The 144,179-nt window shown below is 45.4% G+C and overlaps 1 protein-coding gene across 1 annotated transcript; it reads right to left on the minus strand.

The window, feature by feature from the left end:
* Positions 1-2,008: 2,008 nt before the first annotated feature.
* On the minus strand, positions 2,009-117,074 carry ZNF608 (zinc finger protein 608). Its single transcript, XM_047083951.1, is given in 9 exon segments — positions 2,009-2,094; positions 5,597-5,750; positions 7,358-7,530; positions 8,113-8,530; positions 11,010-12,494; positions 12,496-13,462; positions 13,961-14,048; positions 64,041-64,296; positions 115,752-117,074. Coding segments are annotated over 9 exon segments (4,533 nt in total). The 5' UTR covers positions 116,658-117,074.
* Positions 117,075-144,179: the final 27,105 nt, after the last annotated feature.

The raw sequence follows: 144,179 nt of genomic DNA on the forward strand, positions 1-144,179 counted from the left end.
GTTTGGCATAAAATCCGCTCATGGGACAACTTAATGGCGAGTCAAATAAATGGCTAGCTGACTTTTTACACACTTCACCTACTGTCCACGCATTGCCAAGACTAACTTTGCAATATCATTCCGTATCACAACCACCTGTATCTACCAATCTGTAGTGATGTCACACCCCCTGTTCAGAGTAAAGACCCAGTGACTATGGACATGTCCTCTGAATTAAACACACCGCTTGGATGTTATACCCGCGTATCATATAAGAAAACTTAGCATGTGTGTACTTCATGAACTGAACATTCATAATATCAAGAAACCGCTTTTTTGAAAACTGGAATCACTATCAGCCAACTAGAAAGAAGTCGAGACAGACAAGAAGCCGTTATAAAAAAAAAAAACCTTTTTAATTCTGATTGCCAAATTATTTAAGGCAGGTATAAAAAAGGAAAGCATTCAATATACATTTTACATAAAATAAACTAGATTACAGCATAAAACAAGTAACCAGGCAATGGCGTTAAAGTCTCTCTCTTCTAAAACTGGATAATTGTAAACATTAAAAAAAAAAAAAAAAGTTGGCGGTGGGGGGTGGGGACTGTAAGACTATTCAAGTAATAGAACAATCACAGATGTCTCTGGTACGCAGGCTATTGGGTTATTTGCCATTCAAGATTATCAAAAAATGACACCTCATTATTCACAGATGCTCATTATTTCCCCATTTTTAATCTTTACATTATCTACAACACAGTTTTTGTGGTATTGGCAACCCCATGCCTTCCAAAAGTCATTTTTTTTCCACAACACACAAGTACAAACAGTGACTACAGGAACATTTTACACGGATGTGTCTTTAACGGGAGCCACCAAATAGACATCTAAATTGTACCCAAGCGTCATCATCACAGCCAGCCTTTCTGAGGGCCTTGCGGGGGCGGGGGGCAGGGGGCGAGGTGGGGGGGGAATCTATGAAGGATATGCAAGGTTCAGGCACACGGATACGTCATTTATTTACAATCGAAAAGGAAAAGGAAAAGAAAGTAGGCAACCTTTTGTGGCTAACGCTTTTCAACATGACAGATACATTTTTTTACTTCCTTTACTGAGTGGTTTGCAACGGGATAGCAGACCCTGTGTGTGCGAGCCTGGTTACTGATACAAAAAGTAAAGAATATATATATATATATATATATGTATATACACATATATGTATACGTATATATATATAAAACAGAAGCTTAATTACAGCAACATTTGTTACTCTGTGATAAAATCTGTAATTTACAAAAATGAAATGACTGGTTCTTGCCTGCCATTAAAGGCATTTCAAATTAACACCATGGAACTGATGTCTGTATAAAAGCGCTTCCCCATGTGATCCAGTCACATGACAACGTACATTTCCAATCTTGTTATTCTCTGCAAAGGAAAAAGAAGACCTTAGCACAGGGCTCCATCCGCATCTGACGCCGAAAATGTGAAAACCCTAAGACTGACGGGCTTATCTTAATTCTATTCAAATCATGGAACTCGCTTATTCAAGAAAGGGAATGCACACGAGGGTTATGATCTACACTGTGGAAAAATAAATTATGTTCCTTTCTGACACAACTTGAGGGATAATTAAAAGTATCAGAGAACAAACATGACCTTTAGCATTCTGAAAATAAATGTCTCCCTTTGTGACTTTATTTTGAAACGTGATAAAACAAAGGGAGTGGTGGCGGGAGTGTTTTAACAGGGCTGTGAGGGTAACCTAAGAGGCTTTTCGACTGCTTGAAAAATAAATAAATAAAAGCACTCATCAGTTAATTACTAACCTATACTACAGCTAAAGAAATGAGGGTCCCGGAACGTAAGCTGCATGTAAAGCAACGGGCCATTAAAAGCACGTTCGTTACAAGAATATAAAAACCCAAAGAGCCAAGTTTTTGGTCTAAAAGGCCTACACTTAACTGCCTCCCACCCATTAAGATGTCTCTAGGTAGAAAAATGTAGATTCAAAATGTAAGGATATTTACCTTCTTTGTGCAGGAAACATTCCTGATGCAGATGCCTGGGCAGCCACCTGCTGAGAGGCAACGAGGGCGGCGGAGGTCAAGCCTAATGGGGGAAAAAATGCAGGGTTTCTGTGACACTCGGGAAAGATAAGAGCAGGTGCAGGCCCAGGGGTGAAGGGCTGCAGCAATCCGTCCTCTCCTAAACACACACAGGAAATGTTTCACATAGAAGAGACGGAGCCCACACCGCTTAGTCTAACCCCTATCTAGCCATTTATCCGATACTCTGCGGTTTTCTTAATAGCTAGTCAAAGAGAAGAGAGAACATTCCATCTCTGTGACTCTGCATGGTACTAAATGGTTTGCTCGCATTCCTGAATAGGAAGCTCAGGAGACATAATAGGTCCCCGGCAACAACAGGAATCAAAAGTCACAGTGAATTACAGAAGCAACACGCCATTTGCTTAGCATACAATACTTTCATAATAACTTTGATCACTTCAGCATTTCCCCAGTGAACGAACACAACGCATCCTGCATCTCGTAAGAAACAGAGAACTGGTGAATGGAACTTAACAACAGTCCTAACTTCTACCTTGCAAGAGAAAGACAGCAGTCAGAGAACGGAATGGCTCCAGATGGCGCAAAGCTGCCTGATAGGAAATTATTTTTTAATTCTACAGAAAACAATCCTGGAAAAACAAGAAAAAACACATGCAAAGCTAGGGAAGATAATTCTCCTTCTAAGCCCTCTATGTTCTTTCTGAACGCTACTAGTTGACTGTGAGTGGTAACGAGGGGTAAACAAATAAAAATGACCTTTCCCATGTGTAGAGTACTTCCTACTCCTGGAGGTACCTTTCACACATGGTATCTCGTATTCACACAGCAGAATGGGGGCCAACGTGGCAAGTGCTATGGGTTGAACGTGGCCCTCCAAAATCCCTATGCGGACACCCTAATCCGCGATGTGATCATCTGAAGATAGGACTTAAATAATTAAGGTCAAATGAGGTCATGATGTCCTTATAAGGAGAGACACCAGAAGGTAGCTCTCTCACAAGCTCTCCTCCCTCCGCCGCTGCCCCTGCCCCCTGCACACAGAGAAGAGGTCGTTTAAGCACAAAGCAAGATGGCAGCCACCTACAAGCCCGGAACCGAGCACTCGTTACCAAGCAACCGTGCTGGCACCCAGCCTCCCAGACTCCAGAACGATGAGAAAACTTTCTGTTGTCTAAAGCCAGAGAGTCTGTGACATTTTGTCATGGCAGTCTGAGCTACCTAAGACAGCAAGAACCTAGTGAGTGGATCTCTTGGTAGAGATGGGGCCACCACCTACCCCCGTAAGGTGACAGAGCTGGGACAAGCAGCAGGAGGTCAACTAGAACACCACAAATCGAAGGCTATCTCACAACGATTCTATGGCTTTTTCGCCATCATTAAAGTCACAGCAATGAACGGCTGAGAAGAGCCCCCGAATTACAGGGGATTAAAAGTGTTGACCCTGTCCCCATCAAATAACCACCAGCATTTTTCACAGGGCTAGAACAAACAATCCTAAAATTTGTATGGAACCACAAAAGACCCCAAAGAGCCAAAGCATTCCTGAAAAAGAATGGTAGCCACCAAAACTGGAGACATCACGATTCCGGACCTCAAGCCATATTACAAAGCTGTAATCATCAAGACAGTATGGTACTGGCACAAGAACAGACACATAGAGCAATGGAACACAACAGAGAACCCAGAAACGACCTCACAAACGTATGGCCAACTAATCTTCGGCAGAGCAGGAAAGAATATCCAGTAGAAAAAAGACAATGTCTTCGGCAAATGGGGTTGGGAAAACCGGACAGCAACACGCAGAAGAATGAAACTGGACCACTTTCTTACACCAGACACAAAAATAAACTCAAAATGGATGAAAGACCTAAATGTAAGACAGGGAGCCATCAAAATCCCAGTGGAGAACAAAGGCAACAACCTCTTTGACCTTGGCTGGAGCAACTTGTTACTAGACATGTTGCCAGAGGCAAGGGAAACAAAAGCAACCACGAACTATTGGGACCTCATCAAAATAAAAAGCTTCTGCACAGCGAAGGAAACAACAAAACTAAAAGGCAGCCTATAGAATAGGAGAAGATATTTGCAAATGACATATCTATAAAAGGGTTAGTATCCAAAATCTATAATGAACTTAGCAAGCTCAACACCCAAAAACCAAACGACCCAGGTAAGAAATGGGCAGAAGACACAAATAGACATTTGTCCAAAGAAGACACCCCCGAAAGATGGCTCACAGACACAGGAAAAAGATGTTAACATCACTCTTCATCAGGGAAATACAAATCAAAACCACAATGAGATACCACCTCACACCTGTCGGAATAACAACTCCGGAAACAACCGGTGTGGGCAAGGGTGCGGACAAAGGGGAACCCTCTTGCACTGCTGGTGGGAATGCAAACGTGTGCAGCCGCTCTGGAAAACAGTGTGGAGGTTCCTGAAAAAGTTAAATTTGATCCAGCAATCGTACCACTCGGTAGTTACCCAAAGGATACAAAAACACAGATCTGGAGGGGTAGAGCAGCGCTATCCACAACAGCCAAACTGTGGAAAGAGCCCAAATGTCCATCGACTGATGAATGGTGGATTCATCGACTGATAAACAAGAAATGGATACACACACACACACACACACACCCCTCTATATACACACACAATGGAATATTACTCAGCGATCACAAAGAAGGACATCTTGCCATCTGCAATGTATGGATTGAGCTAGAGTATATTATGCTAAGGAAAATGAGCCGGAGAAAGACAAACATATGATTTCACTCATACATGGAATTTAAGAAACAAGACAGATGACCAGATGGGAAGAGGGGGAGGAAAAGAGAAGACAAACCACAAGAGACTCATAATCAGAGAGAACAAACTGAGCGAGGGGTTGATGGAGGGAGGTGGGTGGGGTAGGCAAGATGGGTGATGGGCATTAAGGAGGGCACCTGTGATGAGCACTGGGTGTTGTGCAGAAGTGATGAATCACTGAATTCTACTCCCGAAACCAATACTGTGCTGTGTGTCAACTAACTGGAATGTAAATAAAAATCTGAAAAGAAAAGGTTAGACCTAATCATGTCACTCCCATTACTTTCGGGGTGAGGGTCGGGGTGGGGGCAGATACAACGTAAAAGGCCTGCAGAAACCAGTGCCATTTCACCAAAGCCTCTCATTATGCCTCCCTTTTTTCCCACAATTTCCCTCAAGCAGCTATCTGATCTTCTGATTGTTATATTCAGTGCCCCAGACACTGGCCGCCACCCTCAGTCCATGAGATAGCAGGAAGCCACCGATAACATCAACCAGTGACAATTATTAAGTGGGAGTCATTTCCTGTCTCAATAGAACACAAAGACGCGGGGAATCGCCTTCATTGTATTACTAGGAAATACTAGGAAATAAGAATTAAGAACTTATTTACTCCCTGGAGTTCATGTTCACTCAAAGCTCAGTGTGTTTATTTTAAGACGTGAGCGGTCCTTTGGGCCCATAGTTTTCCAAAGCAGAACGAACAACACAATAACGACAGAACCGCTGACCTTGGAAAGGGTCATATTGACCAGGGATGAGTGGGTAACCCATGCCCACGTGGGTGTGGTGGTGCGTGTGCAGGTGCCGCTGGCTGAACGGCGAGTGGCGGTCCCTCTCCCGTTCTGCCTCCCGCTCCCGCTCTGCTGTCGCCTTTTCCACGGGCTGCAACAGAAAAGAAAAGAAAGACGGGCCCCTCTAAATACTCTGAAAAACAACCGACAGGAGTGCTAACCCACTTCTGTCCTTTGAGCCCTATGTGTAAATGATTCAGAAGCAAACACAGAGATACTTAACATTCCTTACGAAGTGAAGATCATTTCAAAAGGCACGCATGAGTTCCAGTTGGAAAAAAGCCAAAGCTAAAGAAACGCCCCACCTAAAAGTTAACCAGGTGGCATCAGGGTTTGCCTCAAGTGATGGAAATAAAAGAACTTTTTCTTTACAGTCGCTCGAAATTGCAAGATTAGGATCTACCCGATTTCTTCCCAGAAACAACATTTATACATGGGTCAAGAAGGTCGAAAAAAATTTTCTAATGACTGTGTATTTTACTTACATTTTGTGGGGCGAATGTATCTCCCAATTCTCAATACACCTTATCCATTTTAGCCCATTGAAAATACACCTCTCGGGGTGCCTGGGTGGCTCAGTTGGTTAAGAGTCTGAGTTCGGCTCAGTTCTGATCTCACCGTTCAGGAGTTCGAGCCCCACATCGGGCTGTGTGCTGACAAGCTCAGAGCCTGGAGCCTGCTTCAGATTCTGTGTCTCCCTCTCTCTCTGCCCCACTCCCACTCTTTCTCTCTCTCAAAAATAAACAAACGTTAAAAAAAAATCTTTTGAAAAACAAATAAACAAAAAAAGAAAATACACATCTCGACAAGACAGGGCAATACCAAGTACGGGAAATCATCGCCCTGTGCCTCTGAAAGCATTCCGGAATCCGGCAGCTTCTGAAGGCTCAACGAAAAGCTGTGGTTCTCCCGAATCACAGTTTACGACTGCCTTTCCTACACGTGTCTGCCCACTAGAACCCGGCCCACCTGAGGTTCTCGTTGTCACGTGAAAAGAAAAAAAATGCCTGTGCTGGAAGGAGTACGCACAGAAATAGATTCATGAATCCCCTTTCCTCGCTTACAGAGTCCCTGCTGGACTCGTCCACATCAAAGATCTTGGATCTTACTCCAAACTTCTTTTCTAGGCAAGAATGGCCACACCCTTTTGCGTCTCTTGACACCAGCCTTTAGGACTAGTAGTTGCCCTCTTTCACGGAGGGGGTGGTGCCGGGATGGGAGCGAGGGTGCAGCCATCTTTCACAAAGGCACGTGTCTCCCTTGCTTCGGGAAGTTACAGGGACAGGACAATGGGTCGAGGCCAAAACAGACAGGTGCAGCCGTCCCTTCCCCATGCGACTCACCCGTGCCAGTGCATCAAAATATCCGCCATCAGAAATACTTCGCGCCGCAAGCCGGCTCCTATGAATTTACATGTCCACCTAGCAGACGCCCTCCTGGGCAGTCAAGGCACGGTGCATTTTGCGACAGAAAAGCTCGCCAGCACCACATACGCTTTGACGATTTTTTTTCTTCCCCCTCGCGTGTGAAAAAGCATCTTACCTTTGAACATTGCGTTCTTTATGTGCGAGGATAAAACAGCATCTTGAAATCACAGCTGGGTTCGAAAACCATTTATATTTCAAGACCGCTTCCTAGCTTGTCCCCTCTTCTCCCCCAAAACACGGTACTTTTAAGTAACAACAAAAGGAGGCTTACGGCAGGAGACTTGCTATGGTACTGGTTGGCGTGCTGCTGGAGCAAGTCCAGCGCTTTTGATTCCGATGTTGTTTTCGTGTTGATGCTAGGGCTGGTATTGACTTTCTCTGCCTCTTCTCTCCCTGACATCTTCCCATAAACAGGATAATGAAAGCCTGGAGAGAGATAGGCCCCTGCAGATAAACAACAAATGCCACATCAAGTTATGGGCTCCATTTTTTCAACAGGAAAAAAAAAAATCACTCGGGTTACAACGAATTTGGGCTAAGAGTCGGAGACCTTAAAATAGGGGATTACATTAAGAATGGGCTACATCATCGTTAAAGTGCACGACGGAGGTTCTCCGATTTTCTTCTCCCAGTTAATTCGTCCTGATGAACGGAGGTTATAAACAGAATTGAGCTTACAGCCATTTCATACATTTACGCATCCGCTTAAGTGAAAGGAACAGTAACTATAATGATTATGACAGTGAGCGCCGAGAATATTTTCATAGGCAATAAAGTATCTGTCAGTCTAACAGACGAGAGCATCAGAGTCTATGGAAACTAGAGCCGGGAACCGTTGACGTTTTCTCTAAGACAAAACAAAATGAACTCATGTTAAGTAAGTTTCATCCTGGGGACTTGAAGCAGCATAAAGACAAGCAAAACAAACGCGACCACCGAAGCATCTCATTTATCCTGAGCTTTTCAGTAACCACTAAGTGAATGTAGCCTCTTCCCTCTAAAAGAGCGAGAACCCGCGACACGTACCAGGGTAACTGTGCATTAGGACAGGAGAAACAGCCCGGTATGCAGGGTGGCTGGGGTCATACATCTGTGGGTAAGGATAAGCATGCAAGTACTGTATGTAGGGCTGATGCTGACTCAGAGGCGAGGAAACTGCCACTCTCGTTCCCCGAGAGTCCTTCCAGTTCACAGGCGTCTTCCGATCATCACTCTTGAGCTTGTTCTCCTCCGTGGACTGAGAATCCGGGCGCTTGGCCTCTTTGGGCTCCTCCTTAATGCTCGTTAATGACACGGGGAGGCTGGACACGCCACTGTCTTTAGTGGGAGTCTTCCTGGGACTATCTTCTTTTAATTTCTTTTCCCTCTCAAGCTCTTCTGACTTTTGCTGATCCAGGTATTTGGGCTGGTATACATAATGATGCCAGGTCCTTGAATCTGGATCCTGATTGAGGGGAGGGGAGGGGAGAAGGAGGGGAGAAGGAGGGGAGGGGAGGGGAGGGAGAGGAGAAGGAGGGGAGGGGAGGGGAGGGAAGGGGGGGAGAAGGAGGGGAGAAGGAGGGGAGGGGAGGGGAGGGAGAGGAGAAGGAGGGGAGGGGAGGGGAGGGGAGGGGAGGGGAGGGAGAGGAGAAGGAGGGGAGGGGAGGGGAGGGGAGGGGAGGGGAGGGGAGGGGAGGGGAGGGGAGGGAGAGGAGAAGGAGGGGAGGGGAGAGGAGAAGGAGGGGAGGGGAGGGGAGGGGAGGGGAGGGGAGGGAGAGGAGAAGGAGGGGAGGGGAGGGGAGGGAAGGGGGGAGAAGGAGGGGAGAAGGAGGGGAGGGGAGGGGAGGGGAGGGGAGGGGAGGGGAGGGGAGGGAGAGGAGAAGGAGGGGAGGGGAGGGGAGGGGAGGGGAGGGGAGGGAGAGGAGAAGGAGGGGAGGGGAGGGGAGGGGAGGGGAGGGGAGGGGAGGGGAGGGGAGGGGAGGGGAGAGGAGAGGAGAGGAGAGGAAGAAAAGAAAGAAAGAAAAGAAAGAGAAGGAAAAGAAAAGAAAGAAAAGAAAGAAGAAAAGGAAAAAAAAAACTCGTTTTAAAATCTCCATTTTTAAGCAAAACCCATTAATCACCATGACAGCATTATTACTCTTACTTCTAATGCTAAGTTAACATGTATTTATGTGCTCGCACTGTGCAAAGAGCTTTACCTTCCTCTCACAAAGTAATAACATCTGAGGTAGGCGTCGTTATTAACCTCTTTTACACAAGACAAAAGCAAAGCTTTTAAAGCTCAAGGAACAGCAGGGTCGTGCTGCTGACCAGGGCGCAGCTGGGCTTCCAACTCAGGTCTGAGGGAACTCAGAGCCGGGCCCTTCGTGGGATCTTTCAACGTTAAATAACACCCTCAGACATAATTTAATCTAACCCTCATTTTCCCTTCATTGTCTCACATAGGCAAAACGAATTTGAGAATTCGTCAGCTCAGGGGGCGCCTGGGTGGCTCAGTTGGTTAAGCGTCTGACTTTGGTCAGCTCAGGTCATGATCTCACGGCTCATCAGTTTGAATCCCGCGTGGGGCTCTGGGCTGACAGCTCAGAGCCTGGACCTTGTGTCTCCCTCTCTTTCTCTGGCCCTCCCCTGCTCACACTCTGTCTCTCCCTCTTTCAAAAAATAAATAAAAGTTAAAATACATATACATATTTAAAAAACTTCAGCTCAGGCCACTGAGTCACGAATAGATCACGTAACATCATTTATGGGGAACGGGGCGGGGGGGGGGGATGGAAACTCTTGGTTTCCTAATGTATTTTCTTCAACTACAGCAGCTGAGGCTTAATATAGGGGCTCACATCTCATGTGCGGACATCTTCATCAAAACAAAATTTCAAAAATTAATAGCACACATCATAGCTTTTCTTTTAGAAACCAAAGGCATCTATAACCCCCCAAGTTCTGACGCAGCCCTGTGAAGCCACGGCCTGATTCAGGCCTCCAGAATTGGGGCAAGCGAGGAGCCCAAAAGGCCTCTGCGACCCCCATCCCATTCACGACAAAAACCCCCTGGGTATTTAAGTCCTGAGAGAGAACATTCAACCTTGGGCCTGAGTCTCAACCTCTGGGCAGAAATGAGCATCAAGAAAGGATTCTGGTGCTCTGATTCACCAGAGGTGAAAGCGTGGGAGTGGAGAGGGGGGGTCGGGAGGCCGGGAAACCCCAGCGTTAACTCTCGCGGGACCGTAGTGAGTCAGGATGTGTGCGCAGTGACAGAAAGTGCGAGCACACGTGTGATTTCGCGGTGGCCGATTTTCAGGTGTCTGCACAGGGAGCCTCAGGCTGGCCGAGCAGGGGCTTCCGGGATGGCTGCGGGAGGCCCACGCACCCAGACCCCCCTGTTCTCCTCACAGGCGATCGGCACGGAGCCCCGCATTGGGGCTCTTAACCCCTAGGCATCTCAGACACCGTGTGAAAGACATCCGGGCCCCAAGTGGTAGGACAGAGCCCAGTGGGGAATGTGGGTTTAAGGCCCCGGTCTTATGCTCCTCGAGGCTGCCGGGAGAAATGTGGACACGAGAAAGAACACACGCGGTAGAGATCAGACTCAGGATCTCAGCGGCCAGGTGGAAGGACTCCCTCAGTCTGGGCTCAGTAAGAAAGTAAGGGACCTCGTCAGGTTCACAGCGAGTGACCAGCACGGAACACGAGTCTGCGACGCACAGGTGCGAAGTTCCTTTGACTACATACACAACCCAAGGCGAGGGTGAGTTAGGCACACTGGAGAGGTACACAGTGGCTCGTGAGAGGATCTTTGCGAATACGTTTCAGGAGGAGAAGGGACCAACCCTAAGGAACCCTTGGCTTATTTCCTGGGAAGAAGGCTAACCAGATCAAGCCCAGACATGTCCAAGGGTCAGACTCGCTCTCTCCCTGTGGGGGGCCACGCTCCACAATCTTACTTGTTTAAATCTCGAGGCTGGGTCTACACCTGTCTGCTTCATAGAGTCCATGACAGATTTCATTTCTACAGCCTCCTTAATAAGCTGGTGGTTTTCCATCTGCTTAGCTTTGAAGCTGTCGGCCTGAAGCTGCTGCTGGTGGCCGGGGAGAAGCTGTGATTTACCTGTGTCCTCAGTTTTATTAGGCACTGGCGGCCCTAGTTTAGAATGGGTTTTGTTAGGCTCTGGGGTAGAGGGAGCTTTTGAGATTGTGGCAGACGGCAGGCTTTTCTGTTTACTGTCCTCCTTGCCCAGCTCCTTCAAGGGGAGCTCGCTTTTCCTGTCGCACTCTCCTCGGCCAGCTTGGGCCATTTTCTGCTCTGCCAGCCTCTGGTCCTCATAGTACTTCTCATACTGCTGTCTGTAGGCAGGGCTGGTGGCCATCAGGGACTTCTGGTCCATATATAGCCCGTAGGCGTACTGGCCGTAGTAAAGCGACTGCGCCAGCGCTGGGTGTCTCTGCGTGATCACCGACTGGTGCTGAGGCTGTAAGGGTGCCGGGTTGTGGTCCGCTTTCTTGGCATCCAGCTGCTCTGCCTTGTCTTTCCTTTCGGCCTCCTCCTCGGACTCCTTCTTGATCTTCATCGCCTGCGTGCTCCCGCCGTTCCCGGCCGCAGGGGCTCCCACCTGCCCAGGGTGCATGTAACTTGGAGAATAGTAAGGATCGTAGCCATGGTAATAGGGAGAATGGGACTCTTTCAGCTGAGAGGACTGTGCTGTAGCTGCAGGATGCCCTTTGACGACGCCCTCCTTACTGGAAATGATGTCCGACGGGGAACCGGCCTTGGACCTCACGCCCTCCGACCGGCTGTCGGACCCACCGTCGTCGGCGGCGTCCGAGATGTCCGAATAGGCGGGGCTGCTGGTCTTGGCCGCGGTCTCGGCCCCGTTCTGCGTCAGCACGTGCAGCGGGGCCATGGGCGCCTGCCCGTTCACCAGCGGGTTGCACTCCATCCTCGAGGCGCTGCCTATGGAAGGGCTGGGCGCGTTGTCCGTGAAAGTGTAAACCTTGTCGGCCTCGGCTTTGATGCTGGCCATCCGGCTCTCCTGAGACTCTGAGAGTCCGTTGGCCAGCCCTTCACTCTTGTTGAGATGGTCCTTTAAAAAATGCCCCGGTAAGTCTTTGCTGGCCCCCTTGGCGTCCTCAAGTTTGCCCAGCTTGGCATCCATTTTCGGGCTCCCCGACTCCTTCCCTTCTTTGTCCTTAAGCTTCCGCTTCTCCTTCTTCTTTTTGTCTTTGAGGGACACGAGAGCTGGGTTCACGGTGATGGGCTCCCCCATGATGGTGGGCTTTGGCTGGATGGGTTTCAACGGAGGACTCTTTGGTGTGGCCTGCACCACGGTGGTCGTGAGGGAGGGCAGTCCGGGGATGGTCCCCGTGGTGGTGCTCGTGAAGGCCGCGGTGGGTATGGCGATGAGCTGCGGCGGGGTGGGGGCCGGGGCGGGGGGCGATGGGCCGCGCGGTTTTCAGTTTGGAGAGGTTCTTGTCCATTTTGCAGTTGTTGGCTTTCTTGCCCTTTTCTTTCTCTCCCGCGTTCTTCTTGTCGATGAGCCCTTCTGCTTCCAGTTTGGGCATCTCGGAAGCCAAGCTGCCATCTGCCGCGGAGCAAGCGTCTAGGGTGGCCGTCATGTTGGAGATGACCGGGAGGTTGTTCAGCTCGCCGTGAAGGCCCTTCTTCTTGCCAGAACTCTTCCCCGCTTTCGACCCGACGACAGAGCCCGGACCGTTGCTCATCAGCTCTCTCTTCCCCTTGGGGGTGCCAGGGGGGTGCCCGGGGCCGGGCGACACCGGCGCCTTCACCTGGTCGTAGGCCGCCAGACTGGCGCTGGGCTCGCTGCATTCGAGCGCCACGTGACTCAGCGCCTCCTCGCAGTCCGAGATCTTGTCCTCGCTGTCGGGCTCGAACTCCAGCTTGTTCTCCGGGTCTAGGTGCGCGTGGGCCTGGTGGTACCTCAGGCCGTTAATGTGCTTGTACTTTTTGTTGCAGTTTGGGTGGGGGCAGTCGATCAACACTGGCGAGGAGCAGCCCTGGTCCAAAAAAGTCGCCTCTGGTTTCCCTTGAGGAGTGGTCGGAGTGCTTCTGGAGTTGGTGCGGACGCGCTTCCCCGGCTTATTGTCCTCGGAGCTGGAATTCAGGTCCAGCTCCATCGGGGGCTTGTTTTTCCTCTTGTTGGTGGAGGAGGGGCTGGCTTTGATGTCCTCAGCAGCACAATTTGGGGGTGTCCTTCGCCCGCTGGCGTTGAGGCTGCCCCGCCTCCCTTTCCCATTGGCCCCCCCTCTGTTCTTGTTCTGCAGCCCTCTGGACTCCGTGAAGCTGGCCTCTGAGCCCGGAGCCGCCGCGGCAGACCTCGCTCTCTTCCCTCGGCCCCGGCCCCCTCTCATCTCCAGGTCGCTTGTCGGTGACTCGCAGAACCTAGGGAAACAAGCGACAGACGTCAAGAGGAGCATCCCCCAAAGAGCCGGGAGACAGCGCGAGGCACAGAATGCCGGCAAGAGCGGCCAACACCCCAGGGGCGCGAGGGCTGGGCCCAGAGAAGGAAAAGACACCCTGTTCTTGCGCTGACGGTTTTAATCCCTGCCAAAGAACTGGCAACGAATGGCCTATGTTCTTCTTCGGAACACCAAAGGAAAACGGCTCAGGTAGCTAGCTTCAAATCCAGTTCAAATTCCCATTTTGAGAAAAGAAGAAAACAAAGGAGAGGGGGCGAAGGGGCAGGGAGTTCATTTCACTGTGTGCAATCCTCACCGGCTCCTTTCTCTTTCGCCTGGTTTCAATTACGGGCAGACTTTTATGCATTATTAATCTACCTCTATAGTTTCTGTGCAAAGAGAGGATGGCGGAAGGAGAGGGGCAGCGGAGGAAGGAGGAGAGCAAACAGAGCCTGAAATAAAAGGCCCCGTAAGTACGTACCTCGGAGGGGCCCAGTCGTGCTTGGTGCAGTCCAGGAGGGTCCCTACGTAAGTTTTGTTCCTCCACGTGACATTGACCACTAGAACACCTGCAGGAATGGGGAGTGAAGGAGGACCACTGTTAGCACTGATGACTCTGTTTCCAGTTTATTATTAGTATTACTGTTGTTGTTGTTGTTGTTATTTTACCAGCAAAATTCTGTTCTCATTCGCTTTCAAAAACTGTGGTTTGCATTCTTCCTCTTTCTGGTTTCAGTGACCTCAAGTGAAAACCCACAGGAAATTGTGTGTGTGTGCGTGTGTGTGTGTGTGTGCGTGTGTGTGTGAGAGAGAGAGAGAGAGAGAGAGAGAGATCATGCCTGTGTGCATGCGGTACAAAAGGGTAAGACTGCGTGTGAGAGTGTAATCAAGATACTGCTGACAGAAGGAAATGGTTTTTGCCATGTCCTGCTGTAAAACAGCAACACTCACCTCTTAATTTTTCTATTATTACACATAATTGCTTTCGTTTGGCAAGCAGCCAACAAAAACTAAGCGCCAGTTACCAGTGCTTAAACCAGAAGGGGACTGAAAGGAATCGGCTTTGTTTCCCATTCAACAATATAAAATAATGGTGATTTTTATTTAGGAAAAGATTATGTGGGTGCACAAAAACAGGAGAAGGGGAGGGCAGGGGCTGAGAGTCCAGATAGCGGACAATCAGCTATGATTTCTCTTTCCTAATCCTCCCCTCTCTGGCTTTGTGAGACAAGAATCAGCCAGGGTATGGTATCTGTTTCACTGTTTGGTCTTGTTTCATATTAAGGACTCCTAAAATAGCCCTCTTAAGAAAATAAATGTGCACAATAGGTTTGCTCTTGGGGTTATCTTTAGAATCAACTTTAGTAAGCATTTGCCACAGAGGATTAGAAGGAAAAAATCTCAAAACCAACACACTTGCTTCCTGCAAGCTATTCTGCTTTTCCCAACTGCTCTGCAGACAGACAATTAAATTTAGCACTGCATCTGTGAATTACTAAACTTAAGTGCACTTAGTATACTAAATGTCACAGGAAAATAAAATAGAACATCCTCTTGATTTCTCTAGAGGACAAGTGCCATATATTTTTTTAATCACCCCTTTACAGCGTATATTAAAAGGACCTGGGTTTTTGAGACACGCATAAAATACCAGGGTCAATCAACGCAATACTGAAGTGAGCCTTTGTTTTCTTTTCTGTACCTACCTACCCTCCATTCTATTTTGCAAACACCTAGGGACATCACTCAAAGTCTACTTCTAGCTGGTTTGCTCACTTGCTCACTGCCATTTTGAATTTTATAGAAACCCTGTATTGCACTCCTTTATGGTAAGAGACACCTCACGAGGTAAGACTAATTTCCGTGGGAAATGTTTTAGCAGCAGGTAAAAATATCTGAATGGCTGGGACCCGAGCAGTGGGGAAGGAAGGATTTCTTTCAAAAGTCTCTAAAAGAGATTTAAAAATTGTTTCCCATATGGTCTATGGTGCCATTAGGTGACAGCTGAATTTACTCACTGTAGCAATAGTCGGGGGTGGGAGGGGGACGAGAATGAAGCAAAGCAAGCATTTCCTCAAATCTCGGTTGATTCCATTCTAATTCCCTCAGGAAAATTTTCTTTTAAACCACTGAGTATAAAAATTCATATTGAGATGAGAATCAATGGTAATTAGGCATTTGGTCAAAATTTGCACAGGACAGAACAATTGGAGGAAAGGATTCTTTATGAGCACATCCCTCCAGGAAAAGGGAGGGGGTGGGAGGGAAGGCGAAGGGGAAGACGGAGCTGGTTTTCTCATCATGTGCTCTCTGGGGCACTGTGTGTGGTGTCAAAGACCTTTGCAGCTGCTTAAAATTCTTTAGCATGTCAGCTATATTTACAGTGCAGGAATATATCTGTATTGCCAGAAGGTTGCTGCATTTTAGCTTGCGACGCAATAGGCTGAAGCACTGCGTTCCAGAGTCCCTGATGTAGCACAAATGTATAATTAAAATTGCTTGAAAGGAAACATGAAAGAAACAACAAACCCTCCATTCTTGCAGTAATAAAATTAAAAACAGGAAAAGTCTGCACAGACACTTAACATTTGTCTGCAGTGAAAGGCTTTTGTTATTGCTTTTCCCCCAAGGGTTTCGCGTTTCCAGCAAACGCGGGCCGTGGATTGGTCGGCGCCTGCAGGGAACGCTCGCGTCTGATTGGCTGGGCCGAGGGCGGCCGCCCGGAGCCTCGAGGCGGCGGCCGGGGATAAAGGGGCTCGGCCGAGGGCAGGGGCCGCGGGGCCTGCGGCGGCCAGGAGGCCGCCCGCCGCCACGGGACTAAGGGGGGGTGGGAGGGGGGACCCTTGGCGCGTGCGCGGCCCCGACAGGGCTACCCTCCGCGCCCCACGCGCGGCCGCTCGCGGCCCCCGGGACAGAATCGGTGGTCCCCAGACAGGACCCGGGGAAGCTGTCCCTGGCGACGTGGGGCTGCCGCTGGGAGCTGTCACAAAGGCTGGGCTCACGCTGCGGCCGGCGCACTGTGAAAACCGTTCCCGCCGCCAGATGGTTTCTAGTAGCCGCCCCGGCACATCTCGCGTGGCGGCAACAGCGACACTGCTAGCAGCGTGGTTCGTTCGTTATCAGCACTCGCTCGGAAAGAAAACGCCGCCAGTCAAGTCCACCCCCAACTTCAAAAGGACCTCAATCAGCCAGCCTGGTTTTTCTAGAAGCCCTGGGTCTGTGAAACGCTCAGAAGAAATGCTCTAACTCCCGGGGAGATTCTGAAGAGTCTCCATCAAGCGGGGCTAATTGAATGCGTGTGCTGGTGTCTATTTTTCTTTCCGCCGCACGGTATACTTCGATCAGCCTAGCATTCACGTGCAAGGGTACACACGCACATGTTTACACAGACAAACTGGCAAGGAGGCTGAAGGAATGCTTCTCGCATAAACTACAAAGTGTATTGTTTCTCTCTAAGCGAGCGTGTGTTTATACAACATCCTATTGTGAGGGGCCAAGTAGAAAGGTGGTGTTTGGGCTCCAAAACCTGCGGATGGTTGATGGTTGATGGTCTTGCTCAAGTCTCGACATCTTGAGCGCTTTGTAACCCACGGGCATATAAAGCGGACTCTACTTTTTAAATAACCGAAGTGAAAATGAAGCCTTTCAAAGTTCCACTTTGAATTTTCATCAGTCTGGGCAGAGTTGTGGTTCTCATTTACCTTACATTAATTGGAAATAAGTATACATTTATTCCACAAAGATTTAATATTTCATTTAATGCACCTCTGTTCTTCCAAACGTCTAACCCATGAACCACGTGCTGGGGACACTCTACACAAGCCTTTTTCGTCTTTATATTCTCCAGTGTCCCACCAGGTTTACCATCCCCTTTTCCCCACTGACTGGGCACGGTCGTTCTCAAAATGCTAAATAATGCCTGCCCCGTAACGTTTTATATTTGGAAAATATCTGAAGATTATTACAATTAAGTAAGAATAGAGCTGAAGACATCAATGGGTGGTTTGAATGTGCTCACTGACCACACAGGGTTTTCTTATTTATATTGTCTCTGTCCTACACACTGATGATACAGGATTTAAGCTACTGCCCTACCCCATAAAACATGTATTACCTATAGGGCAGTGAAGAACACGGTCTGTGTTGTAAAACCTAAGCCTGTTGCCTCTACAAGCCAAAAGAGCCCTGTTATCTCATCAGGATTCCACAGTCACAGTGTCCTATTATTTGCTCTTGTCAATACTTAGCAGTTAAGTGCTCCCAGAGAGATGGTCAGGCGCATTAAGCATTTACAGTCCATCCTTAGGGTATACACTAGGTACTTATTTGGTGCTACAGAATCAGCCACAGTTCTGGCCGGACCTCCATCCAAACTCGATTCTTCAAGAGCCTGCAAACTTGTAACAACCAACACAGGCATACCCTGTAATCCAGAAAGGGAAGTATAGTTTACGTATCACCTACACCTACAGAACAGGCCTCTTGATCCATGATATTAAACTAGACCCTGGAAGAGATTTTCCTAGGGCTTGCCCTGCCCACAGTCCCCGCTCAGAGGGTAGTCCTAGGAGATAAGGCTCCTGAGCCAGTAATCCTAACATTAGCGTCGTCTGACGGTTGCAGGGACGGGTACGTGAAACTGAGGCAACCAAACACGACTTACAATGGGAATCTGAATGAGTCACAAGGCAAGTTGACAAGAGAAGGAGAAACCTCAAGGTCACAAGGTCACAAGCCTCTAAAGTCTGAGAGGACTACAGTGTGCCAAAGCCCCAAGGGCTCAATAGCTATGATATTAGGAAGTCGATGGGTGCAATGCCCTAAGTGCTTACGTGTGTGTGTGTGTGTGTGTGTGTGTGTGTGTGTGTCCCCTCCCGTCTTTTAGCAGTGACAAGGGCTTACCAGCACCCAGGACGGTCCTATTATGCGTGTGTGTGTGCGTGTGTCCCCTCCCGTCTTTTAGCAGTGACAAGGGCTTACCAGCACCCAGGACGGTCCTATTATGTGTGTGTGTGTGCGTGTGTCCCCTCCCGTCTTTTAGCAGTGACAAGGGCTTACCAGCACCCAGGACGGTCCTATTATTTTCCATCCATCTTGTTCAAAAGGTGTTCCTGGTTCTGAACTTAACTCTGTCTTTGAATAGCTTGGTCCCGGAGGTGTCCCTGCAGGGACAGTCTACCCATCCTCCACCTGTCAGCCTCTCTCTCACCCAGGCAAACACAATGACCACAGTAACATTCTCACCTCCAGCTCACACGTTTTTTTTCCCCTCTCCAGCCAAAAGAGTTTCTTCACCCACTACTTAGGTCACAACTTTAGTCCCCCGAAGTTGTTCTAGTCCAAACCTCCAAGGAAAGCTAACATTCCTAATGAGTTAGCACCAAAGACAGACACAGGGCAAATGTCATCTCTTCTGTGGATGCTCTCCCGTCACACACCGATGGTGCGCACCACCAAAACACGGCCACTCCCTCCTGGGTCCCCATGGCACTCCGTGCCCGGTCCTCTGGCCAAGGGACACTCACCAGAATCCATGCTTCCGTCTGGGCCCAGAGCTGGACACGTCTCAGCTTCCGGCCCAGTTAGACGTGGGTCTGTGGCACACTCGGGTCTATGACAGCTAAGCGACTGAACTGCCCCGTGCCACTTACAGGCCTGGCTCACAGTAATCTCCTGTTCGTGTTCTTCTACTTTCTTCCTCTTTCTGTCTGGCTGGGATGGAGACTGCAGTGACCTTGAAGGCCCGCTGAGAATCACAGAGCCTCCTTCACCTGGGACCCTGAATGACAAGGAGAGCCCACCCAAAGAATACCACACTCAGTCTATTAAGGAAGCAGCGAATCATTTCCTCCCATGTTTGAACACTGTTGAGCCTCTCTGTCTTGCCCTCACACACAGCCCCCTTCACATTCCACTCCTCAGATACATGGTACGCCTCTCTTCCGGCCAGACCACACTCTCTGAACACGGGGGTGGGGTCCGCACCTGCTGCACCTGTGAGCGCCGTGCCCGGCCCAGAGAGAGAGTTCGCACAACCCCGGGTGGCTGTGGCATGGTGACAGAAGGGAATCCAGATTTGAATCCTTCTTTTGACTATTACCATACTTTTTCAATAAGCATCATCTCCCACTAGCTTAGAGACGATAGAAATTCTCTGTGGAGAGATTGTACTCCAAAGATGTTATAAATATGGTTTATGAATTACTGTTGCTGGTTATTTGTGAAGATGTTTCCTCAAGAACTGGGCAAATGCCTGATTTCCCAGTGGATCAGCATCACTCTGTATTACAGTTTAAAGACTGTTTCAGAGTCTTTAAAGTGCCTCATCCCCGGGACAGAAGTCTCTGGCAAGCGTTGCAAACGCCGAATTTGGAATCAGACATCGTTTTTTTTTTTTTGGAACTCTTATTCAGACTACCACATCTGGATGGACTTCGTGTGCACTCATGCAGAAAACAGAAACCTCACTCTAATAACACCGAAATGTAACCCATTTATGCTGCAATCCTTTTTTTTTTTTTTAAAGTTTACACATTTCTTTCCTTTCCTATATTTTTTTCCAGTAGACACATCAGTGACAATAAAAAAAGGGGCCACAGTAAGCTGGTTTCTGCGTTCAGACATTTCGAGTATCCTATTACCTCCTATTTTAATACATGACTATTGTACAAGGTAGGATTTATCACCTTTCCTTTGTACCCAAACGCCCTCCCCCCCCCCCCAGAAGTTTATTGCTGCGGTTGTGCTCTATCCAATCCTGGTACTTTTTAAAAAGCGGAGTCGTGTATAGTACATTGGTTCCTGTTTCTGGCTTCAGAGCATTTCATCTTCAGAAACATCTCTCTCCAAAGGACACAGCTGAGTTTCTAATTATTGGGGGAAATATTTAATTTACAACTGAGGTTGCCGATGAAATACCTGACGGCCAAAACACAGAGGGACTTTCCTATTCCCTATGCTAAGTATCTCTGGGGCACTAGGACAAGAAAAGTATGGTCACATGACCAGAAAGAGCCCTACTGCTGAGCTGCATGTTTGAAGAGTCACTTTAACCACATCCTGTAATCAAACCATCTGGAACACAGTGCTGTGATTAGTCACCCTGAACATTGGGCTTTATCTGAACAAATAGCGAACGGCAACGGGGCTTGGGAGATAGGGCAGCACTAACAAAGGGAAGTGTAATGAAACACTTTATGCCCTAGTGTGTCGCCACCCCAGTCATAAACCCCAGACGCACACAGCTCTGGTGTTAATGCACTACTTTAGGAAAGCACAGTGCGCTTAAAGATTAAAGGAATGCGGGGCTAAAAATTGCTGGTTTGGATAGACGTTCTCTGTCGGCCGCTGGAACATGTTGGCACCCCTCTATCTGCGTTAATTATAACCTCTCAGATGACAATTCAGCAGTCCTTTTAGGGTCTGGTGTTATTTCCAGGGCACTGGGAACAAGGTTCATTGATGGGAGGATAGTAGGGATTCTTTCTTTGCCAGAGGTTAATCTGAACAGGGAGACCATTCCTTTTTGGTTCATCCAAGCCCTATCCGCAAATAACAAGAACAAACATCCAAATAAATGTGCTAATCCAACATCAAAAAGCGATGGCAAAATGCTGTTCTCATCTATGTTTTGAAAGATGGTATTCTTCCTTCACTGACCTCATCTCTTTCAAAAGTACATTTGATCACTGGGATGCCATCTATGGACATCTTTAAAAAAAAAAAAATCCTGAAAGGATTTCCCCCCTAAATACATTGAATAAGCCCTAAAAGGGGAAGGGGGGGGGGGAAATGGCTAAAGAAACCCTGTTTCCCCATGGGCCTTATGGGTTAATACACAAAAGAACACAGAGCTGTTTTTCCATCACCGTCACCTCCCCCGCAGCCTTTGTTCTGAGGCCTGATGAGCTGTATTGATTTGGGAAAATCATTGAGCTTCTTGGAAAACTAGACTCTCACTTATTCACTGCCATCTATTTCTTTCCCATGAAGACAGGTGGTCAATATCCAGTTGACTGGTCAGCTAAAAGAGGCTCTTGCTGCTTTTCTTTTCTTGCCTCCCCAGTAACATTATCCTTTCCCACTTCTGGAAAACACAATGGCCTGTTCCAAAGTCTTGTGGGTAAGAGGAGGGAGCAGAAACAAGGCTTTTGTAAGGCACCTCCGGGAACACTGAACGGCTGTCCTAGACATCTGCACGGGAGCCCACACCACATCCCTACATGCACGGCTGGTGACAGGATTTTCACTCACCGAATGTTAGGCACAAGTTCTGGCATTAATGGAAACTTTGAGAGCCCAAGATAAAACTCAAAAAAAAAAATATATATATATATCTCGAATCAACACAGATCATTAGAGCTTCCTGTGAACTGCAGAAAGTGATGTTTTACTTCTTTTAATAATCGGTACATACGTTTCAGCAAGGTTTTCTCATTGTAGGATGCCCTAAGTGTCATTATAGACATTTGGGGGGAACAAAGAGCCTAAGAGAAAAAATAACATATATCACACGGAGATCTTTACAAAGCAACTTTAAACACGACGAGAACAAAAAACACTTGATTTTAGGTTACACAGGCATACACAGCCTAAAGAAACACTGTCCTGGATGGCTTGAGGCTACTTTTTAAAGGTATAAATATATACATATATATAAATATATAAATACACACACACACACACACACACACACACGCTACAACCACTCACACCACAATACGTAGCCCTTAATGTTTAGGTAGTTCCTCTTTCTGCTAAGGTGCCACAAGTCCTCCCACCTGAGGGTAGGCAGGAGGACAGGTTTCAGGTGACCATGTTGCTAAGGAGGGGAGGACACGAGCCCCTTAAGCTTCCTTCCACAGCGCGGCAGGTCACAGACCCTCAGTCGGGCTGCATCCAAAGCCACCCCTGCATCCCAAGACGATGGCCTTCAGGCTGTGGTCTCCTAAGGCTCAGCCAACACACAGTAAACTGAAGTGATATGCTCAAGTACAAGATAAACGATGAAGGGGCGCCTGGGTGGCTCAGTCCGTTGAGCGTCCGACTTTGGCTCAGGTCATGATCTCATGGTCTGTGAGTTCGAGCCCCGCGTCGGGCTCTGTGCTGACAGCTCGGAGCCTGGAGCCTGTTTTGGATTCTGTGTCTCCCTCTCTCTCTGACCCTCCCCCATTCATGCTCTGTCTCTGTCTCAAAAATAAATAAACATCAAAAAAATTAAAAAAAAAAAAGATAAACGATGAAGTGGCCGGGGCAGGGGAGGGTGCGGGGGATGATGGCAGAGGGAAAAACGGGGAGACAGGACAGCAAAAAAATACAAAGTCTTCTGAGACAGACATTTGGTATAACTGAAATGCACAAAGCCAACACGCACACAGACGGAGCCTACGTATGTAGGTATACACTTGTAGAGGAGATTTCATTTCTTGTCTGGGATCAAACTTCCCAGCAAGTAATGCCTTGAGGCTGGTGGGCATGGAGAGAACCCGGGTGGAACCCGATTTCTGGTGCAAAGTTCTAGGCCTGAATTCTCTCCTGCTCTTTTGCAGGAATGCATTAGTATTTCTGAGAGCTGCGGAGTTTAGATGCATGGTTTGTAGTTCTTCAAACCCTCTCCTTTTTTAAGGCACAGTTTCCCCACTTGGAGTAGCGCAAGGATTTCCCATTCCCCTCCTCCCTTCTTCACGGGAAGACCAGGATTCAATGCCAAATGTAACGGAATTGACTCATGTCGCCCAATCCAGTCTCACAAGCTTGAATTATTAGCTCATCTGGAGATCAGTTTTTTTTTTCCTTCCTTCACACAAAAGCATTCAAAATTTGGGAAACGTATCTTTCCCATAGTAAGTCGGCTTACTATGAGCCACGATAATGATACGGTCCTTATTCTATTATTACCTCCTAACATGGTGTTCCCTTAAGAGTGTCATTTTAGGAGGCAGCCACGTACAAGGGGCCCAGGCCCACAGCACATAACCAGAACCCCCCACTTCAACGGAAAGGACGCCGCCACAACACAATCCCACTTTGAGACCTGCCTGCCACAGGAGATAAGCAGCTGAAAAGAAGGCAGGCCTTTCGTTTCCTGCACTTAATACTAACCACGGGATCTTTTCAGCTTACAACTTGTTCGGCCAGGATCTCTACAAGCCCTGACGTCAGCTTCACAAACAGGTAAAGAGAACAGAACAGCAAGAGCAGGCAAAAAATTAACAATCCTCCAGGCAACAAGCCCCACCCTGGACCAGTGCCCCTAAAAGAGAGCACTCGAGGGCTGGAAGTGGGGAGAAGGGTGTGAGGTGATGAGAATTTGGAAGGTCGCTTAACGGGGATCTCCGCCTCCCCATTTCCTGGTGGGGAAACCAGTCTGTTTCTCTGCTGTCTCACTGCTCTCCACGGGCAGGAGCAGGGGAGGGAGGGGCAGGCGGGGAGGCCAAGTCATCGCCAAGATGAATAAAATAGCAAGACACCAAGGAAATAAAACAGAAGAATGGAAAAACTCATATACTTTGGGGAAGGAGAGGAGACTCAGCAAAGGGAATATGGAGGGCTCGGCGTCCTAGCCTCAGCTCACAAACCTCCTGTGGATCAGTCTAGGTGGGTGATTAGCAGAGTTCCTGGTTTCAATGCTTGTGAATTGCTTGTCAAAATATGCGTATACAACCATAGACTATAGGACTGCGTTTTCAAGTGATTTCTTACCATCCCCAATCCTTGAGCTACAAGGAGATGGTGGGAACCAATCGACAATTATGCTCACATCAAAAAGCTGCTACTGATGCGTGCATCTCCCTGGGACCGAAGAGCCAGGCTTGATATAAATTATGACGCTTTATTGAAAGTCAGAGCGCTTATTTGCTTTTGTGCCAGCTCTGGGCCCTTTTCATCTGGAGCTCTCCCCGGCCCAGGAGAGCACACATTCCTACAGCTCTGCTGGCCACCAGCTGTGTCCCCCATAAATCATAAATCCTCTGAACAAGCCATTCTTTACAAAGACCAACAGCATTTACTGGAGATGATCACTCTGCTATTATTCCACTTGCTGAAATTTAAAATAGCAATTTACAACAGCAGCTGAAAACCAGGGAACTTGTGTGTGTGTGTGTGTGTGCGCGTGCGCGCGGGTATGAGTGAGAGAGAGAGAGAGAGAGAGAGAGAGACAGAGAGAGAACAGGAAGGCTGTGCATGTCTGCAGCACACAAAGGGGCACATTTTGTGTGTCACCTTCAAGTCAGCAACTCTGCGAATCTAAAAAGGAAACAAGGGGTGTAAATATCAGAGGAACCGGACTCAGCACCCTCACAATTGAAGGCAGTGGGGTGAGTGGGGTCTGTGTCGTGGGTAAACCTCCTTGGTCTCACCCGGAAGCAGGCAAGCCCCCAAGGCAGCGTGGGAGGGGGTTCACACAGTCTCTAGTGAGGCCACATAATTATGGCTCAGGTTCAGAATGTAATAAGGAAAGCTGAAGGAATTAACTCCAATCAAGCTCAGTCTGCAGCCAATTTTATTTTGAGGACTAGGGAGGAAGACAGAAGAAAAGAGTGATTGGTAATCCCACGCAGCATCCCGAGCGCCTGAGAAGAGGTCTCTGGAGGCAGACGCACCTGGCTCCCAAGCCCGCTCTGCAGCTGCTGCCTCACCTTCAACTAAAGCGCTCGGTGCCTCAGTTTCCTCGTCTGTAACACAGGGAGGATACATACGGGTATCAAATAAGGTGTGATTTCTGTAAAGCATTTAACACGGGCGCTGGCACAAAACAGTCGCGTCGCAAATGGACTTTGGCTTCCTCATCTTCCAACTCCCCTGGAGCCTCAGGTCGCAAGCTAGGAGAGCAGAGGGAGAAGCCAAAATCCTAGGAATTCCGCACTCAGAAATACCCTCAGCAGCAAGCGCCACTGGGCTCCTTCCAGGCAAAACACCCTCGGACCTGGGCGTCCACAAAGATTATCCTGGACTCCTGGTGACCAGGCCCCTGCGCATACGGCACATCGATCCTGGCGAGTCTCACGAGCCGCCAATTCCAACGTTAAGGAGTTGTGTGATTTCTACACCGGTTTCAACCGACACGAAGTTCTCCTTCCTGACAGACCTCTCCTCGTGCCACCACTCAATAGTACAGCCGACAGAGAAATGCAGTTCCAAATCCCTCAAGTCTCCCCTCTGGACGTAGGACAGGGAAACCTCACATCCGGTTTTCAGAAACGGCGACTAGAACTGGATGCCTGGCATTGGTCTGCACGACCAAAGGCAAAATGGTGACAGCAGAGGGGAGAACCCCAGCAGCCAGGCTCCTGGGATGCTGAAGGCGTTAAAGGCAAACTCATCTTTCCCAGTTACCATCGGAACAGACTAGATTTCTCAACAATGGTCAGAGGCACCCCCCCCCCATTCCGAAGTCCCTATCTTTCAGGGAAGAATAAAGCCCAGCAGAGTTACAAGTATTTCAATAATGTGCTTAGAGACCAGCTCTTTTCTGTAAACAAGCCTAATGAAGCATGACTAATAGTGCTCTCCGTAAGCAGAGCCAGGGAAAAGGGCCTTTGTTAGCACTTACTGGAGCAAGGCATCATTTTGCTGGAGCAGAACAAAACTTAGCTGGTTATTGATTGACCAGCCTCGCTCGGGTGTCACCGCTCTGCTGTCCATTTCTGTATAGTGTGTGTAGGCAATACATGTGCTTCTGTAGACGCAGAGACGTTCTGTACACACACACGCACGCACACACACACACACTCCCACGTACACAGTCAGTGCAGCCACCAAGCTAACTTTGGGCTACATTTCTCCGCAGAAGGGATCAAGTATTCCAGGCCTCTCGCTGAAACCGAATTGCTCTCCGATACTCGCGCGTCTTCTCGTCCTCGATATCACCTAACATTTCTCTCCGTGTTGTCAGGACCGTGAACCTCCTCCGCCTCCGAGCCTGTAAACCGACACGCCCCACGGACGCTTAACCGTTTCCAAAGTCACTACGATTTAACCTGACCTAGTTACTACCTACTAGAGGGGATTTCCTTTTGTTTTTGCAATACATTCACAACGGCTGGTGTTTCTTTTCCCCATTTCGCCTCGCGGTTCTGAAACTCCTGACATTTGGCTCCTTGTAACTGCCACAGACACGTTCCATGATGGCTCTAATTCTCTTCTGCAGTTCAAGTTTGTCTTAAATGTTACCGATGCACACACGCCAGCAATGTTAGCAGGGAGAGCCAAAGTTGACCTGGGCGTCTCTTTCCGAACAGGCAGGAATTCGAGTCAAAACTTGCTTTCCTTGCGACTCTAAGCACAAATTTCCGTATAAATTATTGACCGCACTTTGGCCTCATCTGAAACATTAGCCCCGCAGGCTGATAAGTTCTGACCCCAGGTGGCACATCAACCCTCTCCGAAGAGGCTGGAACATTAGTGCTTTGCACTGGGGACTAAGGCGTGAGAGCCAATCAATCAAGCTCCTGACAGCTTTTACGGCCTCTGAGCATTAGGCCCAAGTCAACCTCCAAGACTCCTATTGTTCACATTATTCTCTTCTTCTCTGGTCTGATGAAGTTAGGGTTAAGTCCAAGGCTTCGGTGAGAGAGAAAGGCTATTGTTAGTAACTCAGTCTTTATTGACTCTGACCTGCAGGGCAACCAGCTTGAAGTCTTTTCCAGAAAGTAATGCACAGTTAATTGGTGCTCATCATCAGGGTATGTTTTCTACACCTCTCTTCACTGAAAGGAGACCTGGCCGAACATTTCAGCATCTTTTCCAGGTTGCCTTCTAATTCTCCCAAGCATTATACACACACACACACACACACACACACACACACTTTGGACAAAAAATCTGATTTGTACCCATAACCATCTGCCTGAAATAACTGAAGATCTTTTTCAGCTGAAGCTGGGGGCAGGGTCTGTGAGCAGCCGGCAACAGATTGCACGGCCTGGGCAGGGAGAGGACACAATCCCACACGGGCTTCGTTTGAAGCACGCAGCCGCCCTCTGAAGGGGTTGCAGAATTACTGGACCCAAAGGCTTTCCCTTTGAAAGAAAAACCAGGCACACCATTATCTCTTCCTACCCAAACAGGCCTCTCAGGAGAGAGGGAGGGGGAAGGTGGTGGCCAGACAGAAGTTGGCCACCAGAGCATCCAGTCTGTTTCTCAACAATCCTGGGCAACGGGTGCCCAGACGAGTCAGCTACACTTCAAGGGTCTTCCCCCACAACCTTTGTTGTTGAAAGCACTGAACAACAGGCTACCCACTGAACGCTTTGAAGGAGAAATCACATGTTGACATTTTGGAAATCGAAATTTCTTGGATGGGGGCGGGGAAGCACAAAAACCAAACGGCTTTTTTTTCTTTTTCCACTTAGCTTTTGCTTTAGAAATTTTCAGCCACCCGGCTGCCTGGGTGGCTGAGTCGGCTAAGCATCTGACTTCGACTCAGGTCATGATGTTGCGGTCTGTGAGCTCGAGCCACGCACGCGTTGGGCTCTGTGCTGACAGCTCGGAGCCTGGAGCCTCCTTCAGATTCTGTGTCTCCCTCTCTCTCTGTCCCTCCACCGCCCGCACTCTGTTCTCTCAAAAATAAATAAACGTTAAAAAAAAATTTTTTAAAGAAATTTTCAGCCACACAATCCTACATTTAGCCAAGAGACTGATCATGCTACTTTATTTAGGACATCCCAGTAACTGAATTAACACAGATAAACGAGTACATACTTTTCCAAATGAGTGAAGAGGAAGCCATTTTTCAGTTAAAGTCTGCCCCATTTGTGTGTTTGACAGTATACTAACTCCAAGATATATGAATCTAATATTAGATTGGATAAGCTTTCCGAAAAAGCGGTAGTTAAGAGAGCACACTGATCAAGTCTCCTGCTGCAAAGGATTCCATTTTCTGGTGCCGATCGTTCAACTCAACTTCAATATTAAAGAAAACTACAGCCTTCTCACTCATTAAGAATGCACAGTCAAAGCACATTAAACTCATGAATCCCAGGTGCTACCAAGGCCAAAAAATGTTTGCAGACTCTTCAAGACAAAACTGAACATGCGGCCCGTTCCTGTAGAGGAGAACTTCCTCCAGGAGCCCTACTTTCTTACAGCCCAGAAGTAAGTGAGGAAAAGATGCAAAGAAAAACCAACTATAGTATTCAAGCGAGTGCTGTTCCTAAAGACCGATTACGAAGGCTAAGTCTTGAGTCAAAGAAGATGCAAGTTTCAAGGGAACAAAACAGGTATCAGCTAAAAATGTTTAAACCTAGGGGCACCGCATCCCACTCTTGGTTCTGGCTCAGGTCAGAATCCCAGGGGTTGTGGGATCGAGCCCCGCGTGAGGCTCCACGCTGTGGAGCCTGCTTGGGATTCTCTCTCTCTCTCTCTCTCTCTCTCTCTCTCTGCCCCCTCCCCAGCTCACGCTTCCCCCGCCTCCCCCCAAAAATAAATAAATAAAGTTTAAAAAAGTAAAAATAAATAAAATGCTTAAACCTATAGACAAGCTCAACGCAAGACTGAATGAATCTTGATATAGTTGAACGTGGGGTTCCCGCTGAAGCTTCGGTGAAGGCAATTCAAAACTACTACGTTTCACACAACAGGTGGTTAACATTTGTGTTACTGTCCCCAGGGAGTAAAGACAGGAAATAAATACGAGGAATTCTGCCGGAGCGCTTTACTATCTGTAGGCCATCAGTGCCCTACGAGCCAGGTCCTTTTACTGTTCCTCTTTTACTGATGAGCAAATGAACTCCAACATTGCTTAACTGCCAGGCTTGCCTCAGACGGGAAAGTCAGAGATTTGAACACAGGCAGCCCGACTTCTGATACCATACTCCTAAATGCACGGTGTAAGGTTACTTACACCTAAGTTTATAAAGAACACAATTTCATGAAGGCGCTGCATGTGCGTGGATGGGGCCCCATGAGGTTGAGTGAGTCCGTGCAGGTGACGCACAGGTGTCTTCGGAGGCTTGTGCTGTGGATAAACCAGTGACCTCACACTGGAAGCTTGGAACGGACCATGGGGAGAATACATATACCAAAGAAAACAGCAAACACTGCAATTCAGGGTGCCCCCCACACAGCCCCGACTCCAGGGCCGGCTGTTAACCAGCACACCGACAGTTAGTAACCTTACTTTGTTGAAATACTATTCTTCTCTCCCACCATGTGACGTGTCAGAGAAACTAGGGGCCCGGGGAAAGGAGGGAACGTGGAAACCCTTCCCTATTTACGTTTAGCTGCTTAGAAGGTATCCGAAGGACAGAACTGAGGGACGATTCTAGAACCCACTAGAGACTACCCACTGTTCTACCTACTGTAGAACCCACTACAGTTCTCACTTAGGATGTTGGCTGTTTCACAAGGAGTCACAACGCACAATCCTGGATGCCTCCTGGTTAAGCACTCACACCTAATTCACTGCTCACCAAGTCATGACTACCTTGCTTCCAGGCTCCGTCCCCTCCCTCTTCCTCCAGACCACCGTCCACAGTCAGGGGATGGTTCCCTTCCCACTGTTACCACTCACCCCTCCCCCGCCTCGCAACGCCTCCAACTGCCTTTAAATGTCCCCAGCACACAGAAAGTTGCTTCAGGCTTCAGGCTCACCTCCTATCTTTTGCAGGGAGAGCCTGGCCTGCCTTCACCTTCGCAGTCCGAGTCCTGGTGCACAGAACTCCAGGCCGCCCTGAGAATGGCTGAGTGCCCCTGCGGCTATTTCTACCGCAGCACCTACGTGACATCCAGGACGCCTGATTTTTCCCTGCCAACCTCTGTAAGAGACCATGTAATAAGCACCATGTCTTTCGAATTGCCTGGCAAAACCCAGAAGCCCCATACATGTCTTTTTTTGTTTCCTAGGGCAAACGAAAAACTGAAATGAATAAAAGTGCAAAAGAGCCCCTGTGTTGTTATTAGGTACACAGATCAAAACACAGAAGTGAACTGCGATGCTGACAATTCTTTGTCACCTGATTCCGATACCTCCCGAGCGAAGGAGCCCGTCTCCGTTGATTCTTCCCACTTTTCAAATAACTGGTAATGATGCCAACGTAAACGATTTGGTTTCGAGGGCTCTTCTATTTTTGGTTGGAAATTTTTGTGAAATAAGTACTCTTACAAGGGAAACAAACCGGGGACCCTCCTCTGAAGATTTCAAAAGCCATCCGCTTTTACTGAACTATTACGAAAGCAACTGAGGAGGTCCGTGTGTCGCTCACCTGATGCAGACGCTCTGAACACAGACCATAACCGCCCAGCCGCGGGAGATGCGGGCCGTTGGCCTCTCCCACTACACTCCTTGTAACGTAATGAACAGTCACATCCAACAAATCTCCTCCCAATGGGCTGCCAGTGGTTGTTCTCCCAGACTCTGGGGCCCCAAAGAGAGATCTGTCATTGCTTAAATAAATTTTACAGATGTAATAGATAAAGGCAATAAAGAAAACAGAGCTTTTATAAAACAAAGTTGACAGAGCAGAAAGCCATCTCTCCATAATGGGCGCGTACGCTCGTGCGTCCCGGGCTGCTTGTGTGTACCAAAGGGAAACAGACAATGAAGGTTAGGAAGCATGAAATGACAGCCTTCTTTGCCTTTCAGGGAACGTAAATTTTAGTTGCTGAATGTAAATCTTCAAGCCATGGTTTTCAATCTGCCTGGCTGATCACCAGCCACTGATTTCAAGGAGACGGAAAATAATCTCACTTATTGGCCAGCCGTGCAGATCCCTGGCTACAGGTTTGTGACGACCCACCGTGCAAAACTCGGGTGGCGCTGGGAGTGATGTTTCCCTGTCGTGGTTCTTACAGGCATGGGTTACGTCACCTGCCCCCTGGGTAGCCTGCGGCTGGAAGGGGCGCCGGTACTCGGAACTGGTACTAACTGGAAGCTAACATTACTGGCAGTGCATACACGCATCGCTGGTCCTCAACAAGTGGCCCGTGACTTTTAACAGGGGCTTTCTTGGTGCCAGATTAGACAGAGACAGGGCATTTTCTGTGCCACTGTGCTTTCTGGTGTCTCATGCTCTGCCCATAATATAAGCACATTAGCTTACTTTCAAGTGTCAGGGCTTCAGGCTATTAGGATCTTGGACCTGGCTCCTCACACAGGGGAAAGACATGGCAAGAACATTCAATCCTGTCGCCTTCCTACCGCGGTAAAGAGGCAACGTTTTCCCCCAGAAGATAGGGAACCCATTTTGACTTGTTTCTTTACAACTCGAACGACCAAACTCCAAATCAGGGTTGTCGTGCATGTTTTAATCTGTCCTACGCCCTGCAGCGTTTGTTGTTTAATTCCAGTTAATTGGGTGAGTCTAGTTTTACGTGAAGGCATATTTTGAAATAGAAGCTTGGTAAATATACAGAAGTCACAGTGTGCTGGTAAATATGCTACAGAGTAGAACAAAAGAACACTAATTTAAAAAAAAAACAAACCAACACACACAAAAAAAAAGTCATGCTAATAAAAACATGGCCTTAACAGCAATAATGTAAATACCAGCCATCAAGACATGGGGTAAGTATGGTCAATACGGATGCAGCATGTGTCCTCTGGAACAGATTATACAGATGCAGATTTTCACTGACTTATTATAAATTAGCAATTCAATTGAAAGCAAAAAGGAATCGCCTGATCCCTGAATGCATGAGGTACAGAGGATCAATCCTTCAAAATTAACTTCTACTTAAAACGCACTTCCAACCGCCGTCATGATATAAAGGAAATAAGAGAAAGAAATTTACGAAGATAGATTTGGGGACCGGGGAGGAGGCAATAAATATTTTTCACAAGGCATTTCCACGTGAAGTACTTTTCCCCACCATCTCTTCCTGTTGTTTACATTCTATGTGACCCCCAGAGAAAAGTGGCTTCTGACAAGGAAGGAGGGCTCCCTTCGCTGCAGATCCTAAATGCGGTCATTGCCTGACCACGGCTTCCCTCTCCCCTCACGGTCACCTTTGTTGGAAGGACCTGCAGTCAAGCCTCCCGCCAGCTTGATGTGGCTGTCGGAAAGGACACACGTGGCCGTGTTAACACATGGTCAGTAGTGTAGGAATACCTACTGGTAGGAGGGTCTGCCCATCGTGGAGGCTGGAATCCCAAAATACAGGGAACATGCTGGCAGGCTAATGAAAAGCATTCCTGTCTCTGCCTAGAACAAAACTCTACGGCATTGAGAATTGTACTTTTGTTTGTCCATTTAAAAGTGCATTTAGGGCTAGCTATTGGGCACTCGTTGGAATGTCTTAGAGTAAGCTTTCTAACCACCCAGTGAGGAGGGTACTATATTCTCCCCATTTTACAAATGACGGGGCCAATGCACAGAGGCAGTAAGTCACGTCCCGAGGTCACAGGGGCAGTAAACTGCGGCACTGCGATGGAACCCAAGGGGACTGGCTCCGGTTTGTGACAAGGACCCAGGATAACCATGTAGAAGACGCCAGGGCAAAGAGGGTGAACACACACACCCGGCCCTCAATTCAAGGGGTTTTTCCTCTTGCACTAGTTTGTTGGGGTGCCAGATCTAAAGGACAAGGTGCACAATTTACTCGTTCAATTTCATCCTACCATGTCCTGAATGTTCAAACAAATGAACAGACGAAAGAAATCATGTTATTTTGGGGTGTGTGGATGGCTCAGTCAGTTGAGTGTCCGACCTCAGCTTGGGTCACGATCTTGTCGTTTGTGAGTTCGAGCCCCACATCGGGCTCTGCACTGTCAGCGTGGAGCCTACTTGAGATTCTCTCTCTCTCTCCCCCTCTGCCCCTCCCCCACTCGCACAGGCACACGCGTGTGCGCGTTCTCTGTCTTAAAATAAACAAACTTTTAAAAAGTCATGTTATTTTCAAGCACAAAGGAATCCTAGAGATCATTTATTCAAAACTTGCTGTCTTTATCAAGGAGAAACCGAGGCCCAGAGAGGTTACGTGGCCGATCGTAGCCCCCACGACTAAGGAGAAAAGAGCCAAAACCGCGGCTAGACCTTTCGCTTTCTTCTCTTCCAGCGATCCTGTGGGTCCATACAGCAGCACCCAAGGTAGGTAGGTAGCAGCTAGGATGTCCGGTGATAGGCTCCCGATGACTCTCCACTGACCAAGAGGTCCCTTTATTTATTTTTTTTATTTTTTTTTTTAATTAAAAAAAAATTTTTTTTTCAACGTTTATTTATTTTTGGGACAGAGAGAGACAGAGCATGAACGGGGGAGGGGCAGAGAGAGAGGGAGACACAGAATCGGAAACAGGCTCCAGGCTCCGAGCCATCAGCCCAGAGCCCGACGCGGGGCTCGAACTCACAGACCGCGAGATCGTGACCTGGCTGAAGTCGGACGCTTAACCGACTGCGCCACCCAGGCGCCCCCAAGAGGTCCCTTTAAAGGCACTCACAGCCCGAGGCCTTTGCAGGATTTTGCCCCAGGGAGACTAACACACATCCAGATGATTAAGAGTTGCTTTGGAGAACGGAGGGTAGGTCAAGAAAAGGCTTCTTCGAGGACTGGATAAAGACAGAGCCAGACCACCCGGCAATAACCAAAGTCCCACGGGAGGTGACACAGGATTTAATCAGTCCTAAATTTCTTGGCCCAGTTTGGAAGGCAGAAGGTGCACGTCTCAAGTTTATGGCACGTGAAATGACTGAAAAGAAAGAATCGGAAGACTCTTTGTTGCAAAGGACATACCGCGAAAATTCGATTCCTTTAGTGCCACATTTAGTGCACTGAAAGTGGGGGGGGGGGTCAGATGAAGCTGTCCCCGTTTCCCTTCAGTGACTACGACCACAGGCTTCCTGGGCCGGCGTCCTGTTGAGAGGCAACAAGTGGCAGAGGAGTAGTCTGGTGAGTCCTACCGCCCCCCACCCCGACCCCCGCCACTGCTGCCGACACCCATGACCTGCCGGAAATCACATCACACAGTACAGTTTCAATCAACTTGCGCTGACAGCCTCTTGCTCTGTTTGCTTCACAAAGTAGCCCCTGATGCCTAAAACGTGGGGGCTACATCCCCAGTGTTGGCGGTCTTTGCTTTGGAAGAGGGGGTGTTCTCAGAATGGCAGTGGGGTCATCACACCCTTCTGGCCTTAATGGCCACGGGACACGGCCAAGGGACCTGGCAGGACTGGGAGGGTAATGAGCAGCACTCCGTCCAAACGGAGCATTACTGACAGCAAAATCCACAGGCTTCGAGGCTCTGGCTATTTCTAAACGTTAAGAATCAGGGCTCCATTTTTGAACAAAATATAGAGCAGCTTTCCAGATGTGGGTTCCTGGCTGAACTACAGAGAAATCTGTGAATCTCTTGTCTCGCTCAAACACACATGCGCACACACACACGCACACCCCGCCCCTAGAAGACGGCACATATGGGTTTCAAACCCAGGCCTCTCAGACTCTTATGTTTCCCCAAACTCCGTGGGGGCTAAAAATCCTCCTGAGTCCTTATTAAAACTACGGATGCTTAGCTCTACTCCAAACATCTAAGGTGATTCTTAGCGGAGCAACTGGGTTAACAGACTTTAAAGAAAAACGTACACCATACAAAGTAAGACACACATACACCATGTTGAGTCTTTCAAGGACAGAAACGGGGAACAAGGATTTTGATTAATTACTTGCCAGCATCTTGGGGGATGGGGCGGCAGGTGGGGAGGGGAAGGCATTATGTGATTCCTTTAGGAAAAGTTACCAAGGAGCCTGGAACGAGGCTCAGGACTTTTTATCTGCTGAGCCCTCGGACAGTAGTATTAATACAACAGCTTAACTTGGTTTAAAGAAAGGATTATTTCGCCATCTGCAATAATCGCTTCTGGCAAGAGGCAGGCTCCGCTACGGCCACTCACAAAAGATGATGGAGCCCCGCAATCCTTTCTTCACAGACAGGAATTGGGGGCTTTTCCAAATATTAATATAATCTCACTTATTAAGATAAAACGATGTGCTAAAGCACTGGAAATTCTCCCACTGGAGCCGCTGTACATTTTCTTTGACTTTTTTTCCCTTCTCCTTTTAACAGAAAGGATCTATAAATCCTAAATCAGAGTGTCCGTTTTTCCCATCACATCCTAAAATATGAACATCTTGATATGCCATGTAATCGTGTGCTCTTTTTACCAGAAGTCAAATAATTGAACAGGTCGTCGGGCAAGATAAAATAAATTGCAGTTCAGGGCCGCCTAGGGGGCTCAGCCGGTCAAGCATCCAACTTGGGCTCAGGTCGTGATCTCGCGGTTCAGGAGTTCAAGCCCCACATCGGGCTCTTGCTGACAGCTCGGGAGCCTGGAGCCTGCTTGCGATTCTGTGTCTCCCTCGCTCTCTGCCCCTCCCCTGCTCGCGCTCTGTCTCTCAAAAAATAAATACATGTTAAAAAAAAAAAAAGTCTTTTAAAGAAATAAATTGTAGCTCCGAGGCAAGATTAATAGCAAGGCTAGCCTCTACCTCGTTACAGGCAGGAGGGCCCTTCGGCCAGGGACACCGGCCTCCTCCGGGAGGGTGGGTGAGTGCCTGAGGGTAACTTCTAACTCGTCTAATCACCCTACCATAGAATCAGAGTTAACCAGTGCTTTTCGTGAGGCTTGCCAAAGGCGAGGTGGACAGACAGAAAGGCAGAAAGAGCGAGAAGCAAACCAGCCTGCCGCTTCCACGCTGCTGCACCACAAAAACCTCTTGTGAGGTCTTCAAAACTAACAATTCAGCAAAAAGTGACAGGCAGAGTAACCACTGAGTCAGCTCTTGTAACTCCTCTTCAAAAAGCTGCTTTCAGTGAATCAATTTTCAGTGTTGTTTCGGTTATTCTTAGATAGAAAACTTGCTACCCCCTCTCCTTCTCCTTTGGAAATTTGGTAACCATAGTTTCTGTATCCTGCTGAGACTTGATATGTGGAGCTGTATTCTACCTGCTATTAAGCTGCTGATAGCAGTGTTTCTGTTGCAATTTATGAGCAATGTCAGTTGAAGGCAGAGAGTATTGTACACGCTATATTTTCCCAGCTGGAGATCTCCGTGAATGGAAAGCAAAAACATGAATACACATGCACTGTGGGCTTGAAGGAATAAAAAGGCAGGGAGAAAAGTCAGCAGGCGAAAATCAGGTGGGTGGTCTCGATTATAGACCAAGGAGATAATAAAATATTCAAAGGAAGCTCTGACTAAATGGCCAGGAAAAGGAGATAGGCAATATAAAGAGAAGCCTGATAAAGTCTTTTTTCTACCTGTAGGTCTCTTGCGCGATTCTTAGATTGGGGACGTGCCAAGATGCACCTTGCCGCCTGGGGTTTTAAATAAGCTGCCATAACCGAAGAGTCATTTGAAACCACAAAAACAAATCCCATTCCGCATTAAGTTTCTAATAAGGGCTGCAGCTGACAGTGAGCACAACACATCTCATTTCCAACCTTCTCAATGTCTCCACACACGCTATCTCAAGAGGCAAATTTTATCTTTTTTTCCTGAACCAAAAGCATTTTATAAGGAGACAGAAACTGGGTTTTACTTTTGTGGTTAAGAAACAGACACACTGTATTGTCCTTGGACCCTGATACCTGTGTCCTCATGGAGCGCACAGGATAGGTAACGGTCCTCAGAGAGACCCAATTCTAGAGAGAGAGAAAGGATCAAATAATCAATCAGGAAAGTGCCCAGTGAAATTATTAAAGAGCCAAAAGACATTTTCTCTCCCTAAACACTCTACTGAGAAATATAACATAAAATATTAATAGGGACCTCATTAAATAAGCTTCATGTAATTCTTTCCCACCTAAATAAAATGCAGAACTGGCCTGTGTCAATGGTTCCCAAACCTACATCAGAAGTATGGGGGAAAAGGCTTTTTGTTTGTTTTTCAAATAACTACACCATGCCCGCACCCCTAAATATTATGATTCGGCTTCCTAGTGCTTTTTAAAAAACATGATTTTAATACTCTTCCTCCATGAAAACAATAATCCTCTAAACAACAAGTCAAACTGCACTCAATTATATCAGGAGGCTCTATTCGCTGGAAAAAAAACTGTCTCCAGGTACTAAAGGAAAAATGTGTCCAAAACAGTCGCAAAAAGCAAAACATTTACTTATTTAACATGGAACATTAGTTTATGATTTTTCCCAAGTAACACTGGAACACCATGTACTAACGTATGTATTCAACTGACTTCCTATTCAGAATTCAATAGTTTTTTTTTTCATTCAGACCCTCACCCCCTAGTACCAACAATATAAAATGAAAATACTTGAGCCTGTTAAATTCACCAAGCCCAAAGCTAACCCAGGAGAAAAGTAATTACCATTTAAATAGCAACATGAAGTTCTTTGAAGGAACAGCCTTTTGATGTTAGCATCTCTAATGGTAAAAGCCAAAAAAAAAAAATCTCAGATCTTAAACATCGTTCATTGTCTTCCAACCCAGAGAAAACAAACGGGTCTCCCAAAAGTTCTTTCATCACAAAGAAGTAGGAACCCAAGTTGTTTATCATGGGCTTGTGGTAACATGGTGACGAGGTCCAACTAAATTTCAGTGACACTAAGAAGAACGGCAAAGTGCAACGAACGGGCTTCTCACACGACAGAAAAAAATAGGAGCGACTGGGCACAGGCAATTAACAGATTTCTGGTGCCCCCGTCCAATGATGGGGACCCGACTGCTGCACCTGGACGTCACGACATCCCCCCCTGGGCTCACCGGCAGGCAGCCCTTCATCCTTACACACCCTTTCCAGTGGATTCAGCACCAAGTTGGAAAAGCTTGTCCTTATTAAACTCAATCTCTTAATTCACAGGAGGGATGGGGATCTTGGGCCTATGAACGATGGAAAACCTCTCACAAATGAGTAGACACGGGCCAGTACGACGTGGTATGTTTCACACAGCTGCTACTCTTCATGATGGCGCAAGTGACGAACCAGTTGGTATATTCAACAGGCCGTACGTTATTCAGCCAGCGCAAAACCTTTCTATTCATCCACAAACCCCAAGACACGATCTTACGCTTTTAATCTCCTTCCTCCTGGCTCACACAATGCTAGGCACTTAACAGAATCCAATCGATGCTATCGCAGTGCTCCTGTCTTTTCACTTTTGCTCCTTGACCTGTTTTTCCCAGAAAGCTCCGTTTGAGTATCTCCACAAGACCGAAATCATGACAACAGAGCGAAACACAAACCAGGTTTTAAATTTTTTAAAACTGGGGCGCCTGGGTGGCGCAGTCGGTTAAGCGTCCGACTTCAACCAGGTCACGATCTCGCGGTCCGTGAGTTCGAGCCCCGCGTTGGGCTCTGTGCTGACAGCTCAGAGCCTGGAGCCTGTTTCCGATTCTGTGTCTCCCTCTCTCTCTGCCCCTCCCCCGTTCATGCTCTGTCTCTCTCTGTCCCAAAAATAAATAAAAAACGTTGAAAAAAAAAATTAAAAAAGTCCATGGGGCGCCTGGGTGGCTCAGTCGGTTGAGCACCGGACTTCGGCTCAGGTCATGACCTCACGGTTCGTGAGTTCAGGCCCCCAGTCAGGCTCTGTGCTGACAGCTGGGAGCCTGGAGCCTACTTCCGATTCTGTGTCTCCCTCTCTCTCTGCCCCTCCCCTGCTCACACTCTGTCAATCTCTCTCTCAAAAAATAAACATTAAAAAAAATTTTTTTTTAATTTTAAAGTCTGCGTACAGGGGAGAGAGTAAGACCTTCAAGTACAGTAAGACCTTCCCCCCCCCATTGGTTTTGGCTTTTAATTACCCATGACATCCCTACATGTTATAATAAACAGCTGAGCATGTGTCATATTCCAATGATCAAATGCTTATCTCTGACCAGACTTTCTATTTCAACCTGCAGTTTATTATCATTTAACTAGAGAAAACTAAGCAATTATAACTGTCCACCAAAATGACATAATTGACAGCTTTTGGTTATATACAATTTTCCTAAATCTGAAAGGCTTTTGTTTTATGTGGCTCCTTTGCTCCGAGGCAAACCAAAGTACATTTTGAGAAAATTCACCCGCGACCAGAATTTGGTAAAAAGCAGTTATTTCCTGGATTCGGGCCCATGTCCCCCAAACTTGCATGATCATAAACCCAACCACCCCTCTGGAGATTCTGGGGAGGGGCCAGGGAATCTGCATTCGAGGAGGCATTCCAGGTAAGTTGTACCAACTGACAAAACCACGCAGGCCTTTCTGAGTCAGCTCTGGGCTCACGCAGCTCACACTTGAGCCCAGTGGTTCAAAAACTGGGGCGCGTTAAGTATCACAGAAGAAACCTTTCACAGAATCCTGGGGCCCATCCTACTTTAAATCCAGACCACTGAGAGCAGGCCCCGGCGTCAGCGTCTCCTCACTTACCAGGGTGATTCCAATAGACAGCTATGTTTGTAAACGAATTATCTCTTCCAGGGCTTCTCGACCCTCACTGCTGGTCAGAATCACCTCAAGAGTTACAAAGACGCTACCAAACAAAACAAGGCTAGCTTCCATCTTTTTTTTTTTTTAATTTTTTTTTTCAACGTTTATTTATTTTTTGGGGGACAGAGAGAGACAGAACATGAACGGGGGAGGGGCAGAGAGAGAGGGAGACACAGAATCGGAAACAGGCTCCAGGCTCTGAGCCATCAGCCCAGAGCCCGACGCGGGGCTCGAACTCCTGGACCGCGAGATCGTGACCTGGCTGAAGTCGGACGCTTAACCGACTGCGCCACCCAGGCGCCCCTGGGCTAGCTTCCATCTTAAACCAACTGAATTGGACTATATGGATGTGAGGCCTCGAGCCATGGCATTGGTTTTCTAGGTTCCTAAGATGATTTTTTTTTTAAAGTTTATTCATTTCTCAGAGGCAGAGAGACAAAGCATGAGCGGGGGAGGGGCAGAGAGAGAGAGGGAGACACAGAATCTGAAACAGGCTCCAGACTCGGAGCTGTCAGCACAGAGTCCGATACGGGGCTCGAACTCACGGACTGCGAGATCATGACCTGAGCCGAAGTCAGACGCTTAACCGACTGAGCCACCCAGGTGCCCCCAGGTTCGTAAGATGATCTTAATGTGCAGTCTGCGTTGAAGAGAACGAGCCTAGTAGATTCCGAGGTTAGTACCAAGTATTTAAACAACTTAATAAGCTTTTATCCAAAAACGCTTTCTCTGCCTGGCACATGACTGTGTTTGTCCAATAGAATAAAATTACAAGACAAAACAGTCTCTCCTCTGAAGGCTACTGCAACTCAGCTGGTCAGAGGAATAATCTACCTAGATGGAAGAACAAGAGAACAGTACAAAGTATCAGCAAGGGTAAAGTTTACAGAACTCTGAAAACCCACACGTGGAAAGGAAAATAAAAATGTTCGTGTAAGTTTCCAGTTCATGTCAGCTAGATGCACTTATCATTCAAAAGTGTGCAGACTCTCGATGAAAAATTACTGACACTGACTTGGGAGTCAGAGGTTGGACAGAAACAAAGTCTTTTGGAGCCTTCCACCCTGACTGGTACTTTTACCTTTAAAGATTAAAAAAAAAATTCTGAAAGCTTTTCAATCCAAGTTCCTTTCAACAACCTTGGGGCTCATATACAGTCAGCAGCAGTTTATATAATGTCAGCAACACCCATAATAACAAAAATACACCTTTCTCCTTGTTTACAGGGAATGTGTATCTACTAATGTTTTCTACTTACTACGTCCATAACCCCATTTCACAGATGAGAAAACCAGGGCCCCAAGAGTCTGATGACTCACGTTCAAGTCTCCAGCAGGATGTGGACGACATCCTTTACTTAGAAATATCCTTGGGGCACCTGGGTGACTCAGTGGGTTCAGCATCCGACTTCAGTTCAGGTCATGATCTCACAGCTTTGTGAGTTCAAGCCCTGCACTGGGCTCTGCGCTGATAGCCTGGAGCCTGCTTCCGATCCTCTGTCTCCCTCTCTCTCTGCCCCTCCCCCCCTCAAAAAAATAAATAAACATTAAAAAAAAAAACAAAAAGAAACATTCTTAATCTAGCTGTTATTTCAGAAAAATTCATCTCCTCTATCCATTTCTACCCTTTCCCATGTACTAGGCACTAGAGATAAGACTCTGTGCCCCTATGACACATGGAATGAGACAGGTAATGGCTGTGGTGTCTGGGTGGCCCAGGGGGCTAAGCATCTGACCCTCGATTTTGGCTCAGGTCATGACTTCACGGTTCATGAGATCAAGCCCTGCACTGGGGCTCTGTGCTGACGGCATGGAGCCTGTTTGGGATTCTCTCCCTCTCCCTCTCTTCCTCTGCCCCTACTCTGTTTGTGCACTCTCTCTCTCTCTCTCTCTCAAAATAAATAAACATAAAAAAAAAAAAAAAGGACAGGTAATAGTCAAGGAAGCAACTATAGTTTTAGGTACTAAGTTCTTGAAAAAAATAAAGTAGAAGAGTTTAGGAAGTGATCGGAGAAAAGCTAGTTTGAGGATGGGAGTCAAGGAATGTCTTTTTTGGGGAGGTAGCTGATGCAAGACTGCAAAGGTGTGAGAAAGCGGCTGTGTGGCAGCTACGGGCAGAAAGCAAAGCAAAGCAAAGCAAAGCCCCACAGACAGCAAGACGAGGCCACAGAGGACAGGCAGGGTCCTACTTATGCAACTCGGCTCATCTTGGAAGATATGTTTGAAGAGTGGTACTCAGTTCTGGAGCAGCTAGTGTATTCTCAACGTTCAATGACGTCAGTGGAGATGCCATCCAAGGCCTTTAGTCGATGCCAATAGAGACACGACCAGAACACCCGGTGGCAAGTGTAGGCAAGAAACGCTCTATTAACTGAGGAAGGAGAGGTGAACGCAGCACATGTAAATGAAGCAGCTATTTCTTGTGGGAGGTTTTCTCTTCCTACCGGTTATCTTTTAGATCTTAAAAATTCCACTGGACTCTTCAAGCTGGAGTTCTAACAAACATTAATGAAATGCCTTTTGCAGAGCAGCAATGACTTTTATCTGGACCACTATGAAGGGTGGAAACACAAAGCTACTGTTCTTTCATAATGCTGTGCAAATATGGGCCTTTCTCTGAAGTGTGTAATCAATGGTCATTTTACAATCTAAGATACCTGAAATATTCTGTGGCCTACCCTCTTATCAAAATAAATCATTAAAAAAAAAGAAACACAAAAAACCACCAGCATAGTGTTTAAAGTAGATGGGTTTGTTTAAAAACTGCCTTAGATACCAGAAGACATGTACAAAAATGTTCACGGGGACAATGTTTGGAATAGCAAAGAACTGGCCACGATCCAAAAGTCCACAGGCACAAGAATGGATAAATAATAATGGTATATTCAAACAACCTGACACAGCAGTGAAAATGAACCAGAGCTTAATGTTGGGCGAAATGTTGAGTGAAAGAGAATTACTGCGTATGATTCCATTTATACGAAGTTCAAAACCATGCAGAACAAACAGCGTGTTTACCTAGGAATTTACAGGGATGCAGTACAACATGGGGGAAAAAAAGCCCCACGAAATTCAGGTCAGTGGCTTCTCAGAGAGGTTAAGAAGCAGAGTGGGGTGAAGGCAGGGGCACCCCAGGGGTTCTCAAAGGTCCTGAAACTAAGAGTTTTCTATGTCTTCACCAAAGTGGTGGGAAACACACATTTGTTTTCAGGTCGTTCCTTATACCGTACGCAGTTTGAAATCGCATTTTACACACATATTTGTTTCGCATTCTGCATATATTTAATATTTGGCAAAGCCAGTGTTCAGAACTGCCTTTGAGGAGGAACTCGGCTCTTCACCCAAATGCTGCTCTGGCTTATTTCACATGTGTATACAAATGCCTTTTTAGAAACAGAAGCCGAACGCTCTTTCTTCCATGTAGCCAATATGTTGCTGGGCGCAGCCCGAAGAAAAGAGAAGCACCTAAAAACTGCTGGGAAAACTGCACAGGAAATCCATGTTCCCTGAAAAGCTGAGGGGAAATGGAGCTCCCGCTCTCCTCTTGCACCCGACCTGGGGTCCACGAGCTCCTGACCTAAGGGACACAACAGTCCATGAGGCACACGAGGCAACATTTGCTTACGAGGGTGCATTGTGCAGGAAACCAAGGACTGATGTTCTCAAGGCTCCCAGGCAAGAACTTCCACAAAAGGGAACAAGGAAAACTATTACATATCCGTGAAAATCAAAATTCATAGAAGAGTGGCAGGCAGCCAAGCCAACTACTCCAGGTCTGCTTGGCCTGCTGACTGTCGGAAAATACAAGCAAATCACTTCTTCTGCAACTAATTCTCAACAGGGCTCCTAAAAGCCAGACTCCATGATGCAACTTTAATAAGACAGAACAGCTTATTATGATCAATAAAGCAAAGGCTTCCAGGAGTTGCAGAGCCGAAAGCTGGCTCAAATGCGTCTTCGGTGGACACAGAGCATGAATGCCATCCTTCCCCGGCCCTGCGGAAGCCCCTGGGCCAGCACACGCTCAGATACAGGGAATCAGCTCCGTCCTCACTCCCCTCCACGGATGGACCCAAAGGCGTTCTCATCCTGCTGGATTTTATTAGCCCCAATATATGGTAATTAATTTACTGCGGGCTCTTTATTCATAAATGGAATCAAATAAAGCCTTACATGGCTTTTGGCAGCTAACCCCTCACTAAATTACGGTGACTCGAAGTTTGCTCAAATGCTGCACGTAAGTCAGCCCCTTCAGCTTGTAAAGTTCAATTAGAGAGTTCTTAGCCTATTGTGTGCCTCAAAGCTTCAAAGAAGGCATTATTCATGCATTTGCCATTGCCAAAAAAAGAGGAAAGCTGGCAAAGGAGCAATTCCTAGAGTGTTGATCTAGGCACCGCTCAGAAATCTTAAAACTCCAGCTCTCAGTACCCAAACACCTCCACTTTGGGGCAAAATCTCCGTGAAGTGTAAAGGACCAAAATTAATCTGATTGACTGCGGAAATCTACATAATAATGAAAGTTCTGACCAAGAACACAGCCACCTGCTCCGGTTTCTTTTTCTATATTCCTCTTATAAGTGGCCGCTGGCAGGTTCCTGTAAATGTGGCCTGAACATGCTGGGGGCTCAACCGGAGGCCAGAAAGGACGTCTAGGAACCGCCATCCCCACCACGATGGGCTGCCATCTTGGTGCTCACGACCCGATCTCGAACTGGGGGGCCAGGTTACGACCTGACGCAGGCAGGTGTGAATCCGACCGGCATGTTCGGAGGCTATGCGTCGGGTGCCATGTGGCTCTCTTCCGTCTGCGGCCTGCGTCAGGCAGGGCTTTGCCCAGGGGCGCGGGCACGAACTTTCGCTCTGACACTCCCCTTCCCGGCAGCCAAGGGACTGGATGCTGCGGTTCTGCGGTTGCCCTCAGGTGTGAAAAGGGGCCCGTGTGATTTTCTCACGAGCGCACCATTAAGCCAGAAAAGTCCCCGGCGACCAATCTCCCGGTCTGTCTGCAAAAGAAGAATCTGGGGCTGCCGGTTCTGCAAACAGCCAGCCGGTGTTCCTACTGCCGGGCAGGAGCCTAAGAGAAAGGAGCAGGAAAACAATTCCACTGTGAGCCACTGCCAGGGAGGCCACGGCTCCAAACCTCCTCGAAGCTGAAAACAAATGAGCGGCTTTGCCTGCATCAAGCCGGCCATCAGAAAGAGGCTTTTTTTTTTTTTTTTTCACTCCAGCATTACAAACTGCTCCTCAAAGATAACACTTTTAAGGATATGAAAACGTTTCCTTCGGCTTACCGCCTGTCACCTATTGACTCGACTAGCAGAACAGCACGAAACCCACAGCAGCTCCCTCGGAGCGCCAACACGGGGAGAGGGAAGGAGAGCAGGTGGCTTTTAAAGTCACGCCCGACCTGACCACCTTTCTCTTCACCATTCATTCACTCATTTATTTATTCATCCAGAGGACACTGATGGGGGGGGGCGGGGGGGGTTGGTTTGCCCGTGTGCTTGGCACTGGGGACACGTGCGTGAACCAGACGGGCAAATATGGGCGCCTCATAAGATACCAACGTGATATTTACAATCATCTTTTACAGCTCTTCTAGTTAAGAAGGAAGTGTCCCAGATGACGCTAAAGTGGGTGACTAAATGAAAAAAGCCCCTTTCCAGGCTGAGAAGGAAAACCTGAAGACACAATTACATGTGCTTTGGATAAATGAGCAGAGTGCTTCCAGATACACCCTGCCCCCCGGGGCCTGGGGCCACCAGAGAAGCCCAAGGAAGGGAACTGGGTTCTAACAAGGGGTCTTCAATGCACCTGTCCGTTGCAGAAGGAAGAGCTGTTAGACCTGTCTCAACTTCAGTGTCTTAGAGGTGCAGGTGTTAAAGGGCTAGTCAAAACCCAAACGAATGTGACTTTTGCTAGGAACACTGAAAGGAATCCGTGACAGGGCAGTCTGGTGAACAACTTGTGTTGCTACATAGAGATAAAAAGAACAGAGCTCAAGCCCAAAATAATGACCTGGCCAGGACCCATGAGGGCAGCAGGTAGGGATGGGATTAGGAGAGGCTGTTTCAAAAGCCACTAAATTTCTTTTGTTTAGCTGACCAATAGCCAAGCAACGACAACAAGAAGAAAGTTTGTTTCATTTGTATGCCTCTGCTTTAAGCTCCCAAATTTACAGTCCATCTGAAAACGAAGTATAGCTAAAACCACGTGAGGGAGAGGGTGGCAAGTAAGCCATGGCAAAGATACACTAAATGACTCGATGTCCCTATAGAGGTGAAGGGATCATGATGATGGCACGTTCCTAATCAACGAAAACGATCTCAATTTCAGATCAGGAAATAAATGGTAGCTACCAAGAAAACTCAATAAAGGAACTTTAGATTCTGAAAGTTTCCTTATCTGTATAGTGCGGAAAATACTCAAGTTACTTAAAAAAAAAAAAAAGTAAGATTAAGTTTTTACAGAATGGAGAGTAAAACCTTCACCCGTGTTTCATCCTGAAATTGGCACCCAAAAAAGTTGATGACCAGGAAATTAAAGAAGGCTTTTCTGGGGAAACTGATCAAAGCAAGAGAAAAGCCATATGGAAACCCCCAGCTGGGAGATCCCCTAGAGAGATAATCCATTCACATCTTCCCATACCATCAAAATGCCCCCCCACATACATGGGACTTCAAACCAGCTTCTGAAAGCATACTGTCCACACGCAGACAGTCAAGGATCATGGGGCATTTGAGGAAAGTCTCTAACAGGAAAGACCGAGGACAAAGCAAACACACAAAGGAACTTAGAAACAAGGCTGAGAAAATGAGGAAAGGAAGGAAGGAAGGGAGGAAACAGAGAGAGAGGGAAGGAGGGAGGGAGGGAGGGAGGAAGGAAGGAAGGGGAAGGAGGAAGGGAGGAGAAAGAGGGAAGGGAGGAGAAAGAGGGAAAGGGAGAGAGAAAGGAAAGGAAGGCAGGAGGAAGGGGAGAAGGAAGAAGGAAGGTTCATCCTCAGGGAAATGAGACACGGTATTCATGAAACTACAGCAGGAGGCTTTAAATCCCCTGACAACAACAAAAAGGAGCTTGCAGAAATGAAAAATTTAAGATTTTTTTTCAGTGAAAACATTTAAAGATAATGAATGAGAAAAGTCCCCAAATCACAAAATACATTAAAAACCATATGCCAGATGGGGCGCCTGGGTGGCTCAGTCGGTTAAGCGGCCGGCTTCGGCTCAGGTCATGATCTCACGGTCCGTGAGTTCGAGCCCCGCGTCGGGCTCTGTGCGGACAGCTCAGAGCCTGGAGCCTGTTTCGGATTCTGTGTCTCCCTCTCTCTGACCCTCCCCTGTTCATGCTCTGTCTCTCCCTGTCTCAAAAATAAGTAAATGTTAAAAAAAAAAAAAAATTAAAAAAATAGAAACCATACGCCAGAGATCTGAACGAGGAAAGAAAAGGTCAGAAAAGTAGACCGATATAAGAGGTTGTTCAATGTGTAACTAAAAGCAACTCCAGAAAGAACGTGGAAACAGAAATTACACCCCCTCCAAAGAAAGACACCTATAAAATCTCTAACGCAACAGGGCCTGAGTTCCCACTGAGAGAGCCGAGCTCGACACAAGACATAAAAAAGACTCTTGCCAAAGGATGTCACTGAAAGATATCAGAATGCTGAGGACAAAGAAGAGAGGAAGGCCTGGCAGATCGGGAGGGACAAACAGCCATCACACTCAAGACTTCAAATCAGGATGGCATTGAACTTCTCAGGGACAACACTGGGGAGAGCTCAGAGCATGGAGTAATGCCTTCAAGTCAGACAGAAAATGATTTTCCCCCATTCTTCATCTAGCCACTTCATCAGGCAACTATGAGGGTTGAAGGAAAACACGTGCAAACATCTGACATTTGAAAAATTTTACTTCCCATGAATGCTTTCTTAGAAAACTAATGGAAAAGATAGGCTTCACCAAAACGACAGACACACGAGCGAAACGTACACAGATCCAGGCAACAGGGCGTCCAACACAAGAATGGAATCTTCAGGGTGGAGGAGAGAGAGCTCAGTTTTTAAAACCATTTCACGAGGCCTCTGCATAATCCCTAAACTACTGGGCCCGATGGGAGCAGATCCAAAGACTCTGGAGAGACTACTCCAAAAGATAAAAGGCACAGAATGCTGGGGGTATTTTACCAACTTCGAAGCAATTTCTAACTCTGGCAGGACAGTTCCTGGTGAATTAGTGATGGGTACATAGAGCACTAAGCAAATAAAAAAACAAGACGATTAACTCCAGAGAGCCAGCTGGGTGAGAAAAGAAAACAATCGTAACACACGGTGCGTGAATAATATGTCCATAGGTACAGTCACGTAAACGATGAATGCTGACCTGACAAAAAAATCACCTACGGTAGGCAGTCTCCAAGATGGTCCCAGATAATCCCTGCTTCTTGGAGTTGATACCCTTACGTGATACCCTCCCTTCCTGGAGTCTGGGCTGGACTTACTGACTTCTAAGGAACAGAGTAAGTGGCAAAAGTAACAGGCTGTTCTCTCAGACATGACATTACGCAAAGGCTCTCGAGTCTATCTTGGACTTGTTGTCTCTTGCTGGCGAAGCAATGTACGAAGTCGTGCTCAGCCCGATGGGGAGGCCCCTGTGCCTCCTGCCCACAGGAACCGCGAGATAATCCATGTTTGCGACCCGGAGGTACTCGGTTTTGGAATCATTTGTTACGCGGCAAGGGATAATACAACTAACTATTTGGGAGAACAGGAGGCAGGAAAATCTGAGTGGGGAGAGGGGAGTATGGGCTAACTCCCCAGCTTCCACATGAAGTTAAGATAAAATGCCTAAGACTAAAAACTTACATCAAGAAACAGCCATAGAAACAGGTGTTTTCAGGGGCGCCTGGGTGGCGCAGTCGGTTAAGCGTCCGACTTCAGCCAGGTCACGATCTCGCGGTCCGTGAGTTCGAGCCCCGCGTCGGGCTCTGGGCTGATGGCTCAGAGCCTGGAGCCTGTTTCCGATTCTGTGTCTCCCTCTCTCTCTGCCCCTCCCCCGTTCATGCTCTGTCTCTCTCTGTCCCAAAAATAAATAAACGTTGAAAAAAAAAATTAAAAAAAAAAAAAGAAACAGGTGTTTTCAAACTGTAAAGAAAATACAAGCTAACAGAGTTTAAAGCAGTTTATTGCCTCTGGCGAGCGGGAGCAGGTGAAGGCCAAAGTGTAGGTTTTCTGTTGTTGTTACAGAACTAGAAGAACTCTGGCTTTTTCTATCATCAACGCATATAAGCCGAAGAAAAGTTAAAAAGAAAATTATACTACCTTCATGTGTTCACGCTCAGGCAGCCCATAAATTCTCTATTTTGTAGCGTCTTTTGGACACTTTAAGCATTTTTTTTTTAAGATTTTATCTTTAGGGGTGCCTGGGTGGCGCAGTCGGTTGAGCGTCCGACTTCAGCCAGGTCACGATCTCGCGGTCCGTGAGTTCGAGCCCTGCGTCGGGCTCTGGGCTGACGGCTCGGAGCCTGGAGCCTGCTTCCGATTCTGTGTCTCCTTTGCTCTCTGCCCCTCCCCCGTTCATGCTCTGTCTCTCTCTGTCTCAAAAATAAATAAACGTTAAAAAAAAATTGTTTAAAAAAAAGATTTTATCTTTAAAGTAATCTCTACACCCAATGTGGGGCTCGAACTCACAACCCTGAGATCAAGACACGCACGCTCTACCGACTGAGCCGACCAGGCAACCCCTGGACACTTTAAGGACTGTTTTTGTTTTTTTAAACATTTATTTATTTTATTTTGAGACAGGGACAGAGAGAGAGACAGACAGACAGAATGTCAAGCAGGCTCCACCAATGTCAGTGCAGAGAGCCTGACGTCGGGCTCAAACCCACAAACTGTGAGATCACGACCCGAGCTGACACCAAGAGTCAGACACGCTCAACCGACTGAGCCACCCAGGCGCTTCCAGGGGCTTCTTAACACCAGGTACAGACGGAATAACACAGAAGCAGCTGGAGCCTGTGAGGAGATTTTAGAGCGGGCCCTTGCGACGCAACTGATGATGCGACCTTTCGGGAGTCTTCTCAGATAATGTCTTCCGTGTGCTCGTTCCTCCTTGGAATGTACCAGGGCATAAAATACACGTCGGCCTCCTCACACCAGACTCCACTTTACCTGCCCAACTGCTAACAGTTCAAGAACGGTTTCAGTAAATAAAGACTTCTAGAAGTAGATCCACTGTGGGACACTTGAGGCATGGCCACCTGCTGTTTGACAGGATTCGGCATGAACCCCGAGGGTGATTTAACGGTCGTGGCCATCGAGGTGGGCTGGTCGCTAAGAATTCTCTTCAGAGTCCTGTTGAGTCTGAAACGATTCCAGCCAAGAACACTCTACGGGCGTCACATTCCCTCGTTCCGCACACCTAAACGCTCCCATTTTGCAGAGGAGGAAAGCGAGGCCCAGAGCCGAGGAAACGCACCTGGCTTTCACAGTGGGCAAAGGATAACGTCTGCCAAAGCAGAGGAAGCAACAGACACGCTCTAACAGAACCTCATTCGGTCGTTGTACGTACGTGTATTTTTACAACAAATGGGATGGGAGGAAGCGGGGCTTACCAACACTAGCTGAATAGCTGCGTAGTTTCCATTTTCCTTTCAACTAGTCTCCCTTTTCTCTTAAGGCCAGCACACTCCAGTAACCACAGTGTCACTGCAATCACATCATTTTGTTTTAGTTTGGTTTTTCTCATGGTTGAGCCACACGTCTTCTGAGTACCGAGAACTCTGGAGGATTCTGCCACGGTACTTTTTTAAAAAAAAAAAAAAAAAAAAAAAAAAAAACAAGATCTGCTAAACGCGGGGGGCCCGGGTGGCTCAGTCAGTTAAGGATCCGACTCAGTTTGGGCTCAGGTCATGATCTCAGCGTTCTGGAGTTCGAGCCCCACAACTGCCTCTGCGCGGACAGCAGGGAGCCTGCTTGGGATTCTCTGTCCCTGTCTCTCTCTGCCCCTCCCCTGCATGTGCACAGGCGCCCAAACTCTCTCTCTCTCTCTCTCTCAAAAACATAAATAAAACATTTTTAAAAAAAAAATTTTTTTTTCAACGTTTATTTATTTTTGGGACAGAGAGAGACAGAGCATGAACGGGGGAGGGGCAGAGAGAGAGGGAGACACAGAATCGGAAACAGGCTCCAGGCTCTGAGCCATCAGCCCAGAGCCCGACGCGGGGCTTGAACTCACGGACCGCAAGATCGTGACCTGGCTGAAGTCGGACGCTTAACCGACTGCGCCACCCAGGCGCCCCAGACATTTTTTTTTTTTAATCTGCTACAGGGATAGATTTAGAACACTGCAGCCAAAAAGATAAAGGAGAATGTTTAACAAAGCAATGCCATGCGCTTCTTGCTGTGTGTGCTCACGCCCTTCCAGGATCTTAAGAAACACAGCATTTTGTATGAAATATAAAATGCTTCCCTTGCTCCCTTCTCATGGGGGGGGCTGCGAAGGTGCATCGGGTCTCATGTGCTTTTTTTTTAGTCAAGTAGTGTCACTCAAGTTGCTTTTCGCAAATCGAGTAACCAAAAATTAAGAAGTTCATGTGCACAGAAGACAGGCTTTGGCTGCCTTCGAGCAATTTCACTGTTTTGATGTTGGCTTCTGATCAAGCATCTTACGCTTACCGACTGGCCTGGTCCTCCCACCACCCCTTTGTCACTTGGCATTAATTATCAGAAGCAAATGAACGGGGCCATGACACCACACACTGAACTGTACAAGTTGAAGCTGCCAGAATTTACGGACAGAATCACACAAATGGAGACTCCCTGACGATCCCCTTCCTGCGCAAACACGTTTTTCTACTTTCCAAAGTACGTAACGATTTACACTGTGTAAATACTCGACAGTGAAAGGTGCACGGTCCGGGCATGGTATCTGCATCTCCCGTGAGTAAAGCGGAGCGTCGAAGCCTGGGTCTAGAAGAATCAAGGGGGGGGGGGGGGGGGTTGATAACTTCCCATCGAGCCAGAACTCAGACCCCAGGGGATTTGGGTTAGCTGCCAGGCCTGGATTATTCTCCAGAAGAGGACCCCAGGGTGGTCCAGCCCGCCCTCTAATGAAACCTTGAGGTAAGCCTTTGTGGCTCACGAGACCCTTCCCAAGCCGTCACTGAAGCTACTGCTGTGGTATTAGATTCTCCTTCAGACCCTGTCTCGATTTCCACTCAAGTCATAAATTCCCCACACGTTATTTTCCTCCCTTCGCGAAAATGAAGACGGCGATGTTAACCGCACTCACACTCAACATGTCATGCCTGGTTGAAATTCCATACTTGGAAATGTGCTACCACAAGGAATTTCAAGCTCAGGAGGACTGGTGGGGTGGACGAGATCTATTTCAAGACGATATTTAATTCAGAAGTCAGATATAAAGGGAGACGTCCTAGAGGCAGTCTACTTTGGATTCTCTAGTAACTGACTGAGGATTTTGTGGTTAATGCTCTCCTCCTGAATCACTCAAGACTTAACGTGTAGTCACTATAAGCCTAAGTCCCTCACTGCATTCTGCTTCTGTGCAAGCTGACCCTCCGTTCCCCTAATCCTACTGGGGTCATCTGTCCCAGTAGAACCTGCCACTTTTTTTAGAACTCCCGGGGAACAGGATACTGCTTTTGTGGTCACCTTTCCCAAACAGAGGCATCATGGAAGAGACAGGCTCAATATAAAGAAGGCTGTCATCAGGGCGCCGGGGTGGCTCGGTCCGTGGAGCATCCGACTTCAGCTCAGGTCATGATCTCGCGGTTCGTGAGTTCGAGCCCCGCGTACGGCTCTGTGCTGACGGCTTGGAGCGCAGAACCTGCTTTGGATTCTCTGTCTCCCTCTGTCTCTGCCCCTCCCCTGATGGTGCTCTGTCTCTGTCTCTCAAAAATAAACATTAAAAAAATTTTTAAATAAAAAAAAAAAAAAAAAGAAGACCGTCATCGTTTCAGTCTATGGCCTCCTCACTTGCCCGCCCTTGGGTATTCAAAGACCCGTGGAGCTCAAAACACCTCTCATCGCTCGCTTCCTGCCGCCAGCTCGGTTCCAGGCTCAGAGTGCGAAACCAAGGCTTCCAACCCCAACGATGGTTCTTCTGTGCTTCCAGTATTCACCCCTGCCCCTGGTACGTTTGTTTGGGTAAGAAACAATAGGTGGACGCTCGAGGTGCTAGAAGAATCCCCTCTCCGTGAGTCCCGCCTGGGACCGGCTGGCTCTTCAAATGTGCAAAAGCTGCGAGGTATTCTGAAGAAGCCGAGGAAGGCGGTGGAGAGCAGGCTTTGTGGTGCTACTCAAGCGAAATAAGACACGTTAAATGTTCTCAGTCAGCTCTTGCGACTCAACCTACTTCAAAAGTTGTCTGTCAACGACTATGAGGAAGACATATACATGACAACATACGAACTGTGCAGATGTACAAGTGAGTCCCCGAGGAGCTGGCGGGACACAGGCTGCCCGCCGAGCCAGAGAATGCGTGCCGCTGCCTCTGATGTACGGGAAGCGGTTGGCCATGTTTCCTCTTGTTATGAAACGCGTAGTCAAAAAACAACATTTTGGGTATTTCTGCAAAAATATTTGGTGAATATTAAATTAAAAAAAAAAAACACATCTCACTCTATACGCCGAATTAAGTTCCCACATTTGAGTCAAAACCTCCAACTGACAAGCAAATGTTTATTTGCCTCGTAGCCTATTTTTAAAGTAATTGGTTGCATTCGTACATTCATACGCGCACGCGCGCGCACACAGATTTAAACGCGAGGAAAGGCTGATCACATCAGGTACAAACTAGACATCCAGGAAGGACACAGAGCCATGAGACTCAGAGCGCCTGTGCCTCAGTTTCCCCGCAAGAGTAAAAGAGCTCATGAGGGGAGAAAATGCTAGTTAATTAGATGGTGTTGGCAGAGCACGGTGAAGTTCTCCAGGCAAAAGCATTCAGTTGTTCCGACTGAACGTGGCCAAATGTGCCACGTGTCACGTAAAGGAAAGGGCCGCATTTCTAACACCCAGGGAGCGAAAACACCGCGCAAGTGTTTCGGATACGTATTTGAGTCAGAAGGCTTCGCTTGAAATGAATGCCACATACATGGGTGTGGCATATTTACACCTGTTCCACTTACTACGCAGTTACAAGCGATTATCAAATGGGCGGCATGGGTCTTGCCTAACGCACATCACCTTTTATCCGACCTGTCTTGGGTCTTCTGACTGTTATATCGGACTTTGCTAGAGACTCTGCAGTTGTGCCCACGAGCCTAATTCTGCAAGCTTCTTGGGTGAGAACGGCTTTCCGCAACTTCGGACAGGCCTTCCCCTGGATTGTAGCCTACTCTCCTTTGGCCAGAAAAATATCAGCCAATCTTATCTGAGCACGGAAGGGGTGAAGAAGGGTCCAGGTGAGAACACGTTAGTAGATATTACTTTTCTTAAGTTTGTTTGTTTGTTTTTGAGAGACAGAGAGAGAGCAGGTGAGAGCCAGAGACAGCGGGAGAGAGGGGATCCCGAACAGGCTCCCCACCGTCAGCACAGAGCCCGGCACGGGGCTCAAACTCATGAACTAAGAGATCATGACCTGGGCCAAGATCAAGAGCCGGACGCTCAACCGACTGACCCACCCAGGCCCCCCCTCGTAGATATTACTTTTAAAAACTACCTGGACAGTTCCTCTCACTGCAGCTATACATGGAAGCAGCCAAAGGAAGAGGCTAAAGGAAAAAGAAAATAGGGGCGCCTGGGTGGCTCAGTCGGTTAAGCGTCCGACTTCGGCTCAGGTCATGATCTCGCGGTCCGTGGGTTCGAGCCCCGCGTCGGGCTCTGTGCTGACGGCTCAGAGCCTGGAGCCTGTTTCAGATTCTGTGTCTCCCTCTTCCTCTGACCCTCCCCTGTTCATACTCTCTCTGTCTCAAAAATAAATAAATGTTAAAAAAAAATTTAAATAAAGGAAAAAGAAAATAAATGTTGGAAGCAGGGAGGGGAGGCAAGGCGAGGCTGGGGTGTGCTAGGGCAGAACCTGCACAAAGCCTGAGTATGTCAAGTGACAAATTACAGATTATCAACAAATCACAAGGTGCAAAGGAATTCCGTAAAGGTTCTGTCCTTCGCCCATCCTTCTTCTGAAGGAGCAGAACCCAAGACTATGCATCTGACTTACAACCTCATCCCTGTTGTCATGACAACGTGTCAGTGAGCCCAAAGTCAGGAAGGTTAGATGAGAAGGGTATTCGCAACCAGGGCCAGATACACAGGTACAACATTTTGGGAAAGCAGTTACGCACAAGTATTTAGTAACGCCTATTAAAAGTGTTTGCGTCCTTTGACTCAGCGATTGTTTCCGAAACGCTGACCCTACGATAGTAACCGCGAAGTCATGAAACGATACAAATGCTTCACACACAAACATATACCATGCAGGGTGATACTTATCTCAGAGGCTGAAGGCAATGTAAATATCCATCCTTAGAGGAATTTGCATTAAATTTTGTGTGTCCGTGCCATAAAATGTTTTATATCAACGGAAAGAACGTCTTAGAAAGCGGTCTCATAACATCAGAAATGCTTGTGGTTTAATGTTAAGATTAAAAGAGAAAGCAATATTCAAAAGCGTATTTACCAGATGATCTCAAATACATTTTTTTTTTTTAACGCATATTTAAAAAGCTAAGGAGGGGCGCCTGGATGGCTCAGTCAGTTGAGCATTTGACTCTTGATTTCAGCTCGCGTCGTGATCTCCTGGCTCCTGAGTTGCAGCGTCACGTCGGGCTCTGCGCTGACAGTCTGGAGCCTGCTCAGGATTCTCTCCCCCTCTCTCTGCCCCTCCCCCACTATGCGCACAAACACGCATGCACGCTCGCGCTCTCTCTCTCTCTCAGAATAAATGGATAAACTTTTAAAAAGTAAAATAAAACAAACAAACAGCTAAGGAGTAAACCAACAAATTAAAGTGGTTGCCTGAATAGTGAGATTAAAGGTGATTTGGTTTTTCTTCTACCTTTTGGGTGTTTCCCCTCTGCGGGTGTCCTAAAATGACCAGGTATTCCTTTTATCACCAGAAAATTAAAACCCTACCGAGGGTATGAATGACTGAGGGGAGAAAGCAAACTGAATTCTTTTGTTGCCCCTTTTTTTGGAGATGGGTCTAGGAAGAGCAAGATGGGAAGGTGAATTACAATACAATGTAATCACATTTTATAATGGCTTCCTCCCCGCCCCCCCCCAAAAAAAATCAGTGACAAAGTAGATTTGCAGAGCTGTATTTCCCAGATTGTCTAGGCCAAACTTAATTTAAAAGTAACATATTCTTGACTAGAAAGCTACACTACACAGGTATCAAGACCATACCACTGTGTTCCGTGAATTTATTCAACATTCGACAAATATGTATGGCACACTTACTCTGTGCCAGGCGCTGGGGATCCAACAGTGAACAAAACAGATGGGATCTGTGGACTAAAGAAGCTTCCAGCTTAGTGGGGCAGAAAGGGATGGTTTGTATACATCAACCCAGCTGAAGCTGATTCAGTGACTCCTGCCAAAATCAGACGCTACCCTTATAAAGAATTTCCTAACGTTCCGTGCTTAAAAATAAAGACGCCAGTGACTACATCACATCTTACGGCCCCTTTCCAAAGAGTGCTGCGTGAAATAACGTGGGCACTTTTGTGCAGTGGAAATCCCGGACACCTAGGCAGAAGTAGCTGTGAAGAGTAAGGGGTCTCCAGGGCGCCTGGGTGGTTCAATGAGTTAAGTGTCCAACTTCGGCTCAGGTCATGATCTCGCGGTCCGGTCGGGGAGTTCAAGCCCCGCGTCGGGCTCTGTGCTGACAGCTCAGAGCCTGGAGCCTGCTTCGGAGTCTGTGTCTCCCTCTCTCTCTGTCTCTCTGTCTGTCTCTCCCTCTCTCTTTCTCCCTCCCTCTCAAAAATAAACATTAAAAAAAAAAAAAAAGAGAGAGCAAGGGGTCTCCAAGTCTTGCTGCCTTGCACAGAGAAATCCCTTTCTAAGTCTCCTTCATAAACATACAGATGATAACAGTGCACTTTGCATTCTGTTCTAAGGATTAAAGGAAATTATTATCTAGGAGGCATGTCTAGCACAGTGCCTGGTACAAACACTCAACAAATCAATCCTTTCTCTCGTCCATAAAATACACATTAAGGCAACGAAGAGTCAAAGACAACGATGCCAATGAAACGGGGGCTGGGGTGAGCGGGAGTGACTGCTGGTGGGATACAGGGATTCCTTGAGGTAATGAAATTGTTTGAAAATTAACTGTGGTGATGGTTGCGGGACTCCTTAATACATTCAAAAAAAATAAATAAATAAACCCGCTGAATTATCCACTTTAAATGGATGGATTGTATGCTGTGTGAATTAGATCTCAATCAAGTTGCTATAAACACTGTGTGTAAAAAGTTAATGAAATACTCGCCATCAACATTCCCAGGGGGGCCAAAAAACGATTCTCTGCAACCAATGAGAGTATCTTCATTTTTGTGATTAGAAAACAAAAAGCCCTTCAGGGGCGCCTGGGTGGCTCAGTCGGTTAAGCATCCGACTCTTGATTTCGGCTCAGGTCATGATCTCGTGGTCTTGAGATCCGGGTGGAGCTTGCTTAAGATTCTCTCTCTCCCTCCCTCTCTGCCCCTCGCCCGTGCACTCCCTCTCTCTCAAAAAAAAAAAAAACCAACCAAAGGTTAACAAAAGGCCTTTACATGGGGAGTTTAAAACTGACTGCTTCATTACTTAACACGTAATGTCAACACCAAAATATACACACAAGTGACACAAAAAGAACAAATGTTTGGTCTAAAAACATGAAGCGGAATCCTAACAGCAGCTTATTTTTCACGCTGACCAGCGGTGATGTGACTGTGGTATTGCTTTCCAGCAAAACGTGCCATCACTCATCCTATCAGATGGTTGCCCCGTTACCTCATCAGGAAAGCATAAAACAGGTAGGTCCAGAGGAAAGGAAAGCCCAGGAAGACGGCCCAGGCAAGCCCTCCCTTGGTCCCTTCCTTATACTCCCCTTCATTCATAAATCTTGACAGAGTGCACAGTGCAAGCACCTGGCCCACATGTTTGATTTCTGATTTTTTGGTGAAACTGGTAACGCGAGTTTCTGTGATGTTAAAAAAACCAAGTAACTTCGATGTGCATTGTAACTGTTTCTAATCGACATTCTTAGACCAAGCTCGTTTTTATTAGAAAAAAAGTTTTTCGCCACCGAACAGAGAATGATCACATACCCAAGATGTTATGCGGTCCAGCAAACATACAGAGAGGGTTTGCCAGCTGGGTTGCCTTTCGCCTGTGAAAACAGGTGGGCCTTGGGCACTCTGGAGGCCCATCCTGGAGCTGCTCGCCACCAAGGGTGACGAACGTCCGCTTTTCGTTGGCAACCAGCACGGCAAGCGTGCCCAGCGGGGCGAGGATACAATGTTGGCCAATACACAGAGCGGCACTGACTAGTAGTTCCTCCAGCCCTCCAACCCTCTGTTGAGTTCACGTTGAACAGCAAGGCCGGACGCTTTTTTTCCACTAGCTCAGTGACTAACCGGCTGCGCCCACCTGCGAAACTCACAGACCACAGGCTGGTTTACCTCCACTTAGCACATGGCTGATAGGAGAAGGGCGTGCGTGAGCCATCTTCACGTTCCCTGCGGCTGCATAGCTCTTAATCCTCCCTGGCGTGGCAGGTAACGAAATGAGAAGCGAAAGCAGGCATCTGACTCGCCTTGTGAGTCAAAGCTGAATTTATAAAATCACTGGGAAATACCTCAATAAGTACTAACATTTCACCTGGTGGAAAAAAAGTTAACGCACCAACCCCGTGCTCCAATACCGAAAACACAAAGCGGGCCGGGATTCGTATTTAATCTCTCCTCCAATCAAAATTGAAAAAGAAAGCCCCAGTTCCAGGAACAAGTTTGGGCAGTCAATACCGCAGAATAGGAGTAACAACACCGTACGTCAGATCTGTCGTCAATTTATACAGGATCGTTTGCCTTTTAAGGACTTAACTTGAAACCCCTCTGCTTCCCATGTAAACACTATCCTCTTTGTGACTTTGGAGATGCAGGAGAAGCAGAAGAACTGAAGAGCATCTCTGGTGGTTTGAAGACAATCAGTGATTTCCCCAACTGGTCACCTTTAAAACATTCATTCTTGGGGCGCCTGGGTGGCTCAGTCGGTAAGCGTCCGACTTCAGTTCAGGTCATGATCTCATTGGTTCGTGAGCTCAAGCCCCTCGTTGGGCTCTGTGCCGACAGCTCACAGCCCGGAGCCTGTTTCAGATTCTGTGTCTCCCTCTCTCTCTGCTCCTCCCCCACTCACACTCCGTCTCTCTCTCAAAAATAAATAAACATAAAAAAAAAAATTTTAAACATTAATTCCCAAGACTGCTGTTCTTGGAAAACACACAGAACATCAGATGGAGAAACTCAAAGAACCATTCTTCCTTTTACACCAGATGCTAATAAGTCTTCTCTAAAAAAAACACACTTACTCACTTTAATAAGCTGCCAGTTGCGTTTTCACTGTCCCCTCTGAAAGCTCCCAGTGATGCTGGGAGTCCAGTCTTTTATTCGCTGCTTTCTTATTAACTTTTCTTTACTACTCTGGGTTTCTGAACTATTTCAAAAATGATTCGGCAGAAACCACACAGAAACGAAGGCACCATTTCTGGCTCGGTGAAGAACCACGTAGGAAGGTCCACACCACCATGTTAATAAATCAGGAAGAGTGGTACCAATCGGATGTTCATTACACCCCAAAACCTCTGTGAAGGCCAGGTTCGGGATCAAACGCCGGACCCCCTTTGTCATTAGCACAGGGGTGAAATGGTGAAGTTCACCAGCCACACTACAGCATCTGGACAGACATTATCTACCCTGCAAGGTAAACAGGGCGAGGGCGCCTGTCCACTTCATCCCTGAGAAAATGAGGCAATAAGACAGTGACTTCCTTAAAGGGAAAATGTCAAGCAGCTTGCAAAGGGTGAGGACATTCCCTCTTTCCCCCGAGACAGTGGTTCTCCATCCTGTTTGCACATTAGAATCCCCTGGGGAGTACTGGAAAAAAATAATCAGACAAAAAACCCCACCAAGGCCAGGTCAGCAAACCAGAGCAAAGTGCCATCCCAGACCAAGCCTAGAAGTGGTGCCCGGGAGTGTTTGAGTAGCTCTCCGGGTGGTTCAAAGGCACAGGGTTGAGAACCCCAGGCCTCTACCTCTAGATGCTTTAAAGGCCACACAGTAAATGACAGTTGTAACAAGGAAACACAGCTGTGTAGCTGAACCAAGTATGTTCTCAGATAGGGCAAAAAAAAAAAAAAAAAAAAAAAACAGGGAGGGAGAAAAAGTCCAATAAGAAATACGATTTAATAAAATTCCAAAGGAAAATGCGTTCATAAGAGCTAAAGAGCCAAGCTCAACAGGTAGGTATTTACACTCCACATTTTTTCTGGTTTTATGTCCCCCACGCCCACCCCCACCCCCCAGAAGAGCAAATTTCCAAACAAATAACTATACACAGGCATGTGCGTCCCAAATGTCAGGAGTGAAACGCTAAGGAAATTCTTTCCAACATCTGAGAGTAATTTTGTACAATACCTCATTGCTCCTATGTGCTCACCTTAAAGAAGCAAGAGCAGAGTAAAATAACTAAACATCCAAATGCAGTAATAGTTTTTCTCTCCTATTAAGCACGCTCTGAAACCCACTAATTATTTCCAGAGGGAACTTCTCTCGTAACATGGTACTCCGGAGGACAATTTGGTTCTCAGGCAACCAGGACTCCATGTACTGGCGGTAACACTAAGGGGAAAGTCTGTGACTCAAAGAACCCTCCAGAAATGAGAGATTCCCAGCACAAGAAATAATTAATATTTAGTGGGGATTTCATAGTTCAGTCTTGCTCTTCCCCACTACCTTCCCAAAAACAAGAAAAAAAATCGTAAGAACACTCAGTGTTCCCCCAAAGACTGCAGACACGAGCTCTTAACACTTCTAGGATCTTCAATATAGATGCGCACGCGCGCGCGCACACACACACACACACACACGCATACACACACCTATGAATGCACCTAACACATTAGGTTTGTTAAAAACACCACCAGGTACACAATAACCTCAAAATGAAACTACAAGGGAAGAAATTTTTTTCAGCTCAATCTACAGGACATGAGTCCCAGGCAACTGACGGTTTCCTGCCTGTTTCCTAAGTGCTCAGTTTGCCTTTTGTTAATGAAACCCCCATTCTAGAAAACTAATGTGGCTTCCTCTCCCCTCTCCTTCTTCCCAAACCCATTCTCTTTTAACTCTGCCCAATAACCGGCTCCAAATGTGTTTGTTCTGTTTCTCTCTTTGTTTTTCCCCAAAGGGAAAAATTAATGGTCGAGTGGGTTTAATTTTTAAATTGGTCCAAGAGGTTTAAAGAGGCTGTACTGAGAAGAAGAAGAAAAAAAAAAAAAAAGGCAAATGGAACTCTCTTGAAAATGGTTACACATTAAACACATATCTTACCGTCCAGGCTAAGGAGGGGTTTTTTTTTGTTTGTTTTGTTTTTTAAATAAGGAGAGTTCTTAAATTCTGTTGGAGATCTGAAGTTTAGGTTATTCAGCAAGAATAACTCTGTTCACTGCTCCAGCTCCTTCTTGTCACCACCATCAACATCCACACATTCCAAACCCTGGAAAATGTGAGGGAGTAACAAGAAGGCTGGGGCTGCAGAAGGTTCCATTCCCGTGTCCAAAAAGCACCTAAAGCTGCCAGCGTGCCCCATGGGGACGGAAGACAACCTTGGGGACGGATGGGTCACAGCACACAGAAGCAGGTGCACAGACTCAGGAGACAGATTTCTCAGAGAACAGAGCACAACTGGGGAGGCTGTACCTGCATCACCACCAAAAAAAACTAATAAAAAATAATAATCGTAATAATGACACACCACAAAGCTCTTTGACCGTTTGCCCAGAGTTACTACAGGTTTTGAATACAATTGGCTTTTTTCTCAGTAACCTCATCTCTTCTTAGAAGCTAAGGTTCAAGTCAAAACCAAGCAGACTTCCAAGCCACGGGAAAAATAACCCGAGACTTATAGGCATGCCAGAAAGTTTGTGGCTAATTTTACAACATGCACCGCCCAGTGAGGTCACACTGCAGGAAGTCGGTCCTGTCGCACACAGGAATAAATAAAATAATGACAAGCCATAAGCCAACGGGCGCTAAGTCGTAGCTGAGAAATAAATGGGAGGTGGCACCTCACCCAAATGAGCGAGCGATTCATGTCCAAGAAAAATCTTTCTTTCAAGTTTATGGAAATTAACCCTTAGCCTTTCCAAATCTTTTTCTGTTCCTGAATCCTCGGTACCCGGACTCATAATTTAACTACAACATTAGATTCGTGTGTCGCTTCCTTCTCTGTACTTTTCTCACCAACATACCAGTCGGACGCCCTTAGCCACCACTTTTCTAAGGAAAACCCGAGAAGACAGAGGGTGTGCAATGCAAAGAGAGGCAAGAGGAGAGGAGTTGCTCCCCACACAGAAGCCCTTGCCCAGAGAGGGTGTTTCAACAGGTAAGCAAGAGAGGAAAATTTTCATTCCAGCTCCTCCTAATCTGGTTACAGGGGGCCAAGGCTTCCCCGCTAAAAGTACAAAGAGGATGGGGCCCCAAAACACCAAGCGTTTCTAAAGCTAAAAGTAAATTTTAACTAGCACTTTCGGTTGAAAGAAAGAGAGAGAGCCCTTCGTATCTGCTGCTTTCATTCACCTTCTCTGGTTCCTTCTTAAATAATTATTTTTCCTTACTGACGCTGTCTACGAAATTTTGTACCCGATTACAAAATATACCTTTCAGGACCTCGAAGATTTTTCTACAATTTTTGCTTTTCTTCCTTGAAACGGTGCGCGCTCTTTTCCGCCTTCTGACAATTACACTCACACCTGTCACCGGATATTCATTCTTCGTTGTTGTTCTCTGCTTTCGTTCCCTCGTGTGGTCCTATTCTCACTTCTTTTCTCTCAACTACTTCCTCCCCAGCAATGATCTCCAATTATTCCCCCTTCCCATCCAGGCAGTCTCCTTGGCATATAGTTTTCCTTTCTCCCCTGGGAGTTTGAGCCCTCAATTTTTTCCCCCTTGATACAGAGGGCCCTGAACAGTGACTCTGGGTCTCAGACCTTTCTGGTTACCCTCGTCTTTGCCCTTACTCCTTGTCCCATCTGTCCATGATACTGACACCGATCATCTCCCTTCTCCTTGACCAATCTAGCTTTGAGGCAAAGAAAAGGTTTCCCCTGTGTTCTTCACTTTTCTTTGTTCACCTGGGGCACATACCTTCCTCACTTTTTCTACTCTCATTCCCCAATGGAGCAACGCGGCTCTCTCCTTGGTATTTAGTTTTTAATGACCTGTTGGCCTCTACCATCAATGACACTGGCCATCTGAAACACACCGTACCTGATGATCGTGTGCTATGAGATGTGGCCAACCAGAGTCTGGGTCCACGGTAGGTATGGTATATGCCACATTTATGTTTCTAACAGCAATGACAGACTCATCCTAATCCATTTCTCTTGTGACTATTGGATTATACTTGCCAGATGGCCTGCTGAGCTTAGGGGCAGGGAAGGTGCTATGTCCCCAGTCAAAGAGGAGAAATGACTGGTTCACCTCGGGCTGCAGCCTCTGACCTTGGGTTCGTTAGCCCCGAGCACCAAGCAGCCACAGTCATGTCATGGCCATGGCCGTTGGCTGAACGCAAGAACCCAAATCAGCAGGTCAATTTAAACCTCAACAACCCAAGAACAACCACATCAAGACCGAGAGATCGGCTGGCACACCGAGAAGAAAGTGAACTTGAGATCAATCCGTCTTCCCCATTCCCATGATCCCCCTCAGGGGAAAGGGTAACCCTCACCCCTGCTTCCCTGTCTTTCCGTACTGGCACTTGAAACGCAGGCCACTTTTAGGGCCACCTCATCCATCCTGAACGTCAAAGCCGCCGTGAACAGGAAAGAGAAACACGGTTCTGGTTTCAACAAAAATCCACAGACAGTGTCAAAACCACTTTTCTCTCCTCTCCGATCACCGCCACACCAAGTCCCCTTACCGGTGGACATAACGAAATACATCAGGGGGGAAATAGATAAAAGTAAAGTGTATTTACCTTCTTCTGTTTCATGCCACACGATCCCTTCCAAATTCACACTGGTCCCAGGTTCACAGGGCCCAAGACACTCTGGCTCTGTCACTACTCCAACTTCACATGTATTGACACCCACGGAACGAGTCCGAACCAAAAGCTGTTCAACCGGTGCTGCAATATTGGATGAAGATGGGGAAAAGTAGGAGGGCAGAATCTGAGGCGTGAGGCTGCTGGAAATCGGCGGTGGTGGTGCTGGCACTGTAAACAGGGGGTCAACCTGAAAGACAGACAGGCTTACTGCAGGGTGCTGCATTCTCCGAGCTCCTTATAATGCAATCTGTTTATATCACTTCTAGAACACATCACCATTCCAAATTCCATTTGCAAGCAGAACAGGCTTCAGGGGTTTTCGTGGGGCCACCACGTAAAGGAGAAGAGAAATGAGCGTTTGAGGTGTTTCACGCCCGGCAGGGCCAACCCTGGGGATCCTGCTTCCAGAATAGACAGGCAGGAACTCCCAACGTCCTAAATTCACCGATGGAGAACCGTCAGCCTCAGTCGATGTGCGTGAACGCTGCTCTGCAAAATTAGCACTCTTGCCCCCTTGTGATGAAATCTTACGTTCAAAACTACAGTATTTTCCAAAGGAGAAGCTCCAATAAACGCCACAGAGGCATCACTGGGCACTTCAGCATGGGAGATGGGCTAAAATCGTCTTCAAAGTACTTTATAAACCGTAATGAATTAAATCACTACGAAAATACATTAACTGACTCTGCTGAATATGTAAAATACATCAACTTGATTATACACACTCAAACACATAAACTGGATATTATTAGCATGTATTAAGCATCGACTCCTAATTAAGTGTTCTACTGCAAAGTTTAGCAGAATTCACCTACGTGGGGAAATAAAGGCCTGTGGCCAACGTCAGCAGAACCGGGAGTTTCTCCAATGCCACATGTCCTTTAGTGGTTCGACTTGGAAAGGTCCCTGATGAGTCTGACCAAGTCCCGGGATTCCACCCTCAAAATCCCAGGAAATAGATATGACAGCCAATATAAGAGCATACGGTGCAATGCCATGTCCTTTGCACCCCTATCCTAGAAAGCAGGAAAGGAGATCTTGAACCATACAACATTCAGGAGTCTGGCCGTGACGAAAACCAAAGGCTATGCATGCACTAAGTAGGCACATCTCCAACCAACCCACTCTCTCATCAGACCCATTTCGATTACAGTTATGACCGGTACAGAACAGTTTTAGCCCTGCTGACGGGTGGTCAGATGTAGAAGAGCCCAATGCAAAGCCCATCTACACCACGACTCCAGATCGCTTGCCTGGGTCCTCAAGTTACACACAGGTATCACCTACCTATAAGGGAGGCCATCTTGCGTGCTTTATCAGCTGAGCTAACAAATCCTATGTGTGCAAAGGACACACAGAAACTATTTCTGGTAAAAGGCCATCCTGGTCTGTAGTTCCTATATGCCCAATTAACCTTTGTAAGAAACCAACGCTTGGCTATTAGACGTGCTATTACATAGTCTTTGTTGTTCAAAACACACACACACACACGTACACACACAGAGTGCGTTTCAAGACAAGTTATAGGAGGAGGCGTGCTCCTGGTTGAACAGCTGAAGCAGTCGTGTGTGTGGGCTCCTTGTTCATATGACTGTAGGAACTATTCCTACAGTTTGCCTTTCGCTAAAATGATCAAGTGACGTTCACTTGCCTGAATGATCCAAGATGCAATAGAACAGCCCTTCGCCCATCTGCATGCTAAAGAAACTTAATTTCCTGCTCTCCAAGCTGCCATAAAACTTCTTTTGCTCCACGCTTTTTATTGTTCTGCATTCTTGATCACAGAGCCCAAGAAAGAAAAGCATTTAACGGTCCCAAACCCCAGATCTTGTGATTTATGCTTCCGCGTAAATGCAGCTTAATGTGGATCAAAGTTCACAGTGATAGTTCCTATTTTAACACTGGGCTGACAAATGAAGAAAGGGGTTCCAAGGGAGGAAATGCGGGGGTGGGGGGCATGCAAAAAATCCATTGCTACCTTGTCGTCTGTATTAAACTAAAACATTTAGAACCACTTTCCAGAATTTAAAAAGAAAAAAAAAAGGCCAAGAAAAATTATAAACCGGCTACTGGGTTTTTTTTTTTTTTTGCATGTTTGCCAACAAATTCTTAATTTGTACAGTTAGTTGTAAAATGGGTTTAATGATTGCTACACACAGAAACTGAAAAGACAAAACAGAACGATACTCTCAAAATACTCTTTAGATCACGTGATTGACAGCCTACATTAATTCCAAGAAAATACAGTTTCAATCGGAGAAACAAGAAAATAGGATGAAATGAAAGGAGGGAAGGCAGCAAAGAGAGCATGAATTCCCTTTGGGAGATCAGGATACAATGAGGCAAAGCCTGCAATACAAAGTTTTAAGGACAGGGCATGTTGGATGCTAGTATTTTGGCTCTAACTCTGACGATAATTAGCATGTGACTTCGGAGAGTCACTTAACCTCACCAAGGACCATTTTCCTCACAACCGGAAAATGCATCCTCCAGCCGCCTACTGATAACAAATCCTGTTACAATAGAATTCCTGGGCTAAATCCCTATTTCAGTATAACTCCAACTACGAATATATCTGCACACAGATACACACACACATGCACCTACTCCTTGGGATATGTAAGTGACTCCAAAGATCAAATTTCTAAAGAATCTAGAAGACTTGAGGGGAGAGGCGATGGTATCCTGGGCCTACGAGCAACTTAACGGTGTTTATTTCCATTCACACAATCCAAGGGCAGTGAACAAAGCTTAGTTGATAGCATTTATCGAGCAGACCTCGGAACCCCGTCCCCAAGGCTTCCAGTGAGAAGCTAAGGTTCGGAGAGTCTGACTATGAACATGAACTTAATCATAAACAGTCCCCCAATACCAGACCACACCCCAGTGGTCTAATGGCTTCCATTAGAAGCCCCTCTTCCCCAGAGGTCACCAACCACAGAGGAGGGTAAGGAATCACAGCCACTCCCAGAGGTGTTTTACACTGGGAGGTATGCTACTTTTTCAAACATTACAAATTTTCACAAACACAAAAACTTAGGGACAAGTATGAATGTCTACTATCTCTTAAAATAATAACGAGATAATGTACAGGGCTCGGCCAGCGATTCCTCTCGGCATCAACTGACAGGGCTTAGGCCTTGCAGTGACCAGCTGAGTTTGCATTTGCAGCCCTCCCCTGAGACAATCACAGAATGTCTGCCCCTAGAAGACCACGTAGCCAGCCTCCTCATTCTAGAGAGAAACTTGGCCTATATTTGCACAAAGGCAATAAGTAAGGTACCTCTGGGGGCAGCCCAAGTGAAAATAAAACAGCATCCTATAAGTAGTAGGAGTTCAAGTACACACACGAGAAGCCAAGAGAGAGGCGGAAGGGAAATAATTCAGTGTCTGAGGGCGCCTGGGTGGCTCAGTCGGTTAAGCATCCAACTTTGGCTCAGGTCACGATCTCGGGGTTCCTGGGTTCAAACCCCGCGTCAGGCTCTGTGCTGACAGCTCAGAGCCTGGAGCCTGCTTCGGATTCCCTGTCTCCCTCTCTCTCTCTGCCCCTCCCCGCTTATGCTCTCTCTCTCTCTCTCACCGTCTCTCAAAAATAAATAAATATTTCAAAAATAATAATAAAATAAAATAAATAATACAGTGTACAGAGTCGCTAATTCTTTCCGCCAGCGAATGCCCCCAGTAAGAGATGCCCCCCTACAAAAGGTTTCAGTTGTCTTGTGAATCTTACAGCATCTAAAACAAAGCCACATGCACCATGTGTAAAGCAGGATCTGGAAGGATTTTGAGTAGTGTTTTTACCTCCTACCAAAGATCAACTCCGCTGCGCCAATTTCCAGGTCACTGATCCATAGACGGAACCGTACCTTCTTCAACCAATGAGGCTCGTGAAGACGGAGAGAAGCAATGGTCCCTAGGAGAAGCCCCTCCAAGGGGCATACACTTGGACGTGGTAGTGGCGGCCCTCAGGTTGCGATAGGTTCAAATCCCTACCTCCCTGTTACTCGCTGTGGGGGACCCCTGAGCAAATAACCTGGCTACTCAGAGGCCCAACGTCTGCATCTCAGAAATGGGAGTAAGAATAACAATTACACCCACAGGGTCACAGTGAAGACTCAATGAGATGATTCACATAAAGTGAAGGCTCAGCAAAGTGCTTAGCTCAGTAAATGCTGGCTTGGAAAAAGAGAAAGAAAAAAAAAAAAAAAGTCCCTGGTCTGATATTACAGTTCTCTAACCCTGCATGCAACCTTACAAAGCTCCTTTTTATATCCTACTATATTTAACATAAATCTATAATCCCCTCCAAATGCATGGTTAAGTGCGGTTAAAGTGTGTTAAAAGTATAAGAAAAAGGGCTTAACCCTGAGAAGCGCAGCCTGGGGGAAAATACTGCTCCTTTCATACGTTGGCATCTGGCAGCAGTCGGCCCAGCCTAATCGCCCCCCAATTTTACAGCAGATCTTGATGAGCCCTCGACCTCTACAAAATCTCCTACTAATCTCCAGCCGTACCTCTTTTTCATGTGCTGCTGCTCCCCCAAAAGTCGTCTCTGAGTCGTCACAACTTGATCACATAGCCCCCCAATAAATAACGCCTACACACCCGCTACGTGCCAGGCACCCCGCGCAGGCTGCTAGCAGGACGAGAGCAGGGGCAACCCGAACGGGTCCGTGCTGTCCTGGGCTTACTGCCTAATCAGCAGGACTGTGCCACTCATCATCAAATACTCATGCAAGTACAGCAAAATTCCACCTGTAATTGCAGAACCACAATCAAGGGGCCGTCCGTAGGACCTGAGCGCAAAACATAGCGTGTAGCGAAAGGCAGGGCAGTGCAGGGATCAATCAGTCTTCAGAGCTCGAATCCCACCTCCTTCCGTTACATAACCTTTAGGCAAAGCCACCTGATCTCTCTGGGACTCAATGGCTTCATCTGTAAAATGGAAATAACCCGTGCCTAAAGGGACTACTACATGAGCCCCAACAACCCTAGTCCAGGTCTGGGTATGGAGCAGCACTCAATAAATAAGAGCTGTTGCCACGGCCAATATTATCATCATTATTACAAATATAATTGAGATCTGAACTAAAAAAGAAATCAATGTAGGATTTGCTACATTCAAAGACAACTCACCGGAGGCAATTATGAATACGCTTTGCAGGGGGAAGGTACTCTACAATAGTACTAATCAGATATTCCAGGTAAAAGTCACTGGGGAATTATTAGTCTAATAATACTAACACGCAGGAGAAAAGACCAGAATAGAGAACTGGCCAGCATTAGTAATGGTTCCTTTGTCACAGCTCTTTTCTGTCTTCTTGATGGGACACTGATGTAACCTATTAGAGCCCAAAAAATAGAAGCAGGAAAACAGCCATCTCCGGGGGGGGGGGGGGGGGCGGGGGGGGGGGGAGAAAGAGACCCATAAGTCTAACAGCTGGTGGTGGCAGCCTGTCAAACTGAGGAAAGTTAATGTCAAGAACAGACGCGCGGCAGTCTCTCACTGTTATTTTTGCATGATTATTCCCAGGTGTTGGTGCACGCTGAGCAGTAGCCTGGCTATTTATCACTCGAGAGAGCCGAGGAGCAAGGGAGTGGGGGAGGAGGGGAGGCAGAGAGGCGGGGAAGAAAAGGTTATTTACACAGATAGCGGCACTTAGCGTGTGTAATCAGAGGGCTGGGGGGAAAAAATCCGCAGAGAGATTCTGGCAATATTTTCTCAGTTCACCTTATTTCAAGGGCTTCTTGAGCGCTGATGAGCAAGGAAGGCTACAAAGCAGGAGTGTTCACAGTAACAGCTTTGCTTCACTCCAGCACCGTGTCAGCCAGTGATGGGTTCCAATACCGGAAACTGACAGCCAACGAGGAAGGGTGCTGGGGGCACCCTGGGCCGGCACTCCTGCAGCCAAAGAGGTGCAAAGAGACGGGTGATCTGCAGCGGGATGCGGTGTAGCCAGGCAGAGGGAGAAGGGGCGTCCAGGGCCAGGGGCAGAGACAGGTAAGCCCCAACGGAAGGTCTGAACCCTGACTGGGGAGCTTGCCCTTCTGGTTGCTTCCATCTCTTGCAAAAGTCTCCACGCTCATGGGGCTCTTAACCCCTCAATCCTGGGATTCTCCGGTCAACAACAACCAGGGCGGAAACGGGGTTTTATTTTGCTCGGTCAATACTTTTACATTCCGTGGGCGTGCTGGGGCACAGTTACTTAATGCTCACGTTTTCTCCCTATCATGGCATTTGGCTGTTTTACGAGATTGCCCACAGTCACCTCTTTCATTTAAAACGCATTAGACAGACACTGCACTTCATGCAGGGGAAATCACAGCTCTTTGAGGGTGACCACTGCCACCGTCTCTCACTCTGCATTTTAACCACCCTTGGTGCCGGACATGGCTGCTGCTTCATTAGCGAAGAAGGGAAGCTTAAAAAAAAAAAAAAAAAAAAAAAAAAAAAAAGGATCTCTTCTCCGAAATGAACGGTCAAGGGTGAATTTCCACCCCCGATACGGAAACCTGAACAAACGTATGCCGGGCACTCCTAACGGTGTCTTTCCTAAATGGGGTGGAGACTTTTCCTTTCGGATCCACGATCAAAGCAACCTTCCACTCTACAGCTTGGTTCTCAAACAACACGGGTGAGTTCCCAGTTCACGGTCTACTGTGCACCACACTTCAGACATTTCCTATCTCCTTTACGTCCCAACATCCCCATTTTATAGAGGTGAACACTGAGGATGGACAACTGGTTCAAGGCCAAAATTTTAAAATCCATGGGCTTTCCTGTAAAAATACTAGCAACAGAGGGAGACACCCTTTCACCTCTCTTACAGAGGAGGGATTATACTCCATGTGCTCACGCTAAATCTTCGCAAGATTATGAAAGGCCAAGTATTTACATACGGGGAAAAGGAAATTTGGGAAAAGAAACTTTAAAAAAAATTTGTTTTTTTAATCTTTATTTCTTTTTGAGAGAGAGACAGAGTGCGAGCAGGGGAGGAACAGAGAGAGAGGGAGACACAGAATCCGAAGCCGGCTCCAGGCTCCGAGCTGTCAGCACAGAGCCCGACATGGGGCTCGAACTCACGGACCGCGAGATCGTGACCTGAGCCGAAGTCGGACACTTAACCGACTGAGCCACCCAGGAGCCCCATGGGAAAAGAAACTTTAAAAGGTCACTCAGGGTTGGTGGCCCAGCCAGAACTTGAACCCACAGTGGTCTAAGAGGAAAAGCAAACTCTCCTACATATCAAATACAACATGAGAAGATAGAAGGAAACCTTCCTCCTAGGGTAATTTCTGACCCTTCCTGTAGGTTAGAACTCACACACCTGAATCATTTTTTTTTTTTTTTTTTTTTTTTTTTTTGCACAGAGTTCAGAGCGTGCCTCTGGGGGCACCTCATAAGCAAATACTGCAGTCCCTTCCGGAAAACTCCCTCAAAGGCCTCATGGAAACCAAAGCTCAGGGTTAGTTTTGTTCTTTTAAATCAACCAATTCTAAAAGCTCCAACTACATACGGGCTGGGAATGACACCATCATTTTCACTTTCTCATTTCGTGAAGACCAGAGGCCACCCTAAATAAAAAGCCACAGATTAAGCTGCTAAAGGGCTTTTACGGACCTGGTAGGGTTGGACCAGGGCCCTGGCCCCAGGACAGCTGCTTCCGTTTCCAATCATGCCAAAATCACAGAATGCCAACCCAGGGTCTCTCTACGGGGCTGCTTGGGGGATGGCAAGCAGCACCAGGAGGAGGTCACTGGACTGGTGAGTCACCTCAGAAGTGTCCCTGTGTGCAGGTCACAAAGCACAGACACATAAAGACCAGCGACAGGACTTTGAACAACAGTGACCAGGTTTAACTTCATTCTCCAGACGGGACAGTTTTCAAAGCCAAACAGAAGGCACAGAGTAGAATTCAACTACTGGATTCAGGGTCGAGTTTTTGTTTTTGTTTTGAAGCCAAATGGAATTCTCCTGCAGAAGGTTCTCAACTGGGTAGGCTCCAGAGCAGGGGCTTCAGGGGCAGGTGCAGGGGACACAAGGGCTCGGTCTTGGAGGTCGGCCGACCCCACCAGCCCACATCAGCTGTCATACCCTTAAGCTTCATTTGTGACCTCTGCAAACAAAACGGGTCGTACTGCTGAGCCACAGATGCCTCTTCTGTTTTAAAAGTGACACTGACATCTTCAGCTGCTCAGAGAGCTGGCTGTGCTCAAACAGGAACACTAAGGGACCAGCGTTTGTTTTTCTTTCTTTTTTTTTTTTTTTTATGTTGTCCATAAGGGTTCTCTGATTTTCTCTCATCCTGCTCATTTCCAAAGTTACTTAAAACACAAAAATAAGCCGCCAAGAAAGGAGACCATCAAACAGGTACTTAAAAGTCTGTCTTCTTGGGGCACCTGGGTGCCGCAGTCGGTTAAGCGTCCGACTTCGGCTCAGGTCACGATCTCGCGGTCCGTCAGTTCGAGCCCCGCGTCGGGCTCTGGGCTGATGGCTCAGAGCCTGGAGCCTGTTTCCGATTCTGTGTCTCCCTCTCTCTCTGCCCCTCCCCCGTTCGTGCTCTGTCTCTCTCTGTCCCAAAAATAAATAAACGTTAAAAAAAAAAATTTTTTTTAAGTCTCTCTTCTTTCACTAATTCTTTTCACGAGTTCCTGGCCTTTGCAGAAAGCTGCATTCCTGAACATTTCCACACAAATCCCATTTCCATCAATTCAACCTGGTTCCCAATCCCCTAGGAGTGAAAAAAGCAGCTCGGTGATAAAACTCTGCACGTCTAACTCTGGACCTTGATTAACATGGGTGCAACTATCGTACTAAACAAATCAAGTTCAAAATACCTGAATGAATATCTTAGCAGACACTGGCCATCTTTCCACTGCCCATCTTTGTATGACCCTGACTTCTCCTTGAAAGTAGGCTGAAATGAGGGAAAAGTCACAGGCCTCTCATCCTACTGGACACAGACAGGACTTTAAGGGAAAAAGGAAGGGAGGAATAAAAGGAAAGAAGGGCCTATTTGGAAAAATCACTTTATCCTTATTCTCAACCAAGAGTGGTTCTTTTCTTCACCTTATATTATAGAATCTCACTTGCAACTGCTAAAAAGAGTGTCTTCAATTGAAATTTGAGACATTTGAGTTGCAAATGCAATACATGCTCATCACAACAAATTCAATAATAAGGAAGCTCCTGAGTCACGCTGTATGGGAACCAAGATGGCCTGGGCCAAAAATCTGCTTCTCCCAAGCATGGCAGGTCACCCACAGAAGGGGACAACCTAGACTCCCTGCCCAGGATACCACCTTGGTGTCATTCACCCTCCCCCCTGCAAAATCTAAACTCTGCCCACTTAAACCCATTGCATGCCTAAGAGGCAGTGTGTGACCATCTCACCTCTCTTTCCTCTATACCTCCCACATGCTGATCCAAAAAACTGATCAATTTCAGTGAATTCATGAAAGCTCTGAAATTTTAATTTCACAGTGAACCAGAATAAATGATTCGGTAAGGCTTTCCATGGTTTGTCACAGAGATGCAGGGCTTGGGGAGGGGGAGAGGGAGAGAGACAGAGACAGAGACAGAGACAGAGAGAGAGAGGGAGAATCACCATAGCTCCTACGATCACCTACACACTTACTCTCAAGGACACTTCAGTGACACATGCATTCTCATTACGGCTCCCAAGAAAGGCAAGGGTATGTCTTCTCATCTGAAGTCTTAAGCGGTAAGTTCGACCTCTCAGGGTCAGGAAGCAAACCAGAGGCCATCACTATCCCAGGGGGGGCTGCTCTGACCTCTACTAAGTACCTACCTTAACTACTACTTTCAAAAGTTTCTTCTCACAAAGCCCCACACAGAAAGAGCTGCTCACAGGACCAGAATTCTGTTTTCCCTCCTGAGAACAAAGATTCTAGAAGCCAACAGGTCACTCTCTAGGGAGAGGCTTTCTCCTAACAGTTTCTTATGCATCCTTCTAAAAATGTGACCCGTATAAAAACGTGAAATGGTGGGGGGGGGGGTGTCACTTTTTATTTTACAGCCTTCTGCGTGAATTTTAACCTGAACTTGTACTACGTTCACAATTAATTTTTGAAAACTAACCTTTTATTTATTTTTTTTTTTAATTTTTTTTCAACGTTTATTTATTTTTGGGACAGAGAGAGACAGAGCATGAACGGGGGAAGGGCAGAGAGAGAGGGAGACACAGAATCGGAAAGAGGCTCCAGGCTCTGAGCCATCAGCCCAGAGCCTGACGCGGGGCTCGAACTCACGGACCGCGAGATCGCGACCTGGCTGAAGTCGGACGCTTAACCGACTGCGCCACCCAGGCGCCCCGAAAAACTAACCTTTTAATAAAAAGATGCTAAAGCCATTCTACTCCAGGATAAAAGTAAGCAAATGCCAACGCAGAGGGGGGAGGGCCTATTTTTAAGACTGTTATTTCAAGTCCTTGTGCAAAGGTCCTGAAACCAACAAGCCGAAGGTGGGATGTGACAGGAGGACCGTATATTGACCCCATGTCCTCCCCCTGTATAAAGGCTGCCGTTTAAACCTACCTCCTTCTGACAAAGTCATTCCTTTCTCCAGCAAATTTTTGCCAGGTACCACTATGTGCCTAGCAATGCTGCAGGAACCCTCCGGGGGCCCCAAGGCCACAGGGGAGACCGGCAGCACGAGGGTAAGAGGTGGCGTCACCATGGGGCAGGGTGGGGGGGGGTGTGAAAGATGGGTCTTAAGGAAGTGCAAAGTGCAGCCTGGGGAGGAGACAGGAGATGAGGGCAGAGGTGGTCCATTCTAGACATCACCGTTGATTAAGGGCCTCGAAGCCCTGGAGGTAAGAAAGACAAAGCAGAATCAAACGCTGGAAAAGCGGGCCTCATGGTGAGCCTGGATATCGCCAAGAACCGGGGGGTTATGGCCAAGCTGGAAGAGAGCGCTAAGGATTTCAAGTAGGGGCATGAGAGGGTCGGGTTGTTCTTCTGGTAAAAAACACAACAGGTGGTGTGGGGAGAACGGAGGACAAGGGAAGCTGGAGGAAGGAGGGCAGTTAGGACGCCGTAACAGGAGTCCAGGGAAGAGACGGTGGGCTTGGTGTTGAGGATAGGCCATGCCCCACTAGATGCGGGCAAGGGGCTAAGATCAGAGCGGTGAGAGAGGTCGGGTGTCCAACACTGTGCACGGGTCAAGAGATGGCCGTGCCCACCCCTGAGGAGCTGGCCCACGTCCTACCCCCACGCCTCCCAGAAAAGCAAGACTGCTAGCTTTTTAAAGGCTAGTGACTCTCAATAGAGTCCTTAATTTCAACCCAACAGCTACTAACGGCCACATGGTATGGCTCCAATGGCCCCTTGGAACTTTGTCTCAATCCAGCTGAAGAAATTGTGAAAATAAAAGGAAATCTCGTTTCTTAAAAGAAGTCGAGAAATTCGGCAGGTGGAGCTCTCGTGCCCTATTACTTGTCATCAATTGCAGACCCAAAGGAAGGCAGGACCTTGCAGGTGAATACTACTTTACTGCCCCCACCCCAGCAGGAGGAAGAAAGGCTTTCCTCCACACCCCAGCAACAGCCCAGCCAATGAGAGACAATCACGACTCGGCCAATGAGAAGCCACCATACTTCCAGCTTCCAGTTTCCTCCAATGGACTCTTTGTTTCTAACAGCCCTGTGGGCGGTCCCCCTATCTTCTATAAAGGGGCTGTCACCTCCTTTGTTCTCCAGAGTTGCCTATGACTTTGCCGGTGGCTTGCTGGTCCAAGGTTGCAATTGTCCTGCTATTCCCAAATAATCCCATTTTTGCTGGTAAAATAACTGGCAGTTTGAAGTGTAACAAAATGATGACGCAACATGGCTGCTGCCACCTCTTTTCCATTAGATTCTTTTTTTGTTTTAAGTTTATTTTGAGAGAAAGTGTGAACGGGGGAGGGGCAGAGAGAGAGAGAGGGAAAGAGAATCTCGAGCAGGCTCTGCTCAGCGCACAACCCGACGGAGGGCTCGATCCCACCACCAGTCCAGACCTGAGCTGAAATCGAGTGGGACACTTAGCCAACTGAGCCTCAAAGGTGCCCCCCATTTAATGATTCTCGGTCTTTGAGAACCCAGACTCGACCACCGAATACCACTGCCCTCCATCTTTCCTTATTCCTGGCAGCCAAGAATATAAAGAGACCTTTATTACAAAACCAATGCATATCCTGAACATGCTTTTTCAAACTGTCCTCACCTAATCCTGCCGCTCCCAGGGTGATGCTCTGACGCGTCCCAGCGACCTCCTCTTGAGAATCACTGCCCAGCCAGGGGCAGAGATAAACTCTCCTTTCCTTTCTCTTCCTTCCCTTGTACCTGGTTGTACCTTGTCCTTATGTTCCTACCCCCAACTATAAATCCCATTGTCTCCAATGCAAACACATTCCCTGTTCAGTCTTGGTGCGACGAGCCCTCGGAGAGGAACAGTATAAAGGGTATATTGCCTAGCTTGGGACATCGGTCCACAGTCTGGTCCAAGTGTTGGCAAGCGACGGCCAGTGGCCCAAACAGGGCCCAAACATATTTCCTCTTTAGAGTCAAAAAGGGATGAAGGCTAATGGGGAGTTGGAGAGAGGGTCACACTATCTTAGCACCTGTATTTCCAGAATATTTAATTTTACATGTGTCTTATTTCAGAACAGATTTCAGATGACTATAACAAATCATTGAGAATAATTTTAAAGCCATTCACTCAAACTCATACCTATCAACACCTGCTCTAAATCTTGGTCATATATAACCGTAAGATAGCAGATCCAAAATAAATGGAACACTACAACTTTTAAAGTGGATGCCATAACCTGTCTAAGATTTCTTAACCAATGAATAAGACATTTTGTATAATGCAGCCAAAAAAAAGAAAAAAGCAGAAAACAGTATACATACTCCATATACTATGTCAAACTATAGCACCCTGTGAACCATGTATTTATATTAAAATTTATATTAAATTTATTTATGTGAAAATGCATTTCTGTTATGGTCTCCCTTAATGTTACAGTAATTTCCAGTTAGTCCACAAACACCTGCAGACAGTGTTAGCATGAGACCAAGCTAAATTTAAATCAAGTTCATTTGAATCATGATTTAAATCAGTCAAGAAGAACTGGTAACTGTTTTAAAATTAAAGAATGCATACTTATTTTTTGCCATAATAGTACTACGCTTCATAAAACTCATAGATATATATACACACACTACTTTTTTTAAAGAAAACATCATTTAAAGATGCCAGAAAAAACTTTAAAATATCCCAATTATTTTTATCTTTACTATTACCATCCAGCCTTTACATACACACATGTATTTTGCACCATCAAAACCATACTCTTTCAACAGATTTTTTTCATACTTTGCAGCTACATCAGGAATTCCAATACAGCTGCTATATATATCAAAACTAAATGCAGAATCCATTCACATCAGTAAAAGACTTTCTTCTCTAAGTTAGTCATGAGTATTTTTCCACAGTGTATTAAAAACGCACAAGCAAAACAACTTATAAACTTATAAACAACTGTTTTCTTCAGTAAAAAAGGGTAGGGGGAATCTTCTTCGACTACAAGTCAATTTAAAATAAGAAGTTTAGTTAAGTATCTTTATGCTTCAATAAACATTATTGAATCAATAAACATTATTCCTTGACGATAGTGTTTATTTTAATGATAGCCCTAAAATACAGGGGGGTGGGGGGGGGGGGTAAGTACTCATGTCAAAGCCACTCCCAAGCAGTTAAGGATTAAATGTGGCACCTAGAAGTAAGGACACAAGTTAGAAACCAAAATGAAGAAAACATTTCATGTACGTAAAAATCCCAAATATTATATAAAGGCACATCCGTCCAGCCTCCAACTAGCAATTTTAAGTATCTTTAATAATAACTCTGAAGCACTCGGAGAGCTTATCAAACTTCCGTGTATTTTGTTCTGTTTGGCTGGGCTAAGGGAAATTTGTTTCGGGTGGCTTTGGTGTTAAGTACATTTTTCCTGCATTCTTATATCCTGGAGCTCTAGTAACTCCTTAAACTGTAAACAGGTTATTAACAAAAACACTTTGCCATTTAAGTTCATTCTGAATTCAAGTCATACATTTTGATAAAATATTTAACGTCTGTCACGCCTTAAAAAACGAGTATGTCTTAAATGCAATATGTTTTTAAACCCAGGAATTCTATTTCTTAAAATCAAATAATTATGATATAGCTACTCCTTTGAAATCAAATATGATCTAAAAAAAATAAGTGAAGATGAATTAACTACTGTTAGCAAAAAGACTTTGAGGGGCTCTGGAATAACACAGCCCAAGGATATGCAAAAGTACAGAAGGAGAACAGCAAAATGATCTTGGAAATGATTTTCGCTCAAGGACACCGGAGTTTACAGTAGCAGAAGCTCCCAGTCAAAGCCCAGCATACGTGTGCAAAGTGCAACCTGGTTGCATTTCTGCAGTGTCCAGACGTCTGGCCATATGAGGGGCTCTGGGTGTGTCTGGGGCAAGCAATGTATCCCCACATGGGCAGTGAAGGAGGACAACAGATACGATTCCTGTGTAGGTTACCTCTTCTTGTAACACCTTCTTGCTTTCTCTTGCCCTTCTATAAAGCAGCGTCATACCTTGACGCCTGAGTTCAGTACGCACTACGACTGAACCATGAGGACAACCTCACGATTCTGGATGGCCGGCCCCAGTCATGTCACAATCCGAATATAAGCCCACTATTCTGAGAACCTCCTCCCCCCCCCCCCCCCCCGCCGCCGGGGCCCTTCTCTTTTTCTTCCAGAGAGACACAGCGGCAAACAGCACGGCCCCACTATGTGCACCTTAGGGAGAGCAGAAAAGGCAAAAATACAACCTGCCACCCCACCCTGTCCATCTTCCCAGGGAGAGCAGGTCATCCTTCTCTGCCTATCATTCTCCAAGTGCCTTGTTAGAGGAACAAAAAAAAAAAAAAAATTCTCTTTCACATGCGTCAGAAAGTCTAATATTTTGTCAAACAGAAATGAAAAATAAACCTAATCTGAGCTGTCATAGAATCATGAAATGCCGCTGGCAGTTCTATCAAAGTATGTAGACATGCACGGACTCTTTGAAGAAATCAAACTGCAGTTTATCAAGTGTGATTTATAAGCAACACTGATGTAGCCGGTAGATAACACTGCAGTCTAATCATTAGTAGTCAGACAACAGCCATGTGAACACATCAATTATGGGCCCCACTGCCAAAAGCCCTTGAGATCTTGGAGATTAACAGCCAATCCTCTGTTTTACAAGCTCACATCAAAAAGAATATTAATAAGAGGAGGGGCGATGTGAAAGCTTGTCAGAGTCATTCAGCCACTAAAACAAGGCATTTTTTTCCCCTTCGCCTCTCTGTTGAATTGGCCCCAGGAAGAGGCTGGCATCCGTTACGAAGCACGACGCTGCCAATTTCTTGGAAAATGTTTTTCACGAACATATGGGAACTTGCAAGGGTCTGCAAAACTGCTATTCGGTGAAGAAAGACAGGCGAGGCGTCTTCGCATCCCTTTTTTAATGCTGAAAACCAAACGAGTGGAGTTATTCCTCAATTATTTTTAAATCAATATGCGCGGTACAGACACCCAGGAGCTCTTCCTCTGCCCTCAAAACCGAAAAAATGTTGGAACACCTCACGTATTTCATAGACTTCCACCATCCGCCAAAATTTAATTGACTGAAAGACACTACGAGTACCAACCTGGACCGTAACGAGCTCCCTCAAAGACACATGGTTCTTCCCAGAGTAGGACAAGAATCAAAATGTGTGGTCTCTGACTTTGGGGATTGAAATTCCTTCTTTCTATCTCTGGACCACAGATATAAATCTCACTGATATCTCTGCAGTTAAGAATAAAACCAGCTCTCCCAGCGCATACACCGAAAGCATCTGCACAAAAACTATGCCACAGCCCTAGCATTTACTTCCGTGGTATCAGTATTTGACATACGCACCAGTGAGGATTGCTATATTTTTGTAAACGATCAGATTAAACCAAACAGCTGGCAACTAACACTTCAGTGGGGTTCCAGCAGGCTCCCTAATAAATGAACGTAAGCCCCACTACAAAATGCACGGCCTGAGTTTCCTCTGCCACCAAGAAACTGGTTTGCTATTTTCATTCCTAGAACACTCTGCATTTACACGGTGTTTTCCTAATATTTCTATGGCTGTTCATCATTTCAAAATCAGCATGGCATAGTGGGAGACGCACGAGGGGAGGAAAAAGAAGCATGGGGTTTCTGTAGCTTCTCAGTAGTCAAGCTGTTTGGCCCCTAACTAAGTCACTTAATTCAAGGGCTTGCTGACAAGCAACTGTTAAATCACAAACTCTTTACCTAGGGTTCAAACGGCTCATGGAGTCTGAGACCCCACGTAATTACAGCAGCAAAGGTTTGCATATTTATACACTGGTGCGCTTTCTATTTTTCCTTTCCCCAGGAGAGAGAGCTCATAGATGCTCAATAAAAGTGTTAACGGTTCAAAACAGACTTAAGAAGCAATAAGCTAGTGTTTGTAAAGTCAAGGGCAAGAGCAGGGCTTCTTTCTCATTCCACTGCATACTAGTCATCAGCCTCAGTTTCTTCACCTGTTAAACCAGAGCGAGAACATGCTCGCCAACAACCTTGAAGCCCGTCATAAAACCAACAGGAGAGGTGACTGGGTGGCTCAGTCGGTTAAACATCCAACTCCGGATTTTGGCTCAGGTCATGACTGCACAGTTCTTGAGTTCGAGCCCCGCACTGGGCTCTGCACTGATGGAGTGGAGCCTGCTTGGATTCTCTCTCTCTCTCGCTCTCTGCCCCTCCCCTCACTTGGGCGTGCATGTGCCCTCTCTCTCTCTCTCCCTCCTTCCCCCCCTCTAAAAATAAACTTAAAAAAAAAAAAAAAGCAGGCTATGGCTTCAGAAGCTAAATGCTAGTGGTTGTATAAAGATGAGTAATTAATGGGGCGCCTGGGTGGCGCAGTCGGTTAAGCGTCCGACTTCAGCCAGGTCACGATCTCGCGGTCCGTGAGTTCAGGCCCTGCGTCAGGCTCTGGGCTGATGGCTCGGAGCCTGGAGCCTGTTTCCGATTCTGTGTCTCCCTCTCTCTCTGCCCCTCCCCCGTTCATGCTCTGTCTCTCTGTCCCAAAAATAAATAAACGTTGAAAAAAAAAAAAAAAGATGAGTAATTACTGATTGCAATTTTGACATTAGAAAGGATAGAGCCTTTTGAGTAAATAATTTATCTGGGAAACTTACTTAGTTGGGGGAGGGGGGGACTCAAAAGGAAATTATTCCTAGACCTTGTTGAATCTATACTAGAAACTCACTCCAAAAGATGCAAAGTTTTCACTGATGGGCATCAGCGACAACATCTTCTAATAATACATCCGATTAGAGTATTTTTCACAACTTCTCTAGCAAAAGCTCTTAATGTCAGAAAAGCACATGACTCGGTCGGCACGGGAACCATGGGCGTGCCTTGGCTATGTAACACAGCAATATATCAGAACTTGTTCGGGTGAAAATGGCTCTCAGAATAAACACGTAGACTTTCAAGCTATTAAAATGTATATTGGCAAGTGTATTTTTTTGAAAAATATTTGTTAATAACATGTTGAGTTTAAATAGCCAACTTCAAGGCTAAAAAATCAAACCACTGTTCCATTTAACAACAGTTATGACCATTAATGACCAACACTGTAATCAATGATTATATACCAAAGCCATCCAAATGGGCCGTGCTCCAATTTCTTATACAAATTTCACCAAAGATAAAGGGGCCAAATTCATCTTTGAGTTCCTAAGATCTTACTACACTCCAAACTCCTGGGCTGGTTTTTTTTGTTTTTTTTTTTCTTGGTTTTTTCTTTTGCAAATGAGATTGTTAACTGGGTTTAAACAGTTTTCCCATGGTCACACCTAAGCTTTAAGCTGTAATTGGCACTTCTCTCTTACTTGAATAATGACCTCCTTTTTTTTCTCTTAAGAGTAGCCCTCCATTTTAACCCCGAGGGTTTTGTGAGTGACAAAAAAACCGTCAGACAAAAATCAGCCAGCAACCAGGATGCCAGTGCAATCTGTTATTCTGACACAGCATAACCCTTCTGGGTAAAGCATCTTTATCTTTATTCTTTAGAATTCAACAGACAAGCTCTACCAGACCCAGCAAAACGGGCAATGTAGCCGACTTTTCAGATGACGGTGCTTTAGAGAATTAAAAATGCCACATGAATGTGAGATATAAAAAGATCCGGATAATTCCCAGCAATGCTTTTTTGCCTGTGATCTCTACATGGAAGGAAGAAAAAAGATGAGGACCCGGTGGAGCCAGCCTTGAGGCCCTCCTGCTTCTGCAACCCTACAAAAAGCAGACCCAGTCGAGCAAGCATTTACTGAGCATGCCTTGCAATCAGGCACAGTGCTGGGTGCTGAGAAGATCCAAGCGCGCGAGAAGGCATCCATCCCCTCCAAGGTCTTGGGCTGGCAGGAGAAACGCACGGCACATGAACAGAAAACACCAATTACAGGGAGAGGCTCGAATTAAAGATTCCGTCTCCAGGGCAAGAGGGGGAGTGGCTGAACTCGAAGGGCACTCAGAAAACGTAATCCAAGAAAACACTGAGGCCCAGGGATAGAGTGATATTTACCTAGGATCATAAAATAAGTCAAAGTCTGGAGCGCCTGGGTGGCTCAGTCGGTTAAGCGTCCGACTTCGGCTCAGGTCACGATCTCACGGTCCGTGAGTTCGAGCCCCGCGTCGGGCTCTGGGCTGACGGCTCAGAGCCTGGAGCCTGCTTCCGATTCTGTGTCTCCCTCTCTCTCTGCCCCTCCCCCGTTCATGCTCTGTCTCTGTCTCAAAAATAAAATAAACCTTAAAAAAAAAAAAAAAGAAGTCAAAGCCAAAGCGTCCAATGGCACCCGGTCTCCCCATTCCCATCCCAGATTTCCCGATCCACCTGGATCATGAATGAGCCGGGCAGAAATCGGAGCAAAGGGCTCCGCTCCAGAGGACCCGCTACCTGCAGACCACATGTGGCCACCACCAGCAGGATTAATCGGCTGTGCTCTGCTGACTCAGAGGACAGGACAGCAAACTGGCAGTTTTCTGAAGCTCAGCTGACCAGAAGAGATGACCCCCATAGATCAGACCTACGGCAGTAACACAAGTGCAGGCTTTACACGCTCCCAAAACATTTCCTCCAGCCTGCCTGGAAATTACCTACACGCTACTAAACGAAAATGGCTACCTAAGCAAAACCGTGGTTCATCTTTACTGCTTTAAGCAGTTGGCTGTGCAACACGTCTCCGCTCTAGGCCTAGAGGAAACACTGGGGAGGGTACGGACCCGGCTGTGAATATTCCTAGGGCCGCTGCTGCAAATCCTTGATCCTTTCTGCCCTGCTTCCCATTGGACCAACTACACTAATTAACCACCTGTAAAGACACTTACCGAAATTGTATTTCAAGCAACAGTGTGGGGATTTTTTTCTAATACTTTATTTTTAGGTTTATTTATTTATTTTTGGGAGAGAGAAAGAGAAGAGAGAGAAGGAGGGAGGGGCAGAGAGGAGAGAGAGAATCCCAAGCAGGCCCTGCACTGCCAACGGAGCCAGACTAGGAGCTCGAACATAGGAATCGCAAGATCATGACCTGAGGTCAAATCAAGACAGAGCTTCACCAACTGAGCCACCCAGGCCCCCCCTGGGAATTTTTCTATAAAGAACCTGAAAAGAGAAGAGAAGAGAAGAGAAGAGAAGACAAAAAGACAAGAGAAAAGACAAAAGAAAAGAGAAGAGAAGAGAAGACAAAAAGACAAAAGACAAGAGAAAAGAAGAGAGAAGAGAGAAGAGAAGAGAAGAAAAGAAAAGACAATAAGACAAGACAAAAGACAAGAGAAAAGAAAAGAAGAGAGGAGAGAAGAGAGAGGAGAGAGGAGAAAAACAGGAGAGGGGCGCCTGGGTGGCGCAGTCGGTTAAGCGTCCGACTTCAGCCAGGTCACGATCTCGCGGTCCGTGAGTTCGAGCCCCGCGTCAGGCTCTGGGCTGATGGCTCGGAGCCTGGAGCCTGTTTCCGATTCTGTGTCTCGTCTCTCTCTGCCCCCCCCCCCCCGTTCATGCTCTGTCTCTCTCTGTCCCAAAAATACATAAACGTTAAAAAAAAAAAAGTTTTAAAAAAAAAACAGGAGATTCTAATAACCATTCCTCACATTTGCTTTTGAGAGAGGGAAAAAAAAGACATCTTCAAATAAGCTATCTGAAGCTTTTTCTAAATGCACACAAAGGAGCACCCCTGTAGAGCCAGAGAATCAGAACGGAAGTAGGCAGCCTAGAACCGGGTGGTCTGGGGAAAGGAAAAAAATTAAGCACTCTTTAGGTGATTCAGATGCACAGCTCTGATGAAGAAACGACGGTTTAAATGAAGGGTTTAAGGATTCTGGATATTTGATCAAACATTATGTTTTATTATTTATTATAGAGGATTCATTAACACCATTTATTATAAAAGCATGACCCCAAAAGCCAATAAGGTAAATATCATACTCACCTTCCAGTTGAAAACTATAAGGAGAGCTAATGACCACCAAAGCAGTGAAAGAAAAAAATTTTTTCATCATCTCAAGAGAAAAAAAGGTCTTCTTACACCTATACAGGGCCCAGAAGCCACAGAGGAAATGAATAATAAACCTGACTACACAAGTGAAGACACACAGAGGAAAAGAAAAAACTTGCATGAACAGAATCAAAACGCAAATGAAGAGATGGAAAAACTATTTTGCAAGCACACGAGAAAATTTGCAAAATGTAAAAAAAAAAAAAAAGCGTAATTAATACACCTTGAAATACTCTAAGTCAATAAGAAATGGACAACAACTCACTAGAAAATGAGTCAGAGGTTATGAATTGTCAATACGTAGGAAAATAAAGAGACAATGGTTTGTTAACATGAAAAGGGGAAATTAACAAGTTACTGTTGGATTAGCACAAATTAAAGCCAAATTATTCTAATTCACAGTATAAGTTACCTTGGTAGAAATACAGGCATTTCATGTCCCACTGTAAGTGGGAATGTAAATCATGCCATCAAGTTGGGAGACAAATTCTGAGACATATGTGTACAAAGATGTCCACTACAGCATTCCATAGCTGAAAAAGATTGTAAACACCTATGGGCTATTAGTGGAGAACTGGCTAAATAAATTAGGGAATCAAAGGCAGAAAGAAAACATAGGCTATCCAAGATACCCAGTTATGTGAAAAGAGCAAGGTGCAGAGCTGTTTCTTTACTTACGCTCCGATCTGCATAAGGAGACAAGAAATATAAATATATACGCTTGAACATATGGAGACTATTTCAGGAAAGACATACAAAACTGTTCAAAGTAGTTGGCTCTGGGCTCCGGGGAGCAGGTCTAAGGGGGAAGTAAAACCTACTTTCCATTATATAATATTTTAGTGCAGTTTAAACTTTTATAGATTCATGTACTACTTAATTTCTTTAAGTCAATTAAATGGAATTTTAATAAATGCAACTAGTTTCTCGAGGCTCTAGACCAGTCTCCCAAATTGGAGGCATATTAAATACCCAGCAGGTATGGAAGAGGTATCCACTGGGGCGCAAAAAAAAAAAAAAAAAAAAAAAAAAAAAAAAAAAAAAAACCAACAACAACAAAGAATAGAATTTCTATTTATACTATTACCCCGTCATTTTAAGATTTTTTTTTAACTTTTTTTTTTTAATTTTTTTTTTTTATTTTTTGAGACAGGGAGAGACAGAGTATGAACAGGGGAGGGGCAGAGAGAGGGAGACACAGAATCTGAAACAGGCTCCAGGCTCCGAGCTGTCAGCACAGAGCCCGACGCGGGGCTCGAACTCACGGACCGCGAGATCATGACCTGAGCCGAAGTCGGACGCTTCACGGACTGAGCCACTCAGGCGCCCCAAGATTTTATTGTTTGGGGGCACCTGGGTGGCTCAGTCGGTGAAGCGTCTGACTTCAGCTTAAGTCGTGATCTCACAGTTCCAGAGTTCAAGCCCCCACATGGGGCTCTCTGCTGTCAGCACAGAGCCGGCCTTGGAGCCTCTGTCTCCCTCTCTCTTTCTCTCTCTCTCTCTGACCCTCCCCGTTCTCTCGCTCACTCTCACAAATACGCATTTTAAAAAATCTTACAACGGTCTCGTTTCCAAGTCTAATAATGATCGATTATATTAACAAATGACACACAAGAGAGGCTCTGTGGGTCTGCACACAACTAGAGACACCTGGAAAACATTCGCTCTGAGGAAAGGACTGGTCTCTTTTTAGTGAGGAAGGGAGCCTCTGAGGAAGCTACCACGTGGTCCACTCTCTGAGAAAACACACAAACAAAAACACTTCATGATCTTGCCTGAGGAATGGAGGCAGAAATTAAGCTGAGAGTAGGTTCTCAAACCCTGAGATCCTTCTTTATAGTCACAGCCCGGCCCTCCCTCCCCCTCACAAAGCCCCACCCCTTCCCATCTCTGACTCTTAACTCGGTTCCCCATGGCTCCCTCTTGAATTTCCTCTCCAAGCACCTCAGCTTTCCCTCACTCCGCTCCAGCACCCTGGAGTCTCCTAGATCAACCAAACACACTCCCTCCTTCAGGGCTTGTGAACAGGCTGTTCCCTTCGCCTAGAAACTTCTCAGGGCCTCCAATGGCTCCCCTCACTGGGTATCAGGTCCCTCCTCAAACACAAAAAGTATAAACTCTCCTTTCCCACCATCCCTCTCCAGCACCTCCTCCCTTCTCAATTCCCCCTTGAAGCACCTAACACCTACCAACACACATTCACTTGTCCAGAATGAACTAGAATAGAAGCTTCCCGAAAGCAGAAACTTTGTTCACTCCTGTATCTCCAGGACCCAGCTGGGGCTTGGCATACGGTCAACGTTCAAACACTGTTCGCCCACTGAAGGAACGAAGGAAGGAATAAACAGAGATCGCACTGACACCTCCCCGATTTCTAGTATTTCTACCGTCAGAACACAAAACAGTCCAAGATCGAGACCTCTGGGAGGAGGCAGGGAACGAAAACTGTTATCACCGTTGTCCACAGTTTGTATGCAAAAGAATTCCTGGGGCGCCTGGGTGGCTCAGTCGCTTAAGCGTCCCCCTCTTGATTTCAGCTCAGGTCATTATCTCACAGTTCAGGAGTTTGAACCCCGCAACAGGCTCTGCGCTGAGGGCGTGGATCCTGATTGGGATTCTTTCCCTCTCTCTGCCCTTCCCCCCTAGCCACCCCCCTCAACCCACCATCCCACCCGCCACCCCCCCCCCCCACCCTCTGGCTTGTGCTCTGTCTCTAAAAGAAAAAAAATAAAAGAAAAAATAAAAGAATTCCTTTACACGGCAAAAATATCCCGGACAAATGATTAAAAAAAAAAAAAAAAAAACAACTTCCTAATTTTTGCACCACAAAACCTACCAAACCCCCTGCATCTATACATGTTTTCTGACTTTCCTCCTGTTGCACTGGAGGACCTGTCTCAGGCTCCAGAGGCCACGGATGTACCCCCTGCACCAGGTCTTTTCCACCACCGTCCCTACCTCGGTTCCAGGGCACCTCATCCCCTCTCTCTCTGGTGGATTAGCTCCTCTCCTCTACCTCCCCTGTATCATTCCCATCAGCAAACAAGCTATTAAACAGACAAAAAAGCTATTTAACCGAGTGCCCTACTTTAAAAAAGGACACATAGAATATTCCCCGACTCCATGCTGTCCTTTTCATAGAAAAGTGGGCGATACACTGACCACATTCTGTTTTCTTCACCTTCCACACAAAACCCAAGCCCTCCAACCGGACTTGGATCCCCTCCGTCCCCACCCCCACCCTCACCCGGGACCGCCTGTACTAAGGTCACCAACAACAGCCCTCTTTCCAAAGGCAGCTCTGACTTCTGAGTCTCATCTTCACCTGACCGCCTGGCAGCTTTTGACACATCCTTACATCCTTGTTGGAGTGCCTTCACTGGCTTTCCAAAACACCAGACCGGATGGGTTCTCTTCCCCCTCAATGGACACGGTCCCAGCTTCTCTACCTGATGCTCCACGGCTCCGCCCTGGCCTCATCGTTCCCAATCACACCCACTAGGGGACCTTTTCCAGCCCCCCAGCTGTAAAGCCCACCTAAACGCCACCCACTTCCCCCAATCTGTGCCTCCAAGCACTGGTCACCCCACTCAGCATCATCACTTGGCAGCCATAAGGGACATCCACAGTGTGTCCCAAATCTTGATTCCACCCACCCCCAAAATTCTAGATGTTATTCTTTTTTAAATGTTTACTTATTTTTGAAGAGAGAGAGAGACAGAGAGCACGAGGAAGGAGGGGCAAAGAGATGGGGGACAGAGGATCCAAAGCGGGCTCCAGGCGGACAGCAGACAGCCCAGTGCGGGGCTTGGAACTCACGGAGTGCAAGGATCATGACCCGAGCTGAAGTCAGTCGCTTCACCAGCTGAGCCACCCAGACACCCCTACACGTTCGTTCGTAATTCTCATCCACTCAACCCTCACTGCCAAAGACAACGTGAGCGCTTCTCCCCACCTCCATGGCCAAGTCCATTCCAACCTGTCTGGCCAGGGCCACTTGAAAAAGCTTTGTAACCCTGTTCCTCTTTTTGCCTCTGTATAGTCCATTCTCCACACAGCAGTCGAAAGCCACTTTTCAGAAACAAACCAAATCATGTCACTCCCTTGCTCAAAATTCTATAAAGGCTTCTCAACGTATTCAAACTAAAATCCAGACTCTCCACCATGACCTACAAAGCCCTGCAGGATCTGGCCCGCGCCCAACTCCCGATCCCATCTGGGCACGGTCTGCCTGGTACACATTCTATGTGTTATTATCTGGGTGGATTTAACAGCACGTGCAGTCAGCCAAGAGCGAGACCAGGAAGCACACCCAGAAAAAAAAAAAAGTGCAAACATCCAATCTCTGGGAGAACAGGCTTTGGTTCCCCTCAAGTCACCATCAGGCGCTGAATCTGTTCTTTTTCTCCCATCTCAAGCTTGTACTTGACATAGCCCTCTACCCTGTCATTGGGCTGCAAAACCATAGCTGCATCAGAGCAGCTTCAGCCTCACCTCTTAAACACACGGTTCCCATCATCGAAGATCACAAAGAAACGTCAACAGAAGAGATTCTCAACAAAGAGGCAAATGTTCTCGGTTTTTCTAAGACGTGTCAAGGTTTCCAATGGAAAGAATACCTAACTGTGCATTGCCAAGTCAAAGCTTCAGAGGAACCTTTATAGTGCCTGCACCATGAGGACCCCCGTCCTGGGGTGAATTGAGAGGGGTTGAGAGGTACGCTGGTGAGTTTATCTTTCTGTCCACTGTCCCTAGAATTCCAGTAGCTTTGACCTTGACCTTGTGGGGCTGCCCTCACAGAACCTTTGCAGGTACGTACGTCATTTCCGCTATTCCCATTCCTAAAATCAAATTCATCAGACATATTAGAAACACACAGACTAAGAAACTACAGCTTATAAAAACGTATATGTATATGTAAAATACATTAACGTGGAAAATAGAAATATAGGACACTTATATACTCTCAAGTCCTTGGCTCCGTAACTTAATAGCAGTATCGATGCTTAGGATCTCCCATGCCTATGAGGTTCCTGTTTGAAAAACACTCCTTACATTAGTTACAAAACTTCCCTAAAATATCCATTGTGAAATCAAGGCAGGGGGTATGGGGGGAGTCATGTCAGACCCTGCTTCAACATCATCACTTACACCTTGCTGCCGGCTTCAAATGCACTAAGAAACATCTACAGAAGAGGTTCTCTCCGAAACCAGCTTTGGGGGCAGAAAAGATAACTGGCCCCAAAGGTACGATGTAATTAAGAAACCAGGAAAGCTCTCCTGCCCTCTCCTCCTACCAGAAAGTCCCTACACGTGAATTCCATCCCTTGGGGTTTCACAAGTCTGCTCACAAAGGAGGGAGTGTGGCACCACCATAAAATCACCTGAAGGGTCATTCAATGGACTGCTAGCAGAGGGAGAAGCTGTTGATAAATGGAGAAAAATCAGGCTGTAAACGAGGAGATACCAGAAGGCAAAAGAAGGATGATTTTATAGCAGGGACTTCACCAAGGAGGTCAAGGCAAAGACCACTTCTGCTGTGGGGGCCTTGACTTTTTGTTGATCTTGCCCTCCCATGCTATGGATGGTAATGGCCTCAAAGATCTACACTCACTCCTCCTTGGGAAGCACCTTCTCTTGGCCTCTGGAACACAGGCTTTCCATCATCTGAAAATCACTGGCTCAACACAGCTGGTCTTTTGCTTATCTTGCTTACAGTGGAAGATAACCTCATGCTCATTCCTGGTGCCACTGACACTAAGGGCTCAATTGTCAAATATTGAGGGGTGCCTGGGTGGCACGGTCGGTTGAGTGTCCGACTCTTGATTTCAGCTCAGGTCATGATCCTGGGGTCATGTGATCTAGCCATGCCTCAGGCTCGGTGCTGAGCATGGAGTGTGCTTAAGATTCCCTCTCTCTCTCTCTCTCTCTCTCTCTCTGTGTGTGTCGTCCTCCCCACTCACGCTCTCCCTCTAAAAATAAATAAGCAAAGAAACAACTTTAAAAATAATCAAGTGTTGGGGGCACCTGGGGGGCTCAGTTGGTTAAACATCCGACTCTCAGTTTTGGTTTCGGCTCAGGTTATCATCTAGCGTCTTTGTGAGTTCGAGCCCCAAGTCGGCTCTATACCGGCAGCACGGAGCCTGCCTGGAATGTTCGCTCCCTCTTGCTCTCTCTCTCTCTCGCACTCGTGCTTTCTCTCCAAATAAACTTAAAAAAAAATAATAATCAAATGTTAAAACAGCAGATATACAGTAAACGTAGCACATATAAATTTGCCTCACTTCTCCTTATTTCCTGAATGTTATTTAATGTGTTTATATATAAATATATGGGCATATTTCCATTCTTGTGACAGAAATGCGTTCACCTGCTTGCCTTAGAGATCACTACGCCATAAACCCTGTCCATCCCCCTGGAACAAAGCAGATCCTTTCAGGAGCCCCATGGCCTGACCTTCTCCTGTCCGTGATACGTTACTCTCCTTGCCTCTCCGTCCCCTTACGATTCCAGGTCATATAAATAAAGTTCAATATAGAGCCCTATCAGCCTAACGACTTTAAAGCCGATTTATTGACCCAACATTTAGGTCAGTGGTGTCCCAACTGTAACAGAGGAAGGGGCCAATTTCTATGCTTTAAGCTCCGATCTGGAGCAACCTCCCGGCCATCGATCACAAGAACTGTGAAGGCTAAATGGGCTAGATGGCCCTGGCCGCCATCTAACCACCCCGTCCTGCCCGGGCTCCCTCTGGGAGCTGCACAGTGGCACTTCTGGAAGGGCAGGGGGACCCAGGCCTCAGAGAGCACCACAGCGAGGGGTGGGGGGGGGGGGACACCTGCCAAGGCCTGGGCAAGATGAGCAGCATTTCTCTCGGGTCTGATGAGGTAACCGCCACCTTTCTTTCGCCAAGAATGGAAGGCGATGGGAAAGCCCTATATTCTCAACACACCTGAGAGGAAACCTGCTTGGAGCCCAGGGAAGGCCAAACAGACGCACATGAGCAAATACTTTAAGCAGGACACGCAAAGCCATGAGACATTTAAAAGCCATTCCCTGCTCCTACGTGTTTGTGCTGACTAGCATAAGTCCTCCACACTCCTCCTTGCCTGTGTATACACAGAGCCGTGTACTGTAGGTGCCTAAAAATACGCAATGCACAAATACGCTATATTTAGTGACTTATCGTTACTTTCCCCTCTCTTTTTGTCGCTCGGCTGTTGTTTCCTGCACTCCCACAAAGGGGACTTTGAAATCTTTCCAGTTTTTACAATTAAACCTAACCATCTGGACGAAAATCTTCACATTCACTAAATTAGTCACAGATTTTGTGGGTAAGCTGAGAAAGTAAACGCTGCGCTCAGTGCTAGGATTTAAACCACATCCACCAGAGCAAAACACTCTGCAATAATCTCCCCAATTATGCACGCACAGTCAGGCTCAAATAACACAGCGGCGACCATACCTCGCTGCACAGAATCTCTGCACAGTGAGCATCGCTCTTGGGGGTCACGAAGCGACTTACAACACATCCAAAATGAGATGCTTTAAAAAAAAACAAAAACCAAAAAAACAGTCAGAATTCACTGTCCAGACAGAAAGAGAAGACAGGGCTTCTTTTCCACCCACCCCTGAATTCCCTTCCCGCTACCCGTGCGTGCTGACAAGCAAGCTGCTTACCAAACTCAGAGGTGATCTGAAAAGATCTGTATCTCGGACGGGAACACCACCCAAAATCGGAGGTGACCACATCGGGCATTTTCTCTAGAGTTCCTTCAAGAGTGAAAGTCTTCACGCCCCTTCAGGTTTCACCCAAAGTGTCAGGAAAAGAAAACTCGAGGTGTTTAAGACTCAGTACACTCAGGGGCACCTGGGTGACTCAATCAGTGAGGAATCGGACTTCAGCTCAGGTCACCATCTCGCGGTTCGTGAGTCCGAGCCCCACGTCTGGCTCTGTGCTGACAGCATGAGGCCCGCTTCAGATTCTGTCTCCCTCTCCCTCTGCCTCTGCCCCTCCTCCACTCATGCTCGCTCTCTCCCCCTCAAAAACAAGATAAACATTAAAAAAAAAAAAAAAATCCAGTATACTTAGCAGAAATCAAGAAAAGGCCAGTGATTGTGTGCTGTCATTCCATCCCTAGTAAATACCTGTAGACATGACAGAACTTCAATCCGTCTAACAAGGGACAGCATGGTCTACCCAGCTGTCTGTCTGTCCGTCTAAGTCGGCAGCTGTCTAACTCCAGCTAAGTGAAAAACACTGATTTTCACAAGGAAATAAGGCACTTGAATTTATACTAGGCTTCTGGACTCCTATGCCAGGCTTTCAAAGAAGACTTTAAGTAAGCCTTTAATATGAGCTACATAGAAAGTACTAGACTTTGGCATAAAAGTCATTTTCGGAGCATCTTAAAAAGGTTGGCATTCTCCCTCTCACATTTTAATGGGCCAAAAAACGGTACACAGAACAGGTCAGAAAGGAGGAACCAGAGACGAGGGAAACCCTTGTTACTACGCAGGAACTCAGCACCGACTCCCCATTTAAGTACACGTGAACGTGGACTAAACTCGCAAGTATATGCAGGTGGTTTTTAAAACCCTCACAAGCATTCACATTGTGGAGGCGCTGACAATTTGGTATTAAAAAAATAAAAATAAAAAATCTACCTTTCCAGGAGGGATTAAAGCTGTAAAGAGACTTCAAAGTTTGCAGAGCCTCTAGGCTGTGATAAATATTAACACGCACCATGTTTTTTTTTATCTCAGCACTTTTGTTTTGGTTTGCTAAGTAAACCTAGGTTGAGCACGTATTAACCGTCAAACAACACCCAAAGAAATTACATTTAGGTGAGCATTTGCAGGGATTTACCCTCTTTGGTAAAACATCATTTTTGGGGGCATGATTTTTTTATTTATTTATATTTTTTTGCATGATTTAAAAAAAAAATATCTTTACACCAATGTAGTCAACTTGGTGACTGTAGCAGTGCTAAATTTTGTGAGATTTCAAAGTTTAAAGTTTTAAAAATTATCTTGGATGCTCGCAGAAGTAAAATCCAGTGTCACTAATATAGAAAATATTAATAGGAAAGCATCCAGAATAAACAAAGCACAATGAAAAGTCGCTAGTTTGACAAGACTGAAACCACGTAGAACTTAGTAATCATTATGCCCTCTTTTCCTCCTGTTGCTTACCGCCCCCCAGAAAGATTTGTAAAATGAAGCTATCAGCCATGATTTTGACTCGAAAATCAACCTTTTTTAAAAACGATCACGATACCAAAATAGTAGGACCAGAACTTAGTAAGGAGAAAAACGGGGGAAAAACAAAAACAAAACACAAAACAAAACAAAACCCACAAGGTCACGGTTAAGCCAGCCAATCTGGCATATTTAAAGTTCAAATTTTCGTGTGTGCGTCAAATAACATATCATTTTAACGTTCCAGAAGGAGTGGGCTTTTTCGTGGCCAGGTAGGATCCAAAGACATCATACAGCAACAATACTGTGAGTATTCCGAGTTGTTATTATGGTGACAGTTTGTACAGAAAAGAGTACTTGGAGCTAAAGGGTTTCACTCCAGGAAAACGAACGCAAAAATACAAACAGTGAACTGAAGAGCGTTCAAAAGGATACTTCTAGAAAACAACACTTTACTAGGGATGTACCTTAAGTGATTCATACAAGGATTAGAAGGGCAATCTACAACCACAATGGGAACAAATGCCACGATTTCTGGTCTTCTACTGTTGGATATCATCTAGTCTTTTTTTTTTTTTAATTTTTTTTTCCAACGTTTATTTATTTTTAAGACAGAGAGAGACAGAGCATGAACGGGGGAGGGGCAGAGAGAGAGGGAGACACAGAATCGGAAACAGGCTCCAGGCTCTGAGCCATCAGCCCAGAGCCCGACGCGGGGCTCGAACTCCCGGACCGCGAGATCGTGACCTGGCTGAAGTCGGACGCCCAACCGACTGCGCCACCCAGGCGCCCCTATCATCTAGTCTTAAAAACGAAAAAGACATCCTGAAATTCTGGCTTGCAGGCAAACAGCCTGTCCCCCGCTCCCAAACTCCTATACCCGTTTCACTGCCGTTGCTGGAGTTACTCTCCATTTAGTAGCACGGCCAAGAACTAATGAAATAGTGGGGAATTTCTGTAAACGGTCGCAATTATTCAAGAGAATGCATTGTCTGGGGCTGTTTTCACAAAGGCTTTCCACTCACTACTCGTTTTCCCACACACCTTCTTTCTAACGTTTACTCTCCACCTCCATCACCACCGCTCTGTAAACCTGGTGGTCCCCCCCCCGCCCCCCCATCTGAACAAACAGGAAAATTCACCAAGAGCCACTGTCCCTCTCTCAGCTGGAAGAACCTCAAGGTTTTTAGCTTCAGGACCAAGAAAGGACGAGCCGCTTCAACCTTCCTCCCATCTCTTTACAGCCTACAAAGTACACTTGGGCAGGCAGTTCTCACCGTTAAACAGTTCATTCCCCTTTTGAGCAAAACAGGGGTAAAAACAGCTGAGCATGATCACAAAACAGAACGCTGGGCATTCAAGCCTTACACCTTACAGCCTCGTTCTTTCACTTCCTGGTCCACAGGATTGGCTGACCTAATAAATCTTAATCTGTAAACAAATGGTGTGCCCTACAATTAAACCATTCATTCTTTTGTTGTTGTGGTGGTGGTGGTGGTGGTGTGTTTTTTTTTAACTGCTTGGCGGCTACCCAATCCAGAGACTTCTAGCTTCCTCCATTATTTAGTGCTCCCAATGGTTAAAAGGCAATAAGCTCATTTGGAGTTTATAAAACTACGCACCATCAACAAAAGCATGTAATGCTTCCAAGAAGCACAGTGGCTTCTACAGGCACAATGGGGAGCCGTGTGTAGTCTCCCCCAAAACAAAAATGCCCCGGCCCCAATTAAGCGCCCTGGGGGCCTTCAAAGCAGTTGTGCTAAGTTGCAAATACAGCAAGATCCACTTGAACTCCAACTGTCTTGTGTGCTTTTCCTCCCAAGGTAGGGAAAAAGCCGGGGCAGACTGACCTCATTAATGGGTAATTAGTGAACCCTGGGACTTGAGGGGCTAGCACAATCGTGTCTATTGTGAGCATTTCACTGCGGGGCCACTAATTTCTTTTCTTTTCTTTTTTTTTAACCCAGGAGGTCTCTGCAATCTGAAAGGCCCACATTTTACATTTTTAAGGGTTTCAATCTGGCCGTTTTCTACTACCAGTCACAGACTAGGAAGAAAAGAAGCATTACAAAGAGCGCTCCTACTTCTTTTGCGGAATTCTGGCAGAGCTAAAAAGTTTTTAAATAAAGTAACTTCAGTAATTTATACTCCATATATGAGAAATATTAAAATAAATCCTGTTTTAGACAAAGCGAAACAAATGCCCGACTCCTGACTACAAAGATTGAAAACAGTATGTACAAAAACGACATTATAAATGCACGTAGGGCTTTTACGATTATACGTGACCATGTTGGGGGGGTAAAAAAAACCCAACCGCTCTATTTGTATGTGAAGGTGTTACTTGAAACTAATACAAAGTAATGTGATCAACATAACCACTTTACCGTCGTTAAAATTCTCCACACCTCTTCAAAGCTCATTATTACTGTTGATATCAACCTGCCAAGATGCTGACGTCTGTGAAATACACCAGTTTCCATTATTTAACAGTACCAGCTTTCTGTACATCCAAAGCCAGCGACCCAATGCCTTGGCGCTAATTCACTAATATATGAGAAAGCCGTTTTAAAAGCCAAGTAATAAATAAAGCTAAACTTGACCTTCTCAGCAATCAAGATCTAAACACCTCTAATATTTACATATAGCCAGGTGAATCAATAGTTCCCTTTAAAAAAAAAAAAAAGCCACTGACTTTTTAGTTACTCCTTTGAGTAAATGGAATTGGTAGTAATGATCTCCTTCAAAGGAGAACCATTCCAAACCCCCAAATCCAGCAGACGGTCTAACAGTGGATTATGTACAGGGAGAAGGGGTTAGCCAATGACTATGCCTACTGCAGCCCCGGTTCCAAAAGCTTCCAGAGGGCAGGCTCAGGATCCAGGCAGAAACCTGTAGGATAACGTTACCGCCCAGAGTGACATCTTTAATGTATTTGCTAAGCCTATGAATCACCCAGTTTGTTTATCTGGGGTTTATAGCTTTTGAATATCAAAGGAAAAAAATTAAAAGTGTGTAACAAGTCTTTTGCGTTGTGGCCAAACAGACAAGCCATATTTAGGATTAAATTTGTGTGTATCTGTGTTGTATTAAAACACCACACTGGGACCCCTCCATGAAAACTTAGGCCAGCAGCCTTGTTTTGTTTACTTTAGAAATACTGCAAAATTTATTCGCATAACAAACATATGTAATACATCTGAAGAAATCTTGAAAAGATGGAAAAGGTTTGTTAAGAGATGGGGAGACCACACCATAATTGTTGTGTTTTCTGGTTTTTTGTTGTTGTTGTTGTTTTTTAAATAAACCCAATATATAAGACTGGGGGGGGGGGACGCAAATCCTGGAAGCCATTCCAAACAGTTGGAAACTCTTCCTCTTAAAGTAAATCCAAGGGCTCAAAAAATAAATATTCAAGAGCATTAATTTGTTTCTAGATGTGTGCGTGCAAGTAAGACAGCAGTCATAATGTGGAAATTTCAGTCACATTTTGCAACTAATTGGAAGCAGATTAGAATTCCGCCTCGGGGGAACGTTGTCAAACTAGAAGCCGGAGCAAATGAAGAAAGAGGTGAGGGCGTCGGGAAGAGCTGACAGATTTACAGCGCTCAGGGCTATAAACGGGTGCTGGGCGGGAAGGAGGGCGCGCCCCCGGCGGCGCGCGTTCCCGCGCCCCCCCCCACGGGAGCGCGCGCCGGCAGCGGCGCGAGCGGCCACGCCCCCGGGCCCTGGCACTCCCATCTGCTGCCGCCTGGAACAATAAACCGGCCTTCAGAGCAAAGCAGTGGTCCTGATAAGATAGAAAACCTACAGACTGATAAACTGGAGCGTGCAAAAGTCGGAGGGAGAGAAGGGTTCTTTCTTTTAGAAGTCGGAGATGGGGGGGAGGGGGGTGGGGGGGAGGGGGATGGGGGGCGGTGAAGAGAAGGCAAACCGATTGTGGAGGATAATCCAGCAATGGAGTAATGGAAACAGCTGCTCGCTTTCTACTTCAATGTCTGGCATCTGCTGCGGCATCATGGAAAGGCTGGTGGAGGATTTGGGCAAGGAATGTAAACGGAGACAAGTGGCCAAATGGAGTTTGATGCGGAAAAGCTCGATTGCTGTTTTTAAATCGTGCTGTTCCCTTTGGGGAGCAGAAGCAAACAATATTACTTAACTCGGCTTCCACCTTCAAAGCGGTGTGGAGGTTCGGGAATGTGAATGGCTTTTCAATCAGTTCCTGGAGATGGGAAACAGCATCAAGGGGGAAAACCCAGTCGTTGGAGGAGCCGTCTCCGTTGGTCAAAGCTTTCGCCTCATCTGCCAGGGCTCTTCACGGAAAAGTTACATTCAAGTACTTTCCTATGTATTGCACTTACTTTGAAAACATACAGAGATTCTTCCATCACCACTGCTTACGTCTCAACTGGCTCAAGGGACGATTTCTATTTGTTGTGCCTATTTTCCCCTTGGTTGCAAAGATTCAGTTCTAATTTCATCTCCATCACAAAGGAATTGGCAAAGAACGAACACGCAGAAACAGAAGTGAAGGGGTGCTGTGCTAGTCAGAAGCCTATAATAAAGCACAGATTTGATAGCATTATCCATGTACTGTGGTGAACCACACACAAATAAACAGTTCTCCATGAAGAATGAAGACCCGAGGCTTCAGCCCTTCCAACTCAAACATTGTTGTTGCTTTTAACATGAGCCATCCATAAAATCGGCCAAGGAGGTGACAGGAAATCCAAAAGTAATCTGGTCTGGCCCCGCACCCTTTGCAAAACAAAAGTTAGGAGCTGTTTTCCAGCTCATCCTGATGATGTTCTAAGAGAAGGATGGGCAAAACTGTAAAACGGAGGCACGGAAATGAATTGTATTTTTATGCCAAGCGAGTTCTAACACGCGGGTGTAGCAACCCAACAAAGTACGGCCTTCCAGAAAGGGGCAAGCTCGCTAACCTCGCCAGGAACAACTTCGACACGACCTTTGAACCTCCAGTGACTGAAGGCGAAAGAAAGACAAAAAGGTGTACCTAAAGGAACCCGAGGGCCAGATGTGCTTTCCTAAGGAACCAAACCAGTTTTCTTTCATCAAAACGATGAAGTGTGACTTCTAGAAGTTTATGAAAGTGTGACCAATTGGAACTTTGGCGTCTGTTGCTAATTGAAGCATATAAAAGAGTCCATTTCTGAAAACATACTACAAACACTTTTTTTTTTTTTTTTAATTCACTGCCACATGACAAAAACCAGAATCAAGTTGACTGGTGGAAGATCGGTGCAACCAAAGACCATGCTATTATTTCAAACTGTCAGGGGAAGGCCGTAAAATTGCTACCAGGTCTCCTTAAGTTACCCTTCAATAAAAAGAAGCCATCAGGGAAATAAGAGGAAAAGAAAACACATCAAAACCTTAAAAGTCCCTTTAAGTAAAATTATACGTCTGTGGCACCAGGCCATCTGCTCCCTGCTTAACATAATAAGCCAATTCCACAAGCTAACTATCTGCTTTCTAAAATCATTAGATACAACACAAAATATAATCAATAGACTTTTAAACTGTAAAAGCTGCATTCATATGGCGTTATCGGAATATGCCTAAATGTCCCTTGTAGGCACATTTTTCTTAGGGTGCTAGCTGACAATGAGGATTCCCAGGAGGCAAAAAAGCTGGGCAACTGAGCCAGAGTAGTCACCGTGAATAATAACCAAACTGAGGAGGAGGGTGGGGATGAAAAGGAGAGAGCAGCTTTGATAAAATCACTACTGTGTTTTACTCATCACTTCAAACTCATTTGTTCTAACGAAAACCCCCTGCCCTTTGAGTTCTCTCTTACAACTACGATGTATATATTTTTATTTATTTTTTTTTTTAAGTTTATTTATTTTTGAGACAGAGACAGAGCATGAATGGGGGAGGGTCAGAGAGAGGGAGACACAGAATCCGAAACAGGCTCCAGGCTCGGAGCTGTCAGTACAGAGCCCGACGCGGGGCCCGAACTCACGGACTGCGAGATCGTGACCTGAGTGAAGTCGGCCGCCTAACCGACTGAGCCATCCAGGCGCCCCTGATGTATATATTTTTAAATCTTCATCTAGCCGGGCACCTGGGTGGCTCAGTCAGATAAGCGTCAGACTTCTGCTCAGGTCACGATCTCACGGATCAGGAGTTCGAGCCTGGCATCGGGCTCTCCGCTGTCAGCTCACAGCCTGCTTCCGGTACTCTGCCCCTCCCCCGCTCACGGGCGTGCGCTCTCTCAAAAATAAACATTTAAAAAATAAAACACAAATCTTCACTTAGCTTCACCATGGCGGGGGCGGGGGGTAAAGTCTTCGAAATACCAAAAGCGATGCGGGTACTTCCAGGCCCATGACCTATTAAAATATATTTGCTTTGTGATCCTTTATTTCAGTTCTTCAGGCAAAACCCATAATCTGTTCTCATACCTTACCAGAGGTATTTCTAACCAAAATTTAGCACGTACGCAGAATCCAGCATAAGGAACAATGTGCCAATCTCAGTCCCTTGAAGATACTTTGAGTTCTCCAACAAACATTACAAACAACCCCACTGCTGGTCAATAGACTATGAAGAGTTTAACCTTTCATTCAGTTGCAACAGCTTTGTTCCAACTGCCAAAAAGCTTTAGTTTAGGTTAAAAAGAACTTGCAAGAGACACCAAGCAGGCACTTCGTGAAACTTCATCCGGTTCAGAGAACTGAGCCCCACAGGGGCCTGGGCAGTGACGGCCCCATTTATTTTTTTTTAAATTTTTTTTTCAATGTTTATTTATTTTTGGGACAGAGAGAGACAGAGCATGAACGGGGGAGGGGCAGAGAGAGAGGGAGACACAGAATCGGAAACAGGCTCCAGGCTCTGAGCCATCAGCCCAGAGCCCGACGCGGGGCTCGAACTCACAGACCGCGAGATCGTGACCTGGCTGAAGTCGGACGCCTAACCGACTGCGCCACCCAGGCGCCCCAGTGACGGCCCCATTTACTCGGTGGCGGAGTAGAACGTAAAATTGTAAAATCGAGAGTGATGCTTTTTTGTCAAGAAAAACAGCCCATACCTACTAGATACTTTCGTTCTACTCCTAACCCAGTATCCATATATGCAATTATAACCCTACTGCTAAAAAAGAGAGAACAGGCCCAAAATGGAGTCACTTATGCCAAGCCAACGTCAGCAAAACAAGACTTTACACGTCAATTAACTGCAGTTTTAGCCTCTGCCTAGGAATGCAATCTTTAGGTGATCTGGGATTACCTGGTCATGGTCAGCACGAGAAAGAAAATGTACCCAAAAGACCCTTTCTGTCCAGCTGAGGAAGGCGACCCTGCCGAAAACAAGGTAACTCCGCTAATCAACTTTCTTTTCCTACACCCTTTCTACCTTTAAAAACCTTTCCTTTTCTGTGATGTTGCCTGATTCATGAATACTTCAATAAAGCCAATTTGGTCTCAAAAGTTACTCAGTTGTGTTTTGCTATTTAACAGCTTTGGCAAGAGCACTGGAGACAAGGAAGGAGAAATACAGGCGTGGTATCCTCGAAGAAGAAAACTTTTGGGTTATCTTTCTCACCGTTTCCAAAGGCAGGGCCATGGGTGAGTTCCTCTGGGTTCTGAGATCTACTCTCTTGCCTATCTAACCGGCTTTCCGCATTTCCTCATTGGATTGGAATCCCTCTCCAAATTCTCTCCCCACAGTGGTTACCAGGCGGGGTCCAACTTAAAAAAAACAGACTGGATCTGATTAAGCTGTTCTGGGTCCAATGCGAGGTCTGAGGTGAAGAAAAATTGGTTTTAAGTAAAGGCTATTGCTCATGGGAATCTCTGAAGACCAAAACAAAACAAAACAAAAACACTCGCAAAAAGCCACAAAACTGATAAGCACGGGTCAAGCGCTTAAAAGCTGTTAGAGCGCTCACCACCCAGGGCAGAGCCTTCCATGTTAGGAAAAGTGGGCGGAACAGGGTTAGACTGACCCCAGGTCGCCTGCCAACCTCAAGAAAACTTCCAAGCAACAGGGTATCCCATACAACACCACGCGATCCCCAACCCAAAGACACATCCCTCTTAGGTATCAGTTTGGCTCCAAGCCAACCAGAGACTGAGCCAAAAAAATGAGATCCGGAAAACCTAAAGAACACCACCTCCAGACATGCCTGTTTATTTGGTGTCCAAGAGCGAAGGTCTCAGAAGCCATAAATCGATATAAAAATGGCAACAAAACGAAACAAATGGAAAAAAAAAAAACCTTACTGAGCTTGTTTTCTGTGCTAAGAACATGACAGCATAACCATAGGTTTGGGGGCCTCAAAATATAGCCAGACACAAATGTGGGTTCAACTCCACTGGTCGCCAGGGTCCTACCCAACTGCTGCCGGCCCTCAGGGGATGTAGAACGGCCTTGAAGAGGAACGCTCCTATTAGATAAGAACCCTGAAGAAGTGCGCTTAAAAGCAAGGATTCCCAGATCAAACATACGGAATGGATTACCTATTTGAAGCCTCCAAAGTCTTCAAAATTCCAAATTGGCTACACTGAAAGATCCATTGCAAAGTGCTCGTGAAAAATTAAAAATACAAACGTTACTCAAAAAACTCTAAACCTAACTCCCACTGCTCCCCTCCACCCTTTGAGTACTCATTCTATTGATGCTTTATCTAAGACCACTTTTCACTCTGAAAAGACTATTAAATGGTTTGGAAGTAAGACGACCAGAGGCTACAGGTGACCTGATGAGGTTATACCTCTTTCACTCCTTGGACAAAGGCCAAACTAAGGGCCTCAGTTTAAAACTTTGCCAAACCTAGGGCACCTGTGTGGCTCAGTCAGTTAAGTGGTTATGCATCCAACTCTTGATTTCTGCTCAGACCATGATCTCACGGTTCGTGATTCGAGCCCCACATGGGGCTCTGCAGGGACAGAGGGGAGCTTGCTTGGGATTCTTTCTCACCCCACCCCCATCTCTGCCCCTCCCCAGCTCATGCACTCTCTCTCTCTGTCTCTTTCGCTTTCTCTCCAAATAAATAAATAAATGTTTAAAAAAAAAAATCTCTCCCTCTCCCCCACTTGCACTTTCTCTCTAAAACTAAAAAATAAATAAATAAATTTCCTAAACCCAGAAGACATCCTCCAAAGTTTCTGTAAACAGATTATCTCCTAAGATTAATGAATTAATAAAAAGGCAGAAAATAACATGAGGTCATGACAATAGTTGAACACTTTGAAAAGAAGACTATGGAACAAGACAGTAAACAAAATCTGCCCCATTAGAAGCCTTACAGACAATCCCTTAAACGCCCTTGGAGGATCCCATACAGGCCCCTCCCGGTTGACAACACTCAGGAATTTTCTTTTTCGTTTTTTGGGGTTGTCCGTTTTGTTTTCGTTTTTTAATTTGAGAGAGGGAAAGAGAGAGCGTTAAGTGGAGGAGAGAGAGAATCCCCAACAGGCTGCACACTCAGCACGGAGCCCCACAGAGGGCTGGATCCCACAACCCTCGGATCATGACCTGAGCCCCAATCAAGAGGCAGACACGCAACTGACTGAGGTATCCAGGCACCCCACAACTCAAGAATTTTCTGGTAGATTGCTGTGTTATCCCCTTAAAATGCCAAGGGGAAACCAAAATGAAAATTCATGAAAAACCTTGCCAAGTTCTGGTGCATACTTTAAACCCCCTCAAAGCCTACAGATGGGATCCTGGGAAAACTAACAAAAGCCAGCTAAGGATGAAAATTCTTAACCAGTCAGGTCTCCCAAATGTCTGTAGCACCCAGTAGAAAGAGGAAAATAAAATATGTTTTGCACTCTCTTTGGGGACACCTCTCATGTCCAAGAGGTTGTTCACTATTGCCAGAGATATTTACTGTTCATCCTGGGTGAAAGTGAAAACTGACAAGATATTTTGAAGAATTTTTTTGTTTTTAGTAGATGGCCAAATTGGAAGCTATTATTCAGAGCATGATAACCTTTTTTTAGGTCTTCTCCCCTAACCGAAATAAAACCTCACCCAGAAGAAAAGACTAGCTTTCTCAAGTCTTTGTGTAAGGGTCCCTAAACCCTTAGAAAACATAAAAACCCCAACTTTTTTTCAAGGCCACGTGGTCTACAATAATTTTTTGTGAGTGACAACTAGATTGAGCTTGTTGGTTTAATTAAAATTAAAGTTGCCTTAGAGTTATCAACACTGAATACACGGCAGACGTACAACTTTTATTCTGCCTGGGTTTGTTCATCAAGTAACTTCATGTTATCTCTGCTACAAAATTTGTCAACCAGAAAAATGACTTGGGACGATGACTGAATTTGTCTAATACCTAATGAAATTTTCATAGGTAATTAAACGTAATTGTTAAGCACAAATGATTTAAATAGATGCAAAGGAGATCAAAGTTTCTCTGTGAGCATTTCAGCAATTAGTCTCCAACATTTTTTGGCTACTATTTTTTAGCTACTCTTGCTAAGTTAAAATAAGTCAGGGGCACCTGGGTGGCTTGGTCAGTTAAGCATCCGACTTCGGCTCAGGTCACGGTCTCACGGTCCGTGAGTTCGAGCCCCGCGTCGCGCTCTGTGCTGACAGCTCAGAGCCTGGAGCCTGTTTCAGATTCTGTGTCTCCCTCTCTCTGCCCCTCCCCTGTTTATGCTCTGTCTCTCTCTGTCTCAAAAATAAATAAACGTTAAAAAAAAAATTTTTTTTTTAAATGATAAGTCAGGTCCACTGAATATCTAGATCATCTCCAAATTAAACACTGAAACGTTACTAAAAATAAGTTTATCCATTTTGTGCTTCTTTTACAGAGGAACTGAAGATATCTGGGTCTATTAGTAACCATGTTTCGTGCCACAATGAATTTACTATGAGAAAATGTGTATTTCTACGAATCAGGAAGACTAGTTATGAACTTGCCAAGCCACGAAATGCTAGTGTAAGAGTACACTATTGTTTGCTTCTTCATTTTCAGGAGAATGGAAAGTTTTTAAGGGTTAAAAATTCTAATCTATGTAAGTGAAGCTACTAGAAATAATAAGGGAAACATCTCTGTATTGCGAAGAAAGGATGTGTAAAAAAAGCAGTAGATGAGGAATGGAGATGCATTTTGTTAAAGGAAAATAAAAGTATTCTGTCCTCAAGTGAGGGTGTTTATTTCAGGATGGGGAAATAGGAAAAACAGATGACAAAATCTGAATGTAACAAAGAAAGTTTGTGGGGCACAGGGCTTGGCTCAGTCATTAGAGCATGCATGGTACTCTTGATTTCTGGGGTTGTAGGTTCAAGCCCCACATTGGGTGTAGAGATTACTAAAAATAAAATATGCAAAAAAGAAAGTCTGTGAAATTTATGCATGATCAAGCTAAATAAGATTGAATACATTTGTTATAATGGTTTTTAAATAAGCTTTAATGTCAGCAGTATACTTAACACAGAACGAAACCTTAGTATTTTTTCATCTGCTAAGTTTTCTTAGGCTATTGGTCTGTTCTGTAAGACATCATACAACTATTTAACTTTCTGTATTTGCCCCAAAAGTCTCTATTTTATTTGCTTATTTTTTTAAGTAAGCTCTATGCTCAACGTGGGCTTGAACTCATAACCTTGAGATCAAGAGTCACAGGCTCTACTGACTGAGCCACCGAGACACCTCTGCCTATGACGTCTTAACTGCCACTATGGTTAAACAGATGTTTAACCACATTTTTTCAGCGACCCAAGACCTTACTTGACGACGTATTTTAACACCTTTGATATTTTTGACAAACTTCCCAAAATTAAATCCTAAATGGGGGTGCCTGGGTGGCTCAATCTGTGAAGCGTCAGACTTGGGCTCAGGTCATAATCTCACAGTTTGTGGGTTCGAGCCCCGCGTCAGGCTCTGTGCTGACAGCTCAGAGCCTGGAGCCTGCTTCAGATTCTGTGTCTCCCTCTCTCTCTGCCCCTTCTCAGCTCTCTCTCTCTCTCTCTCTCTCTACCTCCCTCTCAAAAACAAATAAACGTTAAAAAAATTTTTTGAAAAAAATCCTAAATGAAGTCTTTTTGGCTTAGAACTAACTGACATTTTTCAGAGGGTTCCTAGAACATCTGAAAAGATTTGTTTTCCCTTCTTAGAAAAAGGGAGCTGTTAAACTAAGTAAGTTTATCTGGGGCACCTGGATGGCTCAGTTGGTTAAGCATCTGACTTCCTCTCAGGTCATGATCTAACAGTTTGTGGGTTCGAATCCTGCATTGGGCTGTGTGCTGACAGCTGGGAGCCTGGAGCCTACTTCAGTTTCTATGTCTCCCTCTCTCTCTACCCCTCCACCACTCACACACACTCTCTCTCTCTCTCTCTCTCTCTCTCTCTCAAAAGTAAAGAAACATTTAAAAAAATTTTTTAAAATTGAGTCAAGGGGCACCTGGGTGGCTCAGTTGGTTAAGCGTCCGACTTCAACTCAGGTCATGATCTCGAAGTTCGTGAGTTTGAGCCCCGCGTCGGGCTCTGTGCTGACAGCTCAGAGCCTGGAGCCTGCTTGGGATTCTGTGCCTCCCTCTCTCTCTGCCCCTCTCCCGCTCACACTCTGTCTCTCTCTCTCAAAAAGAAATACACATTAACAAAACAAAACTAAGTAGGCTTATCTGATATGTTAAATTACACAGGAAGCACTGTCAGATAAAAAACAATACTTAGGACTTCTTTTTTCCCTTCCCCTTCCCCAATACCAAGACTTCTTTACGTTGTATTTGTACAGACTTATATGAGTAGTATTCCAGAAACTGTATAAAATTCCTAAAGTCCAATATGTCCTGCTATAATATTGTCATCATAATTCCAGGTATCATTTTAAAATCTGTGTCAAAGAAACAACCAAGTTTTCTTGTCAATTCCCTTATAATGAACTCTCATCAGATCTTTAACAATTGACTTTTTTTTTGAGTTTTTATTTTAAGTAGGCTCCACACCCAACAGGAGGCTTGAACTCATGACCCAGAAATCAAGAGTCCCATGCTCTAGCGACTGAGCCAGCCAGACGCCCCTACCAATGGACATTTTTTAAGTCGTTTCACTTTCAGACAGTTATTGTTTTATTCAAACGCTTCCGCAAAAGTGTTCCTGCAAAGGGTATGTCATCTTAAGGGCTTCACAGAAAGAACTCTGGCAAACACAAGTTTCTGATAACTTTAAGATCATAAAAATGAACTGGTTAAGAATTTCCAGAACTAATGGAAAAAGCGGATTCAAGCAGAACAAAAATTAATAGCATGGGGCTGAATGAAAGGAGGAGGATGATTATAATTTTTACGACACCTTGGTTGAGATAGTGCTAATTCTTCAATGTTATTTTTCCAGATTTGAGGGAACTTTTTCACTTAAGCTATTAATGGCTTAATACTTTGGTGAGGTACGCCTTTATAAACAAAGATGAAACATTTACTTTCCCCCATTCCTCCAGAATTTGGAAACTCTTGGGTATTCTTTCAATAGCAAAACAGTTATTTACTTAAGTTCAATGAGAATCCCTTCTGTTTGTAACAGGACACAATTGGAAACTGTGTTATATTGCCTAGACTTTGACTAGAATCTTGTATTCGAGAGACGTGTGCTTAGACTCAGGACCAGAGTGTTTTTAAAAAAACACGTTGACTTTATGGAGCTAGAATAAAGCCCCTTGGAAAAACCGGCATAGTACCTTGCTTACAAGGTGACAGCAAAGCCGTCTTAAAAAGAGCTTTTTTGGTCAATCGCTATTTTTTTTTTATTATTTATTTGAGAGAGACAGAGGGGAGGGGAGGGGCAGAGAGGGAGAGAGAGAACCCCCAGCAGGCTCAGCACTGCTATCACAGAGCCCTTCTCGGGGCTCGAACTCACGAAACCATGAGATCAGGATCTGAGTGGAAACCAAGTGATACTTACCTGCCTGAGCCATCTAGGCATCCAGGTCAATCACCACCTTTGCTACACTTATGTAAATAATCAGACCAAGTTTAAAGCGAACAAATTACTTTTACTGTAATTATCTTTGGTATATAACATGGAGATAACTGTACAGAGAAAAGACGTTTGCACGTTTATCTGTACGTTAGATTCCAATTCTATTAATTGCCTTTGAGATTCCGTTATTTACCTATAACCGGACCAGGCCCTGAATGCTTGTAGTTTCTTAAATGATCTGGCTACAACTCCAGCTGACGCTTGCAATTTTCTCGCACCCTTCTGATCTGCGATCACTAAGAACAAAGACTGCCCTTCAGTATCTTTGGAAGGGATGGACCAGGTCCCCCTCACTGCCCAGCTGGCAGCCAAACTTCAGAGACTCGAACTTCAGATACACAATGCATCTCAGAGCTGAAGAAGTCTCCCCCTGACAGGTCCTGTACTCCATACCCCTGCCAGAGACCTCAAAATCAAATCGACTGAGCGGCCAACATCGAGGTACGCCGCTCCTTTCATAATCCAACCTCCAAACAACGGCTGGATTTACCACTATGCTCCTGCCTCAGTGTCTCCCAAACAAATCGGCCCTTCCTCTATTTTGTCAGACTCCCTAACCCTGACGGTCCATTTCCACGTCTCTGGTTAACACCCCCAAACCCAGGGAACCTTACAGCCTGGTTCGGTACAAAGAAAGGGATACAAGGCAAGAGTAACCAGAATAAAGACACCTGTGTGGTCTACAAACCTTTACACCTTACTGGCTGCCGCAGCTGCACCAAGGGGCTCTCATGATTCAAAATCAGCTCCCTTTGGGAGGTCTCAGTTTCCCTGATTAGGAATAAATATGAGGCTATGATTAGGAACCCATCCTTAACTCCTGAAAGTATTACAGAATCCGCTGCTAATGCAAAAGCTGTCCCCCAAACATCTTAGACCCTCCGGCCAAGGTTATTCTTGAGAACAGGGCAGCCCATGCTTATCCTTGAGCTAAACAAGGAGGTGCCCATGCTACAGCCCATAGTGTCTGTTGTACCTTAATGAACATTTCTCGCAGCAGAGTTCAAACTCAGTCACCTAAGATCAGTGAGCAGGCCACTTGCCTTCAAAAGGGAGTCTTTCGTCAGTGGAGTCTTTCTTTGACTTACTCGATTTTGATTGGTTTGGGTGGTGGGTGGGGACCATGGCTTCAAAGTGCACTCCAGGCATTGGGAACTATCCTGCTTGCAATAATCACAGTGATCTCCCTGGCAAGCTGTCTTCTCTCAGAAGCTTTAAAGGCATGTTCGCAACCGCTAACCACCAAGCAGATGAGCTCCCTACGACTGGAATGCCAGAAAAGGACCGAAGAAAATAACCAAGCAAAAACTGGTGAGCCCGAAGCCATGACCCGAGAAAACCACCCAAAGGATCAACAAGAACTGGGAGACGTCAGAGGGTTCTCCGGCAGTGGTGCCAACACCTTAAAGTTTGATCATGTCTCTCACAGTTCAGCTAAGTCTAATCAAAGGGGGAAAGTGTTGGAAAAGAAACAACAGGTCCAGAATGGAGTCACTTGTGCTAAGCCCCCCATCAGCAAACCAAGACTCACCAGTAATCTAACTGTAGATTCAGCTTCTCCCAGGAATGTAGCCTTTAACCCATCATTTATGGGATTAGCTGGTTAGCGCTAGTGAGAAAACCAATAGACCCCTTCCATCCCCCTTAGGAAGGCACTCTGCTAATAAACTTCCTTCTCCCGCCCCCTGTCCACCTTTCAAAACCTTCCCTTTCCTACAGCTCTTTGGAGCTCCTTTCTTTTTGCTAGATGAAATACTGCCCAATTCAGGAATCCCCGAATAAAGCCAATTTGATCTTTCAATTTACTCAGCTGAATTCTGCTGTTCAATAATTATACATACACCTAAGAAATGCGAGTTACAGGGCACCAAGCTGATCCGTAGATTAGCCTCTAAATGATGACCTAAGCCATTCCCGAGGGAAAGATTTCACCTGTTCTCTTTCCCTGTCTATAACCTGAAATGCACAGATTGAGAATACTCTTTATTGGCCAACAATCCTAACGAAAAAGGCTTATAGCCACTGTGATATTGCTAGGGATTGCCCAATATCTCCTTAGTTCTGGCTTCCATGTTCTACAAGAACGCTACACAAGTAACTTACGAATAAACTGTTTATGTATTCAAGCAAAACCCTTGATGTTCAGATCACTGGCAAGTTCAGAGTGCTGGCAATCAAAACTATGTTGTGCCGCGGTAATTACTATGAAAAACTTTCAGGGCTTAATATTAAAGAATAGAATAACATGATCCTTCCACCTCTTCTACACCTCTAGCGTGTGTGCAACATGGCAATTATCTCCGCTCAAGAAGTGGAGTTGAAACTGCAATGAAACTCAATTATACCCATGACTTTTTAAACACACACTTCAAAAGGCAGGTTTCATCACATTCAAATCACTGAGCAAAATCTTGTCCCCCAACTTCCAAAAAATAGATTTTTATCCCTCTCCCACGAGGCAAACTTCATGTAATGAAACGATTTCTGGTTAGCTTCTCAACCCACTCTTTTGGGTCTATTAAAACAGAGGGATGACTGAGGCACGATGAAAGACAAAGAGAGATCCCACCTGGTATAGCCAGTTCATAGGGCTCTACCAGATGTCATTACCACCCAGCTTTAAAAAAATAAAAATAAACCGGATCACACACTTGTTAACACACGCACGCGCGTGCGCGCGCGCACACACACACACACACACACACACACACACGGCTACTTTCCTACTTTTAAAAATGCAAAGGAACTAGGAGCAGTAGATTTATGATTTAAGTGCTTGTGGCTAAAATAGCTTTCCAATTATCAAGGGCCTCTTAGGAGGAGCAAGAATGCATTATGTGTTAATGACCACAACCAGGGGTCCCTTCTTGACTCTTTTGTCAGAACCCGAGCAGATCTTCCCTGCAGCCTCACCATTAACATGTCTGTTTCCTGTCAGCCCACTCAGAGATAATGTCATTTATCTCAGGGAGGCACAAGCCCAGTCATTAGCTTCTATAAAAGACCTCAAACAAAGGCCGGATAATGTTTCACCCAGGGCTCTTACTAAACCCAGAACCAAGCTTAGTGTCTAAAAGTCAAGGACTCAAAAGTTATCATCGTGGAAAGAATATTTTCCCCATTATCAACAATCCTAGATACAGCTCTAAAGGAGAGCGAGGTCTAGTCCAGTAAACACCGGTGGAAAGTGCTATCACACACAATTAGATTAACCGATAAACGCTGACCAGAGTTAGCCTGGAAAGAGCCTTTACCCCTCTGGCCTCCAGGGGGAAAATTGACAGAATAATTCAGGTACTGACTAAAGAGCGAGATCTTTGAAGAGCTGACCCCTCATTGTGACTGCCTGCAGGAACTGAATAGCCATTATAAAGTGTTCAATGGCTGGGCTTCTGGAAATCTTTTAAATAAAAGTGGAACTGGTTAAAATAAATGTAGGAACATGTGTTTTCACAGCGTTCCTCGTATTACTGCAATTGCAAGTTTCTATGAAGTACCAGGTGAACTTTTTTAAATTAAAAAAACACGCACTCACACACAGACACAGTCAAAATTGGAGCAAATCTCGGCCATTCAATCCTTGTTTTTCAAGCTGAAAACGAAGAACAGATGGTCCTTTCCGTGTTGTTTGAATCTGGTTATTGAACACCTCTGTGGTTAGGGAGATTTCTGCTTAGCACTTTCGGCATACATTTCATTTACGAACTATAAAATGCTGCTTAGGAAAAAATAAGTCTTTATAACACTCTAATTAAAACCATCTCGGAGCCAAGCAATTTCACCTGAAGAGCATTCTTAACCTGGTGACATTTGGACAATGACTCCCCACCCCTCTCCCCCCCCTTTTTTGTTCAGACCATTTGCCAAGTTATTAAAAGTTGCTGAACATTATTTATCTCCTTTAGCACAGTCTTGATCCGTCGTGCGTAGTTTTTTTCATCTCTCCGGCACACCCGGTACATTTCCAATACCACGTACGCTCAGGACTCGGTGATCTGCCTCGGCCACACAAACGCCCCCAAGTTCCTTGGGTTCTCCCAGAGTATTTGCTTGGGGAAAGGATGGCCTCTGCACCCACCTCAAAAAGCCCTGTCACCCTCAGAGGCAGCTTATAGAAAAGTAAGGGGCGGGATCCACACTGGGAGCCACCCTTAGTTACCAACGTTTTTAACCGCTAAACCCCTTCTGTGGCTTTCCAAACAGTTTGCTGTCCGACAACAATAGACTTTGTTCTTTAATTACGGCAAGTGACCTTTCTGCCCTTTTATTTCACAGTAGATAAACTGCACTCTCTAAGCAGAATTTGTAGGGGGCACTAGCTTTGGGGGCAGAGGGGGGGACGCATATTGTCCCCAAAACTCATTCATCAAAATACGTTCTTCAACTGCTCACGCTCACTTAGAAAATGTGCCAGAATTCCCTAGTGAAGTGTAAAAGGCTTCTACAAGAGAATAAAATAAAATGAATGATATCCCTTACAGACAGGTCCATTTGTCGACACCACCTTTTAGGCTGTTAAGGACCATCTTAATGAAAGCAATAGGATATCAGAGAAGTAATTCTCTTTTCTGAATATGTACTGAGTCGTCAGAACCCTGAGACACAACTGTAAGATCTCCTGTGCCTTTCATGTCTATTGAGGTATTGGGTATTTTTAAGAATTCTTCTGTGTAGTTTTGAATTTTCCGGCGATCAAACAAAACCATGTACCCTGTTTAGCCCCGGCCGAATGCCTGTGTCTGATAAGTCAAAACTGTAAGACGGCTAAGGAGGATACATGCAGAAGAGCCTTAATACAGGCCATTATGCTTCCAAAGAAGGGGGGGGGGTAAGGTGGAGAAGCAGGTTTTAACAACCCAAAGCCAACCCGTCAAATGTACTTATTCAGACATGTCACTGGTGGCTTAACCACAAAATGGGCTCTAGAAATATAGCTCAAACATCTTAGAATTATGGCATGTTTTGATTTTGCTCACGTATTAAGGGAGTGGCGACTTTTACAACATACTTGTGGTTTCCACATAAAGGAGCAGAACACTCATTGATTTAATTAGGTTTCATAAGGTCCAATTTATCATGTTTTACATGACTTTGTGTAGTGTAGAAACAGAATAAACAGCCCAAAAATAGACATTTAAGCATGCTGTGAAAATTAACCGGTGACAGCAAGTCTTATGAATCTCCTGTGAAACCTTTCAACCAGGAAAAACAACCCCCCCCCACACACACACAGAAGAGAAAAGCGCACACATACACCCCTCCTTTGGTGTTCCACACTTGGCCCCTCGTGAGCCACATCTGATTGCTGGAAATTAATCATTTTCACTCTTGAGGCACTTACTCCTCACGAACCCCGAAAATCAAGCCAGGCTGAGATGAAAACATTCTACAAAATGTCAAAAGAAACCTTTCTCAAAGATGCCTCGGTGCTGAAATACTTGGTCAGGTAAAGCATGTCCTACTAAATCTTTCACCTCCTAAACGGAGGATCCTCCTATCATTAGGAAGTCGTCCCTAAACTGGGGTCTCATTTTCCCATCCACGAGTTGGTGGGATCAGAGCGACTTCCCTGGGTGACATCTGTCCGAGAGAGTGCCATCTCTGGGTGCTGAGGAGGCAAGCATTCTTGGGGGGGGGGGGGAGTAGGGAGGAAAACCTAAGGACCCGTGTCCCTGAGCCAACACCTCCCTGCTGGACAGAGAATGGCCAAGACTGCAGGATTCGAGCCCCTCGGAGCCATCCCTGAGGGGTCCCTGTGCCAACACCGGGGGCTCCAGTTGGCGGCGGGCGGTGGAGTGAATCTAAAGGCGCTGTGCTCTCTCCCCTCCTCCACCCCCAGCCCCATCACGACTTGTTTGCTCTTCATTTATGTAATTCACATTATCGCATTTATACTGCTCCCGACTCCAGATGAGTTGCACGTATATGAATAATTTAATTCTTCCATTCTTCATCCAGTTTCCTCTGTGACTGGAAAGTGAAAAGAACACAAAAACTGGAGAACCGACACCGTGCTCTAATCTCAGTTGCCATGACAGCAGCCTTTGAGATACAGAAATGTTCCGACTGCCAGCTAAACAAAATTGTTGAATGTGAACATTTGGCTGGAAGATTAAAAGGCTAAGGGGAATGCAAAAGGGCAGTACCTCCCACATTCCAGGCAGCAGTGAATCCAATCAAATGGTTCTGACTCCTTAACCACAGCCATTGTGAGCACTGGATTAGGGCAATTCATCTAGATAGTTAGAGCAGATTATAACTGCAATTGGAAGACTATTGGCAACAAAAGTAAATGCCCTACTGTACTAAGTAATAAGATTTCAGAACGCCTTTTAGCAGAAATTACATGCAACTACGCAGTGAAATGGAAGTATCGAAACCTGGGATTTTTAAAAATGCATTTCAAGTCATCACTGTAAAATGCTGTCTGCCCAAAGGCACTGGAATCAAAGAAGCGTTCGCAGGCTTTTGGGGATGCTGGCATTATCTACACTTTGATGGACCTTCAACAACTGCTCAAATCATAAAATCAGAACTTTCTTCCTGTGCTCCCATCGTTAAAGTCTTCAACACACGAAAACAAAAATTGAAAGGTTTGAGGACAGAGCAGCGAATAACTGTACACGGAAAGAATCACCCAAAGACATCTCACAGTTCGGATCAAGTTAGACATGGCAAATACACCAAAGTATTTAAGAAGCACGTTTCCAAACAGCCACGCCATAAATCACAGGATATGAATTTTTGCTTCTGCAAAGCACTACCGGCAGGATTAAAGACCGATTTTACAGAAACATTACTCACACCCCCAGCTCTCTCCCAACCTGCAGGGTGGACAGAGCACTTTCAGTCCAACGCACCACCGTCACCAGACCAGTAAGTCACAGGCCCCCAGCACCGAATGGCACAGCCCTGGGGGCAAGTTTTCCAAAGGCAGTGTCTAACCAGACTTTTGCTCAAATGCGACCCCAAATTCTCCTCTCCTCTGGCCGTTATCACATTTCAGGAGCACCAATCCGCCAAGCCTTTTTTTTTCACTTGTCTTCACCAGCCTCCCCACTACTCCCTAGGCAAGCCAGAAATCCAAAGGAGAACACTCATATCTCCAGCTAAGAACTGGGCCAGGGCACCAGGGTACAGTCCTAAAAGCCACCAAAAACATTCCAGTCATTCTACACCGCGAAGCAACTGACAACACAGGGGCACCGAGCTGGGGTTTAACCCAGGACCAATGAGAGGAACCCATGCAAGGCTGATGCCCTTTGACAGAACTATGTTGGAGAAAGTAACGGAAAAAAAAAATAATAAAAATAAACAGGTTGAGGGAGGAGTGTAAGTGAGAATCCTCGACCTACCTCCCCAGGGAGGGACCGTGAACCCTGCCCCTAAGGACACACTACCAGAAATACTAGGGCGCGTATATTCACACGTAAGACAGCTCTCCTTGGGCGAGAAACCAGGACAGGAGTCAAGTGGGTACATGAGCAGGTTTTCTATTAAAAGCACACCACAACTGGCTGACTGGCCAGAAGCCCTTCTGCAGGGTAAAAGGCACTTTAGGAACACCCAGGCCCTCCCACCCGGGGACCCGAACACTCAGCACCACAAGCAGCAGCAGCAGCAGAAGCAAGAGCTAAAACCGTGCACCCAAGGAAGCTCCCCCATTCCAAATTTTCGTGGAAAGGATGCAGAGGACAGAAATCTCACAAAGAACCAGAAAGCACGAATAGGATGTGTTAAGGCACACAGAGGACACCCCACCCCCAAACACACACACACACACCCCCACACAAATGCACACAAAGAGGAAAGTGGGAAGTCGAGGAAGGCGACTTTATCCTACCTTCTCGGTTTTCAGTTTCTTGATTCGCCTGTGGCTCTCCTCCTCCTCCTCTTCCTTCTTTAACAACATAGAGTTTCCCATGAGCCCTGAATCCGGGGCACTTTTGCTAACTTCCCCTGCAGCCGCGCCGCTGCCACTCCCAGCGCCCCCGCAGTGGAAGGGGCTCGCGCCACCTCCATTGCTCTTGGCCCCAAAGCCATAGAGGTGCCCCCCGGAAGGGGCCTGGCCGCCACTGCCATTCTGGTGGCCCTGAAGCAGGTCGTGCTTGTCCTTCCTGGATTTCCCCGCATCCTTATCCCGCTTGGCACCTCGGCTGCTCTGGCTTTTACCTGCCTTCTCCTCTTTGCTTTTCCCACAGGAGGCCGCCCCCGCGGTGGCCGCGGAGGTGCCGGTGCCGGTACTATTGCCGTTTGGGTTGCTGACGCCGCCGCTGCTCACACTTTGACCCAGCGCTGAATTCATGCCAGTTGCCTCTCCAGGGCGCCCTTGGACTTCCTGCCTCTTGCCAGTGCTGCTGATCTCGGGAATCCCATACAAGGCAGCAGAAGGCAGAGATTTATTAGCATCCTTAGAAGTTTTACTCCTTTTCACTTTTGATTTGCTGGTCTCTTTGTGTGAATTCCCCTGGGGAGCAGAAGGCTGAACAGAAGCAAATTTTAGGCCATCAGCTAAGGCTGCGGTAGCACCGGCCCCGCTGGAGGCCAGACCTCCGCAATCCTTCGAGTTGCTGCTGCTAGGCGTGTTGGTGGAATTATTCATCTCAAATTTCTGTCTGTCCTTCTCCAAATCAGCGTCCAAATCGATTATTAAATTTCCAACCCCGATTTCCCAATCATCACCACTGTCATAAGCATCAACCGTATTTGGATCCACACCTTTTCCTGCAGTAGAAATGTTCACTGACATCCTGAAGATGAGCTCTCTAGTATAAAAATCCGATGAACTTTCCTTTGGAGATGAGGGGACATCCGTTTAGCTCCGCTGGGCTTTCTCTTAAAAAAAAAAAAAAAAAAAAAAAAATCTTCTAATCTTCCTCTTCTTTTTCCTGCCCCAGGAATGTGTCCAGGGATTTTACACCCTTTAGTCCCGGTCCACCTTTTCCTGTGAAGGGGGGAAAAGTCGGATATTTCTTGTCTGGGTGTTACCAGAATAAAAAACGATTAATACTGGGGAGTCAGTAAGGGGTACAGGGAAAATTGGAGAGGAAGGTGGCTCCTATATTGTCTCCACAGTCCAGTACCAGGTTTAAAAGAAAATAACCAAGCCCAAAAAACTTACCCGTGATAGTAAGCATCTTACAGTAGCTTTAAAAAAAAAAAAATCCCTTTATCAACAGCACAAGGATAATCACTCTTTTTAAGGCATTAAAATATCTTAAAGATCTGAGTCAAGTCCAGAAAGGTTTTTAAAAAAAAAAAAAAAAAAGAGTTTAGGATTTTTTTTTTCATACATGTGATATCTCAACCCCAGAAACACAGCCTAAACACTCAGACAAGAGGGAGGAACACAGCTTTAAACATCCCTAAACGCGTCCTAGATCTTGCAATTTCAAAGACCAGACCCTGGAAGTCCTCTTGAGGCTAGTTTCAGAATTATGTTTCTAAATTTTCCTTATTTCTAATTTTATGACTTCTTTTTACAAATTGTCCGGGCAATCAGTTTTTTGTTCCCAGTAAGGAACAGGAAAAACAACCAATAACTACCCCCCCCCCCCCCAGCAAACACATACCGTCTCTTCCCCAACAGTTTATACAATTTTATTTTTGAAATACACACACACGTCTTTAAGAGCATTTCTCTATAAAAAGACAGTGCTTAAAAAAAAAAAAAGGCTGAATACCTGCCTTTTGAGGGAAAAAAAATTACATGTAAACAATTCTACCGTATTCCTAGGTCACAGACTTGCTCAATCTGTTAAATATGGTGCCACTGACTGTACAGGGAAACTGATTAAGACATGCACTTTAAGTAGTCTGCGCCAAGGTGGCCTCAATGACCGCAAATGAGTGTGTGTTTGACAAAGATCAGTTAAAACGGTTTTTAAAGGGATCAGCCCCTTTTAACAGTTGATTGTCGAGAAAAATAAATAAATATACATACACACACACACACACAGACATTGCTTACCTTTAATCCTTTATCATTTTTTAATTAGGCCAGCAAATCAAAATGCCTTTCCCACTCCACTCGGCAAACAAGCCTGTGCCTCATTTTACTTAAACACCAAATGATCAAGAAGGAAGAAACCAAATAACACATCTCAGCCAGAATAATCACTCGATAACATTATTCCACCTCCCCACCCCCCTTTTGGCAAACGGATCAGGAGTCCTTTTCTCCTTAAAAAAATGTGTCACTGTACAGCTGGAAGATAATGTTTCACATTCACAACAGAAGCACCAAAGGTTTTTTTTCCTCTTAACAAGCATCGAGAATAATAGTTTTTTATAGATAAATATAAAAAAAAGAGAGAGCTTAGAGAAAAAAGTTTTCCCAACTTCTCATTCCGCCTTCAGTTCCAGACTTCAGAGTCACCGTGATCAGTAAGTAATGATCCCATGTAGCAAACCTACAGGCGTCCGCTAGTAACAAGACAGAATGTGCTAACATCGGGATAAATTAGTGAAAGGGAAGAAAGAATAAGAAGAAACGACTGAAAATCTGGGCTGGATTCCGCCTGTTAGTCGGGAAGTGGCATTTTTCCGCCCGTCCTGACAGATTTGATTTCTTGAACTAACTTAAGAGGAAAGGAGGGGGAAGAAGAGGGGGAGGGGAGGAGGGGGCGAAGAGGGAGGAGGGGGGAGGGGCAGGAGGAGGAAGAAAGGGTAGGATGAGAACCCCAGCCGAAGGAGAAAAAGAAAGGTGTGGAGGGGGAGGGGAGCAGATGATTCAATGAGCTGATAAACCAGTTAGAACAGCATTCGCTCGGGGCGGGGGGCGGTGGGGTGAGGAAAATAACGGCGTTTAAAATTGGTTCAGTCTTCGAAACCCAAAGGATGTGATGTTTTCCTGTTTTATGTTGTTTTAAGAAAAAGGAACCCAGTTCCTAGTATAGTCCCCGGGGGGGGGGGGGAATCCGCCGTCGCTCAAGCCAATCACTCATGTGGTAATTCGATAATTAGAGTCAAAAAAAAAATTTTTTTTTAGGCGACCTTTTTCCGGACAGTTTTTCCCATTGATAGTCGCTGCAAACGGTGCGTCTCCCTTTTATTTATTTTTCTCTCCTCCTCCTCTCTCACCCACCCCCCTCCTGTGTTTAGTCAGATGGCCCCGGAGCTTGGCTTAGTATTTTTAATTAGCTGGCGTTTGGAAGCTAAAAGCAGTAATGAATTGTTGATGGATTGGAAGTGGAGAGTCGCTTTGCTGGAAATGTCGGGGCTGGGAGAGGGGGATGGGCGAGTTAGCAACAACCAACCATCTAAAAGGAGCGATTTTGTTACAGTGCAAGCCTTTCACATCACGTGAGGATCAAGGGCTCAATTGGTTGTCGTGAGAACAAAAATGGTGACAAGCGTATCAAGAAAATACTGATCTGGTCTTTAAAAAAAAGCTGAAGGTCTCTCCCCTCCCCCTGCACACACTCCCCACCCCCCGCCGCCGCCTCCCCGCGCCCCCACCCCCCTGCAGTGGGCGCAGCTACAAGTTATGAATGTGAAACATTTCTCGCAGATCTAGGCTCTCGGAAGTTCGAAGGAGTGAAATGTAATGAGCACAAGAGCAAAGCAGATGTTTTAAAGAAACACCTTATAAACCTCTCCTCAACTTATCTCCAATTTGTCGGCTTTCCCGAGGGGCCAGGGATGGGGACGCCTAGCAGAGGAGGGAGGGCACCTCCAAGCTACTTGGGTTTTAGGGACCCCCTCACGTCTTAAACAAAGAAAAATATTTTGCTAGCTCGCGAGCCAGGTCATGTAATAAACACACCATTGTTACTCTATTTGTGGGTTTGTTTGGGTTGGGTGGGGCGCTTTTTTTTCCCCTTAATGGTGTTTTTGCTGCTTGCTTTTTTAAGGAGGTGGAAAATGGTAATTATAACCATTACATGTAATGGGTGACTATTCCCTTGTTTAATATTAAATTATTGGGAACTAGGATGTGGCAAGAGATAGAAATCGGCTTGTTCTGCCCTTGCCCCCATTTTCCTGGCTCGGTTTGGAAGAGGGTCTTGCCCAGCTAGGACAGGAGAGGGAGGGGGCGAGGTGAGCTAGGGAATGGACACTGCAGATCAGGATATGTAACTGTGTCACTTTTATTCTCCTTGGGTTACAGCCCAAAAGGTAATTTACTCTAAGTTACCCCGAGTGCCCAGTCAAGCTTAATTTGTGTGAAGAAGTTACAAATGCTTCACCCTCCACTGAATAAAATTCACCCTTCTTGGGTTGTTGTTCTCAATGCAAAAGCCAAACCCTGTAACTAGTTCCTCATTTCAATGCATAAAACTCGCACATTCCCCACGCAACCGTACTTACGGTCTGTATTGGATCGAGTTGACCTTTTCCTTCTAACTGCATTGAATGTGTTTGGTTGCAGCCGCTTTATTTTGGAAATTATAATCTCTTCAACAAATTTATTATTAAAGAAGATGGACCATCAAATGTCACAGACCGTCCTGTGTATTTTTTGTAAAAGCAAAAATTAACATTAAAAAAAAAAGAAAACAAAAATCCCCCTGGTGCACACACACAACAAGCTTGTTCTGCAACACTGAAATCAGGACTGAAACACAACACACACACAGGGGGAGTGGAGCAAAAGGAGCTCTCAGCCTCTATACCTGAAAGGGACTTTTCTTTGTTCCCATTGCCCTTTCGCATCGGGCCAATCAGAGAGCAGCTTTTATGAAACTCGGCTCTCTCATTGGCTAGCTGCTTTCTCTTGGCTACTGTAGGGGGTTGAGATATACACACGTATAAAACACACACTGAGAGCGGGTGGGGGTGCGGTGGGGGGTGGTTGTGGAGACAAAGCGTTTTATTTTCCAACCAGATTGGGGATGGGGAACCTCCTGCAGTAAGAAGAAAAAAAAAAAAATGGTGCGCCCGTTTCAATTACTACATCATTCACATAAAACACTTATTTATTAAAACAAATCTCAAACAGGCTGCGAGGAAAGGATGTCGGTAAATACAAGTTTGATTGTGTTATCTTGGGGGAAATAATGTATGTGATCGCTCGGTGGCAGAGGGAAGCCAAATGAGCCACTAGCGCGTAGCGAGGAGAAGAGGGAGGCTGGCTGTGTGGAAATGACTGCGAGCGTTTTGCTGGCTTCCCTTCCTTATTGCAAGGACTCAGCAGCGCGAACTCCCAAGAATGATTTTCTGTATTGCAGCTTCTGGCTTTCAACCCTCCCCCACCACTTTGCCCTTCTTCCAATTTTTTTTTTCCCCGTGTCTCTCTTTTTACTCGCTGATTAAATAAGAAAAATCGATCTGGGGGTAAAGGCGGCGGTGGGGAAACAAGTAACCCTTTTGTTTCCAGTCTTCTGTTGTACAAGCACTTAAGTGTGAACGCTGGCAACCATTTAACCGCCACTACGTGAACACTTCTTCCCTGGAATTTGTAACAAATCTTTTCCACCTGGTTCTAGGCGGCTCCAAAAAAATTAAAAAATAAAATAAGGTCCCAGCCAACCATATTAACACCTCGGGCCAGCCTCGTTTTTTACCAAATCGATTTGTGGGAGATAAATATACTAGAAAGATTAACCCGTTAAACAGTCCCAGTATGCATTTTTAAACGGAAAGATTGTCAGAGTTCCCCTTCCCCCAGATCTTTAACCCTATCTTGGGGAAAGGAGTTGGGGGGGGGGGAATGTGTCAAAGTCGTCTGACCGCTAGCCAGCTCAATCCACCAAGAATAGAGAAATATTTTACAATCTATTATAGGACGAATGCCAACAACCAAGTTAATGGGACTCTGAGGTCACAGGATAAGAGAGGTTATATAAAATAACAAGTGCAGTATTGTACTGTAACAGCTAATATACTTAAATTAATGTATATATATATATATATATATATTAAGCCTTTAAAGCACTTTTATTTTTTAATTTTTCACTGTTATTTGCCATTACTTTTAGGAGCTACAAGGTGGAAACCTTAAAGTCAAAGATGTACTCTGAATTTCACTGAAAGCATCATGATCCCAAGCATTAAAGATCCAACACTACTGTAATTTCCACATGACAATTACAATTTGAGGATGTGTCTTCAGAGTCAAGTGGACATAGAAAGTGGATTACTGGTAGCAAAAGACAGCTTATGATGTAAACACTCAGTGATGACTTTGCGGGTCAATAAAAATATTTATGTCACCTGTTTTAAGTAATGTCTATTGACTCATGTTTGAGCTTCCAATATATTTAGTTCTTTTTAAAAATGGCAATGTGTTGTTTCACTACCCACGATGAACTCAACTTGACGCTGCAAATAGTAATAAACAGCACTTTGCTGAGGTATATAAACTAGAGGAATGCAATCTAGACTAGTCCTGAGATCTCCCTAAAGCGATCTGTATTCAAATCAACGCGATACATTAACAAATAAAATGGGGCAAATTAGCCACCTGATAGCCACTCACCCTCCATTTTAGCTCTGATGTTTGTTTCTATTTTTGAATACACAGATTTACAATTTTTTTTAATGTTCAATTGATAGGAATAGCACCATATGGTGATTTTTTTTTTTTTTTTAACTTTTCTTCTTTTGGAAGAGTGGTTCCTCAAACGTCCAGATCATTCCTGGGCACTTCCAGTGTCCCTGGGGTATGTACTCCATTTCAGCCATTGGAAGACCATGGCTACCCCCCCCCCCAATGTTATATCAGCTTAGAAAAATCAACAGCTAGCTCTTACAACTGGGACTTCAAAAAGCATAGAAAATAAGACCTGAATTTGTGAAGCTGGAAAGGGTAGAAGCAGCCCTCTAACACCGCCTTGGTAAAAAGCAAATCCCTGAGTCTGGGGCATGGATTCAGGATAACTAAAACCAAAGCTCAGGCTTCCTAATACTCAAATTAATCTGATCTAACCCTAACATTACCACCTAACCTTAAATCTTAAACTTTTTTTGTTCAGTAAACCCTACTGGTCAAAGGTAGGGGCTTATGCCAAACTCCTTCACGAATTTAACTCAAACCATTTTCCTGCCGTCCCAACATCTCCACACTCCATTTGCACCCCACCCCCCATCTCCTGCCCTCCCCATTCTTCTCGAAGATTTGAATAAGCCAGAGTTGTTATGCTGGCTTTGCGTGTGTTTGTTTTGTTTTGTTTGACAAAGGGGGCAATCAAGAGACATCAGAGGGCTATCAGCTAATTGATGAGTGAAACGAAGATAATTAACTAGCAGCTTTAGAAAGTCAGGGCTGCTCCCCTCACAAAAATCGGGACGCTCTCAGATTTTCGAGAAGAAAGTTTTAGCTCTGTCTCTTATCAAGATAACAGGACCACGCCAGTCTCCATATTAATATCCACACGCACATCCTTGGTGACGCTGGCAGACTATTGCATGACACGAGCACTTTGTCATTTTAGTGCCTGTCTCCCCAGAGATGTGGTAGTGGGGAGGAGCCAGCTGGAATTGGAGTCTAGAAGGAATGGAGGGGTGGAAGCCGCTTGAGGAACAGTGGGTAAAGGGGGCAGTTAAAGAGTGTTCTCCAATCACCATCACCAAGAGCCCTGCCCCCCAGGATATTCTGCACCAATCACAAGGTGCAGAAGCTTGCGGCCTAGGACTTTCCCCACTATTTACGAGCCAAAGAGCTCAATGCTGAGAAGGCCAGGGCCTTCGAGCAGTTAACACAGAAAAACACAACAGTAGATGTGTCTCCGGTTCCAATTTCCTCTGAATTATGGTATATGAGGGATCAGAAAAAAATTCTTCAGCTTTTATTCGGATGGGAGTGTATACCTGGTCCTAGCTTTTCCAAAAAATCTCTGTCAACATGGACACGTCCTCGCTCAGGACCAAGTGGGAAAAGCGGAAAGCAAAGTTATAAGGAATAAAACCGACCTGGAAATGGGCTTGGTGTATGGGAAAAGGAACTCAATTTAGACATAATGAGAAACTTTGTGGCTGCCCAAGAAGATTGTGGAGGAAGATTCTTATCTGTGTGGGGTTGTTTATGAACAGACCAGGCCCCAAGGTAGTGGGCAGGTGACCTGCCCTGGTTTCCAGGGAATGAAAATGTAGAGTTGGTGATTTACACGCCCACACAAACACTAGAAGGTCTTCACTCTTTTTACCTACTGGTAACATTCTAGCTTCCCACTTGCACAAGGTCTTCTAGAGAAAACTGTTTCTCTGCCTTTTCACACCTGCCCGCTAAGTCCACTTTGAGTTTGCGGGGAGCATTTTTAACGCTATCCCTCCCTAGACAACTATCACCAAAAAGAGATGAGCAGTGTTCTTGGTTAAACATTTGGCATGTTTGCAATGTCCTGAAATATCGCCGGACCAAAATAAAGTGACAAGAAGCAGGTGTCCAGTGGAAAGAGAGGACCTGTACACAGAAACATTTCAGGCCCTTCGCTGGGGGGGGGGGGGGGGTGGGCAGAAGGCAGGGGGAGGTAGGGTGGGATCCATAAAGGAAACACACTGATGGTATTCACCCTTCCCGGGAAGACTTGGGGATATTCAGATAACACGTTTTGTGACTACGGACATTTACACACACTGTGTAACACAGCTGTGCTAACGTCTCAGGTCATTTCTATGCACCATTCACCTTCCATTTAATCTCCTGAGAGTCTAACAAAAGGGACCCTCCATTGAGGGGAAGGAGATTAATGGCTATCTTCACACATTTTCATACCCCAGTTTTGTTTCAACAAATTGAAACGATATAAAGCACAATTCCCATGCTCTGATGTAAGACTACGATGGAGTTTACTAGCAAAGAAACACAGAGCTAAAGAACATGCTTCCCCCTCTATGTGTGTGTCTTTCCCCGTCTCTTCTCCCAATCCTCAAACTTGCAGGAAAAAAAGAAAACACAGCAGATCGCGTCCCTTTCAGGCCCTGCAGTGCTAGAGAAACTAGCAAATATCGCAAAACAGTGCATTCTTCTAAAGGAAAACATTTGTATACGGCTCACATTGAGAGAACCGCAATGTAGGTCAGTGTTAAGTGTCTGAAATGGAACCTCTGCTTGGAGCAGGCCCTTGCAGCGTCGTGCCCGCTACTATATCTGAACGGGTGCCCAAGCAAGGTCTGCGGATCAGTTAACAAAGTAAGGCAATTTACATCGCATGTAATGAAACCATTTCTGGAAAAGGATTTTTCTTTTATGCCAGTGGAGACTGGGTACATAAAGAAGATCAAAACACAAGCTACAGTTTTTTAAAACTACTTATTGGAGATTGCTGTTGCTGGTTTTATTACAATATGTATTTTACAGATTTAGGTAATAGCCCTGATTTTTCAAATCGACCTCTGTTTAGACACGTTTCACTTTGGGCTGTTTCTTGTCTGCAAAATTACAGTCATTTGCACGTTATTACAGTGAGTAGGAGACAGATTGTATTTAGCGTTGGGTGGGGGAAGGGTTATTATGGGAAGTGTTCTGCTACGGTCAGCACATAATTTCAGCCTGAAGAAAATTGCTTCTGAATGGCTGGTCTGTTAGCTAGCCAAGGAATGGTCACTGGGAGAGACTGAAAAAATACTTCTGCTTAATCTGCATTATAGAATTACTCTCATTTCCAGAAAGATGGTCTGTGGAAAGAATGATCGTTAAAGGCAACGTGAAAACTTGTAGGTGAAATGTTGTCACAGCTCTCTTTGAATCTAAAACAATTCTGACCAAAGACGATGCCACCAAGAAGGAAAGGCCCAAAGGGAGCCCATACAGCCATTATGTTCCAATCCATCTTTCTTCCTTGCTTTGCTTTCTCAGCTCCCCCTCTTGCGATTTACAAAAATCTCTAGAACCTTAATGACAGTGGGTTTTTAACATGCGTGTCAAATTGTGTAAGAGTAATACAAAATTCATGGGCAAGTATATCTCTAGCTCTCACACATATATGACTGCAAGAAAAAAACATTCCCAATACAGCCTCTTCTTGGAAACAGTAACAGAATCCCCTTAATCGTGAAAGTATTTCATGTACTTTTGGCGCTAGAATTTCAGAATTTCTCGGCACTTTACAAACTACATTCCATTTGTGCAGATTTCAGAGAGCTGCCAGATGAATCAAGCAATGACGCTGTCGAATTTTAATTTAAATCAAACCCTTACGCATCTGCTAAAAAAGTCTCAATATCTTGGTTAGAAGAAAAAAAAAATCAGGCGACCAAAGTTCATTTTAAAAAGTAAATAAGTAAAAGAGTACCATTATATTCCGCTCCTTTGGCTGCGGAGTATTACTTTTGTTGTGAACAACTGTGCCTCTTTTGTTTTCAAAACAAGCTTTCCTAAAGGATGAATCACTACAAACTTGTGGAGACTAGGCAATGCACGACAGAAAGCCAGAAAGTGATCGTGCTATTTCCTGCAGTATCCTCTCCACCCATCCTCTCGGCTCAGCGAGCCTCCAGCCCACCAGCCAATCATCATTATGGAAATGTGCTTCTCAGCCTCCTGATTGGCTGACTCTTGGGCCAGTATGTTCAGGTTTCTACAGCTCCAAGTACCATTCTTCTGCACGCCAGCCTGCTCTGTGGACCCTCTCCTTCCAAAAATATTGTAATCACTTATTCTTTGCCTTGCTTTTTTTCCCCTTTCTTTTTTTTTCCTTCTGCCGCCTTCTTCTTCTTCTTCTTCTTCTTCTTCTTCTTCTTCTTCTTCTCTTTCTTCTTCTTCTTCTTCTTCTTCTTCTTCTTCTTCTTCTTCTCCTTCTTCTCCTTCTTCTTCTCCTCCTTCTCCTTCTTCTTCTTCTCCTTCTTCTCCTTCTTCTTCTTCTTAAGATTCTTCAAATTATCCAGGGAATCACCTTTTATTATTATTATTTTCAACACCTTTAAAATGCAATGATCATACTGAGGAACTGCTAGGAAAAGAAGTTAAGGTATGAGGACCTTTATTCTAACTACATTTTAATGTTTTCTGTTTCTTTGTATTCTTATGGTGCTTCCTTGGATTTTAGAGGAATCCCACAAAACTTCAATGAACACGTTTGTTCTACCATATTCTTGAAGTTTTATATTCTTAACATTATCGGTCCTGACTAGACTTTTCCCTCAGATCTGCACAATCTGAAATATTTAATTAAAACAAACACTTTTTTTAAAATGCTTATTTATTTTTGAGAGAGGGAGAGAGAGAGAAAGAGCAGGAAAGGGCAGAGAGAGAAAGAGACAGAGGATCCAAAGCAGGCACTGCACTGTCAGCGTGGAGTGAGATGTGGGGCTCATACTCATGAACCCTGAGATAATGACCTGAGCCAAAATCAAGAGTCAGGTGCTTAACCGACTGACCCACCCAAGTGCCCCTGAGTTAAAACACTTTTACTTTAATGCTGAAATGTTTTTCATGTGTTTAAATGTTTTATTTAAATGTTTTAAATGTTTTATTTAATTTTGAGAGAGAAAAAGAGAGAGAATGCAAGGGGGGGAGGGGCAAAAGAGAGGGACATAGGATCCAAAGTGGACTCTGTGTCGAGAGCAGAGAACCTTACGCAAGAATGGAACTCACAAACCATGAGATCATGACCTCGGCCTGAGTCGGCTGCTCAATGAACTGATCCACCCAGATAGGCGCCCCACCCCATTTTTAGGAGCAAAGGAGACAATGTATGTTTGTTCATAGTTAAGACATCGTACATTTATCCATACTTTTCAAGTGTTTAAAAGTTTTTCATTCTTATCCCCAAAGACCCCCAAATATCTTAAAGATGCACAACTCTTTGAAACTGAAAAGAGGTTTGTAATCAAAAAAAAAAAAAGAATAATGAATATATGTATGACTCAAGCATGTTCCAGAAACTCTTCTTAATTGTTCATATATATTAATTAATCTTCATAGCAGTCCCATGAGGTAAGTATTATTAGCATCAGATAAGGAGACTGAGATGCAGAAAAGATAAGTAACTTTTTCATGTCTCACAGCTAAATCTTGGTGGAGCCATGATTTAATGTAGAAAGCTACCCTGAATCTGGCCACTTAGATACTGTGTTAGACAGCCACCAGAACATGGCTCCAGACAACTATTCTACCCATTTTCTTGAGCACAGAGACATTAGCAGGTGGCTGATGACTTCTCTTCCCAAAAGAATAATCAATGGAACTGCTTTTCAGTCAAAGAAAAGCCATTTTGATCGTTTTCCACCAGAGATCAATAATATGCCAAAGCCGCAGACATGGCACTTAAGGACTCAGCTTTTTTTCTTTTTTTTTTTAAGTTTATTCATTTATTTCGCGAGAGACGGAGAGAGTGCGAGTGGGGAGAGGGCAGAAAGAGAGGAAAGAATCCCAAGCCACACTGTCAGCACAGAACCCCACACCGGGGCTCAATCTCACAAACCTTGAGATCAGGACGCTGTATGCCTGAACCATTTAGACGCCCCAGAACTCAGGATTTTTTTTTAAAAAAATCAGTTTCTTGGGGCACCTGGGTGGCGCAGTCGGTTAAGTGTCTGACTTCAGCCAGGTCACGATCTCGCGGTCCGTGAGTTCGAGCTCCGCGTCAGGCTCTGGGCTGATGGCTCAGAGCCTGGAGCCTGTTTCCGATTCTGTGTCTCCCTCTCTCTCTGCCCCTCCCCCGTTCATGCTCTGTCTCTCTCTGTCCCAAAAATAAACGTTGAAAAAAAAATTAAAAAATATATATATAAAAAAAATAAATAAATAAAAATCAGTTTCTTGTTATTACTCAATTGAAAATTTTTAAACATCAGAAAATATTACCATAATGAGTGGCAGAGTGAGGTTAAGAAATGACATAAGACTGGTTATTACTGATACTGCTGGTACCTATACTGGGATCATAGTATTATTCGTCATGTAATATACACATATATTTGGGCATTTCTATATTAAAAATCAAAAGGAATAAAAGCTACATCTGGGAGAAAGAAGGAGCTATTCGGAGACAGTTTATCCCTTGGCTTTGGAACATTTTTTGTCATTAATCCAAGATTAATCCAAGATTGTAAAAGGGTCTCAAATGACACCGCTGTGTATACAAACAAACAGCAGATTATACTCGCTTCCTACCATTTGTTTACTCAGGTTTTTGTTTATTTGTTTGCTGGTTTTAGGTCAAATTCACTTGGCAGGCCATATATGGTGAAGATCTGTAATGTTCTGTTTATGCGTGCACTCAGGAGACTCCGTTGAACACTTTATAACTTTCTTAAACTATATTTCAATCAATAAGGAAAAAAATCAATCCCATATAGAAATATATTCAATAGAAATTAAGGAATGAAGATGCACTATTCCATTGCAGGCCTATTACATATTGGAAGAAAGGGAGAATATGGTAATTTAGATTTCTTCAGTGCTTTCCATCTTATTCAAAGAAGTAGAATCATAAAAATGAAGCCAATGGTTTGGTCGTAGCAACGTATAGTGAAAGACACTAAATAATATAAGCAACATTGAACAGAATTAGACCAACTGAAGAGAAAAAAATGTTTAATCTTTTCACAAAAAAGACTATGACGTTGAGATTAAAAAGAGCATTGAAGAAGTTGAAATCATGGTAACAGTTACTATTCTTAACAAATAGGGTATAATTTTGTGAAATAATGAGATTATAACACAAGGAGTGCTGATAAAACTCTTACAGAAGAAAATGGATAAATCATTACATGTAATGAGATTTAACCATCACTGCAAGAGAAATGATATGTAATTAGAAAAAGAAATAGAATATAAAAAGAAAGCAATGTTTCTAACCATGGTTCCACATTACTAAAAGGCTAGTGATAAAAAAGAAAATACTCTGGGTCTATTAATAAATTATGGACACAATCATCATTAATTATAATAACAATAGTCCTCTCAAATCCAAACTTGTGTCCTATCAACCTTTCATTTTATTTAACAAACACCTGTATAGCCCCTTTATTTCACTCTGTGAAAGGCACGACGCTAAGCATTTTACAAATATAAACTCATTTCTTGTGATTCAGTTTGAGACATTCATTCAACAAATCTCTATTGTGTTCCCCAGGTTCACAGAAGATACAAAAAGGAGTAAGACATCATCTCTGCTCTCACGATGCTTCAGATTTCATAGCTGAGTTAAGACACTTGCCAAAAAGGATTTATGATAATAAGGACAAAATGTATCCCTTTGGGGAAGAAGAAAAGCTAACTTTATCTAAGGAATCGGTGTAAGAGCTTGGGAAGAAGTAAGCTAAATCTTCACGCCACGTTAGATGGCAATGGAGACAAGGTCATGCCAAGGAAAGCAACACAATGAACGTAGGTATAGAGGCAAAAAAGAAGAGGAGAGCAGTGTTAGCCCAGCTTAGCTAGATCAAAGGGACCCGGAAGGGAAGGAATGGTGGTCAGGCCATAGGTTGAAGCCTTGCTATGGATAGAACCATTGTGAACCTGCACAAAGGTGTTTCGGTGAGGAAACAATGGAAGATGCCATCCAACTCATGCTCTGCCCACCAAGCTATATGCCCTGCTCTGTGCTGTGCCAGCCTAAGAAAGGGCAGCCTTTTATAATGTATTAAAAGGTACTCTCAGCCAGACTGGGTTGGAAGACTGCCTTTATGCTCTATGAAGAAGAGTTTGAGTGTAGCACATGGCAATGGATGGCCTAGCTCTAGTAGGTCTATAGAAAACCCTTGAATGTCTTCTAAATTAATTTACAGTCATAGAAATATACAGAAGTGCTAGTCAGAAAATGTCCAGGAAGTAGTCAATGCATTATATCACCCATGTGTGCTTCAGACCTTGAACTGGTCTATTGAGACAATATTTAAGCCAACAAGTATATTCACTGGACAAAGAAAATGCTAAACATGTAATAAGCCAGCTCTGAATTTAGAAACCCTCAGCTTAGAAAGAACAAATTCTATAAGAATACTCCACAGCCACATTAAATAAACTAACCAGAGCAGGGAGGGGTCTTTATGAATGCAAATCTGTTGAAAGATAGGTCTTTATGAATGAAAACATGTTGATTGAAGCACAAGTTATGTCAACAAAAAGAACATAGGGTCAAAATGGGATCCCTGGGGAAAAACAACATCTAAATTTGGAGCACAAAATATAACGGCTTGGATGATGAATTTAAGTGAGGAGACGCACACATACACACACACACATACACACACACACACACACACACACAAATCCAACCAGGTAAGGGATACCTCTGACAAGAACATGACCAACAACTCCAAATGCACCAGGGAAATCAAGTAAGTTTAAGACAAAAAGCCTCCACTGCTTTTTAAAAAAAAAATCTTCTGTTTTGGTTTATTTATTTTTGAGAAATAGAATGTGAGCAGGGGAGGGGCAGAGAGAGAGAGAGAGGGAGACACAGAATCTGAAGCAGGCTCCAGGCTCTGAGCTGTTAGCACAGAGCCTGACGCAGGACTCAAACTCACGAACTGCAAGATCATGACCTGAGCCAAAGCCAGTTGCTTAACTGACTGAGCTACCGAGGTGCCCCCGCCTCCACTGTTTTTATTTGGGGGAAGGACTTAGTGATCTTAGAAGCAACAACGTAAGTAAATTGGTAGCAAACACCAATGGCTTCCTTCACCACTGAAATTGAGGGGACCAATGGAGAGATCAAAGGAAGCCTACTCTTTTCAGAAGCTTGCCCTCGAAAGGGAACAGAGAAGGGGAGTTTGAAGAAAGAGTCTGGGAGGAGACTTTTGTTGTTGTTGTCTTGTATTTTTCTAATATGAAACAGCCTTCAACATACGTTTTGAGAGAAAAGAGCCAGGAGAGAGAAAAAATGAAGCTTTAGACATTCATTGATGAACAAAGTTCCTCACTGATAAAGGAGAGAAAGGGAAGGAGACTAGATGGTTGTGTCTTCTCCAAGACCACCCAGCCATGACCAAGGGAGCAAGGATTTCTAGGACAGGAAACCCACAACGGGGGGGGGGGGGACGAAGTGGAGACCTTGGGAGCTGGCTCAACAAGGAGCTGCCCCCACGCACCAGTAACATAAGGACATCGGTGGAGCCCAGAACAGTGCCAGCAGGCAGTGGAAGTGAAATGGTGAATATGAGTAGACTGACATAATTTAGAATTTTTTTATGTGGACACCTAAAGCTCGAGTTAAGGGGAAAAGAAACTTCACTGGGGATATTATAAGAGATCTGTCTTCTCAGAGTATAAAACATTTAACATGTATTGTCCTAAATGACTCCATTTTTAACAGGGTTGAGCTGACAAAAGTAAGAAGGAACTTTAGGGCTTTTCTTTGCGCTCCAACTTTATATAATGCTAAGGGGAAAGGCTTCCATAGTTACCCAGAGAGCTACGGGCAGATCAAAAGTGATGCCGTCATTGATCATTGATCATTGATCATTGATTCATGCAAAATGAAGCTGCTCACGTTAAAATCTCACCAGTTTATTTTATATTGCTATTTTATTCATCTACTTAAACACCATTTATCAAACACCGATGATATTCCAGACGCTGGAATGCAAAAAAAAAAAAAAAAAAAAAAAAACCAAACAAAAAAACTTGTTGATGCAAAAAAAACCCCAAAAAAAACCCCAGAAAACAAAAAACTTTGTTGGTTAATTCTTAAAAAGGATCTATTTTTAAAATATTTTTTCTTTTTTTAACTTAAATTCAAGTTAGTTAACATATAGCATAGTAATGGTTTCACGAGTAGTATTTAGTGATTCACGACTTACATACAACACCTAGGGCTCATCCCAAGGGCCCTTCTTAATGCCCGTCACCTGTTTACCCCATCCCCCACCTGCCTCCCCAGCGGTAACACTAAGTTTGTTCTCTGTATTTAACAGTCTCTTCCGGTTTGCCCTCCTCTGTGTTTTTTATCTTATTTTTCCTTCCCTTCCCCTACGTTCATCTGTTGTGTTTCTTAAATTCCACGTATGAGTGAAATCATATGGTGTTTGTCTTTCTCTGACTGACTTATTTCACTTAGCATAATACACTCTAGTTGCATCCACGTTGTTGCAAATGGCACGATTTCATTCTTTTTCATCACCAAGCAGTATTCCACTGTATATATAAACCACATCTTCTTTATCCATTCATCAATCCGTGGACATCCAGGCCCTTTCCAAAATTTGGCTATTGTTGATAGCGCTGCTATAAACGTTGGGGTGCATTTGCCCCTTCGAATCAGTACTTTTGTATCCTTTGGATAAATACCTAGTAGTACAATTGCTGGGTCGTAGGGTAGTTCTATTTTTTAATTTTCTGAGGAACCTCCATACTGTTTTCCAGAGTGGCTGCACCAGTTTGCCTTCCCACCAACAGTGCAAAAGGGTTCCTCTTTCTCCACATCCTTGCCAACATCTATTATTTCCTGAGTTGTTAATTTGAGTTATTCTGACAGGTGTGAGGTGATATCTCATTGTGGTCTTGATTTGTATTTCCCTGATGATGAACGATGTTGAACATTTTTCCATGTGTCTGTTAGGCATCAGGATGTCTGCCATGGAAAAGTGAGAAAGAAAGAACTTGCATTCAAGCCCAAGTGGAGGGAGGGCTGAGAGAGAAAGAGAGACAGAGAGAGAGAGAGGAGAATCCTAAGCAGGCTCCACACTGCCAGCACAGAGCCTATGCAAGGGCTCAATCTGATAAACCATGTGATCATGACCTGAGCTGAAATCTAGAGTTGGCAACTTAACTGACTGAGCCCCCCAGGTGCCCTAATATTTTATTTTTATTTTTTTAATTGTTCTTAATATGAAGTTTATTGTCAAGTTGGTTTCCATACAACACCCGGTGCTCATTCCAACAGGTGCCCTCCTCAATGCCCATCACCCACCCTCCCCTCCCTGCCACCCCCCATCGACCGTCACTTCGTTCTCCTTTTTCCTAATATTTTATTTTCAAGAAATTTTTTAAAGTTGGTTGGTCTCTTAGGGATGAACGTGTGAACATAATTCTACAAAGTCATTAACCTTTGCATTCCGGAAACAAGAAACTGATGAATGCGCCCTTTGCACCCCTTAGTGGAAGCAACTGGGTACAGGACGTCCAATTCCTGAATCCAGCCTGTCGACACTTCAAGTAGAATCAGGTCACAAACACAAACAAAAGAAAAAAAAAAAAACAGAACAAAACATGAGGGCGTTTCCGGAAGAGAACAAAACAAAAATAACCTGCAACCTCAGCGTCCATCTCAGAAATAAGTTTATTTTTTTGTTTGTTTGTTTAATTTAAGTTTATTAGTTTATTTTGGGGGGAGAAAGAGAGAGAGAATCCCACGCAGGCTCCATGCTGTCAGCCAGAGCCCAACGTGGCCTCAAACTCACGGACTGTGAGACCATGACCTGAGCCGAAATCAAGAGTCGGATGCTTAACTGAGCCATCCAGGTTCTCTCGGAAAATTTACTTAAATGCGAGAGAATGAGTCGTACAGAAAGAGCAAAGTTCCTAGAATGATAAATACCATTTTGAGGCCAAGTTTAGTATAGGCTGAAGATGATGATACAAATATTCTAAAAATCTGTCCCAAAACATTCAAAGACACTCTAATGAAAAAAAAAAATTGGAAGTGGTATATTATTCAGAGAAGGAATCAGAAAAGATTTATGGAAGCCATGAAATATAACTCTGGAAAATACGATACAAAAAAAAATGTAAGACTTAGATACGCATAGAATATCTGACAATAGTACAAAAACGATTAAATGACTTAGCCATTGAAAAACAGGTTACCTAGGGTTTTTCATACCATTAAATATATATTACATCTATTTTTTTATTTGAAAAGTTTGCCATATAACTTGTGTCTGATCACCTTTTAAAAACTACTTTACTTGGGGCGCCTGGGTGGCTCAGTCGGTTAGGCGGCCGACTTCAGCCCAGGTCATGATCTCACAGTTCATGGGTTCAAGCACCGCATTGGGCTCATTTTTTTTTTTTTTTAACTGGAAGATGTATGTAATGGGAGAGAGGACAAGAGAGTTGGAGTGGGAAGAAACAAATGGAAATAGGACAGCGGGGCCCTGTGCTGACAGCTCATATCCTAGAACCTACTTTAGATTCTGTGCCTCCTTCTCTCTCTGCCCCTCCCGTGATGGAATGCATGCTCAGTCTCTCTAAAATAAGTAAACATTTTTTTACAATGTTATTCACCTTCTAGATATACCTGAAAAATTTCTTGCAGAACTTGATATGAGAAGTTCAAGATATGATAAAATCCTGATGGATAGCTCACATGATCTATCTCTAAACTTTAATTCTATGAATAAGAAACAGAAAAGGCATCCGGAACTCACTGTTGGTATATCTAGGTTGCACTTAGATGACTGTATTCCAAGAGAATGTCACATCACTTTCGCTTCTGATTCATTCATTAAATTTCACAATATGTGCCATTGTGGGTCCTTTAAAAAAATATTTTTATGAGTTTTCTTTATTTTTGAGAGGCAGAGAGAGAGAGAATTTGAAGCAGGCTCCAGTCTCCACGCTCTGAGCTGTTAGCACAGAGCCCGATGCGGGGCCTGAGCTCAGGAACCCTGAGATCATGACCTGAGCAGAAGTCAGACGCTCAACCGACTGAGCCACCCAGGCGCCCCATTTGTGGATCGTTATTTCATGACTCTTGTTCAGCAAACCTGAAGCTCTTTTAATTGGCAGATTTTTATTTGTCTCACTTTCTGACACTATTTGCTTTCTTCCTTCCTTCCTTCCTTTCCCTCTCTCTCTCTCCCTCCCTTCTTTTCTTCTTTCCTTCCTTTTTCTTTCGATTAGTCTTGCTTGCAAAGTGTTTATTAAGTTCATTAATCTTTTGAAAGAATCAGCTTTTGACTTTGTTCATTTTCTTTGTTGCTTATTTATTGAATGGTTCCTTCTTGGGCTGCCTGGGTGTCCCAGTTGGTTAAGCATCCGACTTTGGCCCAGGTCATGGTCTCATGGTTCATGGGTTAAGCCCTGGGTCAGGCTCTGTGCTGACAGCTCAGAGCCTGGAGGCTGCTTCGGATTCTGTGTCTCCTCTCTCTCTGCCCCTCCCCTGCTTGTGCTCTCTCTCTCTCTCTCTCTCTCTCCCTCTAAATAAACATGAAAAAATTTAATTGTTCCTTCTCTGTTCTTTATTCTTTTTTTTTTTCTTACTTTGGGTTTAATTTGTTCTTTTGTTTTAAGTAATCTCTACACTGAACACGGGACTTAAATTCACAACCCTGAGTTCAAGAGTTCCATGCTCTACCGACCGAGCCAGCCAGGAGCCCCTCTCCTGTTTTTAAAGTTTTATTTATTTAAGTACTCTCTACACCCAAGATGTAGAGATGTTTGATGTGAGACTGACCCCAAGACCAAGAGTCGCACGCTCTTCTGACGAGCCAGCCATCCATTATTTCTGTTCTACCCATACGGAAGGCTTATTGAATAAACGTTAAAACTTCTGGGTATATCTTCTGTGTGTCGTAACTACTTTCTCATAACTCCCATGATCTTGTCTGTATTAGTCAGCTAGGGCTGCCTTAAGAAAATACCACAGACTGGGCGGCTTAAACAGAAATTTATTTTCTCACAGTTCTGGAGGTTGGAAGTCCAAGAACAAGGCCTCTCTCCTTGGCCTGCAGATGTCTGCCTTCTTGCTGTGTCCCCGGATGGCTTTTCGGCTGTGGGAACGCATCCCTGGTATGTCTGTTTGTGTGTCCAAATTTCCTCTTGGTACGAAGACATGTCCAGTTTTCATTAGTGCCCACTTAAATGACCCAATTTAACCTTAAGTACCTCTTTAAAGGCCCTATCGGCAAAGGGAGTTATGTTCTGAGGTGCTGGGGGTGAGACTTAAACATGAATTGGGGGGGGGGACACAGATCAGCCCAACACATTGTCATTTTGTTCTGCCTTGTGGTAAGAATTCTGGGCTCGGGGCGCCTGGGTGACTCAGTTCATTAAGTGTCCTACTCTTGGTTTTGGCTCAGCTCATGATCTCACAGTTCGTGGGTTCGAGCCCCGCTGTCAGTGCAGAGCCCTCTTGGGATTCTCTCTCTCCTTCTTTCTCTGTCCTTCCCCAACTTGCTCTCTCTCTCTCAAAAAATAAACATAATTTTTTTTTTTTAAGGAAGAAACCCTGGGCTCAATTTTCCTGCTTATTCATTGGATCATAGAATATCCACTCTATTTCTCCCATTAAGGATTTTAATCTCAATAAACGTCATCTTTTTTCCAACAATTCTAAAGTTTCTTTTTCGTATCTTCCTATCCTTTCATGTCGACAATATTTTCTTGAACCTCTCACAATAGCGTTTTGTTGTAGTTTAAATAAATGATTCTGTTATTTGAGACTCTTCCCTGAGGACTTAGTTCTGCGGCCTGAAGTTTGAGCCTCTTTTTCAGAGTGTTTTTCTTCATATGTCTGGTGACATCTCACCATCTGAAAAAGAAGAGTGTACCCCTGGCTTATCTTCCGGGTTGGGAGCTCCTCTTGGCGTTTGTTAAGTTCCCTGGGGGACTGCCTTCAGCATGCACCTGTAAGATCTCCCACTTCAGGGACCCTTGTTCAAGGTTTTATCCTAAAAGGAGGGGTGGTTGAATGCACCACGTGTCACCCCCCCCCCAACACACACACACACCCCTCAGCAGACCTTGTGTTACACAAGGCTCCTCTCCAACCTGAACTTCGTGCTGGAGGCCTTCACTGTTTCTTACTCTGTTGCAAAAGCAGTTCGGGTAACCATCTGGAAGTGGAAAGCCTTTGCATTCTACTGTTCAGTTCATGTGGTGAGGGAGCAAGGAACTGGACCCTAATCACGCAGCTCTTTCACATGTGGATCTTGGGTTGTCCCGAGGATCACACTGGGACCCCTGTGGACCCTCACGAAGTTAGGTCATTGTTGGGATCGCCGCTAGGCCCACAAAGATCCAACGTGTTTAGTGGCTTTCTTCTACCCCTATTTTTCTTTCCTGGTTTCTATTTTCCAGACGTTTCTTGAAGTCTGTGGTCCTTTCATGGTAACCCAGGTTGTTTTGCAGCATTCTTAAACGTGTAATAGTGTATTATTCTCCATTTCAATGGAGCTTTGGGTGTAAGGGGAGTTAAACAGCTATGCTTTGTCCGCCATCTTTTTTTTTTCAATCTTAGTTTAAATGTTTATTTACTTATTGAGAGAGAGAGAGAGAGAGACAGAGAGCGCATGCAAAAGGAAGAGAGGGGCAGACAGAGAGGAGGACAGAGAGAGAATCCCAAGCAGTCTCCACACAGAGCACAGAGCCTGACGGCAAGTTCAGGGTCACAACTGTGAGATCAGGACCTGAGCTGAAATCAAGTATCGGACGCTTCACTGACTGAGCCACCCAGATGCCCCTGTTTAGGCCACTATTTTAATATAGTCCCTCTTAAGTTTCAAATGGAAGAAATAAAAATAATTAGGTTCATCTTAAAAATTTTTGAAAGGATAAAATACATAGGTATATAAAGCAAACAAGCATATGCTTCCTATAAACGTCCTGCTGACCACACTCCCTTCTCCAGTAGAAACTTCTCCTAACACTTTACTATGCACCTCTCCATACCTTTTCTCCATGCATTTACAAACAGATACATGCTATGCAGAAGGTTTTTTTTTTTCTTGCTAAAACTGGAATTGCACCATTACAATCTTCCTGCAATTACTTTTTCACATTAAAAAAAATTTTTTTTTTAATTTTCTAAGTTTATTTTGTGAGAGAGAGAGAGAGTGCACCATTGGGAGCAAGGCGGGGGACGGGGGCGGGGGGGAGAAGGAGGGGCAGAGGGAGGGGAGAGAGCAAATCCCAAGCAGGCCCCGTGTTGTCAGCCCAGAGCCCAACGTGGGGCTCAAACTCATGAATCCACAAACCGTGAGATCATGATGTGAGCCAAAATCAAGGGTCAGACGTTTAAGCGACTGAGCCACCCTGGGACCCCCACATGCTTTTTATAAAGTTTTATTTATTTAAGTAATCTCTACACTCAACCTGGGACCCGAACTCATGACCCTGCAGTCAAGGGTCGCATGCTATTCTAAATGAGGCAGCCAGGCACCAAAATTACTTTTTCACTGAAGAATAAACAAGAGGGGGGCGCCGGGGTGGCTCAGTCGGTCGAGCGTCTGACTTGGACTCAGGTCATGATCTCACAGCTCGTCAGTTCGAGCCCCGCGTTGGGCTCTGTGCTGACAGCTCAGAGCCGAGAGCCTGCTTCTGCTTCTGTGTCTCCCTCTCTCTCTGCCCCTACCCCACTCACATTCTGTCTCTGTCTCTCTCAAAAATAAATAAACATTAAAAAAAAATTTAAAAAAAAACGAATAAATAAGAGGGCTCCTGGGTGGCTCAGTCAACCGGGCAGCCAACTTTGGCTCAGGTTGTGATCTCATGGTTCAGGAGTTCAAGCCCCACATCGGGCTCTCTGCTGTCAGCGCAGAGCCTGCTTCAGATCCTGTCTCCCTCCTTCTCTGCCCCTCCCTCACTTTCACATGTGCACACCCCCATTCTCTCTCGGCCTCTCAAAAATAAACATTAAAACAAACAAACAAACAAACAAACAAACATTTCCCCAGGTCAGTACGTATAAACGACATCATTCTTTTTATGGCTGCAAAGTATCTTTAGCATGGAAATACTGTCGTTTCTTATGTCAACTCTCCAATTGATGGATGCCATGGACTGAATATTTTGAATATCCCTTCAAAACTTCTGGGTTGAAATCCCAATGGCTAATACGATGGTATTTGGAGATGGGACCTCTGGAAGGTGCTTAGGTCATGATGGTGGAGCCCTCACGGATGGGATCAACATCCTTATGAGACACAGCCCGGAAAGCTAACTTGCTGCTTCCACGGTATGCGGACATGCAGAGAAGGCAGCGGCCAATAGGAAGCACTTCACTCACTGAGGAAGTGGGCTCTCTCACCAGACAGGGAATCTGGTGGCACCTTGATCTTGGACTTCTAACCTCCGGAACGGTGGGAAATGATTTTCTCTTGTTTCCAAGCCACTCAGTCTATGAAATTTTGTCAGTGCTGCCTGCCCAGACTAACCCCGGATAGTTTGTTTCCAAAAAGCTTAGGGTTTGCTTTTACCCCCTCAACGGGTTATCAAGGTATGGTATGAATCGAGAGGATCATATAAACGTTTTATGTCACTATAGAAAATACTCTTGGGGCGCCTGGGTGGCGCAGTCGGCTAAGCGTCCGACTTCAGCCAGGTCACGATCTCGCGGTCCGTGAGTTCGAGCCCTGCGTCGGGCTCTGGGCTGATGGCTCAGAGCCTGGAGCCTGTTTCCCATTCTGTGTCTCCCTCTCTCTCTGCCCCTCCCCCGTTCATGCTCTGTCTCTCTCTGTCCCAAAAATAAATAAACGTTGAAAAAAAAATTTTTTTTAAATAAAATAAAAAAAAAAAGAAAATACTCTTAAACCACTCTTCAGTATGGAAAATGGACACTATTCCAGGAAAAGTCATTTCATTGTCTCTCTTATGCTTGGGATTAAATTTATTAGACAGAAAATACTAAGTTACAGTGGCCACGGCTGAGCATGAAAGCAAACATCTCCTCAAATATTTGCTTTACATGGGTCATTTGAAGTCCTATCAACTCTGCACACATTGCCTTAAACTGCTGAAAGTCCAAAAATAGTTGTGCCACCGCTCTCCTTATTGTTCCTACTCCTCCCGTATCAGCTTACTTCCGCGAGATGTTGTGTCCTAAAATTTATTTAGGGGCTCGCTGGGTGCCAGCCATTCCACTGAGCCTTTAGTCAGAGGATTTCACTGAACCCAGACACCCAGGAAGGTATTAACCCCATTTTTAAACGCGACAGATTCTGTTCAAATCCCAGTTTTATTCTCTGTTGGCTTTGCGCAAATAATACAGCCTCTGTGAGCCTCGGTTTCCTTGTAAAGAAGATAAGAAACATACACCAGCATTAAATAATTAACAAACATTTACCAGGGTCTTACTGTGAGCCAGGAATTCTCTCTGGCACCGCGCCGCAAGGGAGTCTGGAGGATTAAATGAAATCATGCAGGTAACATATGAGGCACACAACGGGCAGGCACATGGTAGTCATTATCATTGTAGTTAGAAAGACACCAAGTGTGAATTTGAATCCAAGTCCATATAAGGCCAAAGGCGCCCCCGCCTCTTTTGAAATGACTCCATGCTCTCTTCCTGAAACCAACAACGTGGGTCTATACCTACAATTGACTGCTCCTTCCACTGGTTTCCACAGTCCAAGTCCTATGATTCTTCCAAAGCTAAAAAGCAAACTGGAGGGCTCCTGGCTGGTTCAGGTGGTGGAGCGTGCGACTCTCGATCTCAGGGTCATGAGTTGGAGGCCCACGTTAGGTATAGAGATTACTTCAAAATAAAATCTTAAAAAAAAAAAAAAAGGAAACCCAAACCTACCATGATTTCGGGTCACGGAGGTATGCTTAATTTTAACCCATTTTTTATTTTTCCAACTTCGCTATTTGTTTGCACCGTGTTCTGCACGATCTAGTTTTCCAAAGGTTGGCCTCCATTTTTTCTCCAGTGCCTTCTTAAACGTACCTCCTCTTTCCAGATTTCACGTGGACCGTACTTTCTACTGCTTTCATGTTGCCTTTTTTTTAAATTTTTTTTTAATGTTTTATTTATTTTTGAGACAGAGAGAGACAGAGCATGAACAGGAGAGGGGCAGAGAGAGAGGGAGACACAGAATCCGAAGCAGGCTCCAGGCTCCGAGCCGTCAGCCCAGAGCCCAACGCGGGCCTCGAACTCACGGACTGCGAGATCATGACCTGAGCCGAAGTCGGACGCTTGACCGACCGAGCCACCCAGGCGCCCCTCATGTTGCTTTTTACAGGCTTACGCTGTGACTACACATGAGGCAGACCGAGCAGTACGCAAATGCAATCTGATTTTACGAACTCTGCAAATCAAAAGAAAGGGAAGGAAGGGCAAGTGTGATACCTCACCGGTGCGAAAGAGGGGAGCCGAGTGCGACAAGGTGGTAAGGGGCAACGTTTAAACGTATTGAGGCTTTTTGAAGTTGAAAGAGATTCAACCAGTGCCTGTAATGTTACAGTAATAAAATTGGGAAGGTGAATATAAGTCAGCGTGGGTAAACATCTGACCTAACTTCACTCTGTTGTAAACAGAAACACCGCCCCCCCCCCATTCAAATGGTAAGCGTTTTTCACTGCTTCCCGTAGGCAGTAATGCTATTCCTTCTTCACTAGACCCCTAGAGTTTGCTTGTTACCTTTAGTTGATTATTGGATGATTTCTAGACCAGGATTCATACCAGAAGAGGCAATAAGGTCATAAAGCCAAGTATAGCCAGAATTTTTATCCCAAACAACAACTTTCCTATTTTCAGGCTATAGTTCCTTGACTAATTCTACCCCTAAAAAGCAATGTGGTCAGTGGGTAGAAGAGATCTCTTACAGCAGAAGACGATTTGGTGATTTGCTCTTAGTGGAATGAGTAGGCTGGCTGAGAATGGGGACAGGCACCATGGAAAGAACCCTGGATTCAGAGTTAGAATCCTGAATTCTTGTCCTAGATGTCACTAATCAACTGTGGTGCCTAGGGCGAGCCACTTAAGTTTTCTGCTGTGCCCTAGTTTTTCTTGTTATAAATTGGGACAAGAAGGCTTGCTCCACTTACCTCATTAGTTTGTTGCGAGGGTCACAGGAGTTAATGTGCATGAATGTACTTTTAAAAGATAAAGCCATCTGTGAAGGTAATGCATTTTCATTTCCTGTGTGGACTGGTCAAGCGATCAAATAAATGTGTGATTGAATAATACTCCATCTTGACTACGGTGGGTCATATACACAGGTATAATAAATATGCTAATAGTATATACTGAAACTCTATTTCCAGGATTAAGCTGATTTTCAGTATGAACTGACAGAAAGTTTTAGTCATGTGAACTTAAGAGCACGTTAGAAACAGATATCCTAGTGGGATACCTAGGTAGCTTGGTCAGCTGAGTGTCTGACTCTTGGTTTTGGTTCAGGTCTTAGTCCCGAGATCATGGTCCCAAGGTCATGAGATTGAGCCCCACGTTGGGCTCCATGCTGAGTGTGGAGCTTGCTTGAGTTTCTCTCTCTCTCTTTCTGTCTCCCCCCTTCTGTCCCCTCCCCTGCTTGCGCTATCTTGCTCTCTAAAATTAAGAAAAACTAGAGGCAACTGGGTGGCTCAGTCCCTTAAGCGTCTCACTTCGGCTCAGGTCATGATCTCATGGTTCATGAGTTCGAGCCCCACGTCGGGCTCTGTGCTGACAGCTCCGAGTCTGGAGCCTGCTTCCGATTCTGTGTCTCCCTCTCTCTCTGCCCCTCCCCAGTTGTGTTCTGTCTCTCTCTTGCAAGAATAAATAAAAAAATAAAAAGTAAAAATAAATAAATAAATACATAGATAAATATTAAAAAGAAAGAGATATATTAGAGACTGGTGGCAAGGCAAGAGGAGATATTGAGACAAAGATATAATAGCGAATATGAAATCTAGATCAGTTTAACATTTGATTAAATAATAATGAAGGTGAGTGTTTTGCTCTAGTGGGAATTATTTGAAAATTTAACCTAAACGTATACGAAAGGAAAGGAACGGCCGCATAACTAGAATCAAATGTTTCCACTTGGCAAAGACCTTAGAGAATATTCTAATCCAACTCCCTTCATTTTGTAGCTGAAAACATGGAAACTCAACTTCCTTGTGTTTTGTCCAAGACCGCACATCTGAGGTAAGTGGCAAGATCATTCTAATATTCCGGCTACTCAGAGCTATCTTTGAAACCATTTTTTAAGTGCAAAGGGAGAGACTGGCTCCAGGGGGTGGCTAGAGTAAGGATCTGGGATTCCAGAAATAGGTAAAATGGCCATGGGTGATGTGACTGGTCTAGGAGACTATGTGAAGTCCATGGAACAGCCATGAGCAAAGGCAGCTTTGTTGAATGATTCTTTCCAATACAGAAGCAAAAGTGGGTCAAACAAATTCTAAAGGAAAAACAGGCTGGCTGAAGAGAGACCTTCAGCTGGAGACAATGTAGACCCAAGGAAGAGCTTCCATAAGTTACAAGTGGCTAACCCAAATGCACTTGGGAAGAACAGCAAGAGAATGATAATACTACTCCCACTACTGTGCTACTATGACTTATAGCTAACTTTTATGCCTTTTTAAAACATAATTCTGTGAGGGTTTTTTTAGGTTTTTGGGGGGGGGTGGAGAGGGAGAGAGAACCCCAAGCAGGCTCCCCACTGTCCGTGCAGAGCTCTATGTGAGGCTCAAACTTACAAGCTGTGACGTCATGACCTGAGCTGAAACCAAGAGTCGAACGTTTAACTGACTGAGCCACCCAGGCGCCCCCTCTTAATTCTGTTTCTAAAATCTCACACA

Source organism: Lynx rufus, unplaced genomic scaffold (assembly GCF_022079265.1).
Source record: "Lynx rufus isolate CCGP_SWC_20201006 ecotype Redwood Valley unplaced genomic scaffold, mLynRuf1.p SCAF_1, whole genome shotgun sequence".
NCBI classification, from domain to species: Eukaryota; Metazoa; Chordata; class Mammalia; order Carnivora; family Felidae; genus Lynx; species Lynx rufus.